The following is a 144,179-nucleotide window of genomic DNA, read 5'->3' as shown; positions in this document are numbered from 1 at the left end:
CTTTAAGTAAAGCTGTAATGAACATCGGAGCACATAAATCTTTACGGATAAATGTTTTCAGATTTTTCGGTTAGATACCCGTTAGACAGATTGCTAGGACATGTGGTAATTCTATTCTTAATTTTGCACCAATCTGCATTCCCACCAATAGTGTATGAGGGCTCCTTTTTCTCCAAAGCCTCTCCAACAATGGTTATTATTTGTCTTGATGATGATAACCATTCTAACTGGTGTGAAGTGATATCTCATTGTGTTTTTATTTGCATTTCTCTGATGATTAGTGATGTGGAGCATTTTTTGACATGTTTGTTGGCCATTTGTATGTCCTCTTTGGAGAAATGTCTATGCAAGTCCTCTGCCCATTTTTTAATGGGATTTTTTTGTTGTTGTTGATTTGTATGAGTTCCTTATATATTTTGGATATTAGCCACTTATCGGAGGTGTTGTTTGCAAAAAATTTTCTCCCATTCGGTTGGTTGTCTCTTTATTTTGTGGATGGTTTCTTTTGCTGTGCAGAAGCTTTTTAGTTTGATATAGTCCCATTCATTTATTTTAGCTTTACTTCCCTTGACTTTGAAGTCAAATTCATAAAATCGTCTTTGAACCCCAAATCCATAAGTCTAAGTACCTATATTTTCTTCAATGTAGTTCATTGTTTAAGGTCTTATGTTTAGGTCTTTGATCTATTTTGAGTTAATTTTGGTACACGGTGACATATAGTGGTCTAGTTTCATTCTTTTGCTCGTGGCTTTCCAATTCTCCCAGCACTATTTATTAAAAAAGCTATCTTTTTGCCATTGTAGGTTTTTGGCTTCTTAGTAAAAAATTATCTTTCCATATTTATTTGGGTTTATTTCTGGGTTTTCAATTCTATTGCATTGGTCTGTGTGTCTGTTTTTCTGCAAATGCCATTTTGTTTTTCTTATTGTAGTCCTGCAGTAGTTTTCTTATTGTAGTCCTACAGTAAACACAGGGAGTGTGATACCTTCCAACATTGTCCTTTTTTCTTAGTATTGCTTTGTCTATTCAGGGTCTTTCATGGTTCCATGCAAATCTGATGATTTTTTGTTCTGTTTTTTAATAAAATGCCATTGGGATTCTGATGGAGATTGCATTAAATCTGTATATTGTTTTTGGTAATGTGGCCTTTTTAACTATGTTGATTCTTCCAATGCATGAACATTAAATGTCTTTCCATTGCTTGTGTCTTCTTCAATTTCTTTTAAAAATGGCCCCAGTTAGAATGGCTGCCATCAACAAGACAAATAACAGCAAGTGTTGGAGAAAAAAGAACCCTCATACACTGTTGGTGGGAATGCAGATTGGTGCAACTGCTATGGAAGACAGTGTGGAGGTTACTCAAAAAATTAGGAATAGAATTACCATATGACCCAGCAAACTCTCTCCTTGTTATCTACCCAAAAACATCAAAAAACATTTATTCATAAAGACTTATGTGCTCTGATTTTCATTACAGCTTTATTTACATTGGCCAAGACATGGAAACAACCAAATCATCCCTCAATAGATGATTGGATAAAGAAGATGTGGTGTATATACACAATGGAATACTATTCTGCCATAAGAAAAGATGAAATAGTACCATTTGTGACAACATGGATGGATCTTGAGATTATTATAGTAAGTGAAATAAATAAATAAGATAAAGTCAAGAAACATGATTTTACTGATATGAGGGATATACAATTGAAAACAACAAAGGAACAAGACATTTAAAGAAAGAAACAAAATTTCATAGACACAGACAATAGTTTAGTGGTTACCAGAGGGTAAGAGGAAAGGGGTGTAGTAGATGAGGGTAAAAGGGATCAAATATATGGTGATGAAAAGAGAACTGACTCTGGGTGGTGAACACACAATATGATATATAGATGACATATTACAGAATTGTACACCTGAAACTTATGTAATTTTACTAGCAATTGTCACCCTCAATAAACTTTAATAAAAAAAAGAAAAGAAAAAAAACCCCACAGTGACATATCACCTCACACCTGTCAGAATGGCTGTCATCAATCAGTCAACAAACAACAAGTGTTGGCAAGCATGTAGAGGAAAGAGAACCCTTGTACATTGTTGGTGAGACTGCAAATTATGCAACCTCTATGGAAAATGGTTTGGAGTTTCTTCTAAAAATTAAAAATAGCACTACATTATGAGCCAACAATTTCATTTCTGTGCATTTATTTGACAAAATCTAAAACACTAATTTGAAAGATACATGTATCATCATGTTGATTGCAAAAAATGTCTATAATAGCCAAGATATGGAAGCAACCCAAATGCCAAACAATAGACAACCAGATAAGGAAGATGTAGTACATATATACAATGGAATATTACTCAGCTATACAAAAAAATGCAATCTTACTATTTGTGAAAACATGGGTGGACCAAGAGGGTATTGTACTAAGTGAAATAAGTGATACTGAGAAAGACAAATACCATATGATCTCACTTACATGTGGAATCTAAAGAATAAGATAAATGAACAAACAAAACAGAAATAGACTCATAGATACAGAGAACAAACTGGTGGTTGCCAGAGGGAAAGAGAGATGAGGAGCTGGGTGAAAAAAGGTGAAAGGATTAAGAAATGCAAATTGGTAGTTACAAAATACTCAGGAGGATATAAAGTGCAGCAGAGAGAATATAGTCAATGATGTCACAGAAATGGCAGCATGAAGTGAGCTAATTGAAATCTTCCCTGGAATTTGCAACAAATTGAATAGCTATAATTCCACAAAGGACTCCCTGAACAGCAGACAGGCAAGACTAAGACATGAGCAATTGATATCATCTAAAGGTGGGCAAATTGGGTGAGTGGTAGAGGAGGAAGGGGGAAGTGCAGAGACGCAGGCCATGTGTGGACCCCAGGATGCAGATTGGAGCCCGGAACTCTGAGTGCCCTGCATTCCAGAGCTGCAGCAGTCACAGGAGAGGAAAGAATTCGAAATGCTAGCTCTCTCCTTATGGTCCACAGTCCCGCCTGACGGATCAGCATATAACACAGCTGAACCCGATGCTCACGGCAGAGACCTTGAAGTGAAGACAGAGGGAAGAAGGATGAAAACAGCAGTTTAAGCCCTCATTGCCAAGCAGAGGACAGAAGGCATAGGCACAGAGCCTAGCTGACCCCGCCCTACCCTTCCAGAGCTCGATCCAAACCACCCTCTCAGTGCTAGAAGCAGAACAGTAGTAGTGTCACATCAAAAGAACAGAATGTTTGCAGTTCTGAGCGCTGTGGCCCTGCAGCCACAGACTCTTGGCCGACCTAGTTCCAGCAAAGAGGAGTGATCCTTGGGTGCAGGTATGGATCTGCTGGTGGCTGCCACAATTGCCTAGGGCCAACATTGCCCCTGCCCCCACCTATCTGGGTGGATCCCAGAAGGGGTAAACAGAGCTGCTGAAACACACAGGCACTGAAACTGGTGCAGAAAGAGCTATGGAACTTCAGGAGTTCTCCACACACCCCCCCCCCACAGTGGCAGTGCCCAGTGACGCAGGTGACCTGTTGACAGAGAAAAGCCCACTTTCCAGGGAACACCCCAACCATTGTGTGGGAAGCCAGAACCATGCAGAGAAAATATAACACTACAGTATGAGAGAGAATAAAAGACTGCAGTAAAAAAGAAAATAAAACATTCCATCAACACCTACTGGAAAGCAAAAGAAAGACCTCTTCTTATGAATCTGTTGCAGAATCTACTCCTGCAGATGCCTAGGAAGATAAATAATAATTCATTAATTGCCATGAATAATGAAGGTAACAAGGAAGCTCAGAAATAAAATGAAGTCTCCAGAAATATGTGACTTAAATGACACAGAATTCAAGATTGCAGTTCCTAAAAAACTCAACGAGATGCAAAAAAACACAGAAGACTATTTAATGAGCTCAGAAACAATCAAAGAACAAAATGAACATTTTACCAAAGAGATTGAAATTTTCAAAAAGAACCAAATAGAATTCCTGGAGATTAAGAACTCAATAAAAGAAATGAAGAATGAAATAGCCAACTTACATAATAGAGCTGACCAGAAATAGAGCAGGCAGGAAATAATCAGTGACATTGAAGATAGAAATGGGGAAAAGGCACAGGTGGAAGAAGAGAGAGACTTGAGGGTTAAAAGAAATGAAAGAGCTCTACAAGAATTTTCTGATTCCATCAGAAAGAGCAATATAAGAAAAATGGGCATACCAGAAGGAGAAGAAAGGGAAAAGAGAATAGAAAGTATATTCACACAAACAGTCAATGAGAACTTACAAAACTTGTGGAAAGAACTGGATCCTCGAATCCAAGAAGCAAATAGAACACCTAATTACCTCAATCCCAACAGGCCTTCTCCAAAGCACATTGTTTTGAAGATGTCAAAAATTAATGACAATGAATTCTCAAGGCAGCCAGTGAAAGAAGATGGTAACCTACAAAGGAAAGCCCATTGGATTATCATCAGATTTTTCAGCAAAATTTTTACAAGTCAGGAAGGAATTGAATCAAATATTCAAACTATTGAAAGAGAAATTATGAGCCAAGAGTAGTATATCCAGCAAAGATATTCTTTAGATACGAAGGAGGAATAAAGACCTTTCTAGGCATACAGAAGCTGAGGAAATTTTCTAACACGTGACTTGCACTACAAGAAATAATAAAGGAAGCTATTCGACCTGAAACAAAAAAGCAAAAGAATACAAAACTATGAGTAGTATCATGAATAGGCAGACAGAAGCAGGAAATAGCAACCCCTACACCAAATAGGACACTACACACTTAAACATAACATACAGGGTAAAGAAGAAAAACACATTTTTTTTAAAAAAAGAAAAAGACAACTTGCTACTGGAGTGCAGAAATCAACTCACTGCACACATAGGGATAATTTGTGACAACAAAAACATAAAATGAGAAAGAGTAAAGGTCTGAACATGCAAAGGGGAATAGAGACAAAAAGCATGCGGATGAAAATGGAACACTCTAAATACCAAACTTTCTTTTACATAAACTTAATGGTAACCAGTCAAAAAAATGCAAAAATGAAATATATAACATAAAAAAAGAAGAAACAGGGAAATATCACAGAATACCACCACATTGAAATTATAGACAGCAACAAAAAGGCAAAGAAACAATGGCGACACCATCCTACCAGCAAACCAAAGGTAGAATGATAAGAAATCCTCACATATCAATAATCATCATAAATGTAAATGGATTGAACTCACCAATAAAAAGGCAAAGAGTAGGAGATTGGATCAAAAAGCTAAACACAACCATATGCTGCCTCCACGGCACATATCTCAGCTACAAGGACAAATATAGACTCAAAGTGAAAGGGTGGAAATTGACATTCCAAGCAAATGGTATTAGAGAAAAGCAGGTGTAACTGTCCTGATACCATGTTTCCTCGAAAATAAGACCTAGCCAGACAATCAGCTCTAATGCGTCTTTTGGAGCAAAAATTAATATAAGATTTTACTATCAAATAAGACTGGGTCTAATATAATATAATATAATATAATATAATATAATATAATATAATATAATATAATATAATATAATATAATATACTGGGTCTTATATTAAGTTTTGCTCCAAAAGACTCATTAGAGCTGATGGTCTGGCTAGCTCTTATTTTCAGGGAAACACGGTATGAAATGAAATGGTATGAGACTTCAGGATAAAAAAGGTAACAAGAGACAAAGATAGACATTTCATAATGATAAAGGGGACTATACAACAAGGAGACATAACACTCATTAATACATATGCCCCCAATCAGGGATACAAAGCAACTACTAACAGAATTATAGGAAAAAATTGACCAAAATTTTAATAGGGGACCTAAATATATCATTGACAGCTATGGATAGATCATCCACACAGAAAATCAATAAAAAAATATCAGCCCTAAATAACACCTTATATAAAATGGACATAATTGATATTTATAGACACTTCATCCAAGAAGATCAGACTATACATTCTTTTCTAATGGACATGGAGCATTCTCAAGAATAGACCATATATTGATTGGCATATAAAACTAGCTTCAGCAAATTTAAGGAGATTGAAATCATCCCAAGCATATTCTCTGGTCACAAGTCTTTGAAATTGAATATCAACTGCAAAAAGAAAGCAGGAAAAAACACAAATATATGCAGATTGAGCAACATACTTTTATAGAATGACTGGGTCAAAGAAGAAACAAGAGGAGAGATCAAAAGATAAATAGAAACAAATGAGAATGAAAATACATCCTATCCAAATTTTTGAGATACAGCGAAAGCAGTTTTAAGGGAAAATTTATATCATTACAGGCCTACCTCAAGAAAGAAGAAAAATCCGAGATAACCTCATGCTATACCTTAAAGAACTAGAAAAAGACAAACAAATGAAGCCTAAAGTCAGCAGAAGGCAAGAAATAATAAAAATCAGAGATGAACTAAATAAAATAGAAAACAAAGTGACAATAGAAAAAATGCAACAAAGAGCTTGTTGATCGAAGAGATTAATAAAGTTGACAAACCCTTATCAACAAAATCAGAAATGAAAGGTGGAAGTTACCACAGATGTCAAAGAAATACAAAGGATTATTCAAGAATGCTATGAAGGGCTATATACTACCAAATTCAATAACCTAGAAGTAATGGACATGTTCTTACAATCATATAACCTTCCTAGTCTGAATCATGAAGAACTGGAAAATCTAAATAGACTGATCAACGGTAAGAAAATTGAATCAGTCATCCAAAACCTTCCTAAAAGCAAAAGTCCAGGACCAGATGGCTTCACTAGTGAATTCTACCAAGCATTCCAAAAATTCTAATACCTGTCTTACTCAAACTCTTCCAAAAAATTGAAGAAGAGACAATACTCCCTAACTCATTTTATGAGGCCAACATTACCCTGTTACCAAATCCTGGTAAAGGTAACACAAAAAAAGAAAATTACAAACCAATAGCTCTGATAAATACAAAAATCCTAAACAAAAGTGTAGTAAATCCAATGCAAAAATGCATTAAAAAGATTATACGACATGACCACGTGGGGTTCATCCCAGGGGCACAAGGCTGGTTCAACATACACAAGTCCATCAATGTGATACATCACATAAACAAAATAAAGGACACAAATCATATGATTATATCAATTGATGCAGAAAAAGCATTTGACAAGATGCAACATCCATTTATGATAAAAACACTTAATAAAATGGGTATAGAAGGAAAATACCTTCACATAATAACTGCCACATATGACAAGCCCTCAGCTAATATCGTAAGTAATGGTGAAAAACTGAAGCCCTTTGCTCTACATTGAGGAACACAACAGGGTTTTCCCCTATCACCTTTGCTTTTCCACATAGTATTGGAAGCCCTAGCCAGAGCAATCAGGAAAGAGAAAAAAATAAAAGGCATCAAAATAAGGAATGAAGTAGGTAAACTGTCACTTTTGGAAGATGACACAATGCTATATATTGAAAACCCTAAAGACTCCACAAAAAAGATATTAGAAACAATAAACAGATAAATAAAGTTGCCAGCTACAATATCAATATACAAAAGTCCATTGCATTCCTATATAATAACAATGAAACCTCAGAGAAAGAAATTAAAAAAAAAAACAATTACATTTGCAATTGCAGCAAAAAGAATAAAATACCTAGGAATAAACTTAACAAAGGATGTGAAAGACCTATACAATGAAAACTATAAGACATTTTTAAAAGAAATTGAAGAAGTTAGAAAATAATGGAAAGACATTCTATGTTCATGTACTGGAAGAATCAACATAGTTGATTACTCAAAGCAATATACAGATTTAATGCAATCCCCATCAAAATACCAATGGCATCGTTTAAAGAAATAGAATAAAAAATCCTCAGATTTGTATGGAACCACAAAAGATGCCAAATAGCCAAAGCAATCCTAGGAAAAATGAGCAATGCTGGAGTTATCACACTCCCTGACTTCAGCTGGTATTACTGGACAACAATAATCAGAACATAATGGTATTGGCAGAAAAACAGACACACAAATCAATGGAATATAATCTAGAACCCAGAAATAAACCAACATAAATATGGACAGATAATTTTCAACAAACATACAATGGAGAAAAGACAGCCTTTTCAATAAATGGTGCTGGGAGAATTGGAAAGCCATGTGTCAAAGAATGAAACTAGACTGTTATCTGTCACCATGTACCAAAATTAACTAAAAAATGGATCAAAGACCTAAACATAAGACCTGAAACATTAAACTCCATAGAAGAAAACATAGGTACTAAACTTATGGATCTTGGGTTCAAAGAGGATTTTATGAATTTGACCACGAAAACATAGGTACTAAACTTATGGATCTTGGGTTCAAAGAGGATTTTATGAATTTGACCACAAAGGCAAAGGAAGTAAAAGCTAAAATAAATGAATGGGTCTATATCAAAGTAAAAAGCTTCTGCACAGCAAAAGAAACCATTGACAAAGTAAAGATGCAGCCAATTGAAAGGGAGAAGATTTTTGCAAACAATGTCTCCATAAGGGGCTAATATCCAAAATGTATAAGGAATTCATACAGCTTAACAGCAAAAACACCAAACAATTCATTTAAAAAATTTGCAGAGGACCTGAATAGATATTTCTCCAAAGAGGACATATAAATGGCCAATGGATATGTGAAATAATGCTCAACATCACTAATCATCAGAGAAATGCAAGTAAAAAGCACAATGAGATATCACCTCACAGCAGTCAGAATGGCTATCATCAAGACAAGTGCTGGAGAGGCTTTGTAGAAAATGGAACCCTCATACACTGTTGGTAGGAATGTAGATTGATGCAGCCACTATGGAAAGCAGTATGGAGGTTCCTCAAACAATTAGAAATAGAATTACCATATGACCCAGCTTCTCCTGGATATCAATTGAAACAACCCGAAAACATTTATTCATAAAGATATATGTATGCTGATGTTCATTGCAGCATTAATATGGTGGCCAAGACATGGAAACAATGAAAGTGTCCTTTGATAGATGATTGGATAAAGAAGATGTGATATATATATGGTATATATCTGCCATAAGAAAAGATGAAATAGTGCCATTTGCAACACAGATAGATCTTGAGATTATTATGCTAAGCGAAATAAGTCAGGAGGAAAAAGTCGAGAACCATATGATTTCACTGATATATGGTATATAAAGCTGAAAAAAAGAGAACAAGACAAACAAATGAAGAAACAAAAACTCACAGACACAGACAATAGTTTAGTGGTTACCAGAGAGTAGGAGGGGATGGGGGTGGTAGATGAAGGCAAAAGGAATAAAAGATATGGTGATGGAAGGAGAACTGAATCTGGGTGGTGAATACACAATGTGATACGTAGGTGATGTATTACAGAGTAGTACATCTGAAACCTATGTAACTTTACTAACAATTTTCACCCCAATAAACTCTAAATTAAAAAAAGAAAGAATAAGTCAATAATGTTGCAACAACCCTGTCTAATTGCTGGTGGGAGCGAAACTAATCAGGGAAAGTTTACATAAATTATATAAATGTCTGGCCACTGTGCTGTACACCTAAAACTAATATAAAACAATATTGAATGTTAAATGTAATTGAAGAAAAATAATTTAAAAAATAAAAAATGTAGTTATCGTAAGTGAAAAAAAATAACTGAAATCTAAGAAAAAGAAACTTAGCTGTAAATTGATTTATATTCCATGTTACCTGTATCTTTGTATTGCTTTCTTCACTATGCAAAATGAAGATTATTTTTCAAACTCATAAATTTGCTTTGGAGCTTTTGTCTATCCCAAATCTAAAGATGTATGCCTTTCATTGTTTTTTGGAAAATTTTCATCCTTTGTTTTTTTTCAAATATTTCCTTTTCGTTAGGTGTTTTATCTCCTAAGGAAATTTGCATTTGGCTTATATTGAATTTTATTTCACTCTTCATATGTATCTCATAACTTATTTTTTTCTTACTTAAGAGCTCCTTAGCTGTTATTCAGGATGGCACCTGTAGAACATTTTTGAACTCCAATCTCTGACTTGTGATTAATAATTCTCAAAATGAGAATCACCAACAAGCCAACATTCAGTGAATATGGAGACAGACAAGCTTCCTTCCCTGTACAATTAGGTGTATTTTTTTCTAGTCTATCTTGTCATTGAGATGAGAGTGTAGCAGGAGACCCAGTCAACTTTATCTTGTTTTCCTGGTCTCAGGGCCTTATCTCCTAATCTAAGTGACTACAATAGCCAAATCTCAGTGGACCCATGCAATGCCTAGGGATACCTAAATGTCATATCCTCTTTGACTCTGTGTTCCCATTTCTTCTTTGTTTTGTTCCTTTATTTCATTGTAAATGCAGCTCTGCTTTCAAAAATACAATAGTTTTTGGCTTGTATTCCTGGGTGTTTGTATTATATGTCTTTTCAAATTATGTAGTGTGCCATTTTGACAGAAATAGTATCCATAACTGTGTTTTATGTATTATGCACAGGAATGTAAGGGCCATGAAATATAGCAATGCTTTAGCTTTGAAAGTGAGTCAGGAAATAAAGACTGAGATTCAATTGAATGGATAAGGAGTATAAGGAAATGGAGAGGAGTCCTTGGAGCTGCAATGGAGGTTAAGTGGATAATGACTGTTAAGACATGGAGAAGTGAAAAAGAAGGAAGAAGAAGCAGAATGGGGAAAGAGAAGAACACTTGGGTGGGAAGGAATGGGAGCCCAGTAAGACACATAGAATGTTAAAGTCAAAATCGACAGTATTAGAAAACATTTATTTTATTCAACCCAGTTATTTTACAAGTAAAGAAACAAAGGCCAGAATATTGGTATGATTTCTCCAATTCACTAAATCTAGTAGGTATCTCATCTAGGAATTCATCTTGACTCTCAATCCTAAGATCCTTTTAGTGCAAAAGATATAGTGGGAATGATGAGAAGCACTCAGAGTAGCATGAAGAAATGATTGAAGCCACAAAGATGGGAGGAAACCTTGAAGTCGATGAGCCTTATAGGCAGCTGACAGGTGGCAATAGGCCTAGAGGGACCTGGGTCTTTTGCTAAGCTGTCCCAAACTGAATACTGGTGGCACCTGGCCTCAGTTCACAGTGAGGCCATTTGCACATGGCTTCATGTCCAGCAGCCAACCACATACAGGTTTGTGGGTCCTACCAGGTAGCCATGTGCTGGTAACAAGCAGGGCTGAAATTGGCCTCCATGGGAGCCCCTCCCAAGAGACACTAGAAGAAACACACCCAGAGGCCAGCTACAGACCATACCAGGCAACTGCCTGGTTAGTCTCACAAGCAGCAAACCTAAAGAATGGTCTCAACAGGCATAAGAGCCCATGGAGTGAATCCCCCTTTGAGGGGTCAGTCCCCACACAGCAGCTCATACACTGTGGGCATAGCTAATCATCACAGGAAGTCAGCCTGGGAGTCAATCCCACCCACTGATGCACAAAAAGCAATAAAGACTCAACTAAAACAGGAGAACACACACAACACACTCAAGGGACACTGCCAGAAAACACAAACACAAGAGATCAGAAAGACTGCACCATTTGACCACACAGAACACATACTACATAAGGCCACCGAGCAAAAACTAAGAAACTTAGGAGATCAACCTAATACATAGAAGCAAACCCAGAGCAGCAGCCAGAATGAGAAAACAAAGAAACACGTTCCAAATAAAAGAACAGTAGAAACCTCCAGAAATAGAAGTATTGAAATGGAGGCAACAAACCTACCAGAGACAGTTCAAAACACTGGTTATAAGAATGCTTAAGATAAAACACTGGTTATAAGAATGCATAAGGAACTTAGTGAGAATTTCAAAAAAGAGATCGTAAGCATAAAGAAGGACAGAAACTGTTAAGAAAGAACCAGTCAGAAATAAAGAATATAATAACTGAAATGAAGAATATACTATGGGGGGGAAAAGAGAATGCACTATGGGGCCACTGATTAGCTCAGTAGGTAAGAGCGTGATACTCGTAAAATCAGGGTTGCTGGTTTCATCCCCACATGGCCCAGTGTGAGCTGCGCTCTCCACAACTAGTTTGAAGCAACTACTTGACTTGGAGCTGACAGGTCCTGGGAAAACACTTAAAATAAATAAAAGTTAGAAAAAAGAATACACTAGAAGGAATCAACAGCAGATTAGATGACGCAGAGAATCGAATCAGCATTTAGAACACAAGGTAGCAGCACACACCCAATCAGAACAACAAAAAAGAAAAAAGGATTAATGTGGGGAGCCATGATTTCTCTGTACTTTGGAACTTTGAGAACTGGCTCAGTTTATGATTAACCTGTTCTAGCTCCTAAGGCATTGTCTTGCCTGCACCTGGAGGGTGCTTGCAGGCTGCTGAGGTATGCGATAAGAATGGCCGGTTTCTCGGACACAGAGCACAGATGGTTATCAGGATAATTGATGGTTCCTGTCTTGTGGAAATGGGATTTGGGATGCTTTTGTGATTTAGTTAGTTTCTGGTTAGGGGTTAACAATTTACTTTCTGTGAGGTAATGTACACTTGTGACTGCTAGTCTGCACGTATGCATAGGGTATATAAGTGGAAGTTTTCAATAAAGAGGTGCTTCAGCATCACTGGAGACCGATCGATCGCATCATCAACATTTGTGTAAGTGTCTTTGTTCATTCCCACTCCCCCTTTCGGGCTTTTCGTTGATCTGTGGCTGCTGGTCAGCCTCATTTGGCGCCCAACGTGGGGCTCGAAAACGGGGGATTCAGTGAGGAACACCGTACAGCTTGGGCCCAGCTCGGTTAAAGAGTGCTGACGGTACGGTGAGTAGGGCACTATTCCCTCGGTCGAATGAGTGTGTGAGTGAGTGGAAGCTCCACGACTTCGTGTTACGGAGCTTGAATGGGCTTGTAACTGCGTTTCCGGCACTGTCTTACGGCTAAACGGCGATCAAAACTTCGGTTTTGCCAGGGCGGGGGATTATACCGCCACGCTTAATTGCCACGACGGTCTTGGTCTCGCGAGAGGCACGGCCAGCCAAGCATCTGTGTGTTTTACTAGTGTGAAAGAAGGGCCGAGGGAAAAGGGAAATAGGTCACGCTATCAGCAAGGACCGTTTAAGGAGAAGTAGGTCTCGCTATCAGCTAGGACCGTTAGAGAAAATGGGTCATGCCAGCAGCAAGGACCTGTATGTTAGAGGCCTCAAGAAAGTTCTTGCCGCCCGTGGCAGCAGGGTGAACAAAGAGCAATTAGATAAATTTTTGGAATTTGTTAAAGAGGTTTGCCCGTGGTTCCCAGATGAAGGAACCATCAGCTTAGAAACTTGGGAAAAGATAGGAGACAGACTGCAGGATTATTATACAGCTCATGGACCTAAGCGAGTCCCTGTAGAAACATTTGGATTGTGGACTTTAATTAGAGATTGCTTAGATCTTAAAAGGGAAGGCTGTAAGTTAGAAAGAGTAAAACAGGCAGAAAATAAAGAAACCCTTCCGTTTGCCGCTTCACTGGAAGAGCTGGGAAAAAGGGAGGGGGCTGATTATGCTGAGAAAACTCTTCCATCTGCCGCCTCTCCGGAGGAGAAAGAGGAGGGAAAAGGAGTCAGATATGCAGAGGGACTTGCTAAACATAATAAAGAGCCTGTTAGCCAAAAACCTCCAGATAAACACTGGGAAGATTTAGACCCTCAAGATCAGAAAGATTTAGTGGTGGCTGCAGCTCAAGAGAGCAGACGGCTTGCAGATCCTATGTTTACACTCGCAGAACAGATAAAGATGATTCAGAGACAATTAGTAGAGCTTAAAGTTGCTGTGAGTAAAGAAAATTGTCCTCTGGGTCCCCAGATTTCTTTAAGAAATCAGTGGGATCCTCGGGGTAAAGACCCCCCCGCCAGGATATGTTAAGCCAGGATCAGATTCTGTTGTGCGCTCCCCTCTTCAATTGGCTTGCAAAGAGACTCATAAGCAGGCAGAGTCTTTAAAACAATTTAGAGTATATCCTGTCTTTAACAGACTTGACCAGACAAAAAATGTGTTTAAAAAAATGGAGACCTTTTCAGTAAAAACAAGTAAAAAAAAAAAAAAAATTAAAAAAAGCTTGCACACAGTACGGTCCTATCGCCCCTTTTACAATGGCAATTTTAGATGTCGTGTCTAGTAAAGCTTTGGTGGCTCAGTGGTAAAATTCTTGCCTGCCATACAGGAGGCCTGAGTTTGATTCCCGGCCTCCTTGTTAACCTTTTAGTACAAAAACAGTTTGATAAAGGCCATATAATTAAATCTACTTCACCCTAAAATTCACCCATTTTTGTAATTAAGAAAAAAATCAGAAAAATAGAGATTGTTACAAGATTTTAAAAAAGTAAATAAAACTAGCCTATAAAAAGATATCAGTGGCTTGTTCTCCCCCAAGGTATGACAAATAGTCCTACGCTGTGTCAGAAATTTGTCAGTAAAGCAATTGACAAAACGAGAAAACAGTTTCCTTCTGTATATATCATCCACTATATGGATGACATTTTGTTGGCCTGTAAGAAGGAAGGAGTGTTGTTGGCTTGTTTTGTAAATATAAAAGAAAACCTTTTAGCCTCGGGCCTTATCATAGCCCCCGAGAAGATACAGAGGGCGGAGCCTTTTGCTTATTTGGGTTTTCAATTGTTTTCTCAGTTTTTTGTTCCTCAAAAGGTGGAGCTTAGAAAGGATCACTTGAAGTCTCTTAATGATTTTCAAAAACTGTTAGGAGATATTAATTGGCTGCGACCTTCTTTAGGTTTAACAACCGGAGATTTAAAACCATTGTTTGAGATTCTAAAAGGAGACTCTGATCCAACTTCCCCTAGAAATCTTACTGAGTCAGCGAGAGAGGCTCTCTCTAAAGTTGAGAAGGCCATTCAACAACAGCATGTTTCTTTCTTGGATTATTCTAAGCCCTTTCATGCCTATATTTTAGAAACTAAACATACGCCTACGGCAGTGTTGTGGCAAGAAGGGCCGCTTAGGTGGATACATCTTCATGTAGCAGCTCAGAAGAATCTCACTCCTTATCATGAGTTTGTAGCCAGTCTAATTCAGGAAAGTCGTTTGGAGGCTCGAAAATATTATGGAAAGGAGCCAGATTCTATTGTTGTTCCTTTTACAAAGGTTCAGATTCAAGGCTTAATGCAGTTTACAGACAGTTTTCCTATTGCCTTGGCGCAATTTACAGGAACCTTAGATAATCATTATCCTAAGCATAAGCTGCTCCAGTTTTTTCAACATCATGACCCAATTTTTCCTTCTGTTGTTGCACATGATCCTCTTTCTGCTGTACCAAATGTTTTCACTGATGGATCTAGCAATGGTATAGCTGTTTATACATTAAATAAAGAAGTTGTTAAGAGATTACAAACATCTCCAGCCTCGGCTCAAGTTGTTGAGCTTCGAGCAGTTCATATGGTGCTGCTTGATTTTGCTTCTCAGTCTTTTAATTTATTTTCTGACAGCCATTATGTGGTGCGGGCTGTTAAAAACCTGGAAACAGTGCCTTTCATAAGTACCAGTAATCCTGTTATTCAGGATTTGTTTCTTCAGATTCAACAGGCAATTCAGTCACGCCGCAAAAAATTTTATATTGGCCATATTAGAGCTCACTCCAATCTTCCAGGCCCTTTGGCAGCAGGTAATCAAGCTGCAGATTCTGCCACACAGTTTATCGCTCTAACTCAAATAGAAAAGGCACAAAAGGCTCATAGCCTTCATCATCAAAATAGTCAAAGCCTGCGACTGCAATATAAGATCCCTAGAGAAGCAGCACGTCAGATTGTTAAACAATGTGCTAATTGTGCTCATTTGCAGCCTGTGCCTCATTATGGAATTAATCCTCGAGGCCTCCGCCCTAATGATCTCTGGCAAATGGATGTAACACATATACCAAAATTTGGAAAGTTAAAATATGTACATGTCTCTATAGATACATTCTCCGGTTTTGTAGTCGCTACGGCTCAATCCGGAAAAGCTGCATCTCATATAATCAGACATTGCCTTGCTACTTTTTCCATGATTGGAACTCCTAAAAAGCTTAAAACAGATAATGGCTCTGGATATACCAGTAAAAAATTTGCCTTGTTTTGTCAGCAATTTTTCATTAATCATGTTACTGGGATTCCTTACAATCCCCAAGGACAAGGGATTGTTGAACATACTCATGGCACATTAAAAAATATTTTACATAAAATAAAAAAGGGGGAGTTATATCCCCTGAAGCCCCATAATTACCTGTCTCATTCTCTCTTTATTCAAAATTTTTTGACCTTGGATGCCCATGGTAAGAGTGCTGCGGAGCGCTTTTGGCATCCGTCTGCTGCCCCTCAGGCTTTGGTCAAATGGAAGGACCCACTTACAGGCTCTTGGCACGGCCCGGATCCAATCCTCGTATGGGGCCGAGGACATGTTTGTGTTTTTCCACAGGATGCTGATGGCCCTCGGTGGCTGCCGGAGAGGTTGGTGCGACATGTGGAATCTGTGCCTGCTGATGATGACCATGACATTCGGCTATGCAAGACCTGAACAGACCTATTGGGCTTATATACCTGACCCCCCCTTATTACACCCCGTGGTCTGGGAAAGCCCTGAGATCCCTATATATGTTGATAACACTCAGGCATTAGGTCTGCCTTCGAGTGGACATTTAAAACCGCAGCTGGAGAAGAACTTTACTTATGCTGGAAAAGGTATTGGATTACCTGTTTGCCTATCCAAAAAGAAATCAGTCACGGGATGTCTATCTGCCTCTTCGCTTATTATGCATACTAATAACTCAGTTATTGGATGGACAGTTAAAATTCTTTCTTTAGGAGATTGGTCTTCGGAGAGTCCACCTGTTGTTCCTGCCCCTCATTTTCCACCTTGCACAGACAATTCTAAATTGGACATTACATCGGTCCCGTGGAAGGGATGTTCAAATAAGGTTTCATTTCGATATGACATTCCTGGAACAAATAGATACATCCTTGACTGGTCGGATAAGACCTGGACTCTTACAGAACGGGCCGGATGGACTCGAAAGTTGGATTCAGGACTTTGGACTTCTGACTCACAGCATTTGCAGAGTGCTTTGTGGAAACTTATGGGGGTAATGGAAAAAATTGATTATATTGTTGAATATTGTAAATCAGGAACACCTTGTACCCCTGATTCTGTTTTAGATGATGGATCTAAAAATTGGATTACTGTACGTAATGCTGCAAATGTTTCTGCCTGTGTGCCTTCCCCATATGCTTTGTTAATTGGGAATATTGATATTCAATTTGAGGGAAATCATTTTCATGTATTCTGTAATAATTGTACTCTGGCAAATTGTGTTTCCTGGGTACCGTCTGGAACTCAAATTATGGTTCTTAAGCAGCCCCCTTTTGTTATGCTTCCTGTCAATATTTCCGAACCGTGGTATGCAGAAAGAAGTCTGCAAATTTTTAAAGAAATAGAGCACGCCTTGAGCAGGCAGAAACGGTTTATTGGACTCCTGATTGCAGGAATAGTCGCCCTGGTAACTGTAGTTGCCACGGCCGCTACAGCTGCTGTAGCTTTGTCTCAAACTATTCAAAATGCCAATTATGTTAACACTCTAACTAAAAATGTTTCTTTGGCATTGGGGACTCAAGAGGATATTGATACAAAATTAGAGGAAAAGTTAAATGCCTTATATGATGCAGTCCAGTATATGGGAAGTGTGATCCATAGTATGAAAGTTAAATCTCATTTAGAATGCCATCCAGAATATCATTGGATTTGTGTAACTTCTAAGGAGTATAATCAGAGTCAATATGAATGGGATCGGGTTCGTTTGCATCTCCAAGGAGTGTGGCATAATGCTAATGTTTCTCTTGATATGCTTCGGCTTCATGAGGAAATTAAAAATATGAGAGAGGCCGAGCCTTTGAGATTCGATGCTGCTCAGGCTGCTTCCGATTTTGTTAATGCTTTGAAAAATGCTATGCCTTCTTTGCCTTCTATGCCAAATTTGGTACATTCTGTATTGGTATTTCTTACATTGGGCATCTGTGTCTGTGTGATTCTGTGCCTGCTCCCTGTCCTCATCAGAGCCTTCATTAATAGAATGCTGGACTTGCGTGCTGACATACATCAATTGGAGCTTAAGACAAAGCCTTAAACCCCTCTCCTCCCGAAGCTTCGAAGGGACGGGTTAGCCAAAGACGGGTAAGTCCTAAGGAGCCTTTCAACACCTAAGACAGGGCTTGTATTATACAATACAGGCGCCAAAGACGGGCAAGTTGATAAGGACATCCTGGGACGCCTAAGACAGGCGCCGTCGCCTTGCTTTTTCAATTAAATAAAAAAGGGGGAGATGTGGGGAGCCATGATTTCTCTGTACTTTGGAACTTTGAGAACTGGCTCAGTTTATGATTAACCTGTTCTAGCTCCTAAGGCATTGTCTTGCCTGCACCTGGAGGGTGCTTGCAGGCTGCTGAGGTGTGCGATAAGAATGGCCGGTTTCTCGGACACAGAGCACAGATGGTTATCAGGATAATTGATGGTTCCTGTCTTGTGGAAATGGGATTTGGGATGCTTTTGTGATTTAGTTAGTTTCTGGTTAGGGGTTAACAATTTACTTTCTGTGAGGTAATGTACACTTGTGACTGCTAGTCTGCACGTATGCATAGGGTATATAAGTGGAAGTTTTCAATAAAGAGGTGCTTCAGCATCACTGGAGACCGATCGATCGCATCATCAACATTTGTGTAAGTGTCTTTGTTCATTCCCACTCCCCCTTTCGGGCTTTTCGTTGATCTGTGGCTGCTGGTCAGCCTCAGATTAAAAAAATTTAATTTAAGGGACCTGTGGGACAACATCAAACATAACAACATTCACATCATAGGAGTACCAGAAAGAGAATAGACAGAGCAAGCAATTGAGATACTATAATGACTGAAAATTTCCCTAACCTGGCAAAGGAAATGGACATATAACGCCAGGAAGAGCAGAGAGTCCCAGACAAGATAAACCCAAACAGGCCCAACCAAGACACAACATAATTAAAATGGCAAAGGTTAAAGACAAAGAGAGAATCCTAAAAGCAGCAAAAGAAAAAGAAATAGTTATTTAGAAGGGAGCTCCATTAAGACTGCCATCTGGTTTCTCAACAGAAACTTTGCAGGCCAGAAAGGAGTGACAGGAAATATTCAAAGTTATGAAAGGAAAGAGTCTAAAACCAAGACTACTCTACCCAGCAAAGCTATCATTTAAAATTGAAGAAGAGATAAAGAGATTCTCATGCAAGAAAAACTAAAGGAATTCATTACCACCAAGTCAGTATTACAAGAAATGTTAAAAGAACTTCTTTAAGCACAAGAAAGGAGAAACATACAAATGAATGAAGATAAAAAATATGAATAATAAAATGGCAGTAACTATCCACCTATCAATAATCACTTTAAATGTAAATGGATTAAATTCTCCAACAAATAGACAAAGTGTAGCTTAGTGGATAAGAAAACAATAGTGTTGCATATGTTGTCTACAAGAGACCCACCTCAGATCTAAAGACACACACAGACTGAAAGTAAAGTGATGGAAAAAATACTTCATTCATGCAAATGGAAATGAGAAGAAAGCTGGGGTAGCAATACTTATATTGGACAAAATAGACTTTACAATAAGAGGGAAAGAAGGACATTACATAAAAATAAAGGGATCAATCCAACAAGAGGACATCACCCTAGTAAACATTTATGTGCAGATATGGATGTAATTAATTTTTTTAGAGCCTATCACCCCAAAGCAGCAGAACATATATTCCTCTTATGTGCACATGGAACATAGACCAAATGTTAGTCCAGAAAACAAATCTCAATAAACTTAACAAGATTGAAATCATCAAACATCTTCTCTGACCACAATGGCACGAAACTATAAATCAATTATGAGAAACAAACTGAAAAACACACAAACACATGGAGGCTAATAATATTCTACTAAATAATGAATGAGTCAACAATGAGGTCAAGGAAGAAATCAAAAGATATCCTGAAACAAATGAAAATAAAAACAATGACCACAAATCTATGGGACACAGTGAAAACAGTCCTAAGAGGGAAATTCACAGCAATTCAGGCTTTCCTAAGAAAAAAGAAAATCTCAAATAAACAGTCTAACTTTACACCTAAGGGAACTATAAAAAACTCAAAGTGAGTGCAAGGAAGGAAATAATAAAAATATAAGTGAAAATAAATGAAATGGAGATTAAAAAAACAATACAAAAGATCAATGAAACCAAGAGCTCTTTTTTTAAAAACACAAACAAAATTGACAAACCTTTAACCAGACTCATCGAGAAAAAGAGATGACCCAAATAAATAAAATCAGAAATACAATAGAAGCAACAGATGCCACAGAAATGCAAAAATATTTAAGTATATACTATGAGAAACTATATACCAGCAAGTTAGACAAGGAAGAAATGGATAAATTCCTAGAAGGATACAATCTTCCAAGATTGAATCAAGAAAAAACAGAAAATCTGAACAGACGGATTACCACCAATGAAATCAAATTAGTAATCAACAAGTTGCCAACAAACAAAAGTCCTGGACCAGATGGCTTCACAGGTGAATTTTACCAAGCATTCAAAAAAAAAAAAAAAAAAAAAAAAAAACACACACACACACAAATTCTCCTCAAACAATTCCAAAAAGTCCAAGAAAAAGGAAGGGTCCCAAGCTCATTTTATGAGGCCACCATTATCCTGATTCCAAAACCAGACTAGGTAGATAGATGATAGATAGATAGATAGATAGATAGATAGATAGATAGATAGACCTAATAAACATGCAAAAATCCTTGACAAAATATTAGCAAACTGAATTCAGCAATACACTAAAAAGATCATGCACAACGATCAAGTGGGATTTATTCCTGGTATGCAAGGTTGGTATAATATCTGTAAGTTAATCAATGTGGTACAGCACATAAACAAAATGAAAAATAAAAATCATATTGTCATTTTAATAAACGTAGAAAAAGCATTTTACAAAACCCAGCATTCATTTATGATAAAAACACTTAGCAAAGTGGGAACAGAGGGGACATATCTCAACATAATAAAGGGGACATATCTCAACATAAATAAACATATCTCAAGAAAACAAACCCACAGCTAACATCATACACAATGGGGAAAAGCTAAAACCATTCCTTTTAAGGTGAGGAACAAGACAGCGATGCCCACTTTCATCATTTTTATTCAACATAGTACTGGAAGTTCTAGCCACAGCAATCAGGCAAGAAAAAGAAATAAAAAGCATCCAAATGGGAAAGGAAGAAGTAAAGCTATCATTATTTGCAGGTGACATGATAATATGTAGAGAGAATTCCAAGGATTCCACCAAAAAACTATTAGAAATGATAAATGAATTTAGTAAAGTAGCAGGATCCAAAATTAATATTCAGAAATCAATTACATGTTTATATGCCAACAATGAACTATCAGAAAGAGAAATTAAGAAAATAATCCCATTTACCATTACATCAAAAAGTAAAATACTTAGGAATAAATTTAAACAACGAAGTAAAAGACTTGTAATCAGAGAATTATAAGACAGGAGAAGGCTCTCTCTTTTTTTGCATGAGGGTGGATGGTTGGAGCCCCAGCCAGTGGTGTGCGTTCACACATTGCTGGGGTGGTCACGTTTTTTTTTTTTTTTCTTTTCCCAAATAAACTGCTCTTTTGGTAGAAATAAAAAAGAAAATCATAAGACATTTAAGAGAGAAATTAAAGAAGTTACAAATAAATGGAAACATATATTATGCACATGAACAAGAGAATCAATATAGTTAAAATGTCCATAGTTCCCAAAGCAACCTATATATTTAATGCAATCCTTATCAAAACTCCAGTGGCATTTTTCACAGAACTGGAACAAATAATCCTAAAATTTATATGGAAACAGAAAAGACCCTGAATATCCATGACAATCCTGAGAAAGAACAAAATTGGAGGTATCATGCTACCTTATATCAAAATATATTACAAGCCATATTAATCAAAACAGCATGTTATTGGCATAAAATGAGACTCATAGATCAATGGAACAGAATAAAAAGCCCAGAAATAAACCGATGAGTATAGGGACATTTAATCTATGACATAGGAGGCAATCATGCATTGGGGTAAAGACAGTCAATTCAATAAATGATGCTGGTAAAACAGGACAGATACATGAAAAAAATGAAACTGGACCACCTTCTTACATCATATACAAGAATAAACTCAAAATGGATTAAATACTTAAATGTAAGACCTGAAACCATAAAACTCCTAGAAGAAAATACAGGAAGTAAAGTCTCAGTAATATTTTTACTGCTATATCTCCTCAGGCAAGCGAAACAAGAGAAAAAATAAACAAATGGAACTACATCGAACTTAAATGTTTTTTTCATGGCAAAATAAACCAAACTAAAAAGACATCTTATTGAATGGTAGAAGAGATTTGCCAATGATACATCTGATAAGGGGTTAATACGCAAAATTTATAAAAACTCATACAACTCAATTTCAAAAATCAAACAATACAATTAAAAATGAGTGGAGGACCTGAATAGACATTTCTGCAAAGAAGACACACAGATGGCCAATAGACATGTGAAAAGATGTTCAATGTCACTAATCATTAGAGAAATGCAAATTTAAACCACAATGAAATACAACCTCCAGAATGGCTACCATCAATAAATTCACAAACAACAAGTGTTGGTGAGTATCTGGAGGAAAGAGAACCCTTGAGTACTGTTGGTGGCATTGCAAATTGGAGCAGCCACTATGGAAATCAGTATGGAGGTTTCTCAAAAAAAATTACAAATAGCACTACCTTATGACTCAGAAATTCCACTCCTGGGTAGTTATCCAAAGAAATCGAAAGCACCAATTAGAAAAGATATATGCACCTTATGTTTACTATAGTGCTATGCACAATAGTCAAGATACGGAAACAACTGAAATGTCCAGCAATAGACAATTGGATAAAGAGACTGTGGTACATATATGTAATGGAGAACTACTCTGTCATAAAAAAGAATGAAATCTTACCATTTGCAACAACATGAATGGACCTAGAGGATATTATGCCAAGTGAAATAAGTCAGACTGAGAAAGACAAATACCATATGATCTCACTTATATGTAGAATCTAAAGAACAGAATAAATGAACAAACAGAAAAGAAATACACTCATATATACAGAGAACAAACTGATGGGAGGGCATAGGAGATTTGGGTGAGAAAGCTGAAAGGATTAGGAAGTACAAATTGGTAGTCACAAAATAGGCATGCGGATGTGAAATACAGTATGGGAAATATAGTCAATAATGCTGTAAAAGCTATCTTTGGTGTCAAATGGTACTAGATTATTGGGGGATCCCTTCATAAGTTACACTGTAACTTATTACACTGTACACCTGAAACTAATACAAAATAATATTGAATGCCAACTATTATATATATATACATATAATATATATATATATATATATATATATATATATATATATACATATAATATATATATACTACCCATCTGACATTGTACATAGTTATTACAATATTATTGACTATATTTCCTAGGCTGTAGTTCACATACTCATGAGTATATATATATGCGTGTGTATCTGTATGTGTGTGTGTATATTTGTACACACACATATATATTTAATTATAGTTGACATTCAATATTATTTTATATTAGTTTCAGATATGTAGCATAATGTTTAGACATTTATATAATTTACAAAGTGATACCCCCAGTAAGTATAGAGTCCATTTGACACTATGCAGAGTTTTTACAATATTTTTGACTATATTTCCCTTACTGTACTTTACACCCTCTTATTTCACTTAGTATCCATATTGTTGCAAATAGTAAGATTTCTTTCTTTTTTTTAATTTATTATTATTTATTAATTTATTGGGGTGACAATTAGTAAAATTACATAGATTTCAGGTGCACAATTCTGTATCACATCATCTATAAATTCAATTGTGTGTTCATCATCCAGAGTCAGTTCTCCTTCCATCACCATATATTTGATCCCCCTTACCCTCAACTCCCACCCCCCAACCCCCTTACACTCTGGTACCCACTAAAGAACGTTCCCCAGATTAATTTTCAAAACCCGGTGGCCATCTTGTGGTTACTGATTGTTTTCTAATCCCCTCACCTTCCCCCTTACCCCCACCCCCCCACAAATCTAGTTACCCTTAATTTTTCCTCTTTGTCGCCAAAACTGTTTCTGATTAGTTCACTCACTTATTCTTTTTTTTAGATTCCGCATATAAGTGAGATCATATAGTACTTATCTTTCTCAGTCTGACTTATTTCACTTAACATAATGTTCTCTAGGTCCATCCATGTTGTTGCAAATGGTAAGATTTCTTTCTTCTTTATGGCTGCGAAATACTCCATTGTATAAATGTACCACATTTTCTTAATCCAGTCATCTACTGATGGGCATTTCTGTTGTTTCCATGTCTTGGCTATTGTGTATAGTGCTGCAATAAACATAGGAGTGCATAAAGATTTTTGAATTGGAGTTTTGGATTTCTCTGGATAGATACCTAGGAGTGGAATTACTGGATCATAGGGTAGTTCCATTTTCAGATTTTTGAGATACCTCCATACTGTTTTCCATAGTGGCTGCACCAATCTGCAATCCCACCAACAGTGCACAAGCGTTCCCTTTTCTCCACATCCGCGCCAGCACTTGTTGTTTGTTGATTTATTGATGATAGCCATTTTGACTGGGGTGAGGTGGTATCTCATTGTGGTTTTTATTTGCATTTCTGTGACGGTTAGTGAGGTTGAGCATTTCTTCATATGTCTTTTTGCCATCTGTATGTCCTTTTTAGAAAAATGTCTCTTCATGTCCTCTGCCCATTTTTTAATTGGGTCGTTTGTTTTTTTGGAGTTGAGTGAGTTTTTTATAGATTTGTGATATTAATCCCTTATCAGATATATCATTGGCAAATATCTTTTCCCATTCAGTAGGATCCCTTTTTGTTTTATTGATGGTTTCCTTTGCTGTGAAAAAACTTTTTAGTTTGATATAATCCCACGTTTATTTTTTCTCTTACTTCCCTCGCACGAGGGAATATATCAGTAAAAATCTTACTCCGGGTAATGTCTGTGAAGTTTCTTCCTATATTTTCTTGTAGGTATTTTATGGTTTCAGATTTACATTTAAGTCTTTAGGCCATTTTGAATTTATTTTTATATATGGTGTAAGGAGGTGGTCCAGCTTCATTTTTTTGCATGTGTCTGTCCAGGTTTCCCAGCACCATTTATTGAATAGACTGTTTTTACCCCATCGTACATTCTTGCTTCCATTGTCGTAGATTAAATGGCAATATAGGCATGGATTTATATCTATGTGTCTGTTTTTATGCCAGTACCATGCTGTTTTGATTACTGTAGCCTTGTAATATAATTTGAAGTCAGGTATTGTTATACCTCCCACTTTGTTCTTATTTCTCAAGATTGCTGAGGCTATATGGGGTCTTTTATGGTCCCATATAAATTTTAGGATTATATGTTCTATTTATGTGAAAAATGTCGTTGGTAGTTTGATAGGAATTGCGTTGAATATGTATATTGCCTTAGGCAGTATGGACATTTTAACTATATTAATTCTTCCTATCCATGAACATGATATGTGTTTCCATCTATTTATATCTTCTTTCATTTCTTTCTTCAGTGTCTTATAATTTTCTGAGTACAGATCTTTTACTTCTTTGTTTAAATTTATTCCCAGTTATTTTATAGTCTTTGGAGCAATTGTAAATGGGATTTTTTTTTTAATTTCTCCTTCTGATGTTTATTATTGGTATATACAAATGCAACTGATTTTCGAATATTAATTTTGTATCCTGCTACTTTACTAAATTCATCTATCAGCTCTAATAGCTTCTTGGTGGAGTCTTTAGGGTTCTCTATATATAGTATCATATCATCTGCATATAATGGTAATTTTACTTCCTCCTTACCAATTTGGATGTCTTTTATTTTTTTTTCTTGTCTGATTGCTGTGGCTAGAACTTCCAGCACTATGTTGAATAGAAGCGTAGATAGTGGGCAAACTTGCCTTGTTCCTGATCTTAGGGGAAACGGTTTTAGCTTTTCCCCATTGAGTATGATGTTAGCTGTGGGTTTGTCATATATGGCCTTTATTATGTTGAGATATGATCCCTCTATTCCCACTTACTTAAGGGTTTTTATCATAAATGGCTGTTGGATTTTATCAAATGCTTTTTCTGCATCTATTGATATGATCATGTGATTTTTATTTTTCATTTTGTTAAAGTGGTGTATCATATTAATTGATTTGCGGATGTTGAACCACCCTTGCCTACCAGGGATGAATCCCACTTGATCATGGTGTATGATCTTTTTAATGTATTGCTGAATTCTGTTCGCTAGTATTTTGTTGAGGATTTTTGCATCTATGTTCATTAGAGATATCGGCCTGTAGTTTTCTTTTTTTGTGGTGTCTTTGTCTGATTTTGGGATCAGGGTGATAGTGGCTTCATAAAAAGTCTTTGGGAGTCTTCCCTCCTTCTGGATTTTTTGGAAGAGCTTGAGGAAAATAGGTGATAATTCTTTTTTGAATGTTTTGTAAAATTCACCTGTAAAGCCATCTGGTCCAGGGCTTTTGTTTGTTGGGAGATTGTTGATTACTGATTCAATTTCCCTGGTGGTAATCAGTCTATTCAGGTTTTCTGTTTCTTCTTGAGTTAGCCTTGGAAGGTTGTACGCCTCTAGAAAATTGTCCATTTCTTCCAGATTGTCAAATTTGTATGCATATAGTTGCTCATAGTAATTTCTTAAAACTTTTTGTATTTCTGCGGTGTCTGTTGAAACTTCTCCTCTTTCATTTCTGATTTTATTCATTTGGGTCCTCTCTCTATTTTTTTTCATGAGTCTGGCTAAAGATTTGTCAATTTTGTTTATCTTCTTTAAGAACCAATTCTTGGATTCATTGATCTTCTGTATTGTTTTTCTGGTTTCTATTTCATTTATTTCTGCTCTGATCTTTATTATCTCCTTCCTTGTGCTCCCTTTGGGCTTATTTTGCTGTTCTTTTTCCAGATCCCTTAAGTGTGAAGATAAACTGTTGATTAGTGATGTTTCTTGTTTCTTTAGGAAGGCATGCATGCTATGAATTTCCCTCTTAGGACTGCTTTCGCGGCATCCCATAGATTTTGGGTGGTGGTGTTTTCATTTTCGTTTTTCTCGAGATATCTTTTGATTTCTTCCTTGATCTCCTGCTTGACCCATTCATTATTTAGTAATAAGTTGTTCAGCCTCCATGAATTGGTGTGGCTTCCAGTTTTTTTCCTGTAGTTCATGTCTAATTTGATAACATTGTGATCAGAGTAGACAATTGGTATGATTTCAATTTTCTTAAATTTATCAAGACTTGTTTTGTGGCCTAACATATGGTCTATCTTGGAAAATGTTCCATGTACGCTTGAGAAAAACGTGTATTTTGCAGAATTGGGGTGAATGTTCTGAAAATATCGATTAAATCCAAGTGGTCCAATGTATCATTTAAGGCTGTTGTTTCCATATTCATTTTCTGTCTGGAAGACCTGTCCTTTTGTCAGAGGTGTGTTGAAGTCCCCTACTATGATAGTGTTACTGTTGATCTCTGTCTTTATGTCAGTCAGTACCTGTTTTATATATTTAGGTACTCCTATGTTGGGTGCATAGATGTTTACTAGGGTTATGTCCTCTTGTCGGATCGATCCCTTTATTATTATATAGTGCCCATCTTTATCTTTCAATATGTTCTTCATTTTAAAGTCTAATTTGTCAGATATAAGTATTGCAACTCCAGCTTTTTTCTCGTTTCCATTTGCATGAAATATCTTACTCCAACCCTTCACTTTCAGCCTGTGTGTGTCTTTTGTTCTGAGGTGAGTCTCCTGTATACAGCATATACGAGGGTCTTGCTTTCTTATCCAGTCAGCCACCCTATGTCTCTTGTTGGAGCATTTAATCCGTTTACATTTAAAGTGATTATTGATACGTACATAGTTATTGCCATTTTTAAATTTGTAGTTAGTTTGTTTTGATCTTTCTTCTATTTACAGAAGTCCTTTTAGTATTTCTTGCAATGCTGGCTTGGTGGTAATAACTTCCTTACCTTACTTTTTTCTGGAAAGCTCTTTATCTCTCCATCAACTTTAAATGATAGCCTTGCTGGATAAAGCAATCTAGGTTGTAGACCTTTGATTTCCATCACTTTGAGTATCTCCTGCCACTCCCTCCTAGCCTTCAATGTTTCTGTAGAAAAGTCATTTGATAGTCTTATGGGAGTTCCCTTGTATGTAACCCTCTGTCTTTCTCTTGCTGCTTTTAGGATTCTCTCCTTGTCTTTAAGCTTTGCCATTTTAACTATAATGTGTCTTGGTGTGGACCTGTTAGGGTTTTCTGCACTTTCTGGGCTTGTATGTTGGTTTCCTTCATCAGGTTGGGGTAAGTTTTCGGACATTATTACTTCAAATATGTTCTCAATCCCTTGCTTCCTCTCTTCACCTTCTGGTATTCCTATGATGCGCATGTTGTTGCACTTGATGTTATCCCAGAGGTCTCTTAATCCATCCTCATTGTTTTTTATTCTTTTTTCTTTCTGTTGTTCTGTTTGTTTGATCTCTGCTACCTTGTCTTCTAAGTCACTGATTCGATCCTCTGCTTCATCTAACCTGCTGGTAATTCCTTCAAGTGAGTTCTTAATTTTGGTAATTGTGTTCTTTAGTTCTAACTGGTTGTTCGTTATGATTTCTATATCCTTCTTTATGTCTTCTCTAAGCTCCTTAAACATTCTTATCACCAGTGTTCTGAACTCTGTCTCTGAAATTTGGTTACCTCTGCTTAGTTTGGTTCCAGTTGTGGAGGTTTCTTCTGTTCTTTTATTTGGGATGTGTATCTTTGTTTCCCCATTGTGGCTGACTCTCTGTGTTTGCTTTGATGTATTAGGTAGATCCCCTAGAGTTCTTAGTTCTTGCTAGGTTATCTTATGTAGTATCTTATGTAGTTATCTTTATATTTGACTTACGCTACTTCGTTCTTCTCCTCTGCGTTTGCTCCAAAGGTGACTCTTGTGTTGTGTATATTGTCCTGTTCAAGAAGATCTTTAATTGCTTTTTGCTTATAAGTAGGTGGGGTTAACTCCTAGGCTGACTCGTTGTGAGACTTGGCTCTGCCCACCCAGGGCGTTCTGCTGCGTGAGAGTTGACCACTTAAATGTGGTTTGGCCTCTATGGGCTCTAGTGCCTGCAGAGAATTCCCTCTGGGTGTGTGATTTGTAAGTCAAACCCGGTAATACTCTGGTTTGGTCTGGAGTTGGCCTCTGGATATGTTGAATCTTGTGCCTCTTAAGCAGGGCCCTGGTAGGGCAGTTTCAGAACAAAGCAAATCACCAAGCACAACAACAACAACAACAACAAAGAAAAAAATCAAATACACTCACATGTAAAGACACCCGATAACCCCCACTGGACACAGGCAAACATATCAAAGATGTAAAGACAAAGCAAAACAAAACAAAACAAAGCAAAACAAAAGCAGCAACAGTCTTGGCCTAAGCCCACCAAGTAATGTCCGAGTTGTCTTCTGCTGTACCAAAGAGCCCCCTGCTTATTGCGCAGGCAGAGCCAGTCACCTGGTGCCCAGAGTGACTTTGGGAGTGTAGATTTAAATGCGTGGGCCTGAGGGGTCTGGATGATAGTTTTTACAAAATCAGTGCAGTTTCTGCCCTTGCCTGCACATATGCACACTGAGAGTAGCCCCACCAGCCCCGTGTCCAGTACTCCTGAGTCTTAGGGCACTTCTTCAGTGTGTGTGTGTATGGGGGGGAGGGGTGCGCGCGGGAGATTTCTGAGCTGCTGAAAGCCCAGAGCTGTGTCTGCTGCTTACTGCTGATCCCTGGGAGTGTCATGGCAGTTGCACTTGCCCCGCCCTAGGCAGGCCAGAAAGTTTGGGGGCTGGGGATGGAGGGGTCTTCTCTCTCCCAGCCCAGCTGTGCGTCACCCTCTTCCCGCAGGCCAGAAAAGGTGATGGCTGGGGGTGGAGGAGTCTCTTCTCTCCTAGCCCAGCCAAAATCACACTCTTCCCAGCCTCTTCCCTGGGTCAGGGCTGCCTGTCAGTCTTCCCAGAGCCTGAGCACTACTACGACTCCTCTGTAATCTGACACTACTCCTCAGTTCAGGGTCCAGTTTAAGTCTCTGGGAGGGCGGCGGTAGGATTGGAAGAGGGGGGAGGGGCCCAGGTATGGAGTCCGTGTTCTTTGTCCGCCCTAGGGCCCACTAGCTGCGCTCCCGGCAGGAGAGATCAGCCGTGGGACGCAGGGAAAGAGCCCACCTCCTGGTCTCTGTGCTCTCCATTCCATCCTGGGATCCCATGCATGCCCGGAACTGCCAGTGCCACCGTGGTTTTCCCCTCCGCCGACGCCGCTGCCACCGGCCGAGACCCTGCCACTGGCCTGCGCGTTTTTACTCCGCTCCCTTCCTTCCATCCCCTGCTCGCCCAATTAGCGCACCTTCAAGTAATCCTTTCACGAGTCTCTTAGCTGTTCTGTGTGATGAGCAAAGAGTTCTTTGATGGGTATAGGTCCCGTTTGTAATAAGATCCGGAGGGGAACTCAGAAAGTGCGCCCCGCTGCCGCCATTCCTATGACGTCATCTCTCCCAATTCTTTTCTCTCTTGTCCTGGTCACTTCATCTGCCCCATTTTATCTCTTGATTTTTGCCTCCAGTTTTGCTCTTTGTCATCTGTCTCAATTCTCGATATTCCTCAGCCAGCTCCTGAGAAGCTTCTCTTCTTTCTCCTCCTACAGATCTTGTCCTTCATCCACCATAGCTGAGTGTTTGCTTAAGAGTAAAACTGGCTGGGAAAGCTGAAGATCCAGAGTGGAACCATGACTCAAGTACCAGATGCTTTCTGCATCCTTGATCAAGATCAACTCTGCACACAAAAGCTGAGCTGAAGAGACTTGGAGCTCCAGTCTACTTCTCTTTCCAATCCTCCTCATCCTCCCTCTCAGCTTCCTCTTTCTTCTCCTACACTTTGTCCTCTTTGACACCTCTTCCTTCTCCTGCATCTGCCATGCCTTCTGGTGTTTCTGACCAACTCCCAACCCATTGGTTCCAGAATTTCATTCCTAATTTAGTTCTCTCTCTTCTCCTTCTTACCAAAACCTAAACTGCTTTCTTCTCACTTTCCCCACTCTGTAGTAAAGGGTATAAGTACTGGTGGCTACATGATTTTTGGGGTCCAATGCAAAATGAAAATGCGGAGCCTCATATTCTAAAAAGAGTAAAAAAAAAAAGTCCTATATAGAGGTAGTAAAATATAAAAGTTTTTCTTTTTTTTTTGAACTCTGTCGCTCTCCTCCCTACCTCCTTCAAACTCTCATTACGTTTTTGTTGTTGTGTTTGTTTTAATTTGCTGATGTTGCTCCCTCTTGGGCACAGGGACTCACAGGGAAAGTGCAGACCCTATTGTGTCCCTGGGGCTCCACTCCCCTTGATTGGTGTGTGTGTTTAATAATTTTGGTAGAAATTCAGGCATCTGTGTAGAATAATAGACACTGAGGTAAATAGCATATATACATACATATATATATACACACACACACACACACACATGTATATATGTATATATATATAAATATATGTATATATATAAATATATATATATATATATATATACACACACACATATATGCTATTTACTATTTACCTCAGTAAATATATATATGGAAATGGGCATCCCTTTTCTCTGGCTAAGCATTGAATGTGGAGGTTTGAGTCATTTTATTGGGTTTGTGTTTTGTTGTTGTTTCAACAGTCTTTGAAAGTTTTCTAGAATTACTCTGTAGCGTAGGGCTGTTTGCCTGAGGGTTTTTTTTTTTTAATTAGTTTCAGGTGTACAAAACAACATAATTAGACATTTACACCCCTCACAAAATGATAAGCCCACCAAGTCTACTACCCATCTGATATTGTACATAGCTATTATAATACCATTGACTATATAACTATGTTGTACTTTATATCCCATGACTATATATACATTTAGTTATAGTTGACATTGAATATTATTTTATATTAGTTTCAGGTGTACAGCACAGTTGTTAGGCATTTATATAATCTATGAACTGATCCCCCTGATAATTCTAGTGCCCATCTGACTCCCTACATAGTCTTTACAACATTATTGATTATATTCCCCATACTGTATTTCACATCCCCATGACTGTTTTGTGACTACAAATTTGTACTTCCTAATCCCTTCACCTTTCTCACCCATCCCCTAACCCCATTCCATGCCTGAGGGTTTCTATTTGATATTTTTTTATGATGTGTTTCAAAAGGTTTTATCTTTGCACTATTGCCCCTCTTCCAGCAGTATACTGTTCTTGTTACTCAATGTTTGCTAACCTGCTTGGGAGAGGGAGCAGGGGCATTATCTTTGCTCTGGTTCAGTCTCATTTTTAGGCAAGTGCTTTGACTTTTAGTTTTTCAGATTAAGCCTTCTAAGTGTCTCTGCCTTTCTCTCAGCAATGTGGGACCTCTAATAGTAGAGTATAGGGTGTTTTACTGTCTCTTCTCCATTTTTCTCCCTCCAGCTACAGTGCATCTTCACCAGAGCCCTGAAAGCAATAGAGCTTTCTGTGCTTCCCCCACCAGGTTAAGAATGTTAGGCACAGCTGGAAGAATGAGTTACAGGAGATCAAAATTGGTCTATGAGAATTTATTTAGCATGTTTGAGCTGGTGGAGGTCAGGCTAGAAAAGACCACAACCTCCCCAAGCAAAAAGGAGTATGGAGTTTTATAGTACAGGGTAAATGAGGATGTTCCCCCTTAAATTCTTTGGGGGCTTTTTCATTGCATTGTTTCTCAGAACAAAGGGTTTTGGGGCATGACCAAGCTCTCTGGTTCCACATCCTGGCACCAAGGCCACCATCTGGAATGCCCAGGCCCGCTGATCAGAAGCCCCTAGGAGACAAAGTACAAAGCAAGACAGGATAAGATGGTTTCTACATCCCAGGAGGCTTCTCCAGGCCTAAGGCAAACACAAGCTGGCAGGTACAAGGTACAGAGAAAGACAAGATGGTGTTTAAGATAAGAAGGATTCTGTTCCTGGCCTAAATATGGCCTAACAAAGAATATGGGAGTGGGGTGGGGATGGGAGAGAAGGTAAAGGGATTAGAAAGTACAAATTAGTAGTCACAATATAGTCACGGGGATATGAAATACAGTTTAGGGAATATAATCAATAATGTTGTAAAGATTATGTAGGATTCCAGATGGGCATGGGACTTATTAAGGAGAACACTTCATAGACTGTGTAGATGCCTGACCATTGTGCTATACACCTGAAGCTGAAGTTGGATAATATTGAATATCACCTATTATATATATATATATATATATATATATATATATATATATATATATATATATATAGAGAGAGAGAGAGAGAGAGAGAGAGCACCAAAAAGATGTATACACATTTTAAAAAAGGAAAACTGTATTAAAATTGTAATACTCAATATGTACCAATAATAAAAGATGAATATAAGTCATGTTTGACTTCTGCATTTCTCCTACTGATGGAGAAACTGACCTTAAAAAGGTTCCCTGCCATGTGGAAACGAGCTAAAATGGTGGGCCAAGTGGAGAGAGAAGTCCCCAGCATAAGCCCCAGCCCACTTCCGCATAACCCCCTCCAAGCCACACCTTGAGCCAATCACCAGACCATACTTACCGCTTCCCCAACTCAAGGAAGTCCCCAACCCATAAAAACCTGCTCAAAACCTTGCTAGGGGCTCAGTCTTTTGGGAAGGATCCTGTTGAGCCCGCTGGCATAATAAAGCTGACTCTCCTAACTTTCTGAGTGCCGCTTGGGTTTTTTCTGGTCTTGGATTCTGCAACATTTGGTTCCCTGACCGGGAACCCAACCACGTTGGCCTCTTGAGCCACCGGTCTGGGCAGAGGCAGGCCACAGGGTGGCAGGAGAGCTGAGACAGGGCTAGGCACACTCTGCTGATTTCGACAGGCCTGGGACCGGCGACCTCCTGCCGGCTCCGGCCTGTGGTTCCTTGTGGGACCCCAGTAGGGAGAAAGGACAGAGAGCCAACCAGGACATCGGACACAGTAAGACCCTGGGCCTGGTCCCAGTTAGGCCTGCCTAAGGGGGAAGGGGAGCTTGATCACCTCCCGCTGAGTCCCACTTCGGACTCCAGTTAGGGCCATTCTGGGGGACAGTGTCTCTCCTCCCTGAATGAGCGTGTGTGTGCTTGTCCCCAAACGGGATTCTGTGTGGATCCACGGCCTGTCGGCTATGGAACCCGAGTGAGCCCCAACCTGCATTTTCGTGGTAGCGTCGTCCAGCATAACGGTGATTTGCACTCTCGGGTGCAACCTTGTTCGGGGTTTATACAGGCACACCTTAGCCAAGACATACTCTAAGTTCCCGTGAGGCAAACGGCCAGGTGAGCACCTGATTGAAATCCTTCCCTTGTCTGCGCAACACCGAACATCATGGGAGGGAGTCAAGGGAAGCCCGTGGTTCTAGACTGCATGTTAAAAAATTTCAGGAAAGGTTTCAGAGGCGACTACAGAGTCATAAAGACCCCTGGACATCTCCACAATTCATGTGAGCTGGAGTGGCCAGGTTTTGGCGTGGGATGGCCCCCAGAAGGCACTTTTGACCTCCCCACAATTCACCGAGTCTATGTAGTTGTCACCGGGACCCCAGGACATCCAGACCAGTTCCCTTAAGTTGACTCGTGGTTGGCAATAGCCCAAACACTTCCTTCTTGGGTACGGTTATGCTCCAATAGTAAGGGACAGTCCAGGGTCCTTGTTGCATGGAACCCACGAGGCTGCACCCAGAAAGACAGGACCAAGACCATTTACCAGGGAGACCCCGACAAAGAGCCGCCACCACCTCCCTATGCACCACAGCCAACATCTGGCGCAACCCCACCGCTTCCAGACACTCAGCCTCCATCTGATCCCCCATGGCTGACACCAGACCTCCCAAGCCCTCCCCAGGGAAGCCCCGGCCTCCCCGTGGTCCCAAGCCAACCAGCCTGGAGCCCGACTTCATAGGATTAGCGGGAATCGAGTTGGACTGAGGGGGACCGGGCTCGTTCGAACTCGGCCCTCACGAGACCAGGGTTGACTTAGATGTAGGGGGCCAAACAGTGACTTTTATGGTAGATACTGGAGCAGAATACTCGATAGTCACCAAGCTGGCACCGCTCGGGGACCGCAGAGTCACCATAATGGGAGCTACCAGGGATTAAGCTAAGAGCCGACTGTTCTGCCAGGCTCGGACTTGTAAATTGGGAGGACACACCGTATCGTACGAGTTCCTCTACTTACCAGACCGCCCAATCCTGCTCTTGGGACACGACCTCCTTACCAAGTTAGGGGCACAGATCTCCTTCGAACCATCAAGTCAGGCCACCATGTCACTGCAACCCCCATCAGAGGGAAGAAGAATGGAGGCTTTATGGGATCGGCAGTGTAGAACAGAACCCAGAAGCATACAGGGCCAATTTCCCAGAGGTTTGGGCTGAAGATAACCCATCTGGGCTAGCAAAACATAAGGCCCCAGTCTGGGTGGAACTGAGACCCGGAGCTCAACGGCTGTGCCAATACCCCATCTCCAGGGAAGCTCAGGCAGGGATTCAAAAACACCTCGCCTGTCTCAGAGCAGCAGGGACACTTGTAGCATGCCAGTTGTCATGGAATGTGCCCCTCCTGCTGGTAAGGAAGCCTAATGGAGAATACTGGCCAGTAGAAGATTTGAGAGCGGTAAACCAAGCCACAGTCTCTCTATAACCTGTAGTCCCAAATCTGTATACTCTCCTCAGGAGCTGCCCCCAGAGGCCGGATGATTCACCTGCCTGGACCTGAAAGATGCATTTTTCTGCATTCGGTTGGCACCCCAGAGCCAATCACTGTTCACCTTTGAATGGACTGAACCTGATACCAGCGGGCAGCTCCAGCTGACGTGGACTCGGCTCCCACAGGGCTTCAAAAACTCCCCAACCCTCTTTGGGGAAGTGCTTGCCTCAGATTTAGCCACCTTCCCTCGAGAAGAATACTGCTGCATTCTATTGCAATATGTGGATGTTCTGCTCCTAGTCTGTGCCACTGAGACTGAGTGTCAAACCACGACACAGGCACTCCTGTCCCACTTAGCCGAGACAGGGTATAGAGTCTCCTGGAAGAAAGCCCAGCTCTGCAAAGAACAAGTACAATACTTGGGCTTTATCATCTCCAAAGGACAGCAGGCCCTCATCATCTAGAGGAAGAAAGTCATCACTTCCCTTCTTCAGCCCACCAACCAGAGAGTGCACCGTGAGTTCCTTGGAGCCGTCGGCTTCTGCCAGATCTGGATCCCTGGCTTTTTGGCAATAGTCTGATCAAAATAGCCTTAGGACTGCTGGCCCAAACAGTTGGACCATGGCTCCATCCCATCACCTACCTCTCAAAGAAACTAGATCCAGTAGCAGTGGGTTGGCCACCATGCCTGTGGACCCTAGCATCAAAGAGGCAGATAAGCTCACTTTAGGCCAGAGACTCATAGTTAGAGTAACCCACTAGGTCACCACCTTAATGACAGTCAAGGATCCCGATGGCTGTCAAATGCATGGCTGACTCAGTATCAGGGGCTACTCCTGGAAAACCCTCGGATCTCATTAGAAATTGTGCACACCTGAATCCAGCCAATTTCCTGCCAACCAAGGACAGGGATCCAGAACATGACTGTACAGAAGTTATCAACAAGGTCTACGCCACCAGACCTGACCTCTGGGACAGCCCACATCCTAACCCAGACCTTACTCTGTATACTGATGGCAGCAGCTTCCTGAGGGATGGAAAACGTCACGTGGGGTATGCAATAACCACCACAGACGAGGTACTCGAGGCAGGGGCACTTCCATCGGGATGGTCGGCCCAACGGGCAGAACTATGAGCACTAATAAGAAGACTTACTCTATCTGAGGGCCGAAAAGTCAACATCTACACTGACTCTCGGTATGCCTTTGCAACCATCCATATCCATGGGGCTATAAACAAAAAAAGAGGCCTTCTGACTGCAAAGCGAAAACGATTAAAAATAAACAAGAAATCCTCAAGCTCCTACAAGCCATTTGGCTTCCCCAGCAGGTTGCGGTTATCCATTGTTAGGGCCACCAGAGGGGCAACGAACCCTCAGTACTCGGGAACAGGCTCGCCGACATCACGGCCAAATCAGTGGCGATGGGAAGCCCTAGTGAACTACTTTTGGTCACTGACACTACACCACATCCCTCCCTCGGTACACAGAAGAAGAACTCAGATGGGCAAGGTCAGAAGGGGCCACCAGGTTGCCACAAGTTTGGTGGCAACTGCCCAATGGAAGACTCTTCATCCCGGCACTGCTGGGTCCTCAAGTAAGCGCTGAATACCACAAGTTAAACCACTTAGGGAAAACTGCTCTCAAAGGCCTCGTAGACAAAAACTTCTACATTAGCCAGCTCTCAGCTCTTTGCAAGTCCGTCGGAGAACACTGCCTCACTTGTGCAAAGAACAATCCAAAGTCCAGCCCCAGCCCCATTCCCGGGATCCAAAGGAGCGGAGCTGTGCCTTTCGAAGACCTCGAAGTCGACTTCACCGACATGACAAGCTGCCGTGGCATTAAGTATTTACTGGTCTTGGTCTGTACCTACTCCGGGTGGGTCAAAGCTTTCCCAACTCAATCTGAAAAAAGCCACGAAGTAGCTAAGGTCCTCCTCAGGGAAATTATCCCCCATTACGGGATTCCACTTTCCATACACAGTGACAATGTGTAGCCTTCATAGCAGAGCTTCTCCAGATGGTAACCAGAGCTATGGGCATCAACTGGAGGCTCCATACAGCTTACAGACCACAAAGCTCAGGGAAAGTTGAACGCATGGACTGTACCCTCAAGGAGACATTAGCTAAACTCCACCAGGAGACCTCTCTAGGGTGGGTGGACCTCCTACTGCTAGACGTCCTTCGGTGTGCTGCACCCATGGCAAATCTGGATTCTCCCCCTTCGAAATTATGGGAGGCCCTCTCCCCTGCTAACCAGTCTCCCTGGCGACATTCGCCAGCTGGGGTTCTCCAACCTCCAAAACCAGATGGCCTCACTAGACAAGGTCCTCACAGATGTACGTGCTTACATTCTGGAAAGGGGCCCCATTTCTCTCGGTGCCCTGGTACACCCCATTACGCCGGGAGACGAAGTCTGGGTCAAAGATTGGAAACGCGAACCCCTCCAGCCCAGGTGGACAGGCCCTCATACTGTAATACTCATTACTCCCACCACTCTTAAAGTTTCAGTCATTGTCCCATGGATCCATCACAGCTGGTTTAAAGGAGCCCAGCGAGAGACCAATGCCTGGACCGCTCAGCCTGACCCAGCCCATCCACTCCGCCTGACCCTCAAGAAACAGCCGGGATGAGCCTCGCCATCATCTGCCCGGCCTCCATTCTTGCTGTTATGGGACTCCTAGTATTTCTGGCCCTCACCCTGCTCATTATATCCACCCCACTGAGCTGGTCACCACTAGAGAAAGTACTAGTGGGGTTCTGTTTCTTGTTCTGGGTTGTTTGCCTCCTCTCCATAGCCTGTCTTAGACAGCAACCATAATTTGGCTTTTTCTCATACTATCTCTTCCCCGGGAAGGAATCATGACCTTCCCTTCCTGTCCCTCAGGCTGCTGGGGAAAATTCGCTGGCCACCCAACCTTCTCATATTTACGTTTCATAGAGACCTCCGTCACCTGTAGGGCTACAGCCTGGATCCGTGCCCTACGGGATTATCATCCTCTTAGCTAATATGATGATCTCTAAGTTGTTACCACTTACGATCATCAACGGGGGGACATGATGGAGGAACTGACCTTATAATGGTTCCCTGGCACGTGGAACTGAGCTAAAATTGTGGCCCAAGCGGAGAGAGAAGTCTCCAGCTTAAGCCCCAGCTCACTTCTGCATAACCCCCTCCAAGCCACACCTTGAGCCAATCACCAGATGACACCTACCCCTTCCCCAACTCAAGGAAGTCCCCAACCCGTAAAAACCTGCTCAAAACCTTGTTAGGGGCTCAGTCTTTTGGGAAGGATCCCATTGAGCCCACTGGTGTAATAAAGCTGACTCTCCTAACTCTCTGAGTGCCACTTGGGTTCTTTCCGGTCTTGGATTCTGCAACCCCCGCTGCAGTTTTTAAGCCACTGTTTCTCAGTCTAGTTGTAGGGCGCAACTCCCTGGCTCATGGTAGTATTATGAGCCTAGCGCTCCCCCTGGCTGAGGCGGTCACTGGTTGGTGGTCGGCCGCTCACAGCAACTCACAGCAGCTCTTGTTGGCTGCTGGCTGCTCACAATGGCTGCCAGCCACTCACGATTTCCAGCCACTCACGCCAGCTGCTGGTCAGTATGGTGGCTGCTCATGGTAGCACATGTCAGCTCATAGCAGTCCATGGCAGCACACAGCAGCTCACACCGACCTAGGGCTGTTCACAGCAGCCCAGCTCCAGGGAGAGCCATTGTTCACAGTCTTAGCTGTAGAGGGCACAGCTCACTGGACCATGTGGGAATCGAACTGGTGGCCTTCTGCATTAGGAGCACGGCGCTCCAACCACCTGAGCAACCGGGCCGCTCTACATTTTTGTACACACACACACACACACACACACACACACACACACACACACTCATAGTCACGTGATGTGGAGTACAACATAGGGAGTATAGTCAATGGAATTGTAACAGCTATGTTTGATGTCAGAAGGGTAGTGGATTGGGAGGGGTTATCACTTAGGGAGGGGGTGTAAATGTCTAACTGTTACATTGTTTTGTACACCTGAAACTAAAATAAAATAACAAATAAGAAATAATTGTTTTACTGTGGGAGATAAAGGAGAAAGATGTAGGTGGGACTGATAGGGTAGGAACATAGAAATGAGCGGAAGGAGAAATTTAGCCCCTGTTATAAAGCCCATTGCTGCAGCTCCTTCTTGAGTCAAGACATCTTGCAACTGCCCAGCAGAATTCCATGCTTACATATCCCCCTAAATCAAAGAAATGCATTAGAAGAGAGAAAGATATCCTGCTTATCAGGGCATACATCCTGTTTGTCAGGACCATCAATACCTTACTAGCCCAATAGGATTCCAAGTTTTCGTATACCCCCATGAGATGTGTATACACATGCCCCTAAATCAAAGAAATGCATTGCTAAATGCCAGAGGACTAAGCATCTCAAAGGGAGGAAGAGCGATAAGAGAAGAGAGAAGAGGAGGCAATTGTACCCATGGAAATAAAAGCCTTCATGCAATGTAAGATGGCTGCTTCCCTCTCTTGGTTCAGCCTACTTCATGTCTCAGGGTGTACTTTGTTTTACTATGTAATCAACTTATGCTGTTCATGTTGCACAAAATTTTCTCTTGATTGAATCAATCCTTCAAGAAGACAAAGAGTTAAGGTTCAACGTCATTTCCCAGTAACAGGACTACTTGCTATTCTCATGCAGTGCTGTTCTCATACCTCAGGCTTGTACCAGAGAAAGATTTTTCTGGTCCCTATCCTTGACTCCAATCTTTCAGGAGTCTCTGTAAAAATTCTAGAAATATAAATAAATTCCCCAAGTCTGTGACTCTCAGTAGTTTTATATATTCATGTTAGACTTCAGTAATTTGTTAATGTTCTGGAACAGGAGAAAATTCCTCCACTCTACCCCTCTTTAGTTCTCCGGGCTGGGCTAGTTTTAAAACAATAAAATTGATAAAAGAATAAATTAACAGGAGAAAACAATTTAATATATGCAATTGGGAGTATCACAATATGATGCTCAGATCATACAATAAGGCTCAAAGAAGTGATTGAACTAGGCACATTTTTATACCTTTTAGACAAAGAAACAATAAATTTATGAGAAATTGACAGTACAAAGTAAGCTACAGCTCATAAGATAGGAATCTAAGCAGGTTTGGGTATTTGTTAGTGAGAAATCTAAAGGAAATTTGGCTTGGGCAGTAAATTAGTAAAGGGGTTGTAAGGTTTGTTATGGGAGTCTCAGTTCTTGCCGATGCAGTGAAGAAAAAAAGGTCAGCAAGCTGATTAATAGGCAAGCAGGGTTTATTAGTGATATATTCTCAGGGAAGAGAATGGGCCTAGCCCAGGTTGTGGAGAGAGGAAGATGAGAGAGAGAGAAACCTAGGTCCCTGGTATTAGTGATTCATTCTTAAGGAAGAGAACTGGCCTAGTGAGACAAGTTAGTTAGCATGTTGTTAGGTAAACAGGGAGGTCCCTGGCGTAATAAACAAAAGGCAGCCATATCCTGAAACTCCAGGTTCTGGAATGTCTCCTTCACTCCAGGACAAAGATAAGAGAACGTGCCTTGTGGTTAATAAATTATCTCAAAAATCCCTTTTGGCCCAACAAAGGAGCTGATCTGATAGAAAAGGGTTCATTAATCCCTTAAGGGTGAGCAAACAGGAAAAACCTGATAGACGAATTCCATTAGAAGGCTCCAGCCCCCTTCCCCAAGCAGGCAAGGGAAGGTATAAAAGGAAGAACTTTTGCCTCAGTCACTGGACAACCCAGTCGTTAGCCTCTCTGTGACTCTTTACTCTTTACTTTTAATAAATTATCCTCTTTTACAACTCCTCGCCTCTCCTTGGTCCGTGCTCCCATTCTTTGGTTTCATGAGACACGATCCCAGAACAAAGAAAATATTCTATATCACTAGATGAAGTAGGGGAGAGGGGGGTGAGGGAGAGGTAGAGAGAAGTAGAGAGAGAGAGATGAGAGAGAGAGAGAGAGAGAGAGAGAGAGAGAGAGAGAGAGAGAGAGAGAGAAAGGGGGAGAAAATAAGGAGGAGAGAGCGAGGATCAGAGAGCTGATGGCCAGAGAGAGAATCCTTGTCCCAAGGACTTATAGATTTCTGTGTGGGGTGAGGGAGTTACATATTGATTTGGTGGGAAAAGTCGTGCATGCTCTTCCACATGAGGGCATGAATTCCTAAGAGCAGTGGTCTGTAGACTGAGATCCTATCTTGCTCCAAACCATCTCTCGGTCATCTCTTGTTGTAGAAACAAATACGTGGCTGGAGGCAGTTAATCAAAGCTATTTATGAGCTTTTTCTATAGGCACTATGGAACCCCTTTCACCCCTCTTCCTTCTCCTACATTTTCTAAATTCTACGTAACAATTCTCCCCTCAAGCATTAGGAACCCAAATCTTTGAGGACTTTGGGGCGATGACCACTCTGTCTGCTTCCTGCTGTAAAGGGACGTTGAGACTTCTTTGGGTTCCATTTGCTTGCTAACTATTGATCAAGGAGGAGGAGGGAAGTGTCCATCCAGCAGCCCATAATAGGTGTCTGGAGCTTGGGGTCCCGGAGATCAAGTTGTTCATGATGATCATTTGTAGCTTTATAGCCTTTATTATAAAAGAGATAAATTTAGTTAGTAAGTTGATTATATTAATAATGGAACTGCAAAGGCAACAAGTAAAGACATGAGCCATGAATTTGAACCCCAGAATGAAATTGAAGTATTGATCCTAAATACGGATTCAAGGATGCTCTGAATGTTCTGTTAGACTTGTTCTGATTTGTTAACATAGAAGCAACACTCTTCCTTAAGATATAGGCATGTTCCCCCAGCTGAGGCTGTAAGGAGATCTAATGTCCTTCAATTTGGGAGAGCAACTCCAGCCAAAGAGTCCAGTTGTTCTTGGAGTGCTACAAATATTTCCACTGTTTTAGTTAATGACTCAGCCATTTTCTGTGATAGATGATCGTGGATTACTAGTCTATAGGAGTAGTCCTTTTTCCTTTCTGCTAATATAGGAGTGTTACAAGGGGAACTAATGGATTTAAGTAGCTCATGAGAAAGAATTTATAAATTATAGGCTGAATCCTAGCCCTTGCCTCAGGCTTTAGAGAGTACTGCTTTTTGTGGGGAAACTGTGAGGGATCCTTAAGACTAATGAGAACTGGGGTTTTAACCCAGAAAGGAATCCTGGTGTCCCAGGCCACTGGCTCAATTTGACTTTCCCATGTAGGGGTGAGAGTATTTAGATGGTCTTTAGTTTGTATAACTAACATTTGGTGGGGCGGTCTTAAGACAAGATTTCCTCCTATAACTATTTTGGTTCCTAACAATTGGAGAAAGTCCCTCCCAAGGAGGGGAGTTGGGCATTCAAGGACTACAAGAAAAGAATGAATTAAATAATATCTATCCCAGAGATAGCCCAAAGGAAGAGTGAAATTCTTAATGGTGGGCTTTCCCACCACACACAGGACAGTGTAAGTTTGGGAGAAAAGGGGTCCAGAGAAGGCAATGAGAACAGAGTAGGCAGCCCTGGTATCCAATAAAAAGGTTATTGTCCTACCTGTCACATCCATGCATACCCTAGGCTCCAGTCTAGTAATGGTGACCTTTTGAAGTGGGGCAGACTGGGGTGGGCAGCTTCAGTCCTGAGTTACCATCTACAAGGCATTTGCAGCCTTAGGCCTGGGGGCCCTTTGGCCTGAGGGACAGAGGGCTGCCCAATGGACTGCAGTCATGCATTTGTAGCAGGGCATTTGAGGAGGCTTATTACGATTAGGACACTCCTTTGCCCAATGTCCTGTCTCTTGGCACACGTGACACTTAGTATATTTTGCAGCAAGTTATGGAGGGTCTGCAGAATGTGACTGTGAATGTCCTGCAAGCACGGCTAAAACTTGGGCATGCCTAGCTTCCTTCTGTTCCTCCTTCTGAACCCTGGCCTCCCTCTCTGTCACAATTGTAAAAGACCACATTGGCTGTGGTCAGCATTTCGTCTAAGGAAACCCCAGGTCTTTGGAGAAACTTTTGTAACTTTCTCCTAATGTCAGAAGCAGATTGGGTTAGAAACTTGTTTTATAATATTACTTGTCTCTTGTAAGACTCTAAATCTAGGTTAGTATGTTTAATGAGAGCTTCCCTCAGCCTTTCCAAGAAGGTAAGAGGATTTTCATCTGGGCCCTAGTTAATGGCAGACACCTAAGAATAATTAATGGCCTTTTGATGGCCTTCCCTGAGTCTCACATTAATACAGAGTAAGAAATGGTTTCTCTCCAGCTTTTGGGAATTGCTACTGTAATCCCATTCAGGGTCCATGAGTGGGGCCGTTGTTTCTCCTATAGGGTATTTGTTGTCAAACAGATGTAAATTGTTAGCAAAATTTCTGGTCTCCTTATTTACCTTTTCCTGTTCAATGTCTGACAAAGTTTGTCCCAGAACTATCATCATATCTTTCCAGGTCAGTTCATATGCAAAAGTAAAGTGTTGGAAAGCATCCTGATTGTCCAAATAGCTCCCAAGGTCAGTTTTAATTTGCCTGAGCTCAACGAGGGAGAAGGGTCTGGGTATTAGTTGGGGGCTAAATTCCCCTGCTGCTTCTATCAGGGGAAAGAGCTTAATTGTTGGAGCAGCTTTAGGACAGGAGAAGCAGGAGCCAGCAGTTGTGCTGGGGACCCTGGGTACAGGGGTGGTGAAGAAAGCAGCAAAAAGGGCTTCTCTGGGGTCCCTGGGATTGGGGGTGGTTCAGTGAGCACTTAGGAATCAATAAGTACCTCATTAGTAGGGCTAACTTCACACTTTCTACCTAAATCTCCACGGCCCCTCAAATAGAAAAATACTTGTATATAAGGAATCTCTGAACATTTTCCAAGATGTTTCACAAAAGAGGCTGAGTTGTAGAATTGTGTTATAGTTTAGGATCCCAATAAGGGGGCAAACCTCCCCTTCCCCTAGTTGGTATTGGGGCCAAGCTGTGTTACAAAAAAAAGTAGTTGGCTTTTTTTTTTTTTCAATTTTGAGGTTCAAATTGTGACCAATTAGAAAGGACATATCTCAATGGGAATGGACTCTTGATTCCCCAATTAGAAAAGGGAAAAATTACCTGGGGTGAGGCAAGTCACTGGGGGGATGGGCAGTGGCAAGACTGCCTTTTGAGACAGTGGCAAGGCTGTCCCATGGGGAAGGGCAGTGGCAAGACTGTCCTCTATAGGGGAAGGGCAGTAGCAAAAGTGCCCCTCAAGACAGTGGTAAGACTGTCCCATACCTTTTCTGGATTTCTGGGGGTTGAGAAAGATTCCTGGTAGTTCCTGCATTCTTATGGGAGTTGAAAAAGGTTCAGTCAGAAGTGGGAAATTATAGAGGACTAATGGGGAAAGTCCAGGGTACAATTTTGATTATTCCACCCAGAAGAAAGTACTCAAGCCCTCATGCAAGTAGTTGTACCTTTGTTCCTCCACCTACTGGTCTGGCTGGTATTAGCGTTATCCTTTGTTGGGCAATAGTGTTCAAAAAGAGCATGGCCTTAAGGGATTGGAGAGGCAATTTTGAGAGGTAAAAGAAAGAGGCCTGAAAAAGCTGAGAATCTCCTCTGAAGGTGGGAAAGGAAAGCTTGCGGATCTGTACTCACTGCATTCCAAATGACTGGAGACAAAGGGTGCAATCTGAGTAATGGTAAGACAGGTTAGTTAGCATGTTGTTAGGTAAACAGCGAGATCCCTGGTGGAATAAACAAAAGGCATCTATATCCTGAAACTCCAGGTTTTGGAATGTCTCCTTCACTCCAGGACAAAGATAAGAGAACATGCTTTGTGGTTAATAAATTATCTCATAAATTCCTTTTGGCCCAACAAAGGAGCAGATCTGAAAGACAGAAATGGGTTCATTAATCCCTTTAGAGTGGGCAAACAGGACAAACCTGATAGATGAATTCCATTAGAAGGCTCCAATCAAAAGACATAGGGTGGCTGAGTGGATATTGCCTTAGGTACCATGGACATTTTAACCATATTGAGTCTTTCTGTCCACGAGCATGGTATTTGTTTCCATCTATTTGTATCTTCTTTGATTTCTTTCTTCAGTGTCTTAAAATTTTCTGAGTACAGATCTTTTACTCTTTGGTTAAGTTTATTCCCAGGTATTTTATCGTCTTTGAAGCAATTGTAAATAGGATTGTTTTCTTTATTTCTCCTTCTGATATTTTATTATTGGTATATACAAATGCAACTGATTTTTGAATATTAATTTTGTATCCTGCTACTTTATGAAATTCATTTATTAGTTCTAATAGGTTTTTGGTGGAGTTTTAAGGTTCAATTTTAAATGCTAGCCTTGCTGGATAAAGCAATCTAGGTTGTAGGCCTTTGCTTTCCATCACTTGGGTACATCCTGACACTCCCTCCTGGCCTGCAATGTTTCTGTAGAAAAGGCATTTGGTAGTCTTATAGGAGTTCCCTTGTATGTAACCAGCTGTCTTTCTCTTGCTGCTTTTAGGATTCTCTCTTTGTCTTTAACCTTTGCCATTTTGACTATAATGTGTCTTGGTGTGGACCTGTTTGGGTTTATCCTGGTTGGAGCTCTCTGCACTTCCTGGGCTTGAACATCAGTTTCCTTCACCAGGTTAGGGCAGTTTTTGGACATAATTACTTCAAATATGTTCTTGATCCTTTGCTCCCTCTCTTCACCTTCTGGTATTCTTATGATGCGTATGTTGTTGCTTAATGTTATCCCAGAGGTCTCTTAAATCATCTTCATTGTTTTTCCTTTTTTTCTTTTTGTTATTCCTTTTGGGTGATCTCTGCTAACTTGTCTTCTAAGTCGCTGATTCGATCCTCTGCTTCATCTAACCTGCTGTTAATTCCTTCAAGTGAGTTCTTTATTTCAGTTGTTGTATTCGTTAGTTCTAACTGGTTGTTCATTACGATTTCTCTATCCTTCTTTGTGTCGTCACTAAGCTCCTTAAACATTCTTATCATCAGTGTTCTGAACTCTGTCTCTGATAGGTTGGTTACCTTTATTTCATTTGGTTCCAATTCTGGAGTTTTCTTCTGTTCTTTTATTTGGGACATATTTCTTTGTTTCCCCATTTTGGCTGACTCTCTGTGTTTGTTTTGATGTATTAGGTAGATCCCTTAAGGTTCTTGGTTTTTGCTGGGTTATCTTTTGTAGTATGTGACCTTTATATTTGACTTGCACCACTTCCTTCTTCTCCTGTGCGTGTGCTCCAAAGGTGACACTTATGTTGTGTTTATTGTCCTGTTAAAGTTGATCTTTAATTGCTTTTGGCTTGTGAGTAGGTGGGATTGACTCCTAGGCTGATTGGTTGTGAAACTTGGCTCTGCCCACAGTGGATGTTCTGCTGCGTGAGTGTTGACTGCTAAAATGAGACTTGGCCCCTATGGGTTTTTGTGCCTATAGAGAATTCCCTCTGGGTGTGTCACATGTAGGTCAAACCCAGTAATTCTCTGGTTTGGTCTGGAGTTGGCCTCTGAGTGTGTTGAATCTTGAGCCTCTGGAGCTGGGGCCCTGGTGTAGGGCAATTTCAGAACAAAGCAAATCACCAAGCACAGCAACAACAACAACAACAACAAAGAAAAAACCAAATACACTCACATGTAAAAACAACTATTAACCCACACTCAACACAGGCAAAAAAATCAAAACTACAAAAACAAAGCAAAACAAATAAAGCAGCGCCAGTCTTGGCTTAAGCCCACCAAGTAATCTCCAGGTTGTCCTCTGCTGTACCAAAGAGTCCTCTGTGTCTTGCGTAGGCAGAGCTGGTCACCTGGTGCCCAGAGTGATCCTGGGACTGCAGTTCTAGACGGGTCTATGGGGTCTGGATGGTAGTTTTTACAAAGTCAATGCCGTTTCTGCTCTTGCCTGGATATATGCACTCTGAGAGTAACACAACCAGCCCTGTGCCCAGGTCTCCTGAGTCTTAGGGCACTGCTTCCCTAAGTGTGTGTGTGTGTGTGTGCGTGTGTGTGTGTGTGTGTGTGTGTGTGTTTGTGGAGGGTGGGAGATTTCTGAGCTGCTGAAAGCCTAGAGCTGCGTCTTCCACCTGCTGCTGACCCCTGGGTGTGTCACGGCAGTTGTAATTGCCCTGCCCTAGGCAGGCCAGAAAAGGTGGGGGCTTGGGTTTAAGGAGTCTTCTCTCTCCCAGCCTAGCAGTGTCACATTCTTCCTGCAGGCCAGAAAAGGTGGGGGCTGGGGTTGGAGGCGTCTTCTCTCTCTCAGTCCAGCAGTGTCACACTCTTCCCACCCTCTTCCCTGGGTCAGAACTGTAAGCCGGGTCTCCCCAGATCCTGAGGGCTATGGCTCCTCTGTAATCTGACACTACTCCTCAGTTTAGGAGCCAGCTGAGTCTCTGGAAGGGTGGGGGTAAGATTGGGAGAGTGGGGGTAGGGGCCCAGATATGGTGTTTACTTTCTTTGTCCTACCTAGGGCTCAGCTGGAGGTCTCAGCTGAGGTTATTGCCTCAAACGCTGGATATACTGCTCTGTCGGCAGGAAAGATCAACTGTGGGATGTGGGATGCAGGGAAAGAGCCCCCACCTCCTGGCTCTTGTGGTCTCTGTTCTGTCCTGGGACCCCCTGCATCTCCGTGGCCGCATATGCGGGCCATGTCTCCACTCCGCTCCCTTCCCTCTTCCCCTGCTAGCCTAATTTGCCCACCTTCAAGTAATCCTCGTAGGAGTCTCTAAGCTGTTCTGTGTGATGAGGCAGAGTCCTTTGATGGGTTATAGATGTTCAATTTGTGGTAAGTTCTGGAGGAGAACTCAAGAAGACCACCTTGCTGCTGCCATTCCTATGACATCTCTCCAATGTACTTTTATCCAATCACAGAGACTTCCCTGCTTTGCTTTCTCCCCGCCCCCCGCCCTTAAGCTATCACCAGTGGATTTCATGTACCCTTCCTCCTTTGATTTTATGTATAAAATAAGCTGCAAACCGCCATTTTGTGGAGCATTTTCTCAATCCATTGAGATTTTGCTTCCCAGCAATTGTCGTAGTTTGGCTCAAATAAACTATTATAAGCTTTCTCTTAGGCTGGATGTTTTTCATTGACACTTGTTAGCATATGTTTTTATCCCAAATAAAACTGTATGAGGGTCACATTTCACCAAGTAGGAATACCAATAATGATTTTTGATGTCTTGTAAAATAGTTATGTTAAAGGTTTTCATAATTAAAAAAAACAATTGGATGTCTGAACTAAAGTATTCAATCACGCAAAAATATTCATTGAGCCCCTGTCACTTGCCAGACACTCTGTTAGATCTAGTACAACAGGGGCATATAGGCCTAACACCCAAGCCAACCACTAAAGTCAAGATTCTGAGCATGAAACATTAGTTAAAGGTAGCCATTTTATAAAATATTGTTCCAAGAAGGCTTGTTTTAGAGCCTATACATTTTAATAAAGCTCAACACACCAAGATTTATAGTTCTTGGTTTATATTGTGGATGAAAAAAGGGGCCAAATGTTAAACCTGATAAGCTGAGGAGGCTGGGAATAACCACATAGGTTGGTCTGAACATAAATTTCTAACTAAAAGCAGGTTATTGCCAGTAGTCACATTCTTGGCCTTGACAAATTCAATCTTTACCTTAAGTGAGCCTGTCTATTGTCTTTTTTTTTTGCATCTAAGGTAACATGCCTTTGGAATGTCAGAGTAATCCCTTTTTCTGGACCAGAGCAGCAAATGACAGAATCCCATATTGTTATTCTTGTTCTCTGATTCCCATGTCTATGTGCTGTAAAAAGCAAACTATTAACTCTCCTGTACCAACCAATGTAAAAGAAGTATCTGTCTGTCCAATATACTTTGATTCAATCCCAGAGACTTCCCTGCTTTGCTTTCTCCCACCCCCTTAATCTACCACCAATGGATTTCGTGTAACCCTCCTCCTTTGATTCTACATATAGAATAAGTTGCAAACTGCTATTTTGTGGAGCATTTACTCAGTCTGTTGTGATTTTTCTTCCCAGCAATTGTCATCAGTTTGGCTCAAATAAACTCTTCATAAGCTTTTTGTTAGGCTGGATGTCTTTTTGTCGACAATGTGTTTTCTTCCAAGGTAGAATAAAAGCTCCTTGAAAATGTGATTGCACTGTTGACCGCTGTATATTCATGAGTGTAGCAAGATGGTTGGACCCAAGCATATGCTAAGGTACTTTTGGGTGAATGAATATATGTCAATACAAATCAAACAGAGGGAGTTTTTCTTTGAGTTTCAAGTTCGCTGTGGTCTCTGTGATAGCTACTAGTTCTTTCCTAAGAATAATGGAGAATTCATAGCAGTTTATACTGTTACACAGGGCAATCATAGGTGATCCTGAAAAAGAAAATAAAGCAACCAATGAGAAATTAGAGATATGAAAGAGGTGGGGTGGAGTGAAACAGAGAAAAAGAATATTTGGAGAATATTCCAAAGGGCAAGAGGAAGACAGAGTGACAGAAGAGATCAGGAACATGAGAACATTAGGAAAAATTGGGAAGCCATTTAGCTTTATGCTTTTATTGTATAATGAGAATAACATGTCCTGAGAAGTAAAGTGACTTTTCTATGACATATAGGACTTATTCCATAGAGGTCAAATTAGGGAAAGATGAATAGAATGGAGGCTGATGAAAAGAGTTCTAGAAGCTGAAAGCCAGAGAAGAGAGTCAGAACTGGAGGGGATGTGAGAGTCTGAGTTGGTAGTCCTTGGCTTAGAGGAGTACATTTTTGCTGCTGCTGCTATTGTTGTTGTTGTAGACAGTGACTAAAGAGGAGGTTTCTCTGTTGGTAGGAGAAAGAAGTCATAATAGAGGTATTGTCACGCAGATTTGTTTAAAACAGAAACCAAAGACAAACTTCTGATAGAAAGAAATAACATCTGTAAATGAAATGTTTCTGCAACTTTTATTGCTAGTAGTTCTCCTCCCAGGTGGTAACTGCCCAGTTTGGTGCAAGGGTGTGTGTGTGTGTGTTTGTGTGTGTGTGGTGTAGTTTCCTCAGCATATACCTGGAGAGTGACAATGTCAGTGTAGTTCTTCTATTCTGAATATCCCTGACTCCAGGCCCCTTCTGAAAGATGAATATAAAGTATGGCTTCACTTTCCTATAGATTCTGAGTTTCCCCTCTCTGGCACCTTTTTTCTCCCCTCCATTCTCTCACCTTCCTAATGCCTTTTTTTCTCCTCATTCTATCTAACATTCTATCAAATATATGGTGATGGAATGTGTTGATGAAAAAACACCCAGCCTAAGAGAAAGCTTATAAGAGTTTACTTGAGCCAAATTGGTGACAATTGCCAGGAAGCAAAGTCTCAATGGATTGAGAAAATGCTCCAGAAAATGGCCATTTTGCAACTTATTTTATACATTAGACTCAAAAGAGAAAGTTTACATGAAATCCATTGGTTGTAGATTAAGGGGGTGGGAGAAAGCAAAGCATGGAAATCTCTAGGATTGGATAAAAAGCAAAATGGAGAGACACACACTTCTTTTCCATTGGTGGGTACAGGATAATTAATAGCATTTTACAGCACATAGAGATGGTATTTGGAGAACAAGATAACAAAGAAGGATTTTGTAGTTTCCTGCTCTGGTGTGGTGGGTTGTGCCCCCTTCGGGGTCCAGAAAAAGGGATTATTCCAAGGGTATATTATCTTAGATGCAAAAAGACAACAAATAGGCTCACTTAAGTTAAAGATTGACCTTTGTCAATGAAGGTACAGGCCTAGGATGTGACTTCCCACCGTAGCCCACCTTAATTATGAATTTCTGGTTCACACTATCCTACGTAGTTATTTTCAGTCTCCTGAGCTTGTCAGGTTTAATATGTGGCCCCTTTCCATCCACAAAGGACTCTGGTGGTGAACACACACAATATATAAATGATATTTTACCTAAATGTACACTTGAAACTTATATAATTTTACTAACCAATGTCATTCCAATAAATTTAATAACAAAGGAAAAAAGAAGAAATAGAAAAGTTGAAAATGAGAGACCTGAAAATGTAGGAGGATGTTGAGGGTTAGATAAAAGATTCATCTCTGAATAGAGAAGAGAGAAGAAATAGGAAGAAAGGAGGTTGGTGAGGCAGATACTCAAATGAAAAAAATAAGACCCGGAAAATTCAGTAAATGGGATAATTTCGAAATGATATTCTGTGTTCATCCAAATGCACAGAACATTGCAACTCCATGGGTTTGATCTTCTTGGTAGTGATGGTATCTTTTGTGCTTCTGACAGGTCTTACATTTTGGCTTAAGAAGTGCTCGTGAGTTCTTTGTATCCATCTTTCTTGCTCTTTTATCCAATCCTCACTTGTCTTTCCATCTCTTTTTTCTCTCTCTCCTCAGTTCTTCCCTTCCCAGTTCTCCTCCCTTTTACTATTCAATTCTCACCTCAGCCTCATGCAGAGTAATTTCCATCTCTGTTCTTATTAGAACACACTGTGATCCTTCTCTTGCTTTTCTTTTAGAATGATGTGCGAGCAGCTCAGGGAATCAGGACATATCAAAATGCTGCAGAGTGATGATGTCCTTTCAACTCTCCTTGTACAGCTTTTGTTGTTGTTTATTTATGCTTAATGTTAGTTAATAAAGCTAAATGTAGTTTCATAGAATTTGTTTTCTGACCTGAGTTCTGAGATTTTAAAGCTCACCCTTTAACTCTGGATTACATGAGTTCCTAGCAACCTCTACATATTCAAAAATTAATGGATCTCCAGCCTATTTCAGATGACACTTTCATCTGAGGGCCTTCCCTGTTTCACAAGTGGAAGCGGTGTCTTAACTTCCCTCCCACCATACTTTCAGTATACTTTGCTAAATCAACTTCTCATTTCCTATCCTTTGTTGCAGCTATGTAAGTCCCTTTCCCCCTTGTAATTTTTAAGCTTCTTGAGAGTAAAATTTAATATTTGTATCATTGAGTATAGTAACTGCATGTAATATGCTCTGCATAAAAACCTGTGTTGAATTTATGTCAAATTGTAGTCTTTTATTATTCTTTACCTTCCTGACATGTTTGTAGTAGTTGAGACATTTCATATTCTTTTTGTTAAAATTCTTCACACCTTACTAGTTCCTTCATGACTTCTCTGTGTCCCTGAGGAAAAACACAATTTTTGCCTCTGACTATTCTTATGATTTAACTGTAGAGACCTATTGGTGTGAAATTATTGCTCCAAGTATTTTAAACAAAAAGAGAAAGGCAGAAGGTCGCCCTTGTGTGGTACAGGGGAAAGCAGCAGAGTTATCACCTTGGAGCTTGTTAAAAAATCTAGAATCTTGGACCTCACCTCATCTTACTGAATCATAATTGCATTTTAGCACAATCAGTAGGAGATTCATAGGTGCATTAAAATTTTTTTAATTAAAGTTTTATTGGAGTGACAATTGTTAGTAAAGTTACATAGGTTTCAAGTGTACAATTCTGTAATACATCATCTACATATCATGTTGTGTGTTTACCACCCAGAGTCAGTTCTCCTTCCATCACCATATATTTGATCCCTTTTACCCTCATCTACCACTCCCTCTCCCCACTTACCCTCTGGTAACCACTAAACTATTGTCTGTGTCTATGAGTATTTGTTTCTTCATTGCATTAAAATTTGAGAAACACTGATATAGGTAATGCCTGAGAGGTAGCAGTGCAAGTGTGTCACTGAAACAAGAAGAAGATGATCAAAAGAAAAGAAGAAGAGTGTTGATAGTCAGGACGGACATGAGATCAAGGTGAAGATAGTGCCTACAGTATATTCTCACTATTCGTGGCTGTCATGTTAAAGACACTGTGAATACTGAGTGAATGCTGAGCCATTGCTCCTGTGAGCCTCTGGTAAAAATATTTTTTTGAAATTATGAAAACATAGCCCTACTTTATGTGTGTTTCTGTTTAAAGACACCTTATTTAATGTACATAGAATTCCAAATAATTTATTTGTTATATGTAGTATATACTTTTTAATAATAAAAACACCAACCAAGAGGTAACATTTTCCTGACCCTGGGTAATGTGATTGTAATTTTTTTCAACTGTTAGCCACACAGCTGTGCTGTCCACTATGCATTAAAAAAAAAAATGAACAATCAATAATAATGGTCATCATATCATGAATTCACAAATTGAGCCCCTTTTCCATCTTTTCCATGGCTTCATCATAGCATTACAGACATTAATTTAGCACTTTATGAGTGGCTCCACATACAGGTCAGCAAATTCATCTTTTTTCTGGATTTGCTGCATTGTTGATTTATTAACAGTGAACTTATCTACACATGCATTTCCTGTATTCGGCATATCACAGTCTTCTTGTGCTAGGGACATTAGACAACTCCTCAGTACTACACTTCAGAGCTATTTTAAACATTGAAATCACCAACAAAGAGAACAAAAATGTGGAAAATGTGGCATTAATGGACCATGAAAGGGACAATTGTTTGCAGTGTGAGAACTGAAACAAAAAGGCAGGGAGCCACCTTGTTTAACTTCAGCTGGGAGCATAGCGTGTGAGGCGGCTGACTCAAATTTTGTGCCACTTTGCACAGGTCCATGAATGACTATGAAAGCATTATAAGTTTTGATTTAGGGCTTACAAATCAACTTTATCAGGTAAGTGCAGTAGCAAATACAGAATTTGTGAAGAGTGAAGGTTGACACTTTCCGAGAAAAGATCCCAAATGGTAGTATGAGTTGAGATATCTATGGCTAGACTTCAGGACTTCAATCACTTTAGGATTCATGAATTAATTTCACAAATGATTCTTAAGCACTTGTTATGCAGCAGGGACATATTGAGTATAAAGTAGTGGGGGAAAGAAAGATCATCACTATTTTCTGAGCTTGAAAATTTTGCCTTCCTAATTTGATTTCACAGTTTGCTGTTTTCATTGTTGATTACATCTATCTTAATTTCATAGTACAGAAACTTTTTTGGGTTGAACTAAAGGAAAGAGACTTGGCTCTAGTTTGTTCAAGGAGCTGAGAGAGGGGGCCGAGAGCAAGGAGAACATCCAGATGAACCTAGTGTAGGTAGCAGCAGCTGCACGTGTGGAAATTTTTGCAAAATAAAGTTGAGATGGGTGAAAATAATGGGATGAGGGAGAGCAAACAGTAGGGCAGCTGCAATCTTCCTGCCTGGATTGGACTGATTGTTTGCTTCTCTAGGTTCCAATCTACCATGTCACCCTTGCATAGCAGCCATGTGGTTTTTGGTTAGTTGACTGCATTCTTATCTGCAGTTTTGGACTCTGATCTGCCTAAGGCAATCATGAGAAAGCATCCTTGACAATGTGATAGGCTAAAGGACAGACAGGTAACCTATAATTTAAGCCAAATCATCATATAGATTCCACTTGTCCTTGCTCAGAGTGATGGTTTAGGGTTAGTCATCTGCTCTAAGTTGGCACAGTTTATACAAAGCCTGATTCTTGTGTTTGATGGTAGGAAAAAGTGATGCTCTTTTTTGTCGTGGATGTTGATATGGGGTATAAAGCTTGAAACAATTAAAGCTACTTTTTCCAAAAGTAATTACGTGAGACAATGGACATGTTAACTAGCTTATTGTTGTGACCATTTCACAACATATACATAAATCAAAACATTGAGTTATAGACTTTAAATATATAAAATTTTCATTTGTCTATTATACCTCAATAAAGCTGAAAACAGCAGCAACAATAACTACAACAAAACATTTTTTATAAAGGCAGAGACAACAGACTCACAGAAGAGTCTAGATTAAAGTCTGAGTGACCCTGACTTCTCAGTTATGTCAAACCATAAATTCCCTTTATTACTTCAACCCAACAAGTAGGATTTTCTTTTGTTTGTGACTGAAACATCCATGTATCATGAGGCAGAAAAGAGTTAATAAAAGTGAACCCAAAGAGGGACTGGTCCAGGCCTGCATTCCCTCCCTAGGGACCACACAGGCTTATCCCCTAGAGATAAATTAAGCTGTCCAAATGCCCTTAGAAAGAAGAGATAAGACCCTAGCCAGAGTAATCTAGTTTTAATGCCTGCGCAAACTGCTGGAGCCAGGCCATAGTTTGAACTCCAGCCTCATCATAATACAATTAAAATAAAATGAACATTATGGCTTGCCCTCCCAATGTGTTTTTCTGTATGCATTCTGGGTAAGAACACATGCAGAAAGAAACAAGTTATGTAACCAACATATGTCAATCAAATGACCTGTCTGTACATCAAATGTCCTAAGTTTGGACGACACATCTCCTGCTGTAAGAAAATTTACCTACCCTTTCCTATATAACAAAAAGCTAACCTGAAGTTAGGTGTAGTTGTCTGCAACAATTGGCTTGAGACTCTGACCCCCAGCAGCTCTGCCAGTGTTTCTCTTAAATAAACTTTCTAACTTCTATTCCTTTTGAGTCTTGTGAATGCTTTCACATTCTGAGAACAACCAGGCGTATCCAAAGACAAAACAATGTACCTGGACCTCAGGGGACTCTTGGCTAATTTTTATTCTTACTTGCAACATTCTTCTTCATGATCCTCTTCCTTTTCCTCCATTCTTTAAAATTGGTTTATTGCCCTTTTGCTTTTTCTATAATGTCATCATTCTGTTGAACTCATATACTGTCTTGCTTTTTAACTATGACATTTGGATCACTCTCTCTCCTGGACTCTTCATATACTTCTAACAAACCACTGATCAGGACTCAAAGTGCTGGTCTGCTGCTGGGTAAGTGAGTAACTTTGGAGAGACTCACTGATCTTCATTGTTTTCTTTAGTTACATGGAGACAAAAATATATTCTCAGGGTTTTCATAGAAATGAAAAGACAATCTAACATAAACCACAAAATATTGCTGCAATGACAGCAACAATCAAAGGGCAAGACATTTTCCATGAAGTTCTTCCTGACACAATAAGTTTGTTTCTTTTGTTCATTCTTTCATTCATTACATATTCAGCTTTTAGTATTTGTAGCATAAACATACTCACTGAAAGTTGTTTCAAAATATATGAGAAGCAGCTGTGTCTCCAGGTATTTAAAATAGAATAAATAATGTTTTCTTCTAAGCTCATTCCTTTTTTTATGTCTATATTTAATCACCCAGAGTCAAACTTCAGAAACCCTTTCAAGTTCTTCATTTCCCATTTTGTAAATGAGAGAAGATTTAACACATCATTGTCTTCTCACATTTATAAATATTTATGTTTACTCCTTATAATGATTTAATTATGAATTCTTTAATTATTATTTTAATGATGATCTTTTTGCCAAATGCTTTTCTTATTTATGTATCAGAGAACGTTTAACTGACCAAGTCCACAGTAAGCTGCAAGTTTGTAGGAAATTTCTCAGTTCTAGAAAGAAAGTTTAAAAGAGAACGCATGACATTTTTAGGATGTGCAATTCTGATGAAAAACAAGGAGAAGGAAATTTCTTCTTACAATAGACCTGGCCACAACTACACACAACGTATGTTTCATCAGAGGCAGGAGCAAGAGATGAGGAATTTTAGTAAGATTAAAGGAAAAATTATACCTGAATCTAATAAAAAAAGGAAAAATTAAAATTCATTTTAATTTTGAAATTCATTTTCTGTGTGACTTTAATTTGGGCTTAAAAATATTCATTGGTGAATGTGAAAATTGGTGTGTTCTATAAGTTTCTGAAATTATTTATACTTTTTTCAATTTTATGTGGTAATTTATACATTCAATATCTCAGCATATAAAAGAGAATGCAGACATGGACTTTGAACAAAGTGAGTATCGGCACTCATACATTTCTGCTTTTGTTTAATTTTAAATATTCTGAGACTTTTACTTTTTTAAAGATTTTTATTAAAATATAATTAACATACAATATTATATTAGTTTCAGGTGTACACCATAGTTATTCAACATTTATATACCTAATGAAATGAGCACCATGATATTGTGATCACCACACTATCACAATATTATTGACTATATTCCCTATGCTGTACATTATATTCCATGACTTGTGTTATACCTAGAACTTTGAACCTCTTATTCCCTTTTATCTTTTTCCTCCCTTTAAAAAAAAATTTTCAATTACAGTTGTCATTCAATATTATTTTATGTTAATTTCAGGTGTACAGCATAGTGGTTAGACATTTATATAATCTAAGAAGTGATCCTCCTAACTAGTCTAATACCCAGCTGACACTATCCATAGTTACTACCATATTATTGATTATATTCCCTATGCTTTATTTTACATTCCATTAACTATTTTGTAACTTCCAATTTGTATTTCTTAGTCCCTTCACCTTTTGCACCCTGCCCCAAACCTCCTCCCATCTATCACTCCGCTAGATCTAGTACCCATCTGAAACCATACATAGTTACTACAATATTATTGACTATATGCCTTATGCTATACCCTACATCCTCATGACTACTGTGTAACAACCAATTTGTACTTCTTAATCTCTTCTCCTTTTTCAGACACTCCTACCCCCTTCCCATCTGGCAACCATCGAAATGTTCTCTGTATCTATGAATATGTTTCTGTTTCATTTGTTTGTTTATTTTTGTTTTCTATATTCCACTTATAAGTAAAATCATATGACATTTATCTTTAGCTGTTTGACTTACTACACTTAGCACAATACCCTCTAAGTACATCTATGTTGTTGCAGATGGCAACATTTCATTCTTTTTAATGGCTGAGTGATATTCCATTGAATATATGTACTATCTCTTCTTTATCCATTCATCCACTCAGGGACACTCAGGTTGCCTTCATATTTTGGCTATTGTAAATAATGTGGCAGTGAATGTATGGATTAATATGGACTCTCGAAGTAATATAGTGACATTTTTAAACATTAGTCATTAAGAATTAGTTTTTGTGATCTTATTACCGTGCATTGTTTTTACATGGTAGGTAAGTACAAATTCTCTTTTTCTGGTTCAGAAATAATTCTGAAATGATACATATAGATGACTTTACAGCTTTTTTATCCCCCCTATAGCATTTGCTAGAGCAAGAATGTACTCCTATGGAAGAAGAAATTTACTTGCTGAACCTTAAATAAATGCATAAACCTCACAAAGTCAATATTGAGAACACAGGCCACGATGCCAAAGCAAATCTTAGGAAATGTACATGAGATTCTATAAGCATTGACATTCAACTAGGCTGCCTCAGCAGGAATGATGAGGTAAAGATTCCGTCAAAGGAATCAGAGAGCTCTTAGATATGGGTTATTTTAGAATATTAAAGCAGCAAAACAGTTAGTGCCAGTTTTTACCTTGACTTTCTGTTTATACTAGGTGTGGAGCCTAGATGAGATGCCCTAAATTTGGTTCCTCTTCTATATTATTTGAAATTGGCTTCATGGTCTAGAGGGAGACTTATGAAGAAACTAACCTTGAATTCATGTGGTTTGTACACAGGCTCAGAGGTCACCTACTGTGTAGCCTCATTTTGTCTGTGTCAGCTGTTATTTCTTAGATTTCTGAGATACAAATTGAGGTTTCAAACACTGAAGGGTGGTACATTTTATTGATGAATGATTTTTAAAAAGAAACATAAAGCATCTGCTTCTAGAAATGCTGGACTACCTAATTGAGACCAATTCCCCTGTCAAGGAAAATTAGAAACAGCAAGAAAAATAGAAAATAAGATTGGCCTCGAGACATTGAAGAACCAACAAAGGAGAGCTGATCTACTGTGTCAATATCCAGGAGAAAACAAACTCACAGAGGTGAGCCCTGTATTTGGGGCAGCTTTTCCCCTAGGACGTCTGCTAATTCCATGAGAGGGAGCTAAAGAGACTGAGAAGCTAAGCAAATCTTTCAACAGACTCATAAATCTTCAACGATATCATTAGAACCTGCATTTTTTATTGTGACCTTAAAGGGCTGCATCCTAGGTCTAAGCAAAAGACTTTGCAGAGACTGTAATTCAGTTTCGTATTATCTTAATCTCTGAAATTAATATTTTTATATTGCCAATATCCCTAAAAGATTCTGGAGGAAGATATTGTTCTAACTTCAAATTATATTCTATATTTTTATTTTGTATTTTTCCCAGTCTTTTAAATTATTTTTTATTTTTTTTAAATTTATTTTTCAATTGCAGCTGACATTGCAATGTTATATTAATTTCAGATGTACAACAGAGTAGTTTAATAATTTAATAATTTGTCATCATACAAGAAAATGCTGAAGGATATTCTTTAGGGACAAGGTAAACTATTACAGAGGGATAGAAAAACTAATTCTGATGTTAGAACCCAGTATAGTGATTATGTTTAGGGATGAGATACGAAGTAATTTTGAAAGTAGCATGAGGAGTTTTCTGAGGTGCCAGTGATGTTCTAATTCTTGATCTGAATTGCATAACATAAGTGTGTTCTTTTGTGATAATTCAATGGACTTTATAATGATTGTATACTTTTTTGAATGCTTGTTATACTACCGTAAAAAGTTCAATAAAAGATAGAAGTTTTGAGTCATTTATTGCACACAAAGTTTTTCTTTCTTTTTTTTTTTTTAATTTATTCGGGTGTGGGACAACATGGATGGATCTTGAGAGTATAATGCTAAGCGAAACAAGTCAGACAGAAAAAGCAGAGAACCATATGATTTCACTGATATGTGGTATATAAACCAAAAACAACAAAAGAACAAGACAAACAAGAACTCATAGACACAGACAATAGTTTAGTGGTTACAAAGTTTTTCAATTGGTGAAAAACTAACTAGATTCTGGTTGCTTTTAAAAAACAACAACCCACGTATAATAATAATTATTTAATCTATACTGAAAATTCTATAGAGGTTGAAAAACATCATCTGATGAATGAGAACAAGTAAAAGATCAGCAGAGTTCTCATGTTAATAGCAAAAGAAGTGAACACTCCTTAACAATACTTGAATACATAATAGGTATTAAAAAATGAAACAGGATTAAATTATATAACTATGAATGCTGTGAACCATAACCATATGAAAATATTGACATGCTGTAATGAACACATGATATGGGTAATTCAGTTTTTGGCAGGACAAAGTCATACATTTAAAGCACCATCCAAGAAAATGTAGTAATATTTTCTTCATTTGGCAAATTCTACAGCAAATTATGCCAACATTATTGCAGAACATTTTTGCAGAAGACATGTTAACAATAAATAATATAACACTATTCAGGGGATGAAATACAAAACTAAGCAATTAAGATTATGGCTGTGGTAAATCAATAATTTTAAATAAGGTAAGAAGATGATATAGCCTTAGATCAGATACAAGCCAGGTAAAACAGTTAATTATTAGATTTGTGTATTACCCAAGAAAACATTTGTGTGTGTGTTGAAGAATTTTTCAAGTACATGAATTGACTAGAAAAGAATTTCATAAATAATTCATAAACAATTTACAAAAGCTGAAAATAGACAAAAGTGATTTAAAGAGTCAGACACATGACAGTGCAATCATGCCTGGAAAATATAATTGACAACATCTGAAAATCCATGAAAATTTTTTATGGTATTCTATATTCTTTGATCTGTGCACATTGTTTTAAATATTTTGGCACTACAAGATATAGTAAAGTCTATCTTAAATCGTTTTAAATAGCATTATATAAGAATAGTACTACAGAGACAACCAAGATGGCACAGTAGACAAACGCTGTGCTTACCTTTTCTCACAACCACATCAAAATTATAACTAGTGTACAAAACAACCATTATTGAGAATTGCCTAAAATCCAGCTGAATTGAAGCCTTTCAACTAAAAATGCACAGAAGAAGCCATCTCCAGACTGGTAGAAAGGGCACAGATGCAAAGGAGCTGGTCTCACATCCGCATGTAATCATTAAAGATCAGGAGGGACATTTTGGCTGTGGGGATCCCCCCAACCCTCAGGGGAGCAAGAGGTTTCAGTCCCACCTCAGCCCAGGGTTCCAGTGCCAGGGAGATAATTCCCCATAATTTCTGGTTGTGAAAACCAGCAGAGATTGTGACTGAGTGCGACTGAGGGCAGATGCACTCTCAGGCACTCTTCTTAAAGGGACCATGCATGGACTTAATCCATCAATGAAATCACTTGCTCTGAGCTCCAGTGCTAGGGCAGTGGCTGGAGAGATGACAGGGACATATGGGGTGGGGGAGGGTGGGGAACTGAGTTGTCTGGCTTGGGACGGGGGCTGGAGAGGCAGCTTTCTTCTGGGTGGAGGAGCTGACGGAGTCCATTGTTTCTTTGCTGAGCCCTTCCCCTTCCCCACAGGTGGACACAGGTGGCTGCCATATCTGAGTCTCTGCCATTCATTCATCACACCCTGGGGATTCAAGACCTGGCCCTGCCAAATTTTTGGGCACACTCCGGCCACCCAGTGTTTTTTTTTGTACAGACCGCCTGCCTTGGCTCAAGCTGCAGAATTTCCTAGGGTGTCTCAAAGGTTCATGGAATCCAGACAAGCAGCATCTGGCTTGAGCGTGTCCTGTACCTCTGGCTGAGCAGCACTAAGCATGACACTAGCTGCAGCTGGCATTGGCTCATGGCTTGGCCTTTCAAGGTGCTTCCAAGCACAGCACAATGACAGCTATCTGTGGATTTCTTTGTGGCTCCTGCGAGGTAGCCCAAGGTGGGGCTAGGGCTGTGGCTGAACTTGACATACAGCAGATCCCCTCCAAGGTGGTCCTGGGGCTGGTGTCCCCAGAGGCCAGTTTCAAAATGGGCTGGTGCATTACCCAGCTGCCTCCGAGTATGACACACCCACACTGTGAATAGGGCAGGCACCGGAGTCCTGCTGAGGCAGATCCCGCTCTGTAGGATCAACACCTGCAGAACTACTCTTCCACTGTAGTCAAGGCCAGTCTTCACAACAAGTGAACCCAAGGGTCAGTCCCTCCCATTGATGTGCAATTATCAACCAATGCTCAACTACAAGAGGAGGGCACACACAATCCACACAAGAGACACACCTGAAATATGTGGCTCAGGTGAACAGAAAGACTGAACCTCACAGCAGAAAGACTGAGCCACTGAACCTCACAGCACACCTATTACATAAAGCCACTCCACTAAGACCAGAAGACATAGCAGCTCTACGTAATGCATAGAAACAAACACAGGGAAGCAGCCAAAATGGGGAGACAAAGAAACATGTCCCAAAGAAAAGAACAGAATAAAGCTTCAGAAAAAGAACTAAGCAAAATGGAGATAAGCAATCTATCAGATGCAGAGTTCTAAACACTGGTTATAAGAATGCTCAATGATCTCAGGAAGAACTTCAACAGAGAGATAGGAAGCACAAAAATGAGATGGAAACCATGAAAAAGAATCAGTCAGAAATAAAGGATGTAATAATGGAAATGAAGAATATATTACAGGGAATTGATAGTAGACTAGATGAAGAAGAGGATCCAACCAGTGATGTAGAAGATAACGTAGCAGAAATCACCCAACCAGAACATTGAAAAAAAACATTGAGGAGAATTTGAGGAGCCTCTGGGACAATATCAAGCATTCCAACATTCGCATTATAAGGGTACCGGAAGGAAAAGAGAGAGAGCAAGGAATTGAAAACCTACTTGAAGAAATAATGACAGAAAACTTCCCTAACCTGGTGAAGAAAATAGACATAGAAACCCAGGAGGCACAGAGAATCCCCAACAAGACAAACCCAAAGAGCCAACACTAAGACACATCATAATTAAAATGCCAAAGGTTAAAGACAAAGAGAGGATCTTAAAAGCAGCAAGAGAAAAGCAGTTAGTTACCTACAGTTGATTTCTCAACAGAAACTTTGCAGGCCAGAAGGCATTGGCAGGAAATATTCGAAGTGATGAAAAGCAATGACATACAACAAAGATTACTCTACCCAGCAAAACTATCATTTAGAATTGAATGACAGATAAGGAGCTTCCCAGACCAAAAAAAAAAAAGGCTGAAGGAGTTCATCACTATCAAACTGGTATTACAAAGAATCATAGATCGACTTTTTTAAGATGGGAGGGGGATTAAGGATGGGTGAAAGGGGAAGGGGTTAAGAAGTACAAATTGGCTGTTACACAGCAGTCATGACATTATAGGGAATAGCATAAGGAATATAGTCAATAATATTGTAATAACTATGTATGGTGTCAGATGGGTACTAGATCTATTGGGGTGATAGATGGGAGGGGGTTGGGTACAGGGTGAAGAAAGTGAAGGTATTAAGAAATACAAATTTGTAGTTAATACATTATGGGGAATACAATCAACACTGTTGTAAAGATCATGTAAAGTGCCAGATGGGCACTGGACTTATCACGGGGATCACTTCATAGACTGTGTCCAATGTGCTATACACCTGAAGCTGAAGTAGAATAATATTAAATGTCAACTATAACTAAATATATAGGTATATATAGCCACAGGATATGGAGTACAACATAGGGAAGATAGTCAATGGTATTGTAACAGCTACATAAGATGTCAGAGGAGTAGTAGCTTGGGGGGTGGGTTATCACTTAATGAGGGGTTTTAAATGTCTAACTACTACATTGCTTTGTACACGTGAAACTAATAATAATAAAAAAAAGAAGAGTCCTATAGCCATGTGTCACTTATTGATGAGTGTATGTTCTGAAAAATGCATCTTTAGGTGATTTTGTCATTGTGTGAACATCATAGCGTGTACTTACAGCCTACTGAAACAGGACCCAATTGGGACCCCCATAATAGAGGCCTCACCGTGTCCCTGGCCTCAACTTTCCTTGACATATCTATAGCTTCACAATAGATCATCCCCCTGTGGCTTGAGCTTGGAATGCCCCCTGTCCCACCCAGTTCCCTGTTTCAGAAAATCATCCTAAAACTTATGATTAATACCATTAGGCTTATTGATCACAATCTCAATGGTCTAGCATGCTTTCCAGATTAATCCTGTCATTGTTCCTGGGTTGCTGCTGCCACTGAAGAATCACATTGCCAGAAGGAAGACTCCCTGGTACCATCATGTATCCTCTAGAGGAATGCCCAGATTTTCCCTTAAATACCCCAAGCCAGTCTGAGAATGTTAAGGCAGTTTTTGAATGTGTTAACCTGCTGCTTTCCCAGACCACTGGTGCTCTGACATTAAATACTTACTCTATGGCCCAACTTCTGTGTCTGTCTATTGGTTGAGAGGCATAGGCAGCATGAGCCCTGGACAGTTGCCCTCCAGTTTCACTACTACATACCTAGGCTATAAGGTATAACTTAGTGCTCTTAAGCTTATAAACCTGTATAGCACGTTACTGTACTGAATACTGTAGACAATTGTAACACAATGGTATTTGTATTACATATCTAAATATACCTAAACATATGTGAATGAAAAAGGGGCCATATACTAAACCTGACAAGCTCAGAGGAGGCCTGCATGGCAGGTCCTACAAACTCAGAGACCAAATTAACTAAAAGCAGGTTGTGGCTGGTAGTCACATCCTTAGCCTGTAGCTTCCTTGACAAAGATCAATCTTTACCTTAAGTGAGCCTGTCTATTGTCTTTTTGCATCTAAGATAACATATCCTTGGAATGTCAGTAGAATCCCTTTTTCTGGACCCCCCAGGGCACAACCTGCCACACCAGAGCAGGAAACTACAAAATCCCTCATTGTTGTTCTTATTCCAATTACCATCTCTATGTACTGTAAAATGCTATTATATTATATTAACTATCCTGTACCCACCAATGTAAAAGAAATATTGTTCTCTCCAATTTACTTTTTATCTAATCTCGGAGATTTTCCTGCTTTGCTTTCTCCCACCCTTGTAATCTACCACCAATGGATTTCATGTAACCCTCCTCCTTTGATTCTAATGTATAAAATAAGTTGTAAAACAGCCATTTTCCAGAGCATTTTCTCAATCTATTGAGATTTTTCTTCCGGGCCATTGTTGTCAGTTTGGCTTAAATAAACTCATAAGTTTTTTCTTAGGCTGGATGTTTTTTCACTGACACATAGAAAAGGTACAGTAAAAATGCAGTATAAAAGGTAAAAAATTGTTCACCTGTATAGGACACATATCATAAATGGAGCTTGTAGGACTGGAAGTTGCTCTGGGTGAGTCAGTGAGTGGTGAGCAAATTTGAAGGCCTAGAACATTACTATACACTACTGCAGACTTTATAAACACTGTACATTTAGTCTAAACTAAATTTTTTTGATTAAATTTTATTGGGTTGACAATTGTTAATAAAGTTACATAGGTTTCAAGTGTGCAGTTCTGTGTGCATCATCTATATAAACACTAAATTTATAAAAATCATTTATCTTTCATCAATAATAAATTAGCCTTAGCTTACTGTAATTTTTTACCTTATGAACACTTTAATTTTAAAAACCTTTTGACTCTTTCATAATAATACTTAGTACAAAACAGAAACACATTGTACAGCTGTACAAAAATATTTTTTCTTTATATCCCTATTCTATAAGCTTTTGTCTATTTTTATTTTTTTATGACAGGGCTCTAAGCCAGGTCCTTGGAGAGGTTACCTAAAAGGATCCATTTGTATACCGAAGTGAGGTGTTAAATTTCACAGGTGTGTGCAGGCTCATCATTAATTTAGCAGCCCTACACCATGTAGTATTAGTCAAAAACTTCACCAGGCCTGACTGTGGGCCTCTTTTGTGAATAATTTATCTTGCCTGTAGGCCCTGCATTTGTTGGGTACTGATGTAAAACAAATGTACCTTTCAATTGTGAGAGGATGTCCAAGAACAAAAGGAGAGTTTTTTTGCTAAATTAAATTTATTGTGGTAACATTGGTTAATAGCATTATATAAGTTTCAGGTATACAGTTCTATAATACAACTTTTATATTACATTGTGTACTTGTGACGCGATATCTACTATTTTTGAAATTTAAACTTCTGATGTAATTCGATTTGACTGTGGTTTGGCTTGGGACTTTTGAAAAATGTTTTTCTTTGCTTCCATCCCTCCTGCCAAATCTTAATAACTCTCTTTGCTATACATTTACTATGTATACCAGTTTTACCAGTTCCGTTTACTTCTGGCCAGTATGCATGCCTGGCCCCACAACTTGGGAAGGTTTTCTGCATCTGTATGGAATTCACTCCTGATCCTGGGAGAGACCAGCCTAGCCTGTAGGAAGAACTTTATCCTGGAGTTGCCTGAACAACTTCTCCTTCCTTTGTTCTGCCCCTCCTTGCATGCCTATAAAACCTTTTGGTGATATTAAGAGAAAGAAGGCAGTCTTTGTGACAGAGAGCCCACTGTCTTCCCTTAATGCTGGCATTTTCGAATAAACATGCTTTTCTTTCCACAGATCTTGCCCCTCCAGTTTTGGCTTTCCTGTGGCGATCAGCCAGACCTTTCGCATGGTAACAAATTGGCAACTGTATTGGCATAGAATTAACCCCTGATTGTTCGCAGACTACGAAAAGAATTCATGAGACTCTACAAAGTGGGAGAGCCAGGCAGAGAGAGAAAGAGTTCTGTTTGGAACCAACAGAAGAAGTTTTGCCAGGGCAGTCTGACAGAAAGAGCTGCAGCCGGTTTCTCTTTAGCTCGAGTTTTATACTTTTCTAAGCAGGATGCAGGGTACTTGTCAGGGGGACTTTCAGGGGGGTTATCATTACAATTGTCTTCTCCTGGGAACTGACCCATTTCCATCTATGATGGATATCAGCTTGCAGAGGGGTTGCTATTGCGATCGGGAACTGTTCTGAATGTAAGTGATGAATAGAAGGTGCTTGTCAGCTTGCAGGTGCAGTACTAGCCAGGGGATTCAGAGCAAAGCTGTTAATTTTTAAGGTCATTCCTGCAAACTTACAAGCTTGCTCCTGTTAACTCTTTGCCTTTCCCATCCTGCCAGCTTACAAGCACACTCCTGTTAACTCTTTACTTGTCTCATCAGAAACCACGAAGGGACAGGATTGGACCTGACCTGGAGCTGGTGAGTTCACTCCTTCTCTTCCCAGGGAAGAAACGGGAATGGAACACTGCAGCTGGTCTGATCCACAGCTGCTTGTGGCAGGCTGCCACTTGGGAGGTGATTGCAAGGACATCCGAGCAGCTGCTGAGAATTATTTTTTCTCAGGGATTTTCCCCAGCTCTCCCCTTCCTGGTGTTGGCTGCCTATGATGTAAATGATGTTAGATCTACCGGCAGTTTCTGGGTGTGGGCTGGGATCGTGTCTCGTGAGACTGAAGAATGGAAACACAGACCCAGGAAAGGCAGAGTTTAGAAAGAGGATAGTTTATTGAAAACAAAGGGTCAGAGCTCCCGAGCGGGAGGGTGTCACGAATGGAGGTGCCCAGTGACTGAGGCAAAAATTTTTACCTTTATACCTTCCCTTGCCTGCTTGGGGAAGGGGGCTGGAGCCTTCTAATGGAATTCATTTATCAGTTTTGTCCTGTTTGCCCATCCTGAGGGGATTAACAAAATAACCCATTCCTATCAGATCTGCTCCTTTGTCTGGCCAAAAGGGATGTGAGATAATTTATTAACTTCAAGGCGCATTCTCATATGTTTGTCCTGGAGTGAAAAAGATATTGCAGAACCTGGAGTTTCAGGATATGGCTGTTTTTTGTTATTCCACCAGGAACCCCCCCCCCCCCCCCCGTTTACCTAGCAACATACTAACTAACCTGCCTCACCTATAAACACTTAAGCTGGTAGAAAGAAAATTGTTGTCTAGTTCTGGAAATTGCAGGTTAGCAAGTATGGGCTTCATTTGAGACCTATTTGCAATACCAATTTGGGGCTTTTATGTCATTTGGGGTCTTTTGCAACCCATTTGTTGTTGCCATGCAGCAGCCTACCCGTCTGTGTCCTCGTACCTGCCCCTAAAGAAAAGAGAGTCTGTGAGACGGATCCTTTCAGGGACTTTGCTTCACCTTTGTGCTTACACCTTATCTCTCCCTGTTTGGCCCCAGAAAGATGGCTGGCTAGTCAAAGACGGGTACCACTCCCCACGAGAAGGGCAACCCAAGCCAGACACAGCCATGTGGGGACCATCTGGGGAACTCGTGGGGTCGATAGAGATGGGCACAGCCTTCCACCTTCCCCCAGCTAAGTAGAGCCTCTGCCTCTGTTTCCCACAACTTGCAGGGGAAGTGACTCAGTGATGTGCTCTCCATCTATTCATATGCATAAAGGTTTTATCCCTTGGTGAAGTACTTATCCTGGGACTTACAGTTCAGCTGCCTACAGGCAAGGGTGATTGGCTTAAATCAGTTTTTTATTGTAATATTAGGATTCACAGATTTTGAGATTGACAAGCTTTACTTCTTTTACTTCCACACCTAACTAATAAAAGCCATGCGTTGGCCTGATTCGGGGCTCAGTCCTTGAGGCTGCAGTCCCTTGACCCCGCTTGCACTCTACTCCCGTCTACTGTCTTTCTTAACCTTGTGCCAGCCTCTTTGCTCCCAACAATTCTTGTCATGCTGGACGTGACAATTTGTGGTACAAGTTTTGGTAAGAGATCAGGTTCTGACCCCCAACTCCTCACTGTTGAGGATTTGCTTGTGAGTATTCACATTTGACTTTGTTTTGTCTATATGTAATTTTTTTTGTCTGTGATTTGTTTTACCCTCCCTTTCCTTTGTTTCTTAAGCTACAAATGGGAGACTCTGTGTCTATACCATCTGAGAGTCCTCTGGGTCATATATTGGTTGATTGGTCAACTTAAGAGTATAAACAAATGACAAGAAAGAAAATGGTGTTTTACTGTAATGCAGTTTGGCCTATGTATGTGTTAGTGTTTAAAGAGAAATGGCCCCTTAGTGGGTCTTTGAACTATTCTACTGTTTTTCAGTTGGAATTGTTTTGTCAAAGTTCAAAAAAATGGGACAAGGCCCCTTATGTGCAAGATTTTATGATGTTATAAACTCAAGTCTTTCCCCAGAGCTATGTAAACTCTTCAAACTTGAGATCAGGACCATCAGAATGTGCTGAAGGACACTGTATGGGTCCTCTTTATTGATAACATGCTAATGAGACTGGATGAGCAGGAAAAAACTAACACTTTGAAGGTGTTGGTAGGGCAGTGTGCTTCATGGGGTGGAATACAAACCATTTAGATCCAAGGGCTTGCTATATCAGTAAAATTTTACAAGCTAAATGGTCAAGAGTGTATTGGGATAGTCCATGTAAAGTAAAAGATAAATGATTGCACCTTCCACCATAAAACAGAAAGCACAACACCTTGTGGGCCTGTCTTGGTTTAGAAGTAGCATGATGGCTACAAAAACCAAAGTTTGGAATGGGTTTGGATCAAGCACCAACTTTATATTCAGTAACTTGGCAAAAGTGTATGTCTTATCAGTTTTTTTTTTCTAACTCTAAATGACTTTCAAGATCTTGCAGCTAACCTGAAGGGTAAACACAGCTAGCTACTGCTGCCTGTGCACTTTTTTTACCCAAATTTGTGAGGAAAAAATAAGGATGCACATTATACATAGGTAGTACTAATTCTGCATCTATATAAATGTTTTTAATTCTTTCATTTCTGCTTATGAGTTAAAAGTGTAACTCTAGAAATCAACAACGATATCCATATGCAAAATAATACCCCGGAATATGATAATTGGTTTTGTTGAACTTATGTTGACCTTGCAACAACAAAGAGTTCTTAGCCTTCTATGATGCATAAATATTGTAAATATGTTACTGGTACAAAAAATTTCTTGTACCTTGTATCTGTTCTTGTGTTTTGTAATTATTTGTTACATAAAATTTCTTGTACCATATGTTAAAAAACAAATGCTAAAATTCCTTTATAATATAAAAACAAATTACCTAAATGTAAACAAATAAAAATTTGAATTGGTTGGACTTCAGGGACATCACAGAAAAGGCAGTGTGAGGTGAGCCTTTAGAAATCTCCTCTGGAATTTACAACAAATTGAACAGCTATAATTCCATAAAGGACTCCCAGCACGGGAGATGCACTTTTAAAGGTGGGCAAACTGGGTGAGTGGGGGAGGTGGAAAGCGGGAAGTGCAGAGACAAGGCCCATGGACTGCAGGATGCAGACCAGAGCTTGGAACTCCATGAATTCTGGAGCTACCACAGTCACAGGAGAGGGAAAAATTCAGACTGCTTTCTCTCCCCTTATGGCCCACAGTCCCACCTGAGGGATCAGCATACAATACAGCTAAGCACAACTCTCATGGCAGAGACCTCAGAGCAAAGATTAAGGAAAGAAGGGTGAGAACCGTGGTTTCAGCCCTCACTGCCATGCAGAGGATGGAAGACATAGCCAGGAGTGAACCCCTCCCCACCAACCTAGAGCTTGCCCCATCCCCACCCTCCCAGTGTAGGAAGGAGAATGGTAACAGTGTCAGATCAAAAGAACAGAATACTTACAGCTCTGAGACTACAGCCTCATAGCCACGAAATCACAGCAATTCTGGTGAAAAGGGCAAGACAACTGTGGTGGTAGTCACCAACATTGCTCAGAGCCATTGCTCAGAACCCACCCCGCCAATGCCCCCACCTACCGGGGTGGATTCCTGCAGGGATAAACAGAGCTTCTGAAACACAAGGTTCTGAAATTGATGCAGGAAGAGCTTGGAAACTTCAGATGTTCTCCACATCACCACATGGAGTTGGTGCCCTGAGACACAGGCAACCCACCCACAGAGGAGAAGCCCACCTTCCAGGTAACCCCACCAATCATGTGAAGTTGGTACAGTGCAAGAGAAAATATAATGCTAAATCATGAGAGAGAATAAAAGGCTACAGTGGGGGAGAAAATAAAACATTCCACCAATACCTACTGGAAAGCAAAAGAAAGACCTCTTCCTATCAAACTATTGCAGAACCCACTCCTGTAGATACCTAGGAAGAAAAATAACAATTCATTAATTGCCATTAATAACGAAGATAACATGGCAGCTCAGAAAGAAATGAAAAGTCTCCAGAAAATGAACTCAAAGACATGGAAATATGTGACTTAAATGACAGAGAATTCAAGACGGCAGTTTTGAAAAAACTCAACGCGATGCAAGAAAACACAGAAAGGCAGTTTAATGAACTCAGAAACACAATCAAAGAACAACATGAACATTTTATCAAAGAGATTGAAATTTTAAAAAAGAACCAAATAGAATTTCTGGAGATTAAGAACTCAATAAAACAAATGAAGAATGAAATAACCAGCGTACGTAATACAGCTGACCAGATGGAGGAAAGAATCAGTGACATAGAAGACAGAAATCTGGAAATGGCACAGATGGAAGAAGAGAGTGACTTGAGAGTTAAAAAAAAAAAATGAAAGAACTCTACAAGAACTTTCTGACTCCATCAGAAAGATCAATATAAGAATAATGGGCACACCAGAAGGAGAAGAAAGGGAGAAGGGAAAAGAGAGTATATTCAAACAAATAATCAATGAGAACTTCTGAAACTTGTGGAAAGAACTGGATCCTTGAATCCAAGAAGAAAATAGAACACCTGATTACCTCAAGCCCAATAAGCCTTCTTTAAGGCACGTTGCATTGAAGCTCTCAAAACTTAGCAACAAAGAAAGAATCCTCAAGGCAGTCAGGGAAAAGAAGATGGTAACCTACAAAGGAAAGTCCATTAGAATATCATCATGTTTTTCAGCAGAAACTCTATAAGCCAGGAGGGAGTGGAATCAAATATTTAAACTCTTGAAAGAGAGAAAAAATGAGCCAAGAATAATATATTCAGCAAAGATATTCTTTAGATATGAAGGATGAAGAAAGACCTCCAGACATACAGATGCTGAGAGAATTTTCTAAAAATTACCTGTGCTACAAGAAATACTGGAGGAAGCTATTAGATCTGAAATAAGTAAGGAAAAGAATACAAAACCGTGAGTAGTATTATGAAGTAACATACAAGGTAAAGAAGAAAAACACATTTTTTAAAAGAAGAGGAAAAAGACAACTTGCTACTGCAATGCAGAAATCAACTCACAGCAGAAATAAGGATAATTTGTCACAACAAAAACATAAAAGGAGAGAGAGTAAAGGTGTCAACCTGCAAATGGGAATGGAGAAAGGAAGCAAGCTGAAGAAAATGGAATACTCTAAATATAAAACTTTCTTTTGCATAAACTAAATGGTAAACACTCAAAAAAAAGTAAAAAAACAACACAAAAACAACGTAGAACTGAAATATACAACATAAAAAAAGAAGAAACAGAATGGAAAATCATAGAATGCCACCACACTGAAATAACAGACAACAACAAAAAGGCAAAGAAACAATGGAGACAACTTCCTACCAGAAAACCAAAGATAGAATGATAGGAAATCCTCATATGTCAATAATATCCGTAAATGTAAATGGACTGAACTCACCAATAAAAAAAGTAGCAGATTGGATCAAAAACCTAAACCCAGGAGGTCCTGGATAGGAATGGCGGCAGCGAGGCGCACTTTCTGAGTTCTCCTCCGGATCTTATTACAAACGGGACCTATAACACATCAAAGAACTCTTTGCTCATCACACAGTACAGCTAAGAGACTCGTGGATTACTTGAAGCTAAGGATTATTTGAAGGTGCACTAATTGGGCGAGCACGGGAAGGAAGGAAGGGAACGGAGTGAAAGCTCACGGCCCACGAGGCATCTCGGCCCGCAGCAGCAGCAGCGGCGGCGGCGGTGAAAACCACGGTGTCACCTGCAGTTCCAGGCACGCACAGGGAAACCAGAGCAGAACAGAACGGAGAGCACAAAGACCAGGAGGTGGGCTCTTTCCCTGCGTCCCACGGCTGATTTCTCCCGCCGGGAGGGCGGCTGGTGGGCCCTGGGGCGGCCAAAGAACACAGACTCCATACCTGGGCCCCTACCCGCCACTCTTCCAATCCAACCCGCTTCCAGGGACTTAAACTGGCCCCTGAACTGAGGAGTAGTGTCAGATTACAGAGGAGCCTTAGTTCTCAGGCTCTGGGAAGCCTGACAGGCAACCCTGACCCAGGGAAGAGGCCGGGAAGAGTCTGATTTTGGCTGGGCTAGGGGAGAAGAGACTCCTCCACCCCCAGCCATCACCTTTTCTGGCCTGCGGGAAGAGTGTGACGCGCGGCTGCGCTGAGAGAGAGAAGACCCCTCCATCCCCAGCCCCCACCCTTTCTGGCCTGCCTAGGGCGGGGCAAGTGCTACTGCCGAGATACTCCCAGGGATCAGCTGTGAGGCAGAGGCGGCTTTGGGCTTTCAGCAGCTCAGCAATCTCCCGCCCGCACCCCCCCACACACACACACACACACTGAAGAAGTGCACTAAGACTCAGGAGTACTGGACACGGGGCTGGTGGGGCTACTCTCAGTGTGCATATGTGCAGGCAAACGCAGAAACTGCACTGAATTTGTAAAAACTATCATCCAGACCCCTCAGGCCCACGCATTTAAATCTACACTCCCAAAGTCACTCTGGGCACCAGGTGACCGGCTCTGCCTGCGCAATAAGCAGGGGGCTCTTTGGTACAGCAGAGGACAACCTGGACATTGCTTGGTGGGCTTAAGCCAAGACTGGCGCTGCTTTTTGTTTTGCTTTCTTTGTTTTGTTTTGCTTTATCTTTATATCTTTGATATCTTTGCCTGTGTTGAGTTGGGGTTATCGGGTGTGTTTTACATGTGAATGAATTTGATTTTTTTCTTTGTTGTTGTTGTTGCTGTTGTGCTTGGTGATTTCCTTTGTTCTGAAACTGCCCTACCAGGGCCCAGCTTAAGAGGCACAAGATTCAACATATCCAGAGGCCAACTCCAGACCAAACCAGAGTATTACCGGGTTTGACTTACAAGTCATACACCCAGAGGAAATTCCCTGCAGGGACTACAGCCCATAGAGGCCAAACCACATTTAAGTGGTCAAACCTCACGCAGCAGAACGCCCTGGGGTGGGCAGAGCCAAGTCCCACAACGAGTCAGCCGAGGAGTTAACCCCACCTACTCACAAGCAAAAAGCAATTAAAGATCTTCTTGAACAGGACAATATACACAACACAAGAGTCACCTTGGAGCACACGCAGAGGAGAAGAACGAAGTAGTACAAGTCAAATATAAAGGACACATACTACATAAGATAACCTAGCAAGAACTAAGAACTCTAGGGGATCTACCTAATACATCAAAGCAAACACAGAGAGTCAGCCAGAATGGAGAAACAAAGATACACATCCCAAATAAAAGAACAGAAGAAACCTCCACAACTGGAACCAAACTAAGCAGACGTAACCAACCTTTCAGAGACAGAGTTCAGAACACTGGTGATAAGAATGTTTAAGGAGCTTAGAGAAGACATAAAGAAGGATGTAGAAATCATAACGAACAACCAGTTAGAACTAAAGAACACAATTACCGAAATTAAGAACTCACTTGAAGGAATTACCAGCAGGTTAGATGAAGCAGAGGATCGAATCAGCGACTTAGAAGACAAGGTAGCAGAGATCACCCAAACGGAACAACAGAAAGAAAAAAGAATAAAAAACAATGAGGATGGCTTAAGAGACCTCTGGGATAACCTCAAGCGCAACAACATGCGCATCATAGGAATACCAGAAGGTGAAGAGAGGAAGCAAGGGATTGAGAACATATTTGAAGCAATAATGTCCGAAAACTTCCCCCAACCTGATGAAGGAAACCAACATACAAGCCCAGGAAGTGCAGAGAGTTCCAACCAGGATAAACCCAAACAGGTCCACACCAAGACACATTATAGTTAAAATGGCAAAGCTTAAAGACAAAGAGAGAATCCTAAAAGCAGCAAGAGAAAGACAGAGGGTTACATATAAGGGAACTCCCATAAGACTATCAAATGATTTTTCTACAGAAACATTGAAGGCCAGGAGGGAGTAGCAGGAGATACTCAAAGTGATGGAAAACAAAGGCCGACAACCTAGATTGCTTTATCCAGCAAGGCTATCATTTAAAGTTGATGGAGAGATAATGAGCTTTCCAGAAAAAAATAAGCTAAAGGAATTTATTACCACCAAGCCAGCATTGCAAGAAATACTAAAAGGACTTCTGTAAATAGAAGAAAGATCAAAACAAACTAACTACAAATTTTAAAATGGCAATAACTATGTACCTATCAATAATCACTTTAAATGTCAATGGATTAAATGCTCCAATCAAGAGACATAGGGTGGCTGACTGGATAAGAAAGCAAGACCCTTGTATATGCTGTATACAAGAGACTCACCTCAGAACAAAAGACACACACAGGCTGAAAGTGAAGGGTTGGAGTAAGATATTTCATGCAAATGGAAACGAGAAAAAAGCTGGAGTTGCAATACTTATATCTGACAAAATAGACTTTAAAATGAAGAACATACTAAAAGATAAAGATGGACACTATATAATAATAAACGGATCGATCCGACAAGAGGACATAACCCTAGTAAACATCTATGCACCCAACATAGGAGCACCTAAGTATATAAAACAGGTACTGACTGACATAAAGACAGAGATCAACAGTAACACTATTATTGTAGGAGACTTCAACACACCTCTGACAACAAGGGACAGGTCTTCCAGACAGAAAATCAATATGGAAACAAAGCCTTAAATGATACATTGGACCACTTGGATTTAATCGATATTTTCAGAACATTTCACCCCAATGCTGCAAAATACACGTTTTTCTCAAGCGCACATGGAACATTTTGCATGATAGACCATATGTTAGGCCACAAAACAAGTCTTGACAAATTTAAGAAAATTGAAATCATACCAATTGTCTTCTCTGATCACAATACTATGAAATTAGAAATGAACTACAGGAAAAAAACTGGAAGACACACCAATTCATGGAGGCTGAATAACATTACTAAATAATGAATGGGTCAAGCAGGAGATCAAGGAAGAAATCAAAAGATATCTCGAGACAAACGAAAATAAAAAACCCACGACCAAAAATCTATGTGATGCCGCAAAAGCAGTACTAAGTGGAAAATTCATAGCTTTGCAGGCTTACCTAAAGACACAAGAAACATCACTAATCAACAGTTTATCTTCACACTTAAGCGATCTGGAAAAAGAACAGCAAAATAAGCCCAAAAGGAGCACAAGGAAGGAGATAATAAAGATCAGAGCAGAAATAAATGAAATAGAAACCAGAAAAACAATACAAAAGATGAATGAATCCAAGAGTTGGTTCTTAGAGAAGATAAACAAAATCGACAAACCTTTAGCCAGACTCATTAAAAAAAAGAGAGGACCCAAATTAATAAAATCAGAAATGAAAGAGAAGTGACAACAGACACCGCAGAAATACAAAACGTCTTAAGAAGTTACTATGAGCAACTATATGCCAGCAAATTTGACAATCTGGAAGAAATGGACAATTTTCTAGAGGCATACAACCTTCCAAGGCTAACTCAAGAAGAAACACAAAACCTGAATACACTGATTACCACCACGGAAATTAAATCAATAATCAACAATCTCCCAACAAACAAAAGCCCTGGACTAGATGGCTTTACAGGTGAATTTTACAAAACGTTCAAAAAAGAATTATCACCTATTCTCCTTAAGCTCTTCCAAAAAATTCAGAAGGAGGGAAGACTCCCAAACACTTTTTATGAGGCCACTAGCACCCTGATCCCAAAATCAGACAAAGACACCACAAAAAAAGAAAACTACAGGCCGATATCTCTAATGAATATAGATGCAAAAATCCTCAACAAAATACTAGCGAACAGAATTCAGCAATACATTAAAAAGATCGTACTCCATGATCAAGTGGGATTCATCCCTGGTAGGCAAGGGTGGTTCAACATCCGCAAATCAATTAATATGATACACCACATTAACAAAATGAAAAATAAAAATCACAGGATCATATCAATAGATGCAGAAAAAGCATTTGATAAAATCCAACAGCCATTTATGATAAAAACCTTTAAGAAAGTGGGAATAGAGGGATCATATCTCAACATAATAAAGGCCATATATGACAAACCCACAGCTAACATCATACTCAATGGAGAAAAGCTAAAACCATTCCCCCTAAGATCGGGAACAAGGCAAGGTTGCCCACTATCTCCGCTTCTATTCAACATAGTGCTGGAAGTTCTAGCCACAGCAATCAGACAAGAAAAAGAAATAAAGGCATCCAAATTGGTAAGGAGGAAGTAAAATTATCATTATATGCAGATGATATGATGCTATATATAGAGAACCCTAAAGACTCCACCAAGAAGCTATTAGAGCTGATAGATGAATTTAGTAAAGTAGCAGGATACAAAATTAATATTCAGAAATCAGTTGCATTTGTATATACCAATAATAAAACATCAGAAGGAGAAATTAAAAAAACAATCCCATTTACAATCGTTCCAAAGACTATAAAATACCTGGGAATAAATTTAACCAAAGAAGTAAAAGATCTGTATTCAGAAAATTATGAGACACTGAAGAAAGGAATGAAGGAAGATATAAATAGATGGAAACACATATCATGTTCATGGATAGGAAGAATTAATATAGTTAAAATGTCCATACTGCCTAAGGCAATATACATATTCAACGCAATTCCTATCAAACTACCAACGACGTTTTTCACAGAAATAGAACATATAATCCTAAAATTTATATGGGACCATAAAAGACCCCGAATAGCAAAGGCAATCTTGAGAAATAAGAACAAAGTGGGAGGTATAACAATACCTGACTTCAAGTTGTACTGCAAGGCTATAGTAATCAAAACAGCATGGTACTGGCATAAAAACAGACATATAGATCAATGGAACAGAATAGAGACTCCAGAAATAAATTCATGCCTATATGGCCTGAATCTACGACAATATTAATATTAATCTACGACAATAAAAGCAAGAATGTACGGTAGGGTAAAGACAGTCTATTCAATAAATGATACTGGGAAACCTGGACAGACACATGCAAAAAAATGAAGCTGGACCACCTCCTTACACCATATACAAAAATAAATTCAAAATGGCTTAAAGACTTAAATGTAAGATCTGAAACCATAAAATACCTACAAGAAAATATAGGAAGAAACTTCACAGACATTACCCGGAGTAAGATTTTTACTGATATATCCCCTCGCGCAAGAGAAGTAAGAGAAAAAATAAACATGTGTGATTATATCAAACTAAATGTTTTTTCACAGCAAAGGAAACCATCAATAAAACAAAAAGGGATCCTACTGAATGGGAAAAGATATTTGCCAATGATATATCTGATAAGGGATTAATTTCACAAATCTATGAAAAACTCACTCAACTCAACTCCAAAAAAACAAACGACCCAATTAAAAAATGGGCAGAGGACTTAAAGAGCCATTTTTCTAAAAAGGACATACAGATGGCAAACAGACATATGAAGAAATGCTCAACCTCACTAACCATCAGAGAAATGCAAATAAAAACCACAATGAGATACCACCTCACCCCAGTCAAAATGGCTATCATCAATAAATCAACAAACAACAAATGCTGGCGCGGATATGGAGAAAAGGGAACGCTTGTGTACTGTTGGTGGGATTGCAGATTGGTGCAGCCACTATGGAAACAGTATGGAGGTATTTCAAAAATCTGAAAATGGAACTACTCTGTGATCCAGTAATTCCACTCTTAGGTATCTATCCGGAGAAATCCAAAACTCCAATTCAAAAATCTTTATGCACTCCTATGTTTATTGCAGCACTATACATAATAGCCAAGGCATAGAAACAACTGAAATGCCCATCGGTAGATGACTGGATTAAGAAACTGTGGTACATTTATACAATGGAGTACTACACAGCCATAAAGAAGATAGAAATCTTACCATTTGCAACAACATGGATGGACCTAGAGAACATTATGTTAAGTGAGATAAGTCAGACAGAGAAAGATAAGTACCATATGATCTTACTTATATGCGGAATCTAAAGAAAAGAATAAGTGAATGAACTAATCAGAAACAGTTTTGGAGACAAAGAGGAAAAACTGAGGGTTGCTAGATGGGTGGGGGGTGTGGGGGTAAAGGGGAAGGTGAGGGGATTAGAAAACAATCAGTAACCACAAGATGGCCACGGGGTTTTGAAAATTAATCTGGGGAACGTAATTAATAATGTTGTAAAGATTTTGTAGGGTATCCGATAGACACATGTCCCATTTGGGAGACCATCTCAGGGAAGATGTAGATGCCTGATCACTGCACTGTACACTTGAAGCTGAACAATAATGAATGTCAACGATAATATTATATATATATGTATATATAGGTATGTATACATTTACAATAGGCAGAGTACAGCTTTGGGAGTGGAGATAGTGGAAATAGGATGGCTCGGTGCGATGTCAGAGAGATAGTGGATGGGGGCATGGGGTCCACAGTGTGAGGGGATATAAATGCTAAACGTCTAAGTAAAAAAAACCAAAAAACAAAAAAACAAGCAAACAAACAAAAAAAAAGTTTATTTGATCCACTAAACTATTGTCTGTGTCTGAGTTTTGTTTTTCATTTGTTTTTCTTGTTCTTTTGTTATTTTCAGTTTTATATACCACATATCAGTGAAATCATATGGTTCTCTAATTTTTCTGTCTGACTTTATTTGATCCAAATTGATGACAATTGCTGGGAAGGAAAATCTCAATGGATTGAGAAAATGCTCTGGAAAATGGCCGTTTTGCAACTTATTTTATACATTAGAATCAAAGAAAAAGGGTTACATGAAATCCATTGGTAGTCAATTAAAGGGATGGAAAAAAATAAAGCGAGGAAATCTCTGGGATTGGATAAAAAGTAAATTGGAGAGACAGATACTTCTTTTACATTAGTGGTACAGGATAGTTAAGCTAGCATTTTACAGCACATAGAGATGGTAATCAAGGACAACAACAATGATGAATTTTGTTGTTTCCTGCTCTGGTGTGGGGGGTTGTGTACTGGGGGTCCAGAAAAAGGGATTACTCTGACATTCCAAAGGCATGTTATCTTAGATGGAAAAAAAAAGGCAGGCTCACTTAAAGACTGACCTTTGTCAAGGAAGCATTAGAGCTGATTGTCTGGCTAGGTTTTATTTTCGGGGAAACACGGTATCACTATGGTCACCTTCGAAATACTCCCATTGGGAAGCTATGCACTGACGCCAGTGCCTAGTCCACTCTTCAAAGCAATTTTGGAACTCTTTTTCTGGAATGGCCATCAGAGTTGTCATATTACCCTTGATGTCCTGAATGTCATCAAAATGTCTTTCTTTCAATATTTATTTTATCTTTGGGTAAAGAAAGAAGTCATTGGGGGCCAGATCAGGTAAGTAGGGAGGGTATTCAAATACAGTTATTTGTTTACTTGTTAAAAACTCCCTCACAGACAGTGTGGTGTGAGCTGGTGCATTGTTATGATGCAAGAGCCATGAATCATTGGTGAATCGTTCAGGTCGTCTAACTTTCATGCAACCTTTTTTAGCACTTCCAAGTAGTAAACTTGGTAAACTGTTTGTCCAGTTGGTGCAAATTTATAATGAATAATCCCTTTGATATCAAAAAAAGGTTAGCAACATCGTTGCAACAAGTTTGCAAACTTAATTTTCTGGCCTAGTATATCCATCATTATAATATCATACAGAATATTTTTAGTGTCATAAAAATCCTCTGTATTAAGTCTATTCATCTTTCCCCTACTGGAACCACTATTTTCGTATTAATTTCTTGGATTCGACATTCCAATTTAAATAGCATTTTTTTCAATGCCAAACTCATGTAAGGGCGAAGCTTTTATTATTAAGAATTTTTAGTGAAATAAATCAGGCAGAAAAAGTAGAGAACATTATGATTTCACTGATATGTGTATATAAAACTGAAAAGAAAAGAACAAGACAAACAAATGATGGAACAAAAACTCATAAACATAGATAACAGTTTAGGGGTTACCAGAGGGTAAGTGGGGAGGAGGGTTGTAGAAGAGGGTAAATGGGGTCAAATATATGGTGATGGAAAGAGAATTGACTCTGGGTGGTGAACACACAGTGTGAGATATAGATAATGTATTACAGAATTGTACACCTGAAATTTATGTAACTTTACTAAGAATTGTCACCCCAATAAACTTTAATTTAAAAAAAAAGAATTTTTTTTAATAAATAATACTGTAACTTTATTTAATATTTAACTATTCTCCGGAAAAATCAAGAATTTCTGTTTCTTCCTTTTGCTATTACATAATCTTATCATCCTACGATTCAGAAATCAGGCCAGTGGAATTAGTCTTTCATTTTGATACATTAGAGTTTGTAGGCATTTAAGGACTAAAGAGAGAACTGAACAAATTTAATAATGTTATTCCCATTGAAGTATATGTCCTGAGTTATAAATAATTAACTTAAAATTGAACTCTAAAAAGACAATATATTTGTAATGTTGAGGACTACCTATGTTATTATATGTGTAATCAGTTATTTTTAAGACAATGCAAAGTTTAAAATATTTTGCCAACATTTTTGTTTATCTCCTTTAGATCTGGATTGATAAAGAATTTTCAAGATGATTTAATTATTCCAAATTATAAAAGGCTCTGCCAGTATCTACCAATGGGATTTTAGAACAAAACATCATTGTTTCTGCTTTGTGATTTTGAAAGTTTGAATGCTTTGGGAACACGTTTTTCATTTAGTTCATCGATATGAGAACTTTTTAAAACATGATAACATTCCATTAAAATGGTGAATTACATCAAATCATTTCTTTATAAAACCAGTAAAATTAAATATTTTTCAAAACAAGAAAACATCTGGAAAAAGTTAAAACTTTTGGAATATACATAATCAAATGAAATACATTACTACTTACTGAATAGCTATTCAGAAAGAGGGAAGGAACACTGATTAGACAAAATATGAGGAGAGTAAAACAGAGAAACTTTATTTAAAGGCCAAAATATAGTATAAAAGGAGAAAGACGTAGGAGTTAGCAAGGCCTTAATAAATTGGAGAATTTAGCATTTTCTCTACATTTAGTCCCCTTATTATCACTGTCTCATTTTTTACATCACATAGTAATTTCATTATTATTAAATTAATATTCTATTTAAATCTAATAAGTCTTGTAATCACTATCTATTTTAGCCTCATCCTAGAAAATAACATCCTTGAAATCAGATTAAATATATTAATTGTACTTTTGAATACATATTAGCCTGATTGTTTTTTATTTTTTATTATTTTATTTCAATTTATTGGGGTGACAATTGTTATTAAAATTACATAGATTTCAGGTGTGCAATTCTATATCACATCATCTATAAATTACATTGTGTGTTCACCACCCAGAGTCAGTTCTCCTTCCATCACCGTATATTTGATCCCCCTTACCCTCATCTCCCACCCCCAATCCCTTTACCCTCTGGTAACCACTAAATTACGTTCCCCAGATTAATTTCCAAACCCCATGGCCATCCTGTGGTCACCGACTGCCCTTCAATCCCTTCACCCGCCCCCCCCGCCCATCTAGAAATCCTCAGTTTTTCCTCTTTGTCTCCAACACTGTTTCTGGTTAGTTCATTCACTTATTCTTTTCTTTAGATTCCGCAAATAAGTGAGATCATATGGTACTTATCTTTCTCTGTCTGACTTATTTCACTTAACATAATGTTCTCTAGGTCCACCCATCTTGTTGCAAATGGTAAGATTTCTTTCTTCTTTATGGCTGCGTAATACTCCATTGTATAAATGTACCACAGTTTCTTAATCCAGTCATCTACCGATGGGCATTTTGGTTGTTTCCATGTCTTGGCTATTGTGTATAGTGCTGCAATAAAAATAGGAGTGCATAAAGGTTTTTGAATTGGAGTTTTGGATTTCTCCGGATAGATACCTAGGAGTGGGATTACTGGATCATAGGGTAGTTCCATTTTCAGATTTTTGAGATACCTCCATACTGTTTTCCATAGTGGCTGCACCAATCTGCAATCCCACCAACAGTGCACAAGCGTTCCCTTTTCTCCACATCCGCGCCAGCACTTGTTGTTTGTTGATTTATTGATGATAGCCATTTTGACTGGGGTGAGGTGGTATCTCATTGTGGTTTTTATTTGCATTTCTCTGATGGTTAGTGAGGTTGAGCATTTCTTCATATGTCTGTTTGCCATCTGTATGTCCTTTTTAGAAAAATGTCTCTTTAAGTCCTCTGCCCATTTTTTAATTGGGTCGTTTGTTTTTTTGGAGTTGAGTGAGTTTTTCATAGATTTGTGAAATTAATCCCTTATCAGATATATCATTGGCAAATATCTTTTCCCATTCAGTAGGATCCCTTTTTGTTTTATTGATGGTTTCCTTTGCTGTGAAAAAACTTTTTAGTTTGATATAATCCCACATGTTTATTTTTTCTCTTACTTCCCTCGCGCGAGGGTATATATCAGTAAAAATCTTACTCTGGGTAATGTCTGAGAAGTTTCTTCCTATGTTTTCTTCTAGGTATTTTATGGTTTCAGATCTTACATTTAAGTCTTTAAGCCATTTTGAATTTACTTTTGTATATGGTGTAAGGAGGTGGTCCAGCTTCATTTTTTTGCATGTGTCTGTCCAGGTTTCCCAGCACCATTTATTGAATAGACTGTCTTTACTCCATCGTACATTCTTGCTTCCATTGTCGTAGATTAAATGGCCATATAGGCGTGGATTTATTTCTGGACTCTCTATTCTGTTCCATTGATCTATGTGTCTGTTTTTATGCCAGTACCATGTTGTTTTGATTACTGCAGCCTTGTAGTATAATTTGAAGTCAGGTATTGTTATACCTCCCACTTTGTTCTTATTTCTCAAGATTGCCTTTGCTATTCGGGGTCTTTTATGGTCCCATATAAATTTTAGGATTATATGTTCTATTTCTGTGAAAAACGACGTTGGTAGTTTGATAGGAATTGCGTTGAATATGTATATTGCCTTAGGCAGTATGGACATTTTAACTATATTAATTCTTCCTATCCATGAACATGATATGTGTTTCCATCTATTTATATCTTCCTTCATTCCTTTCTTCAGTGTCTCATAATTTTCTGAATACAGATCTTTTACTTCTTTGGTTAAATTTATTCCCAGGTATTTTATAGTCTTTGGAACGATTGTAAATGGGATTGTTTTTTTAATTTCATTCTGATGTTTTATTATTGGTATATACAAATGCAACTGATTTCTGAATAGTAATTTTGTATCCTGCTACTTTACTAAATTCATCTATCAGCTCTAATAGCTTCTTGGTGTAGTCTTTAGGGTTCTCTATATATAGCATCATATCATCTGCATATAATGATAATTTTATTCCTCCTTACCAATTTGGATGCCTTTTATTTCTTTTTCTTTTCTGATTGCTGTGGCTAGAACTTCCAGCACTATGTTGAATAGAAGCGGAGTTAGTGGGCAACCTAGCCTTGTTCCTGATCTTAGGGGGAATGGTTTTAGCTTTTCTCCATTGAGTATGATGTTAGCTGTGGGTTTGTCATATATGGCCTTTATTATGTTGAGATATGATCCCTCTATTCCCACTTTCTTAAGGGTTTTTATCATAAATGGCTGTTGGATTTTATCAAATGCTTTTTCTGCATCTATTGATATGATCCTGTGATTTTTATTTTTCATTTTGTTAATGTGGTGTATCACATTAATTGATTTGCGGATGTTGAACCACCCTTGCATATCAGGGATGAATCCCACTTGATCATGGTGTATGATCTTTTTAATGTATTGCTGAATTCTGTTCGCTAGTATTTTGTTGAGGATTTTTGCATCTATGTTCATTAGAGATATCGGCCTGTAGTTTTCTTTTTTTGTGGTGTCTTTGTCTGATTTTGGGATCAGGGTGATAGTGGCTTCATAAAAAGTGTTTGGGAGTCTTCCCTCCTTCTGGATTTTTTGGAAGAGCTTGAGGAGAATAGGTGATAATTCTTTTTTGAACGTTTTGTAAAATTCACCTGTAAAGCCATCTAGTCCAGGGCTTTTGTTTGTTGGGAGATTGTTGATTATTGATTCAATTTCCGTGGTGGTAATCAGTGTATTCAGGTTTTCTGTTTCTTCTTGAGTTAGACTTGGAAGGTTGTGCGCCTCTAGAAAATTGTCCATTTCTTCCAAATTGTCAAATTTGCTGGCATATAGTTGCTCATAGTAGCTTCTTAAAACTTTTTGTATTTCTGCAGTGTCCGTTGTCACTTCCCCTCTTTCATTTCTGATTTTATTAATTTGGGTCCTTTCTCTCTTTTTTTAAATGAGTCTGGCTAAAGGTTTGTCGATTTTGTTTATCTTCTCTAAGAACCAACTCTTGGATTCATTCATCTTTTGTATTGTTTTTCTGGTTTCTATTTCATTTATTTCTGCTCTGATCTTTATTATCTCCTTCCTTGTGCTCCCTTTGGGCTTATTTTGCTGTTCTTTTTCCAAATCCCTTAAATGTGAAGATAAACTGTTGATTAGTGATGTTTCTTGTTTCTTTAGGTAGGCCTGCAAAGCTATGAATTTCCCTCTTAGGACTGCTTTTGCAGCATCCCATAGATTTTGGGTCGTCGTGTTTTCATTTTCGTTTTTCTCGAGATATCTTTTGACTTCTTCCTTGATCTCCTGCTTGACCCATTCATTATTTAGTAAAAAGTTATTCAGCCTGCATGAATTGGTGTGTCTTCTAGTTTTTTTCCTGTAGTTCATTTCTAATTTCATAGCATTGTGATCAGAGAAGACAATTGGTATGATTTCAATTTTCTTAAATTTATCAAGACTTGTTTTGTGGCCTAACATGTGGTCTATCTTGGAAAATGTTCCATGTGCGTTTGAGAAAAACGTGTATTTTGCAGCATTGGGGTGAAATGTTCTGAAAATATCGATTAAATCCAAGTGGTCCAATGTATCATTTAAGGCTTTGTTTCCATATTGATTTTCTGTCTGGAAGACCTGTCCCTTGTTGTCAGAGGTGTGTTGAAGTCTCCTACAATAATAGTGTTACTGTTGATCTCTGTCTTTATGTCAGTCAGTACCTGTTTTATATACTTAGGTGCTCCTATGTTGGGTGCATAGATGTTTACTAGGGTTATGTCCTCTTGTCGGATCGATCCGTTTATTATTATATAGTGTCCATCTTTATCTTTTAGTATGTTCTTCATTTTAAAGTCTATTTTGTCAGATATAAGTATTGCAACTCCAGCTTTTTTCTCGTTTCCATTTGCATGAAATATCTTACTCCAACCCTTCACTTTCAGCCTGTGTGTGTCTTTTGTTCTGAGGTGAGTCTCTTGTATACAGCATATACAAGGGTCTTGCTTTCTTATCCAGTCAGCCACCCTATGTCTCTTGATTGGAGCATTTAATCCATTTACATTTAAAGTGATTATTGATAGGTACATAGTTATTGCCATTTTAAAATTTGTAGTTAGATTGTTTTGATCTTTCTTCTATTTACAGAAGTCCTTTTAGTATTTCTTGCAATGCTGGCTTGGTTGTAATAAATTCCTTTAGGTTATTTTTTTCTGGAAAGCTCTTTATCTCTCCATCAACTTTAAGTGATAGCCTTGCTGGATAAAGCAATCTAGGTTGTCGGCCTTTGTTTTCCATCACTTTGAGTATCTCCTGCCACTCCCTCCTGGCCTTCAATGTTTCTGTAGAAAAATTATTTGATAGTGTTATGGGAGTTCCCTTGTATGTAACCCTCCGTCTTTCTCTTGCTGCTTTTAGGATTCTCTCCTTGTCTTTAAGCTTTGCCATTTTAACTATAATGTGTCTTGGTGTGGACCTGTTTGGGTTAATCTTGGTTGGAACTCTCTGCACTTCCTGGGCTTGTATGTTGGTTTCCTTCATCAGGTTGGGGAAGTTTTCAGACATTATTACTTCGAATATGTTCTCAATCCCTTGCTTCCTCTCTTCACCTTCTGGTATTCCTATGATGCGCATGTTGTTGCGCTTGATGTTATCCCAGAGGTCTCTTAAGCCATCCTCATTGTTTTTTATTTTTTTTTCTTTCTGTTGTTCCGTTTGGGTGATCTCTGCTACCTTGTCTTCTAAGTCGCTGATTCGATCCTCTGCTTCATCTAGCCTGCTGGTAATTCCTTCAAGTGAGTTCTTAATTACGGTAATTGTGTTCTTTAGTTCTCACTGGTTGTTCGTTATGATTTCTACATCCTTCTTTATGTCTTCTCTAAGCTCCTTAAACATTCTTATCACCAGTGTTCTGAACTCTGTCTCTGAAAGGTTGGTTACGTCTGCTTCATTTGGTTCCAGATGTGGAGGCTTCTTCTGTTTTTTTATTTGGGACGTGTATCTTTGTTTCCCCTTACTGGCTGACTGTGTTTATTTTTGTATATTAGGTAGATCCCCTAGAGTTCTTAGTTCTTGCTAGGCGGAGGGAGTCGCCCGAAGGCAGACAAAGAACACAGCCTCCACACCTGGGCCCCTCCCCCGCCCAGCTCTTCCAGTCCTACCCCGCCCTTCCAGAGACTTGGACTGGAAGCCGCAGTGGCAGAACCCGCTGTGCCGGGCAAGCACGGGAGCCCAAGGCGGAGCGGAGAGCGCAGAGACTGGGAGGTGGGCTCTTTCCCTGCGTCCCACGGCTGATCTCTCCCGCCGGGAGGGCGGAGGGAGTCGCCCGAGGGCAGACAAAGAACACAGCCTCCACACCTGGGCCCCTCCCCCGCCCCGCTCTTCCAGTCCTACCCGCCCTTTCAGAGACTTGAGCCGGCCCCTGAACTGAGGAGTGGCGGCAGATTGCAGAGGAGCCGTGAAGCTCAGACTCTGGGAGGCCTGGCAGGCAGCCCTGGCCCAGGGAGACTGGGAAGTGTGTGTGTGATTTTGGCTGCGCTGGGAGAGAAGAGACTCTTCCACCCCCAACCACCACCTTTTCTGGCCTGCAGGAAGAGGGCGACGCGCGGCTGGGTTGGGAGAGTGAAGACCCCTCCATCCCCAGCCCCCACCCTTTCTGGCCTGCCTAGGGCGTGGCGGGTGCAGCTGCAGAGACACACCCGGAGATCAGCAGTGAGGCAGGCGCAGTTCTGGGTTTTCAGCAGATCAGAAATCTCCCGCCCGCACTCACACACACACACTGAAGAAGTGCCTAAGGTCTCAGGAGTTCTGGACACGGGGCCGGTGGTGCCACTCTCAGTTTGCATATGTACAGGCAAGGGCAGAAACTGCACTGATTTTGTAAAAACTATCATCCAGACCCCTCGGGCCCACGCATTTAAGTCTGCAGTCCCAAAGTCTCTCTGGGCACCAGGTGACCGGCGCTGCCTGCGCAATAAGCAGGGGGCTCTTTGGTACAGCAGAGGACAACCTGGACATTGCTTGGTGGACTTAGGCCTGGACTGTCACTGCTTCTTGTTTTGCTTTGTTTTGTTTTGTTTTGCTTTGTCTTTATATCTTCGATATCTTTGCCTGTGACGAGTAGGGGTTATCAGGTGGTTTTGCATGTGAATGTATTTGATTTTTTTTTCTTTGTTGTTGTCGTTGCTGTTGTGCTTGGTGATTTGCTTTGTTCTGAAACTGCCCTGCCGGGGCTCAGCTTGTGAGGCACGGTCAGCAGATCGGAAATCTCCCGCCCGCACCCATACACACACAAACTGAAGAAGTGCTCTGAGACTCAGGTGTACTGGACAAGGGGCTGGTGGGGCTACTCTCAGTGTGCATACGTGCAGACAAGGGCAGAAACTGCACTGACTTTGTAAAAACTATCATCCAGACCCCTCAGGCCCACGCATTTAAGTCTGCAGTCCCAAAGTCACTCTGGGCACCAGGTGACCGGCTCTGCCTGCACAATAAGCAGGGGGCTCTTTGGTACAGCAGAGGACAACCTGGACATTGCTTGGTGGGCTCAGGCCGAGACTGTCGCTGCTTTTTGTTTTGCTTTGTTTTGTGTTGTTTTGCTTTGTCTTTATATCTTTGATATCTTTGCCTGTGACGAGTGGGGGTTATCGGCTGTTTTTTGCATGTGAATGTATTTGATTTTTTTCTTTGCTGTTGTCGTTGCTGTTGTGCTTGGTGATTTGCTTTGTGCTGAAACTGTCCTGCTGGGGCCCAGCTTGAGAGGCACGGGATTCAGCATATCCAGGGGCCAACTCCAGACCAAACCGGAGTGCTGCCGGGTTTGACCTCCAGATCACACACCCAGAGGGGTTTCTCTGCAGGCACTGGAACCCATAGAGGCCAAACCACATTTGGGTGGTCAACCCTCACGCAGCAGAGCGCCCTGCGGGGGGCAGAGCCAAGTGTCACAACGGGTCAGCCCAGGAGTTAACCCCACCTACTCACAAGCAAAAAGTAATTAAAGATCTTCTTGAACGGGACAGTGTACACAACACAAGAGTCACCTTTGGAGCACACGCAGAGGAGGACGACGCTGTGCGAGTCAAATATAAAGGACACATACTACATACTCCCTCCGCCTACAGTAACAAAATGAACAGAGAAAAATTAACAGGAGAAAATGTCCGAAGTGTATTATATGAACGTACATTTGAGGGTGCCATAATGAGACACCCAAAAAGCATGAGCATCTGGTAACCAAGAAAGACTGGAACACCTGACAAACAAATTCCTCTAAGACAACCCAAAACAATGGGACAGAAGGGAGAATCCAGCAGAACAACTTTTTGCCTGGATCCTTCCTATCTACCATATGTTCTTTTTTATAACTTTCTTCTTTTTTTGTTAAAATTTTATTGAGGTGACATTGGTTAGTAAAATTACATAACGTTCAGGTGTACAATTTTGTAATACATCATCTATATATCACATTGTGTGTTCACCACCCAAAGTCAGTTCTTCTCCCGTTTACTCTCATCTACCACGCCCTCACCCCTTACCCTCCGGTAACCACTAAACTATTGTCTGTGTCTATGAGTTTTTGTTTCTTTGTCTTGTTTCTTTGTTGCTTTCAACTTATATTCCACATATCAGTGAAATCATATGGTTTACAGCTTTTTTTGTGTGACCTATTTTGCTTAACATAATAATCTCAAGATCCATCCATGTTGTCGCAAATGGCACTATTTCATCTTTTCTTATGGCAGAATACTATTCCATCGTGAATATATACCACATCTTCTTTATCCAATCATTTATTGAAGGACACTTTGGTTATTTCCATATCTCAGCCACTGTAAATAAAGCTGCAATGAACATCTGAGCACATATATCTTTACAGATAAATGTTTTCATATTTTTTTGGGTAGATACTCAGGAGAGGGATTGCTGGGTCATATGGGTAATTCTATTCTTAATTTTTTGAGTAACCTCCACACTGCCTTCCATAGTGGCTGCACCAATCTGCATTCCCACAAACAGTGTATAAGGGTTCCTTTTTCTCCACAGCCTCTCCAGCACTTGTTATTATTTGTCTTGTTCATGATAGCCATTCTAACTGTTGTGAGGTGATATCTCACTGTGTTTTTTATTTACATTTCTCTGATGATTAGTGACATTGAGCATCTTTTCATACATCTGTTGGCTAGCTGTATGTCCTCTTTGGAGAAATATCTATTCAGGTCCTCTGCCCATTTATTAATTAATTGGTTTTGTTGTTGTTGTTGTTGAGTTGTATGAGTTCCTTATATATTTTGGATATTAGCCCCTTATTGGAGGCGTTGTTTGCAAGAGTCTTCTCCCATTCAGTTGGTTGCCTCTTTACGTTATTGATGGTTTCTTTTGCTGTGCAGAAGCTTTTTAGTTTGATATAGTCCCATTCATTTCTTTTCCTTCCCTATTGAGGTCAAATTAATAAAATCTTCTTTGAACCCAAGGTCCATAAGTTTAGTACCTATGTTTTCTTCTATGCAGTTTATTGTTTCAGGTCTTATGTTTAGGTCTTTGATCCATTTTGAGTTAATTTTGTTAACGGTGACACTTAACAGTCTCACATCATTCTTTTGCACTTTTCCAATTCCCCCAGCACCATTTATTGAAGAGGCTGTCTTTTCTCCATTGTATGTTTTTGGCTTCTTTGTTGAAAATTAATTGTCCATATTTACGTCAGTTTATTTCTGGGTTTCCAATTCTATTCTGTTTTTCTGTGGGTCTGTTTCTCTGCCAATACCATGCTGTTTTCATTATTGTTGCTCTGTAGTACAAGCTAAAGTCAGGGAGTGTAATACCTCCAGCATTGCTGTTTTTCTTTAGGATTGCTTTGACTATTTGGGGTTTTTTGTGGCTCCATACCAATCTGATGATTTTTTGTTCTATTTCTTTAAAACTTGTCATTGGGATTTTGATTGGGATTGCATTAAATATGTATATTGCTTTGGGTAATATGGCCATTTTAACTATGTTGATTTTCCCAATTCATGAGCGTGAGATGTCTTTCTATTTCTATTTCTTTTTGTCTCCTTTAATTTATTTTAAAAATGTCTTATATTGTTCAGTGTATAGGTCCTTTACAACCTTGGTTAAGTTTATTCGTAGGTATTTTATTCTTTTTGTTGTAATTGCAAAAGGAATTGTTTTGTGTGTTTGGGTTTTGTTAAAATTTTTTTTTCTGAGATTTCATTGTTAGTATATAGGAATGCAATGGAAGTTTGTACATTGATTTCATAGGCAACAGCTTTACTATGTTTGTTGCTTTTAATAGCTTTTTGGTGGCATCTTTAGGGTTTTCTATATATAGCATCATGTCATCTGCAAAAGTGACAATTTAACTTCTTCATTCCCTATGTGGATGGTTTTATGTCTTTCTCTTGCCTGATTGCTCTGGCTAGGACTTCCAATACTATGTTGAAAAACAGTGGTGATAAGGGATAGCCCTGTCTCGTTCCTGAACATAGAGCAAAGGGATTCAGTTTTTCACCATTAATTATGATATTAGCTGAGGGTTTGTCATACATGGCCTTCGTTATATTAAGGTATTTTCATTCTAAACCCATTTTTATAAAGTGTTTTAATCATAAATGGATGTTGTATCTTGTCAAATGCTTTTCCTGCATCTATTGATATAATCATGTGATTTTTGTCCTTAATTTTGTCTGTGTGGTGTATCATATTCATCGATTTGCATATGTTGAATCGTCTTGTGCCCCTGGGATGAAACCCACTTGGTCGTGATGTATAATCTTTTTAATGCATTGTTGCATTAGATTTGTTAGAATTTTGTTTAAGATATCTGTATCAGTATTCATCAGAGATATTGGTCTGTAATTTTCTTTTTTGTGTGTTAGTCTTACCAGGATTTGGTATCAGGGTAACATTGGCCTCATAAAATGAGTTAGGGATTGTTGTTTCTGCTTCAAATTTTTTGGAAGAGTTTAAGTAGGACAGGTATTTCATCCCCTTGGAATGTTTGGTAGAATTCACTATTGAAGCCATCTGGTCCTGGACTTTTGCCTTTGGGAAGGTTTTGGATGACTGATTCAATTTCCTTACTATTGATCGGTCTATTTAGATTTTCCAATTCTTCGTGATTCAGCCTTGGAAGGCTATATGTTTCTAAGAACTGTACATTTCTTCTAGGTTATTGAATTTTGTGGCATATAGTCCTTCATAGTATTCTTGGATGATCCTTTGTATTTCTGTGGCATCCGTGGTAACTTCTCCCTTTCATTTCTGATTTTGTTTATTTGTGTCTTTTCTCTTTTTATCTTAGTGAGTCTAGTCAAGGGTTTGTCAATTTTATTAATCTTTTCAAAGAACCAGCTCTTTGTTGCATTAATTTTTTCTGTTGTCTTTTTGTTCTCTATTTCATTTAGTTCTGCTCTGACTTTTATTATTTCCTTCCTTCTGCTTATTTTGGGTTTCATTTGTACTTCCTTTGTTAGTTCTTTAAGGTGTAATATTAGGTTGCTTATCTGGGATTTTTCTTGTTTTTTGAGATCGGCCTTTAATGTCCCTCATTACTAGCTTTGCTCCATCCCAATAATTTTGATAAGATGTATTTTCATTCTTATTTGTTTCCATGTATTTTTTTTTATCTCTCCTCTTATTTCTTCTTTGACCCAGTCATTTTTTAAAAGTATGTTGTTTAATCTCCACATATTTGTGGTGTTTCCTGCTTTCTTTTTGCAGTTGATATTCAATTTCAAAGACTTGCTTGGGATGATTTCAATCTCCTTAAATTTGTTGTGGCTAGTTTTATGTCCCAATATATGGTCTATCCCTGAGAATGTTCCATGTATACTAGAAAAGAATATATACTCATAGTCTGATGTTCTAGGATGAATGCTCTACAAATGTCAATTATGTCCATTTTGTCTAGTGTGTCATTTAGGGATGGTATTTTTGTATTTATTTCTGTTTGAATGATCTATCCATAGCTGACAATGATGTATTTAGGTCCCTTACTATAATTGTGTTTTGGTCAATTTCTCCATTTAGTTCGGTTAGTAGTTGCTTTATATATTTCAGGACTCCTTTTTGGGGGAATAAATATTAATGACTGTTATGTCTTCTTGTTCCATAGTCCCTTTTATCATTAAAAAATGTCCATCTTTGTGTCTTGTGACTTTTTTCACCCTGAGGTCTGTTTCATCTGATATCAGTATGGCCACACCTACTCTTCTCTGAATACCATTTGCTTGGAATGTCAATTTCCACCCTTTCACTTTGAGTCTGTGTATGTCTTTGTAGCTGAGATGTATCTCTTGGAGGCAGCATATGATTGGGTTTAGTTTTTTGATCTAATCTGCCACTATGTGCCATTTTATTGGTGAATTCAGTCCATTGTCCATTTTCATTTAGGGTGATTATTGATATATGAGGATTTCCTATCATTCTACCTTTTTTTTTGGGTAGGTTGGCATCTCCATTGTGTCTTTGCTTTTTTGTTGCTGTCTGTTATTTTAATGTGGTGGTATTTTATGATTTTCCACTCTGTTTCTTCTTTTTTTATGTTATATATTTCAGTTCTGCATTTTTTTGAGTGGTCACCATTGTTTATGTAAAAAAAAAAGTTTTATATTTAGAGTATTCCATTTTTTTCAGCATGCTTCCTTTCTCCATTCCCTTTTGTCAGTTCAGACTTTTACTCTCTCCCCTTTTATACTTTTGTTGTCACAAATTATCCCTACTTATGCTGTGAGTTGATTTTTGTGTTACAATAGCAAGTAGTCTTTTCCCTATTTTTTTTCAAATGTTTTTTCTTCTTTACCCTGTGTGTTATGTTTAAGTGTATAATGTCCTATTTGGTGTAGAGGTTGCCACTTCCTGCTTCTGTCTGTTTGTAATACTACTCATGGATTTGTATTCTTTTGCTTTTTTTGTTTCCGCTCGAATAGTGTCTTTCAATATTTCTTGTAATGCAGGTCATGTTTTAGAAAATTCCCTCAGCTTCTGAATGTCAGGAAATGTCTTTATTCCCCCTTCATATCTAAAGGAGATCTTTGTTGGGTATATAATTTCTCTCTTTCAATAGTTTGAATGTTTGATTCCATTCCCTCCTGGCTTGTAGAGTTTTTGCTAAAAATCTGATGATAATCTAATGGGCTTTTCTTTGTAGGTTACTGTCTTTTCCCCGGATGCCTTGAGGATTCTTTCTTTGTTGTTAATTTTTGACATCTTCAATGCAACGTGCCTTGGAGAAGGTCTGTTGGGATTGAGGTAATTAGGTGTTGTATTGGCTTCTTGGATTTGAGGATCCAGTGCTTTCCACAAGTTTGAGAAGTTCTCATCGACTCTTTGTTTGAATATACGCTCTTTTCCCTTCTTCCTTTCTTCTCCTTCTGGTATACCCATTACTTTTACGTTGCTCTTTTTGATGGAGTCAGGAAGTTCTTGTAGAGTTCTTTCATTTCTTTTAACTCTCAAGTCACTCTCTTCTTCCATCTATGTCATTTCCAGATTTCTGTCCTTGATGTCACTGATTCTTTCCTCCATCTTGCCACCTGTGTTACCTAAGCTTTCTATTTCATTCTTCATTTCTTTTACTGAATGTTTAATCTCCAGAAATTCTATTTGGTTTATTTTAAAATTTCAATCTCTTTGGTAACATGTTCATTTTGTTCTTTGATTGTGTTTCAGATTCCATTAAAACTGCCTGTCTTTGTTTTCTTTCATGTCGTTGAGTTTTTTTAGAACTGCAATCTTGAATTCTCTGTTATGTAAGTGACATATTTCCTTGTCTTTGAGTTCATTTTCTGGAGACATTTCATTTTCTTTCTGACCTACCTTATTACCTTGGTCCTTCGTGGTAATTCATGAATTATTATTTCTCTTCCTAGGCATCAACAAGAGTGAGTTCTGCCACAGTTTGATAGGAAGAGGTCTTTCTTTTGTTTTCCAGTAGGTGTTGATGGAATGTTGTATTTTCTCTTCTGCTGTAGCTCTTTATTCTTTGTCACATTGTAGTGTTATATTTTCTCTGCACCATTCTGGTTTCTCACGTGATGGGGTGGAGTTGTCCCTGGAAAGTGGCCTTCTCCTCTGTGAGCAGGTCTCCTGTGTCCTAGGGTACTGCCTCCATGGGGGAATGTGGAGAGCTTTTGAAGTTCCAAAGATCTTCCTGCAACCTTATTCAGAGCCTGTGTGTCTCCATGTGTCTGGTTGCCCCTGCAGTGATCCACCCAGATAGGTGGGGACGGGGGCTGGGTAGGTTGTGAGAGGTGGCTCTGAGCAATGGTGTGGACCAGTCCAGCATTTCTTGCCCCTACAGTTCTTTCCCTTTTGCCAGAATTATTTGTACTTGAATCTGTGGCTGTGGAGCTGCAGTTCTCAGATGTGTAAATATTCTATTTTTTTCGATCTGATATTGCTACCATTTCTTCTGTTGTCTGCTTCTAGGACTGGGAGGTTGGGGGTTGGGTGAGCTCTGGGAGAGTGAGGAGACTGACCCAGTCCTCTGCTTGGCAGCGAGGGCTTAAACCACCGTTTTCACCCTTCCTCATTTAGTCTTTGCTCCGAAGTCTCTGCCACGAGCACTGGGTTCAGCCCTTTTATATGCTGATCCTTCAGGTGGGAGTGTGGGGTGCACTTCCTTCTCCCGTGACTGTGGTAAGCTCCAGAATGCAAGGAGCTCTAAGTTCACATCTCTGCACTTTCCCCTTCTTTCTTCTCCTGCTCACCCAATTGGCCCACCTTTAGATGATTCCAGTTGCAGGTCTTTCAGGCATGCCTCTGTGCCATTGCAAGGAGTTTTTTTTTGTTGTTGAATTATAGCTGTTCAATATGTTGTAAATTCCAGGGGAGATTTCAAGAAGCACTCCTCACACCACCATTTCTGTGATGTAATCCCTGTCTACCATACTTAATTCAAATTAGGCTAAGGTGACAATCCTAAAGTGAATAAGAAATGATTTCCTCCTGATGCAGGCCTTTTTATCTGAATTCCTGTAGTTGGGACGGGGGAGGTTCCAAAGTTCTTTCTGTGTCTTGTTTCTTAACAACCAGCTTGAAATCAGTATTCTAAACGGCACAGTTTGGGTTGGCAAAACTTTGATTTCTCTCAGTTGGATAAAGTTTTTGCCCTGGTCCGGTTTCACTGAAGTGTAGTAGAAAGTCTCATGCCCAACTTGCATCTTTTTAGGGGTGGTCTCAAGACTTTACCTCACCCATATGACTACTGTAGCCAAAGCCCTTGGGAATCAACTCATCCAATGTTCTGGGAAGCTCAAGTATCAACCTCCATTTCACTCCTTAATTTTCAATTCTTATTTTTTTGTTTGTTTCTTGAAGATTTCCTTATTATTTTGTAAGGTTAGTGTATATATGTATAAATAATTTTTAAAAGTATAACTTACCAGTATACCTATGTGTTTTGGAACAATTTTTTTTGTTTCATGTCTTCTGTCTTGCAAACTATCTAAATAAATAAAAGCGTCTTGCTGGTCTTACACACAGAAATCTAATTGTCAATTGGTGAGGCAATGCTTTAGGATTTAAAATTTAGTCAAGGTGTTGAACAGTGCTTAGAATTAATGGATAGGCTGATTAGGCAGCAGTGCTGATAAAATAGAACACCATGGGAACTCAGATTAAGATAAAGAGAGCAATATGGAGCCATGGAAAAGTAAGAAATGAGGACAAGTGTGGAGGAAAATAGGGGTTGTACGGAAAGTAATCACATAAGGTGATCTGATCATAAATTTCTAACCGGGCAGGTCATGGTGGATATAACAGACATATAACTTTTTAGTAAAAGGTTTGTCTTTGCCTTAAGAAAGCCCTGTTCACTGTTCTGTGCATCTAGGTCAACACACCTTTGAAATAAGCTATAACCACCCACAAAGAGCACATAATCTTGTTAACTGTCCTATAATCCAATCCACACCTTGCTTTTTCTCATCTATGTAATCTTAATTTCAAATGCATAAGAAGCTGTAAAATTGTTATGCTCCAGAGCATTTGAGATCTTGCTCCCTGACATATTGTCCTCAATTTGGCTCAAATAAATTCTTACAAAATTCTCTACAAGTTTGCATGTTTCTTACATCAACATTTACTTGGTGTAGTCAGCAGATTTCTGAAGAAGCCCACTGTGGATGGAAAAGGGTTTAACCTGACAAGCTCAGGAGACTGAAAATAACCACATAGGATGGTGTAAACATAAAAATTCCTAATTAAGGTGGGCCATGGTGGCAAATCACATCTTTAGCCTGTAGCTTCCTTGACAAAGGTCAATCTTTATCTTAAGTGAGCCTGTCTATTGTCTTTTTGCATCTAGGATAACATGCTCTTGGAGTGTCGGTAATCCTTTTCCAGACCAGAGCAGGAAACTACAGAATCCCTCATTATTATTCTTGTCCCCTGATTACCATCTATATGCAGAATCCCTCATTATTATTCTTGTCCCCTGATTACCATCTATATGTGCTGTAAAAAAAGTGAACAATTAACTATCCTGTAACTCACCTATGTAAAATAAGTACCTGTCTCTCCAATTTACTTTTTTTTGCAATGAACATATCTCTAATTTACTTTTATCCAATCCCACATATTTCCCTGCTTTGCCTTCTCCCACCCCCTTAATCGACCACAAATGGATTTCATGTAAGCCTCCTCCTTTGATTCTACATATAAAATAAGCTGCAAACCACCATTTTGTGAAACATTTCCTCAGTCTGTTGAGATTATTGCTTCTTGGCTATTGTCAGTTTGGCTCAAATAAACTCTTATAAGCTTTCTCTTAGGGTGGATTTTTTTTGTTGACATCACTCAGGATTATGCTGTGGACCAGGACCCAGTACTAAGTATGAACAAGGGCCTATTATGCCCCACTGACGCCCCGCTTTGAATCAGGTGAACTTGGGTGAGTTTCTCTTGGAATTATAAGTCCCCCTGCATTAAATAGCAAGCCATGACTTTATTTGATCTGTTCTCCAAAACTACTCAAAGTGAATAAGGGTTGATATAACCCAGAGAAAGCAACCAAAACAAACAAAAAAATGTGTCACTGCTTTTAATTTTGGCTTTTTAATTGGATTGCTTACTGAAAATATGAACAAAATCTTTGCTGGTTAAATGAGAGACTGAATTCTCTTTAGCTCCAAAAGAGAAACGACACTTGCTTCCCCAACTTGAATAGCCAATGGGGTGGCAATAGCTATCCAGACCCCCAAATACAGAGTGTTGGTGCCACCAGGTATGCAGTGAACTAATGCAGCCAATCCCAGAGAAGTCCAAGCCCCAGGAAGAAGGGCAGTGCACCCTGGAATGCATTCACTCTAAGAAAGCTCTCACTGACACTTGCTTCGGTATTCTTAGGTGACTAAGACTCTTTTTGGGGTTGCCTGAGGAAAAATTTTCTCCAGGGCATAAAGCAGTCCTATAGGGATACCCATAATGATGTAGGTGATGTTGGATTTGCTGGCAGTTTCTGGGTGTGGGCCGGGATCGTGTATCGTGAAGATGAAGGATGGAAACACGGACCAGGGAGAGGCAAAAAGTTTTAAAAAGAGGATAGTTTATTAGAGGCAGGAGGAGAGGTTGCAGCTCCCGAGCGGGAGGGAATCCCAAATGGGGGTGTCCCATGACTGAGGCAAAAGCTCTTACTTTTATACCTTCCCTTGCCTGCTTGGGGAAGGGGAGCTGTTGGAGAAGGGAACTGTTTGAAGAAGGGAACTGGTGCCTTCTAATGAAATTCATCTACCAGGTTGGTTTTGCTTGCCCATGCTAAAGGAATTAACAAAGTAACCCACTCTTTATCTATCAGATCTGCTCCCTTTGTCAGGCCAAAATGAATTTTATGATTAATCTCAAGGCCTTGTTACATTATGTCCTGGAGCGAAGGAGTGATTTTAAAACCTGAAGTTTTAAGATATGGCTGTCTTTTGTTTATTCCACCAGGGACATCCCTGTCTACCTAGGGACATGCTAACTCTCCTGTATCAATAACATTTTGTTTGTCAGGAGATGTGCATATAAAGTTTGGTTTCCCTAGAAGTTTGCTCAGACTCTACGATCTCAAAATTAACATGGGAAATCATGCCTTTGAGTAAGACAAACCCCATGACAGTCAGCCTCCCATCTTAATACTAACATGGTCAAGATGAGAATACTTTGATACTTCTCAATTAATTTTTTCATGCACAATTAGAAAAAGCCAGCTATAAAATTATACAGAATGAATGGAAATCATATTTAATTGGTCGCTGGAAGCTTCAAAAAAAGGATTTAGATAAATGGATAAACCTATGATGTTATTGGTGTCAAACCAATTCTTTGATGTATTAAAAATGGCTGTCTTTATTTCAAAATGAGGCAGGTCATTTGTGTTAAGCCATATGTAGACCAGGAACAGAAACCTTATCTTAAAACCCATCTTGTCTTGATCCTGTCTTTCTTTAGCTCCTAGGGGCCTGTGATCAGTTGGCCTGTGTGGGCCTGGGGCCAGGGTGTGGCACTGGAGGGCTTGGTGAGGCCCTGAAACCCTTTGTCAATGAAAATCCCCTGAAGCATTGAAGGGGGAACAGCCTCCTTTACCACTTCCTATAAAACTCCATACCCCTCTTTGCTCGGGGAGGTTATGGTCTTTTCTAGCCTGACCTCCTGCAGCTCAAACATGCCAAATAAATTCTAATAGGCCAATTTTGGTCTCCCACAATTCATTCCTCTGGCCATACCTAACAATTTGACTTGGAACTTGACTTGTCAAGAATAGATATATATTGTAATTGCCTCCAAAACAAAATTTGGATCAAACTGTTCTGTTTGTGTCTGTCTGTATATGTCTACATATGCATGTCGTAAATGTGAGATAATTTTCTACCTCCAGATGGTATTGTTAAAATTAATTTAAAGGTAAACACTTGTAAGAATTGGGTATTCTAAAATTCTCAGAAATATAGAAATTAACTCAAATATTTTTCAAATTCTGATATCTAAGATTAATCCTTAGTAAACAAAAGCTAGCTTAAGTTTGTTGGTTTAAGTAAAACAGACATGTCTTTATTTTTCCTGGATTTTACAAAAGTAAGTCCATGTTAATAACTGACATTTCTGTCTATTAAAAATGTTTCTAGAGGTTATGAATTGTCCAAGCTGAAGAATGCTAATTGGTTATTTCTTAATTTTCATTAGACATTGAGGTTTTAAGTGTTAAAATCTCAATATATATAGGAAAAACTTTCTGGTGTTCCAGAAGGGCCCCTGGAATACCTCAAAAGATTTGAAATTGCATGGGAAGCATTGTAAAATGAGTGATGAAAACTTGTAGGATAAAACAATGGTTGTAAATTAAATAAGTAAGTCAGGGCTATGGGAAACTCAAGATAGCCACTTGGTTTTTCTGGCTCCCAGACAACCCTTTCTCCTCCTTTTCCCCCCAGTTTTTCCATTCATTTATGCTTCATAGTGATGGAGAAACTGACCTTAAAATGGTTCCCTGCCACGTGGAACTGAGCTGAAATGGTGGCCTGCGTGGAGAGAGAAGTCCCCAGTCTAAAGCCCCAGGCCACTTCCGCATAACCCCCTCCAAGCCACACCTTGAGTCAATCACCAGGCGGCATCTTCCCCCACTCAAGGAAGTCCCCAACCCATAAAAACCTGCTCAAAACTTTGCTAGGTGCTCAGTCTTTTGGGAAGGATCCTGCTGAGCCCACTGGTGTAATAAAGCTGACTCTCCTAACTCTCGGAGTGCCGCTTGGGTTCTTCCGATCTTTGATTCTGTAACAATGGTACATTTAAGCTGGACTTAGATGAAGGAGCTTATGAGCTCACATTATTGAAAGGAGGCATTTTACACTATTGCTAAATTTTGATAGAGTCACTTCAGAAAATGCCATGTTGGTAACCACTTCTTTTCACAGCTAGCTTCCAGTTAGGGATTTGTGATCAGATCACCTAATGAGGTTACTTTCTGTAGAAACTCTTTTTCATCCATAGTAAATCAAAATGATAGTGAACACAGATCCAGTCAAAGAATGCTAACGTTGAAGTGGAATTAGAGAGCATCAAGTTCTTTTAATCCAGTCATTTTACAATGGGGAAGCAGACCTGGAATGGTAATCAATGCATTCCAGCTAAGAGTTTATCTTTGCTCTCAGGATGGAACTTTTCTCATTGTTGTAAATATGAGAGGGGGTTGGACACAAAATAAAGGTAGGGACTGCTGTTGGAAGCCAGAAAGTGTAGAGACTAACTTGAAGAAGTGCTGATGGGGAAATGAAAGGTGCAGAGCAGTCATGTGGTTCTCAGAGGTTTTCTCAAATAGGGAAGTGGGCAGAGAGCAAGGTTTCTGTTGGCAGAAAGGGGGATGATAGAGTGTGTGACTGTGTGGGATGTGGACATGCCATCAGAGTTCTGAGGAGAGTTCTCTCTGTAATAGGACAAAATCACTCATGGAGGTAAACTTGGGAAGTGCCAGATAAGAGCCTAAGCAAAGGTGAACATGAGCATGCCTTTTGGCCTGAGCATCAATGAGGCAAGAAGCAAGAACCTGGGAGAAGACTGGTGACAGAGGAAGAGCACTGGGCTTCCCAAGGTTAGCCTGGACCCTCTAGTCAGGCATGTTTCTAATCATAGTATGCTCCACCCATCTGAGATTATTCTTTTGTGATCATATCTGTCTACAGGGCTTACACTTTATATAAATTTCAGATTCTTGGATCTGTGTTCATAAGTATTCTCTAGTACAGATAGTCTGTCAGTTTCCCTTCTCACAGAGCCCATTCTCCCCACCTTCCTTTTTGTTGGGAATTAAGATATATGAGCCTTTGTGTATAAAACTGACATACTTCGGAGTTTGGATTATTTTTCATAAAAGTAACTGAAAGTAATTATTTCCAAAAAAGTAATTGAGCTTAGATGGTTTTTCATAAAAGCATGAGCCTGACGTGGTGGGATTTACATTTTATGTAGCAATTCTGAAGCAGAGTGCTGAATAGATTATGAAGAGTATTTGGATTGCAACGTACATCTAAGGTATTATGGCAGTAACCCAGGTGACACTGGAAATGTTGACATTGTTGACATTGGAAATGCCCAAACCTGTAGAGAAGTTTTATAAGAGTTCATATAAACTAAATTGAGGACATATGCCAGGGAGCAAGATTTTAAATGCTCTGGAGAATAACATTTTTTCAGTTTCTTCTATGCATTTGAAAGTAAGGAGGGAAAGTCAGGAAGACTACATGGATGTGGGAGAAAGCCAGGTGGGGATTGGATTACTGTATAGGTAACAAGATTAGATTATGTGCTTTTTTGAGGGTAGTTAAGCTTATTTCAAAGGTGTGATAACCTAGATGCACAGAAACAACGGACAGGGCTTGCTTAAAACAAAGACAAACACTTTACTAAAAAGTTATATGCCCGTGGTGTGATTACCCACCATGACCTGCCCAGTTAGAAATTTATGATCAGATCACCCTGTGAGGTTACTGTCCATACAAGTTTTTTTTTTTTCATCCACAACTAAATGTCAGTGAGGATAGAGAGGAAGAGACAGATTTTACAAATTATGAAGAAAAATAACATGGTGACTGTAGAGGGTAAAGGAAGAATGCAGGTTTCTAGGTTTCTGTTTAGTTGCATGGGTATTGCCATATCATAGAATGAAGCTGATACTTATTCTAGTTCCCCTGAAGGAGAATTTTCCCTAAATACTTTTTGTTTCTTTCCTTACTCCTTATTCTTTCTTTTTAAAATTTTTTTTCTAATGGGGAATATTGGGGAACAGTGTGTTTTTCCAGGACCCATCAGCTCCATGTCAAGTCATTGTTTTCACTCTAGTTGTGGAGGGTGAAGCTTAGCTCCAGTTCAAGTCGTTGCTTTCAATGTAGTTGTGGAAGGCATAGCACACTGGACCATGTGGGAATTGAACCGTCGACCTTGGTGTTATGAGCACTGCTCTCTAACCACTGAGCAAATCAGCTGCCCCTACTCCTCATTCTTTCTAATGAAAATAAAGTGACGTATCTCAGTGGTGAGTATAGGAGAAAAGGTGGGTACATAATTTGTCTCCATATCTTCTCACCCTTCATTTCTGGAGCCAGGTTGTTCTCAGAAGTGTCAATTCTGGTCTCCTCCTCTGTGCCCTGATTCTTACAAGAACAGGGCCTCAGGTGGGGAGGATTAGGGGTTTCCCAGCATTTCCTGAACTAAATGAGTGTATTAGCCTGGCCAGTCTGCTCTAACAAAATATAATACCAAGGACTGGGGGGCTTAAGCCAGACATTTATTTTTTCATAGTTCTTGAGACTAAGACAATTTGGTTTTTGGTGAAGGCTCTCTTCCTGGCTTGCAGAAAGTTGCCTTCTTGACATGTCCTCACATGACCTTTCCTCAGTGCATGTGGAGAGAGTGACCACTCTCTGGTGTTTCTTCTTATAAGGCCCCCCTCTTATGACCTCATTTAAACTTAATTACTTTCTTAGAGGCCCTATCTCCAAATAGGGCTTCAACATAAGAATTTTGGGGGAACACAAGTAATCAGTTTTTAACAGTAAGTCCACTTCATTTGGAGTTCAATACCAGCAAGATTACTGGCATTACACACTTAATGGAAATTCTCCAGAAGATTTATCTAGAAGCTTTATGCAAAGTTGACAATATGATCCACACTCGTACGTCTCATGCTCTATATCTTTATTTCATTTGGGTCTGAATTCAGGAGGGGGGAAGGATACAAGTTACTAGGTTCTATAACATTAGTATAGATAGGTTGTGTTGTAGTTATAAATAAGTGAGCATCTTAGAGGTTATCCCAGCAAAGTTTATTTCTCCTGCAGGCAAACTCCATGTGGATCTGGCAGCCCTTCTCTGTCTTGTATCTCTGCCATCTGGAACAGGTGACCTTCAAGCTGGCACTACAGGGCAAGATGATCAGATGAGATGTTTTACATGGTCAAGCCTGGAGATGCCTTACATCTCCAGTACAGCACATCCCATTGCCCAGCACTCAGTCACTTGGCCCTAACCCAATTACAAGGGAGTTGGAGGATTGTGTTTTTCCAGTAGGCCCACAGGGGGGAAATGTGATAAATATATAAACTCTAGCTACATCATCTATAGCTTCTTAAATCACAAAACAAGAGTTTGCCCTTGACAAAGAGAGTCAGGCAAAGATGAGATCTGGTGCTTATGAGTGATTTGGGTGGGGCTTAAACTGTGTATAGTTCTTGGAGGAGTTTATAGTTCATAGAAATAGTCAAATATCTGTGGCCATAATAGAAAGGGCTCATTGAGTGTAACTTCTAGCCTCATTATTACTGTTGACAAATATGAATGAGAGATAATGTTAGAGTGGAGTTTTAAGTGACTGCTCTCTGCATTCAGTAATTACTTCAAGTTTTTAATAGATATTATACTAATGAACATGTAGCCTGGATATTAAAAAGATTTTGTGTTTATGTATTCACACACATTAACTAGTCAGAACTATTGACAAATCACCAACTACTTCTCAAATGGATTACTTAAATAAACTTATATTAACAAATGTTACCCGTTTCTGACAATGTATTTTTATCAGATCACAAAATTTAACTTCAGCATGGACTTTTAATGTCTCCCCATGTATCCTCTTGAAAAGCTTCATTTTCTGACTACCATAATCCAACACAGCTGTACAATGCACAGATTGAAAAGCAAACTGCTCTTCTGAGACTTCAAATTATAGACACCTTAGGGGTTAAGCAGTCAAAATGTCTCTCTAGAGAATATGAGAATATGGTTCTGAACAGGCTTATATCTGGGATTCTAGATACTGAAATGGCAATCATCACAATACATTTTAATTCTTGGTTTACATGTATTTCTTCTAGAGGTTCACAATGTAATCACTCCTATCAAGGAGTTTTAAACTATAGAAGTACACGTAAACCAAGAATTAAAATGCATTATGATGATTGCCATTTCAGTATCTAGAATCTCAGATATGTACAAACCATGTGTTGATTGGGGTTTTGGTGAGTGAATATATAAGTTAAACTCAATAGAAGGGCTTATTCTTTGTATTTTTCATGGTCTTATGAACTCTGGGAAGGCTGCAATTTTATCTTTAAGAAGAGCTGGCTATCATTTATACAGTTGCATGAGGAAATCATAGGAGATTGGAGAAAGCAAATTTTCAAATTGTTAAATGTGCCAGTGAAAATCAAGAAATGATAAAGGTGGAAAAATAAGGGGTGAATGGAGAAGAGAATACTGTGAGGATATTCTAAAGGGGAAGAGTAGAACAGACCACCCAGAAGAGGAGGGCATAATGGAGCCTGGAGACAGAGTTGAGTGAAGAAACTTGAAGAATTGTGATTTGTTAAACAAGCTGGCCCAGGGAAGCCAAGTCATTTCTGTTTTTTATTTTAGAGATGAGATGCAAGTCCCAGAGAGGTGAAGTGACCTTTCAATGTCACATACATCTTTGTCCATGGCATTTGAGGAGGGGAAATTGACAGGGTGGAGGCGAGTGTTAAGGATAGTAGCTGGAATTCAGACAAGAGAAAATAACCTTAGGTCAGAGCTGGAAAGGAAATGAGAAATCAAGTAGGAGGCCCAAGGTTGAGGGAAGCAGCAGATTTTCTTTGTTGCAGTCAGTGGTTGGTGGGGAGGTTGTCAGTTGGTGGAAACGGAAGTCAGAATAGAGATATTGAGGGGTAAGTTTGCTAAGAAAAGAGTGAAAAAAAGAAACATCTGCAAGCAATATGCTGTTTTTGCAACTTGCAATGTTAGCTGGTCTGTCAAGCGGTGACAATGCAGACGGTAAGAACATCTGTCAGGGGGCTCAGGTGATAAACTTTCCCAAGATGGACCTGGATTCTAAGGATACCGAGTGTTTACAATCTGAGCATTCCATCTCCAGGTCCAGGGTGGTGGTAGAGGATGGGGCCCTGTATCATGAAAAGATAATTGTTAAACCAGTCATAATGTTTCTCTCTCTCTGGTAACAGGTTCATTTTCCATTTTCTCTCCTTCCTGTCTTTTTTCTGTAAACTACCTGATCTACCACCCATAGCAGTTCAGGAACATACCTCATTCCATCTCATCCAGATCTCATCCTTTGCCAACCAATCCTGGGCACAAAATCAGGGCTCAGGTTGGCTGGATGAATTGCAAACTCATGGCTGGGAGAGTAAAAATGGCACAATAATTTTCCTGTACACCTGGTCCAAGGGTAATTTCAGCAATGAGGAGTTGAAAGACCTGGAGCTATTATTTCGTGTTTATTTCATTGGATTAACTCGGGAGATTCAAGACTACACCAGTGAATTGCAGTATGAATGTAAGTTCAATCTACTCAATTAAGTGATTCTTCAAAAAGTTCTTTTCTTGGGAAACATTCTCACACCTTTCTGGGTCATTTTGCATTATTACTAGCCCACCATAAAACTCTTTATGCATAAACTTCTTGGGGGTTATTCCAGATGTTGACTCCTCAAGATTTCCTAGACTCGTGCTTCTTCTGGACTGCTCTTTTCCTATGCTTTTTTAAAAAAATGTTTCCCCAGTGGCCCCCTTTCTATGGCCTAAAACCCAGATGCACACAATCATGCAACTCTTTGCTTGATTCCCTTAAAAATCTGATCTCTTCCTCCATTTAAAGGTGTATATCCATAGTCCAACAAAAATTTTGATTCATTTAATGCACCCTGGAAATATGTACTTCCATCTCCTTCACATGGGTTCCTCCCCATGCCTCTCAACCTATATCATGTACCTCCCTTATCATTTCCCCAAACTTCTTCAAATCAAACTCTTAATTCTTGGAATTTGTCTCTTATGCTCCCTTCCCCATCGTGCCAATTTTTCTCTTCCTTGTTCCTGATCAAATGTATCTTTGGCTCATTCTCACACCCATATAAAACTTTCTTCTTGCTCCACTTTTTTATAAGGCCTTAGGTTCTTATATAGTTTCTCTCCTTTTTTCGTTAATCTCTCCTTCTCCTTTTTCCCTCTTCCCAGATCCATTTGAAGTACAGGTAACAGTGGGCTGTGAGCTACATTCTAGAGATGTTGCAAAAGGTTTCTTCCGGGTAGCTTATCAAGGATCAGATTTCCTGAGTTTCCAAAACATGTCATGGGTGCCATCTCCAGAGGGTGACAGTAGGGCCCAAAATGTCTGCTATGTAATCAATCAGTATGAAGACATCAAGGAAACAGTGCACAGCCTCATCAGCGACACCTGTCCCCGATTTATCTTGGGTCTCCTTTATGCAGGGAAGATGGATCTCCAGAAACAAGGTTAGTTCAACACCTTTCTCTAAGATTTTTATATATAAGTCTTGCCCCTTCCCACTATTTCCTTCAAATTTAGGATAAGAAAGCATTCAAGAGGGAGACGGGTTGCTGGGCAAAACATTCCTAGAGGAGGATAATATATGCATATTAATGAGGATAATTTGTCTCTAAGCTGTTTTGTTAGAGTCTTCCTCTGAATACCTTTTATGCCCTCTGCAGTGAAGCCAGAGGCCTGGCTGTCCAGTAGCCCCATCCTTGGCTCTAGCCAGCTATTTCTGGTTTGTCATGTCTCTGGCTTCTACCCAAAGCCTATCTGGGTGATGTGGATGCGAGGTGAACAGGAGCAGCCAGGCACTCAGCAAGGTGAAGTCCTGCCCAATGTTGATGGGACATGGTATCTTCGGGTGACTCTGGATGTGGAGGCTGAGGAGGCAGCTGGCCTGTCTTGCCAGGTAAAACACAGCAGTCTAGGAAACCAGGACATCATTCTCTACTGGGGTAAGTATGATTGGATCTATAAGTGTGAGAAGATGATTCTTGAGCCTAGAGAGTAGTGCAGAGGAAAGTTTCATGATGCCAGAACTAGGTGAGAGAGATATCAAGAAGAAATGAATACAGGTAATTCCAGAAATGTAGAAATAAAACATGAATGGCATTCAGATGTAAGAGATTTGAGGGGAGATGAGGAACCATCCCTTAGCAGGAGTGGGAATAGACTAAGTAGGGTGGTTGATAGGACTCATACCCAATGCACATGTTAAGGTGGGGAAATCAGCAAATAAAGTAGAATTGGCATTGGGTTTGAAATGGCATCCATGTGTCTCTCCAATATTCACAGGACATCACCTTTCCATGAATTGGATCCTGTTGGCAGTGATAGCACCCCTAATGCTTTCGATAGTCTTTGCATTATGGTTTAAGAAGCGCTGGTGAGTTCTTTGTATTTCCTCCTTGCTTCCCAATTTCTTATCCTCATTTTTACTTCTTAGCTTTCATCTCTTGACCACTCCCTCTCATCCTCAATTACCACCTCCAACTTATCTAGAGTTTTCCTCCATTTCTCTTCTTTCTCAGCTCATATCAAGACATCCCATGAGATTCCTCACAACGTCTTTCTCATTGTAATGAGAACTCAAGAGCCAGAAGTCTAGGACAACAGAGTGATGCCATTCTTTCTACTCTCCACTTAAATTTCCCCCCCGTTTCTGCATTATGATCATTTGTTAATGCAAGCTAATTTAATTTCTGTATCTTTATGTGGACTGCCTACCTTGTAATTTCCATTTGTTCAGTAGTACTCAACCTTCAAGCCCATTTCTGATGTCATATCCTCCAGAGGTCTTCCCTGATCCATAAGAAGGAAGCAGTCTCCTCCTTGAGTGAACCCAGATAGCACTTCAACCATATTCTGCTACACGTACACATCACTTCTTACCCTACATTGTTACTTAGGTCTTTCTTCCCCTTACAATATTTAACTCCTTTGGGACAATGATCATGGCAAAGGCGCCTTTCTGCATGTAATATGTGCTTGGTGAAAATCAAACTAAAACAAACAAACAAAAGGCATATCCAAGTTGGATTAACTGTCATGTTGATAGTCTTTTCTCATTATATTCATTCCTTACATCATTGTAGTATTTGAAACATTGATGTTTCCCTTCTTAATTACTTGGTCAAGAAATTCCCCACTCTTTTTGTTCCATCGTGTTCTTCCTAAACTCTTAAAGAAAACTGCAGCTTTGCCCCTTGCCACATTTATTTTCTAAATACAGCAAGCTACCTCTTTTCAACTTGTTCCAAACACAAAAAGAGAAAGAGTGTGTAGGCCATTGTGAAGGATAGTGGGGCAGATGTGTCACTGACGGTCAAGGAAAAGAAGAAAGAGAGCTGGTCCTCAGGACTAATGTGGGATCAAAGCACGGGATGTAAACAGAAGACAAATCCCCCAAAGGGTGGTGCTATCTGAGATACACTTGCCTAGACTTCGGTCCCCTTAAGTTCTATTTACTAATTTAAGTAATATTTGTTAAGCATTGAGTATGAGACAGGCACATACAACTTGTAAACTTGTGGGGGAGAAAACAACCAAAATTGTACCACCTACCTGAAGTTGGAATGTTTACTTCTTTAGTCTGTTCATGTCCTTTTTACTGGTTACATTTTTTTGTATCTTCTTAATTTTTTTGAATCAACTTTATGGATGTATAATTTATATACATCTATTTTAAGTTTACAGTTCCATTCATTTTGACAAATGTATACACCCATATAAACATGACTACAGACAAAATATAGAATATTTCCATTACCCCAATACCCCTCATATTCATTTGCAATTAAACCCACTGCCCTTGGTATCCGTGCAACTACTGATATGCTTTGTGTTGGTTAAGCTTGGATTTCTCTTTTCTATAATTTTATTAAAATGGAATAAACTGTATGTACTTTTTATATCTGGCATGTTTCCCCACCTAGCATATGGTTATAAGACATTTGTGTTGCTTATCCACATATTTGTAGTCGATTCCTTTTTATTGCTCAATAGAAGTCCATATATGAATGTCCTATAATATACATATTTTTAAATCCATCCACTCTTTGTTCATTTGGTGTGTCTAGTTTGAGGCTCTTCAAATAAAGTCATTATTGTTTTTTTGCTTTTTATGTGTTTTTTTGGTTACCTGCATGGACAAGTTCTATAGATTCTGGATGCTTTACAGTTTGTAACCACTGATGTCTCTGCCTTTTTTTTTTTTTTTTAATATAGGTCTCTTCTTTCCTTCCCTCCTTCTTCCTTCTCTTTTCTTCTCCCTCTCCCTTCTCTCTTTCTCTCTCTCTTCCCTTTTCTCTTCTTCTTCTCTCTCTCTTTCTTTTTTTTCCCCTCCTTCCTTTTGTCTCTCCCCTCCTCCCTCTCTTTGCTTCTCCATTTTCTCTCCTTCCTGGCTTCCCAGGAGTCACTCCTAAGTCAACATAGACCAGTGGTAGCTAGTCAGATATTGTGCCTTTGCACCTTAAACTGGTAAGGTTTTCATCTTTTGCTGAGGGAATATATGTGGATTAGCACACACATTAACCATTCAAGCAGTTTCCAAATCTGCCCTAGCTTCTGCTTTTTCTATAGGCAAAGCCTCACGTTTTACCATATATAAGTACATACTGTGGCCCTCTTTGGTCTCTCCTTAGTGTGTGTGAAGCTTCCAAACCTCCAGGAACAAGTAGGAGCTTGTCAAAGTCCACTATGTCTGTCTCATTTTCCAAATATCTTTGTTAAGTTTTGGCTGATGTCTTATTCAACTCAACCAGAATTGCAGTCTCAGGCAGCTGTAATGTTGCCCTTTGATTTTTGCCATCAATTGCTATTGTTCTCTACAACCTCCCTGGCCATGGGCCCTCTTTATGGAGTCACAAATTGGGTGTACACTTCTGCAAAAGCAAGTCTGCTGGTGGTCTTCAGCCCATAGCATCACCACGCCAGGGGAGGGATGGGAGAGGCCCCAGGTTAAATTGCCACCAGGTTAAATTGTTTTTGCTGAGGTTCAGGTAGTTCTTGAATAAGCACTTCTCAATTGCTGTGTGTCTTTGGTCATTTTCCAGAATTCTGAAATGGTTTATTTTTAAAATTTTGTCCAGTATTATCATTGATGTTTGGGGAAAGAATTTGCTGAGCTCTATACTCTGCCATTCTGGATTGCCTGCTCCATGTAGACGTTTTGTAACATTATAAATAAAAAAAAGAACAAGAGTTTCAGTTTCTAAAAATTGAAAGCAATTTCAACAGTGAACACAACCATTTATCAAGTTGGTGATATGCCACAAATCAGGGACTATTTCAATTGAATTTAAAGCATGAAAATTTGCTTATCCCCTAGCTTCAGAAAACAAAAATTGTTTTCAATAATCATATTGCTGATGATAGAGTTATTATAAGATTATACTCATATAGTTTAGTGATATATGAGTGTATAGGGGAATTAAGTGAATACCTAATTATGTTAATTCACTGGGAACCAGGATTACTGCATGGGAAAGGCAAGTTCATGTGAGACAGATGAGTAAAACGCTGTAGTTTTAAACTTGAATTGAAAGCACAAATATGATTCATCGTGATATTTATCCTTAGAAAATTGTTTTGGCCACTTAAAAAGTCCAGAAACCAAGACTAACCTAGGACTCAGATTATGATTTCCACTTAATATTTTTCTATTGAAAAAAGCCAAAAGAGCTTTGGAGAAATGGCTAATTTCTAGTTTGGGCCAGGAAGTTTCTACAAGGGTCTGGAACAACCTTGCCACACCAAAAATGGAGAACTCAAAAATGAAGACGTATTGAAAGAATTCAGAAGCAGCTTACTTGAAAAGATCCCATGTCACAGATACTACAATTTGATCCTCAATAAAAACAATGACTAAGATAGAGTCTAGCATTTCAAGTGTGTCAAAATTCTTAAGTATGCAATAATGCAAAACGTAACACATCAGTCACCTAGGAAGCTATATAAACAATTTATTCTCTTGAAAAGTGGTAAATAAATGGAAATAATCAAGTACTTTCTCTGTCTTTGGTTATCTCAGAGTAATAAGATAGTTATTTAGGGTAATATATCTTTTTAGAAATATTCTAACTAAAAAGAAAGTGTGATACCTTCATTTATCCTGTAACAAAAAAACCTGATTTAGGCCGTTTGTTTTCAAGGTATGTTCAGAATACCAGGGAGTTTTTGACATCCTTCCAGAGGGTCCACAAGTTCAAAATTATTCTTATAACAATACTAAGATGTTATTTTAGTGTTCATCGTTTTCCAGAGACTATATAACATGCAATATTACATCAGATTCTATTCAAAAGCAGATATAAAAATATAGCTGTATTCTATTAAGTCAGATGTTAAAAAGTTGCAAAAATATTTTTAAATGTTTAAAAAGTTACAAAGTCACTATTCTCACTATATTTTGGGGAAAATTAGTAAAAATATTATTTTAATACACATTCAGTTTATTTTTATTTTAACAAACACATATTTTAAAATTTTATTAGTTTTTACTTCTACTACAGTATCTATCTTTTTGCCTATAATCTATCAATCTATTCTATCTAAAATCCTCGCACTCGCACTTTGTTTGTGGGAATTTAAAATAGTGTAGTTGCTATGGAAAACAGTTTGGCAGTTCCTCAAAAAGTAAAAAATTGAGTTAAGCATTTGACCCAGCAATTCCACCTCTAGGTATAGCCCCATAACAATAAAAAACAGATGTTCTACAAATATTTGTAGATAAATGTTTATAGCAGCACTATTCACAAGAGTGAATAGGAAGAAACAACGCAAAAGTCCCTCAGTGAATGAATAGATAAATAAAATGTGCTATTACATACAATGGAATATTATTCAACTATACAAAGAATAAGAGTTGTACATGATACAACATGAATGCACCTCAAAAACATTATGCTAAGTGAAAGAAACCAGACACAAAGGACATATGTTGCATGATCCCATTTATATGAAAGATCCAGAACAGGTAAATCTATAGAGACACAAAGAACATTATTGGTTAAAAGGAGCCTAGGGTGAAGGAGGAATGGGAGAAATGACTGCTTAATGAATATGGGATATTCTTCTGGAGTGACAAAAATATTTTGGATGTTGTTAGAGCTGGTGGTTGCACAACATTGTAAGGTACTAAGTGCCACTGAATTGGGTACTTTAAAATGGTTAATTTTATGTTATATTTCACCTCAATAAAAATGAATAATTATGAGATATTCACTCTATAATATGAAACTCCAGAGTCTAAGGATAAGATGTTCCATTATAAAAGAATGGAAGAAAAGATGGAAAATCTTCGGAGAGAAAAAATTTCCAACAAAGTAATTACAGAATGACAGAAGTTTCCTCATCAACAATCGATGCAAGAAAACAATATTGCAGAATTTGACATTAGAATTTGAAATCCAGATATAATTGGACATATATCTGCCATTCATTTATAAGAATCATATGTGAATTAAATCAGACAGAAAAAGTCAAGAACCATATGATTTCACTGATATGTGGGATATAAAACTGAGAACAACAAAGGAACAAAACAAACAAATGAAGAAACAAAAATTCATAGACACAGACAATAGTTTAGTGATTACCAGAGGGTAAGGGGGGAGGAGCGTGGTAGATGAGGGTAAAAGGGATTAAATATAGGGCAGCTGGTTGGCTCAGTTGGTTAGAGCATGGTGTTCATAACACCAAGGTTGCCAGTTCTATCCCCACATGGGCCACTGTGAGCTGTGCCCTCCACAACTAGATTGAAACAACTACTTGACTTGGAGTTGATGGGTCCTGGAAAAACACACTTAAAATAAATAAAAGTTGTGGGTTTTTTTTTAAAAGGATCAAATATATGGTGATTGAAGGAGAACTGACTCTGGGTGGTAAAAACACAACATGATATATAGATGATGTATTACAGAATTGTACACTTGAAACCTATGTAATTTTACTAACAATTGTCACCCCAATAATCTTCAATTGAAAAAAAATCATACGGACCATACTATATGTACAGTTTAAAGATAGACAAGAGGAAAAAGAAAAGTAATCTACAGGAATAACACAATGTAAATAAAAAACCCAAAAACACGCAGTTTGAATATAAGAGTCAATAAAGCAAAAATGCAGTCTGTTTGCCTATCAGTCTATACTAGAAGTTTACATCTCTTTAAGTAACTAGAGAGGCAGGTAAATTTTCACTGGAAATATGTCCCTTACAGATAAATTTTGAAGTTCTTTCCAACTCTTAAGAATCAATAAATCCTGCACAAAATTAATCCAATCAATGTTTCTGAGCTAAAAAAAAATAGTGTGACTTTATTTCCAAGTTTGGGATAATCTGCAATATGCGATGAGAATTTGGAAGGTGAAGAGGTAGTGCAGAGTTGCTACAGGTGCAAACAGTAGGCACTCAATAAATAGTTGTTAAACAAATGAATGAGTGCATAAAATGTATAAGTAGTTCAAAATATACTTGCCATTTTGAATCTATTGTTAACTCTTATTACTTGGTTAAAGTCACAAAATTTAAAAAAAAAAAAACAAAGAAAAGTAATACTATGAGCTACTCATTTACTGCAGTTTCCTCTGCTTAGTTTAGCATCTTTAGGTATTACTGTGACTACTGCTCAGACTGTAAAGCATTGTTATAGGGTAGCAGTCCTCAGAAAACCATTAGATACCAGCTCACTTGAACAGCTACCTTACACTTCAGTGGAAGGTCCTCTGTTGGTCTCTGGTCTGCAGAAATCTTACCTTTGGATCCAAGGTGTGTGTGTTCTTTGTTTTTGGTGTACAATGTTAGGGTATTTGTTGTATTTCTTGTTGTTTTTGGAATTTGGAGAAATCAGAGGTAAATTTTCACCTTTTAATTCTTATTCTTCTCGCTCTACTTTTTACCAAGAAAGGATTCTGAACCTCTTGATTGGAGTAACCTGGGTTTTGAAATATTTGTTTCTGGTCAGACTTTTGTTTGGGGTGCATAAAACATTTAAGAGAGGAGTCTTTATAGTACTAGTGTGGAATGACTTGTGTAAAAATCAAGTTTTGAGTGCTCCTCTTTGTGGCCATCATCTTCATGTCCTAGTGCGTGTATATGGTAACTTTAGTCAAGTTTGCAGCCATGCAGGGGTAATAATGGTGTTGACACAGTTACGAGGAGCACAAATGTATTTTCAATTATCTGATTCCCTGAAACGGGAGCTGCGGTTCTCAGAATCTCTAGTGCCTTTTGATTCTCAGAGAGTGGCTCTCTTTGAATGTACACCAAGGCATTGTGGGCATGCACATTGATCCATTTGGCATCATCTTCAAGGCTAACTGCACTACCTGGATGTTTCTGTCACATTGCTGTCACTGGTATATTTGTTTTGTGGGAGAATTAATCTACTCATCACACTTGCACACCACCAAGTTCTTAAAGTATGTTCTTATTCAGTGAATCCGCACTACAACAAATAAACTGAATCTTGAGTGTTCTATCCAAAACTCAAGGCTTACAAAGAAAAACATGATGTTAATATTAAAGGCAGGTAATGTTAAGTCTCTGCTGTTGTCTGTGGCTGTTACTCAAAAAGTGAATTAAATTATATCAGATTTTGAATTATGAGAATATTATTTAGATTTATATATTTTGGAATTTAGAGAGTTATTCTGAATTTTACAATGAGATAGTGATAATCTTGGATGAAGGCTACTCTTAACATTGTCAATTATTTATTTCTGGGAATAAATAATGTTACATTACTTATTTTGCATTTTCATATATGTATATGTATGTATACATATATATATGTATGTATGTATATACATATATATACAATATATATGTGTGTGTGTATAAATATATATATATACTATATCTATATAGTATATATATATATTTCATGTATATATATTTATGACCAATTAGTGAAAACTCTTTACACTTGAAATGTTTTACTACCACATTTCTAATAGATATGTAGGTCTGTGCAAATTTGTCATTTTTTTCTTGATTGGAGAAAATCCAAGAATTATCCTTAAAATTAACATTGATTAGAGTCTTAATATTTTACTCAGTGAATGCTAAATATACTGTTAAAACTTGCCAAGGTCATGCAAAAAGAAGATAGGAGATGACATCTTAGGGAAAACATTTCTGAACTTTTGGTGAAAAATGAGAAGCTGCTTGCTCACCTCATAATGCTTTATTTGGTGATAGGAAAGTCCAAAATGTAGACAGAGGTTGTGAGATATTACATAAGGAGAAGGAGGGTCTATTGCTTATGAACCGTCTACAAAAAGTTATCTTTGACTTAGGCTGAAGCTACACATAGCATAACCCCCGAAGTTCTGCTTGTCTCATGAAGATTTGTTACTCAAACCTCCAAAGGTCAAGAGCTACTGAAAAGAATGTCATAAACTATAGCAAATGTAATTTTTCTTCTCAAAAATTGTTATGACACAAGATAATTTTGCTTGGATTATGAACTGCAGTCTTTATCACATTCGATTCTGGGATTTGGGTTTGCAGTGTATTTTGGGGGAGCAATGTTTTCAATGCTTTGCCTTTTGTAAATGATTCTCTCTCTCTCTCTCTCTCTCTCTCTCTCTCTCTCTCTCTCTCTCTCTCTCTCTCTCTCTCTCTCTCTCACACACACACACACACACACACGAATGTGGGGTTAGAGACACCAGACAAAGGGGATGAGATAAGAAAGAGGAACTAATGAGAATGTTGGGAAAAGAGGTTAAGATAGAGTGCTAAAGAGAGAGCTGTGGGGAGGAAGGTCAAGTTGGGTGGATAAACCAAAAGAATCCTTCTAGATTAAAGCAGGCTAGAAGCTGCACAATTATTTAATATTACTTTCTTATTTAACAGATGTTGTAATAAAGGATTGAAGAGGTGAAATAACCTTTCAAAATCACATGGTGGCTTTTTCAAGTTAGTAAGTATGAAGAAAACTGAGGTCAGGAAGAACAGCTGGAAACCAGGGAAATAAAAATCTAGAAGTCAAGGGCTGGAGTGGAAATGAAAGGCAGAGTGAGAGGCCCAGGGCTGTGGGAGGCACAGCTTTTCTCTGATGTGTACTGTAGATGAGGAGGAGATTTTTGTCAGTTGGAGGAGAGAGGAAGTCACTATAGAGTATTGAGAAAAAGGTTTGCTGAAATCAGAGATCAAACACCAGCTCTTAAGAGTCAGAAGTACTCTCTCCGCGTGAAATGCTGCTTCTGTCACTTCTATGGTTAACAGTTCTCATCACATGTGGTGACAATGAGGATGGTAAGAGTAACTCTGCAGCTCCCAGCACGGGTGTAGGGGGTCTGGATAGGAGCATGCTGCACTTACCCCTAAGGGCCTGGCCCTCCTGTCTCCAGCCCTCTTCTCTCATTCTAGAGGTTGGGGATGGAGAATGAGGCCCTGTGCTTCAGGCTCTATATTTTTCTTTTTCTGGGTTCTTTTTCTCTCGATCTTTTCAGTTTTCCTTTTTTTTTCTTTTTTCATTCCCTTCTGCTTCTCTCTTTCTCCTCACTTTTCTTATCCTTCCACTACCCACAGCTTTCCAGGGACCAACCTCTTTCCATGTCATCCAGATATCATCCTTTGCCAACAGCACCTGGGCACAAAATCAAGGCTCAGGCTGGCTGGGTGATTTGCAGATTCATGGCTGGGATAGCATCTCGGGTACTGCCATTTTCCTGAAGCCCTGGTCCAAGGGCAACTTCAGTAATGAGGAGGTGACTGAGCTGGAGGAGCTATTCCGAGTGTATCTCGTTGGATTCATTCGGGTGATACAGGATCATGTCAGCGAATTCCAGATGAAATGTGAGTGCATTTTTCTGATCTGGGTAGATTCTCAATGAATTTTTTTTTCTCTCTTGGTTCAGGCTACTTCTCCCGTCCTTCCCACTTTACCCAACTGCATGCACACTCTTCTCTAGAGTAGTTTCCTATTCAGACTCCATTCCAGATTCTTCCTGCTTCCTGCGCTCTTGTCTGATAGACAAACATCCCCCTTTGTAACCATCTCCTGGTTTGTTTGTATATAACTTTTTCCTCACAAACCCCAAGCAAGAAACTCTCTTTTCCTACTTTGTGCCTAAGTGAACTAGCATGGCTTCCTCCTCCTCTAATCCATTTACTTAAGCATCTCCTGCCTGATCCCTCTTAATGTAATTCTTCCATTCACCCTGGAATGTTGTACTCCTGACTTCATCACCCTTCTTTTCACTCTTGGCTTCTCATCTGCCTTCTTACCTCATTGTATGTCGTTATAACAGCCTTTCTCCACCATTTATGACATGCTTACTTCTATTCTCTTCTTTCTAAAAAGTCACTGAATATAGTCATGTACCACTGAATGATGGGGATATGTTCTGGGAAATGCACTGTTAGGTACTTTCATCATTGTGCAAACATCATAGAGTGCACATACACAAACCTAGATGGTATAGCCTATAGCCTACTATGCACCTACTGTGCTCCTAGGCCATAAATCTGTTCAGCACGTTATTGTACAAAACAAGATGGGATTAAATCAAGTACAAGAGAAATGATGCAACAAGGGATAGTATAAACATGAGATGGATGAGGCTGCTGCCAGTGTAACACAGCATACTGTTTTATAGCAGTTATTTTTCTATAGAAAATAGAAAATAGTACACTCTTTATAGTAAATAACAATAAAAAGTAAAATAAATGTGTAAATCAGTAACAGTCATTTATTATCATTATCAAGTTTTATGTACTGTACACATCGTATATGCTATACTTTTTATGTTTGGCAGCACAGTAGGTTTGTTTATACCAGCATCATCACAAGCATGTGATTAATGTGTTGTGCTATGATATTATGATGGCTATGACATCACTAAGTGGTAGAAATTCTTCAGCTCCATTATAATCTCATGGGATCACCATCATATGTGTGGTTTGTTGTGACTAAAATGTCATTATGTGGCACATGATGTACTGAATTGGTTGTTGGCTCATCCTTTTACATTTCAGACATTTCTCCCCACCAAAATCCAACATCCTAGGTCCTTTTCCCACCTCTTTCTTTCTTGTTTGCTTTTTAAAAACCTTTACTTTGTTTTTCTTATATTTAGATCCCTTTGAAATCCAGGGCATAGCAGGCTGTGAGCTGCATTCTGAGGAGGCCACAGTAAGCTTTTTGAGGGGAGCTTTAGGAGGACTGGATTTCCTGAGCTTCAAGAATGATTCATGTGTGCCTGCCCCAGAGGGTGGCAGCAGGGCACAGCGGTTCTGCACACGCATCACTCAGTACCAAGGTATCTGTGATATCATACAGAAGCTCCTTTTAAGAACCTGCCCCCGATATCTCCTGGGTGTCCTCGATGCAGGGAAGTCAGAACTACAGAGGCAAGGTTAGTCCTGTTCTCTCTCCAAGACTTTTCTATTTCACTTCCCACCACCTTCTTTAAATTCAAGAGTAGGTGGTACCTAAGAAGAGAGGGGCTTAATCAATAAATTATTTTGTTTCCAACGGAATAGAAGGGGTCACCCTCCAAACTTGTGTCAACTTGTATGTTTTGAGTCCCTACGCTCTAGAATAGAGCCATAATCTAACACTGCTCCTGCTTCTTCCTGTTCCAGTGAAGCCGGAGGCCTGGCTGTCCAGTGGCCCCAGTCCTGGGCCTGGCCGTCTGCTGCTGGTATGCCATGTCTCAGGATTCTACCCAAAGCCCATATGGGTGAGGTGGATGCAGGGTGAGCAGGAGCAGCTGGGCACTCAGCAAGGTGACGTCCTGCCCAATGTTGATGGGACATGGTATCTCCGAGTAACCCTGGATGTGGCTGCTGGGGAGGCAGCTGGCCTGACTTGCCAAGTGAAGCACAGCAGTCTAGGAGGACAAGACATCATCCTCTACTGGGGTGAGAAAGAACTGGGGCCCAGCTTGCAATGGGAGGAGAGGATTCTCAAGTATAGAGGGAGGGAATAGCAAAATGATGAGACTTAATGGATGGGTGTGAGAGAGACAGAGAGGGAAGGAGGGTGGGAGAAGTGGGAGGAAGAATGAGAGAGAGACAGAGACAGAAAGAGAGAGAGAGAGAGAGAGAGAGAGAGAGAGAGAGAGAGAGAGAGAGAGAGAGAGAGAGAAATGGCCTGAGGTATAGAAGAGGTAAGAATAAAGGACCTATAGATTGGGTGAAATGGGGCAAGAGGGAGAGACAGAGGATGGATATGGATATATGGTATCAGGAAATATAAGAGAAGGAGTTAGAGATGCTCATACATCAGAAGCAGGTGAACGGTGGTGTTGACACTCAGGTGGGCAAAGGAAGGCCAGGAGAATCAGAGAATGGGTTTTGAAGTGACATCCTTATGTCCTCTTCCAATTGCCAGGACATCCGACTTCCATCGGTGTGATATGTTTGGTAATAATAGTGCCCTCCTTGATCCTTTTGCTATGTCTTGCATTATGGTTTTTGAGACGATGGTGAGTTTTTTCTAATTTTTTCTGTATACCTCCCACTCTTTTCTACCATTTTATCTAGTTACATCACTTTAGCCTCAATCTTTCCACAAGACCCTTTCCCCTTTCTCCCCAATTCCCATCTTTTTAATGTAAATCTGTTTTGTAATTGTGGTAAAATATACATGACATAAAACTTACTATCAACCACTTTTAAATGTATAGTTTAGTAATGTTAAATACACTTATATTTTTGTGCAACCAATCTCTAGAACTCTTTTCATGTATAAAAACTAAAACTCTATACCCATTAAACATCTCCTCATTTCCTGCACACCCAGGCTCCGGCAACAATTATTCTACTTTGTATATATTTGACTACTCTAGGTACCTTACGTAAGTGGAACCATCAGTATGTGTCTTTTTGTGACTGGATTATTTCATTTAACATACTGTCATTCATGTTCATTCATGTTGCAGGCATGTGCCAAAATTTCTTTCCTTTTTAAGGAAGGCTGAATAATATTCCATTGTATTTATATAACACATTTTGTTTATTCATTCACTTGTCAATGGACACTTGGGTTGATTTCAGTTCTTGGCTATTGTGAATAATGCTGCCATGAAATTGGTGTACAGATATTTAAATTTGCTTGTGTTCTTAACAGGTCCTATCAGAATATCCCGTGAGCTTTCAACATGTCTCATTTCCCATCTGGAATAAGTACTCAGAAGACCAGAAGCCCAAATTGTCAGCCCAGGAGTCAATCCCATCATATTTAATTAAATAATCATCATATTTGATCAACTCAGAGTTCCCATTGGTTGTGAGATAAACAATAATTTACACACTAGCAGAAAAATAATTAAGAACTATGAATTTACTATGAGATGGTATCAATAGTAAGTAGATTTCATAGATGTGAGATGTGAAAAAGAATGTATCTCAGAATAAATAAAATCAAGTACAGATGGTCCCTGACTTATGATTTTTTTACTTTACAATGGTGCAAAAGTGATACACATTCAGTAGAAACCGTACTTTGAACTTTGATCTTTTCCTGGGCTAGTGATATGTGGTATAATACTCTCTCATGATGCTGGGCAGCATAAGTAAGTCACAGCTCCCAGTCAGCCACTCGATAATGAGGGTCAACTACTGATACACTATAGTGTGTTCATTGTGTTAGATGATTTTGCTTAACTGTAGGCTAATTTTGGTGTTCTGAGGATGTTTAAGGTAGGCTATTCTAAGCTGTGTGATATTTGGTAGGTTAGTTGTAATATATATATATATATGTATATATATATATATCTCAATAAAGTAATTTTTAATTAAAGTATGTACATTTTTGAGATATAATAGGCTACAGTATAGTGTAAACATAACTTTTATATGCACTGGGAAACAAAAAAAGTCATGTGACTCACTTTAGTGCAATATTCTCTTTGTATTGATGGTCTGGAACCAAACCCGCAATATCTCTGAGGCATGCCTGTAAGTAAAAATATTTATATTCAGAAACTTTTAGTCAGAAATGTCTTTGTATTAGTCTTCAAAGAGAAAGACAATTACAAATGAAAGTATTGTAAATTAAAGTAGCTAGTATCAAGACAGAGAGTTAACAAGGGCAGATCACAAAAAAAGAGTAATTTCAGTTCATTGAAGTTTTGACCTGAGATTTAGGGAAATGTTGTACGTCAATTATCTACTGTTTCATAACAAAATACTACCAAATAACAACTATGTTTGCTTATGATTTTGTGGGTCAGCAATTTGGGTTGGGGCAGTTAGGTGGTTCTTCAGCTCTTCTTGCCTGGGATCACTAAAGAAGCGGTGATCTCTTGGTGTGTAGGAGGAGGACATCTTTGAGGCACCATTTTTCTACCACACCTACTATGTGCCAGCATTGCCGCTCACAGCAGAGGCAGTAGCAGTAAGACCTCAAGGCAGCACTGGGCAACTGAGGGCCTGGGCAATAACTCTCTGGAGGACTATTACTTTCTTCACATGTTCCCTTCCACTGGAGAATGGTGGGTCTCGTCTCCTGCTCCCCATCACCCAGAGTGGGTGGGGGTTAAATATATTTTTGACATACAATATTTTCAATTTACAATGGATTTATTGGTATATAACCCCATTATAGGTCAAAAATCATCTGTATACAACTTAATGGTGATATCCCTTTGGCTTCCTATTTTAAAATATTTTTTTCTGCTTCTGCTGAAATATTATATGTTAAAATAAGCTAATTATAATTATGCTGAAATAATTGTATTTGCAGAGATTCTGATCATTTTTAAATGTAATTTCTCTGCCTGCCGGGATGACTTTCTATCCCTCGAGGTCCGTCTGTGATATTTCTTCCTCCAGGCAGTCTTCCCTAGTTCTAAAATGGAAGTAATCCTCTCTTGCCTGGTATCATGCAGAGGTCCACTTTACTTTGTACCCTCAACATTGCAGTTATTTTTGCTTTACTGATCACTCTTTTTAGGCAATCTGGTGGTCCCCTGCTCCTGAATGGTCACCATATTGATGCCGAATTTAATGCTGACACCCAGTGGGCATAGTACACTACGGCCCAGAACTCCGGGTTCAAGGGATCCTCTTGCCTCAGATTCCTGAGTAGCTGGGACTACAGGCACTCCACCGCACCTGGAATTTTTGCTTTCCTTTCCCTTCTACTTGTAAGTCCTTTGAGAGAAGAAGACTTGCTCTTTGTAGATCCCTGGCAAGATCTTTAACTTGCATATGTATTTATTCAGTAAAAATGATCTGAGTTGATATAACTGCCATGTTAATGGTCTTTTCTCAAAATCATCTCCTTTCTCCCTTTTCCCTCTTTAGTTGATATTCTAGATTTCCCTTTTATTAAAATATTTCTCATATAGCAAAAAACGAAACAAAACAAGCAAACAAACAAAACATGTCCTTCTTGTTTCTGCCCTAAACCGTTCTGTAGAAAACCACTTGTGCTCATACTAGAGCTATAGTTTACCTACAAAGATTCATTAGAACAGGACTCTGATCCTTATTTTTTAGTGAGAATGAGTGAGACACAAGATGGGTGAGGGATAATAGTGCAGAGGGGTTGCTAAATATTCAAGCAAAAAGATCAAGAGGGCTTTTCTTGCCCTCCGGGACTTTGAGATCTGTGGTGTATCAATTCAGTTATATCTTTGGTTTATATTTACTGTTACTCATTCTTTTGCTTACTCCATAGTTTTCTAGAAACACCATTTATAAAAATTAACTTATTTGACTAAAACATCAGGAGGGAGGTGGAGAGAATTTGAGTATATTTTTATAGGGCTTAAGAAGGGAGGTCAAAGCAAACAGAACTTTTGGAGAACCTAAGTGTACTGGAAGCAGTTCCCCCGCATGGAAATTTTAGGACAATATGGACTTTAGGATTTTGGAAGGGTAGGAAATGGCTGAAAATACAATTTTCTCTCTCTCCATTAGCATAGCACTTTAATTCTCCAGGATGCACTGAACTCCACCTCATCTTATAGAGTAGGCGTGCTGTTGTATGCTTGACTGCACCCTCAGCTACAGTCTAGAGCCCTGATCAGTCTGTGCTTCTTAAAGTGTGGACTATGAATCACCAGAAGCGGTAGCTCCTATAAGCTTGTTAGAAAAAGAAAAAAATTTTCAGGCCCCACTCTAGACCTATTTGAATCAGAAAATCCAAGAATGGAGAACAGAAATCTGTGTTTTAACAAGACTTTCAGGACATTCTGACATACACTTAAGTTTCAAAACCCCTTGTCTAAAGATTTCTCAATCTTTACACTATTGACCTTTGGGGCCAGATAAATTTTTTGTCATGGAGGATTTTTAGCAGCATCTTTGGCCTCTACTCGCTAAATGCCGGTAGCACTTTTCCAGTTTTAACAACTAAGCATATCTTCAGATATTGCCAAATGCCCTCTTGGGGGCAAATTTGACCCCAGAGAAGAACCAACGTCTAAGGTAAGAAACACAATTTTAACCTCAACCCCCAGGCTTACTTAGAATAATTAATTGGTTCACAGTGTGTATGTGACCTAATTTGGTCCAATCCAACTGAAGCCTACAGTTTATATTTGGTGGTTGAGAAAGGAGGGGCTCTTTCTTTGTCTGGATGCTACGCCACCTTCAAAGCTCAAAATTGCTATAGAATTTTGTTCCATAAGTAAAGCTGGCCCAGGAATAAAGCTCACAAATAAAACAGAACGATGAAGTGACAGAGCCAAAGATCAAATCAAACTCTACCTGGAGACTGACCTACCTCTGTATATTTTAATTATATGAACCGAACAAGTTTCATTTTTCCTTTTAAATCAATTGAGTTGGAAATTTTTGTTGCTTGAAAATTCTGATATTACTCTGCCGTCTCATGTTTTGCAATAGCTTTTTCATATTCCTCTTAACCTTTCCTCTGTTTTCTTTGCTCTTATTCCCCAAATCATCATCCCTCAAAAATGGTTTCTTGGGCTAATGATTTTCCTCTAAGTGTCCTCACTGTGGAAACCCTTAATTTACCCATGACTTTAACTATGACCTGTGGGTGAATGACTTTTAGAAATAATCTTCGGTCACAAAATACAAGGTCTTTTCAACTCCTTTGAATTAATTAATTATTTAATTAATTAATATTTTTTTGTGAAATTGTGTGTGCATGTGTATGTGTGATTTTTGCTAATACATAGAAATATGCTTAAAATATTTTTATCTTACTCCCAGTATCCATGTTAAATTAACTTATTAAGTTTAATATTTTATCTTTAAAATTTATCTTGGATTTTCTGTGCAGACTTTCATGACATCTCTAAACATGAAACACCCAACTTATTTTTCAAACCTTTATTGCATTTTCTTACCCAATTGCACTGGCTATGAACTCCAGTACACTGATGAATAGAATTGACAGCTGACATTCTCATCTTTTATTTATATCAGATAAGAATTATTCAGAAGTCCACATTAGTTATGATAACTGCTGTTAAGTGTTTTGTGGATACTTTTTATTCAATTAAAGACATTTTCTCTCAAATTTGCTAAAATTTTTAATCATTGTTTTTATTATTATAGATAGTTGTTGAATTTTATTTGGTGTTTAATCTGAATTTCTTGAGATAACAAACTTTTTTTCTATTTTTAATAAAAATTTATTGGGGTGATGAGGGTAAAAGGGATAAAATATATGGATAGCAAAATATTTTATCTTTTTTCCCCTTAGTGTTGCAACTTATCTGTCTTGTTCATAATATATGAATGTAGATTCAGTTTCAGTATTTTGTTTGCAATATTTTGTTATTTATTTCTTTTAATTTTCTTGTCAAGTATTGGTATTGAGGATTTTTTGCCTCATAAAATGAGTTGAGAAAACTTTACTCTGTTTTTCTTCTCAAGGAGGGTTTTTTATTATTATTATTATTATTTTAGTATTTGCTAAAATTCACCTGTGAAGCTTATGTGTTGGGAAATATATACATTTGGGGGTGGGGGGAGAGGGGTTCAATTTCACGGTAAATTTAAAAAGCAAATATGCCTTTATTAAATTATCTATTTCTTTTTTGTCATCTTTGGTAAGTTGTGTCTTTCAAGGATTTGTCCAAGATGTTCAAATGTCCAATTTATTGTTGGCTTATGCATAATATCTTATTATCATGTTAATGTCTGTAGGGTTCATACTTATACACGTTTTTACCAGATATTGGAAATTTTTCTCTCTCTTGTTTGTTCTGTCTTTCTCTTATCTTGACTAGTATTTATCAATTTTATAAATTTTTCAGAAACTATCTTTTGGTTCTGTTGGTCCTCTCTACGATCATATCATTTTCATTATCATTCCCTACTTGTATTTTCTTTGCATTTAATTTATTGTTATATAAAGATTCTTTTTTTAAAAAAAATTAAAGTTGATTTGGGTGACAATTGTTAGCAAAGTTACATAGGTTTCAGGTGTACAATTCTGTAATACATCATCTATATATATCACACTGTGTGTTCACCCAGAGTCAGTTCTCTTTCCATCACCATATATTTGATCCCCTTTACCCTCATCTACCACCCCACTCCTCCTTTACCCTCTGGTGACCACTAAACTATTGTGTGTCTGTGAGTTTTGTTTCTTCATTTGTTTTTCTTGTTCTTTTGTTGTTTTCAGTTTTATATACCACATATCAGTGAAATCATATGGTTCTTGACTATTTCTGTCTGACTTATTTCGCTTAGCATTATAATCTCAAGATCCATCTATGTTGTCACAAATGGTACTATTTCATCTTTTATTATGGCAGAATAGTATTCCATTGTGTATATATACCACAACTTCTTTATCCATTCATCTATCGAAGGACACTGGTTTTTTCCATGTCTTGGCCATCATAAATAAAGCTGCAATGAATATTGGATTCTGATCACCCAATTCCAATGTGTGGGGAGAGGGTTTCCCCAAACACCCAACAAGAAATTTTCTGGACATCAGCCTAGTGTCATACAATTCAGCTCAATTCTGATACTATCTATGTGGAGATAGTGTCAGATTTCACATGTTAAGGATTCAGTCCTATAAGTCTGCCCCCCCAACCTAACTTCAGATATTAGTCATGAGCTTAGGTTGTCACCTGTGCTTCTGACCAATTGACTATAGATCAGAGGTTCCCTCGCCTTTCTCTTGGGGTTCAATTAACTTGGTAAAGCAGATCATAAAACTCAGATAAATATTTCACTTACTAGATCACCTATTTATTATAAAAGGATATAACTTAGGAACAGCCATATGGAAGAGATGTATAGGGCAAGGTATGTGGAAAGGTAGTCTCAGAGCTTGTCTCAGAGCTCCCATGCTCTCTTCAAGGGTGCCATTTCCCTGACTCTTGAGGTGTTCATCAACCAGGAAGCTCTCTAAACCTCATTCTTTTAAGTTTTTATGGACATTTCATTGTATAGTTATGGTTGATTAAATCATTGGCCATTGGAGACCCATTTAATCTTCGGTTCCTCTTTTCTCTCTAAAGGTCAGTTGGATGGGACCAAAAGTTTCAAACCTCTAGTCACATGGTTTTCTCCACTGTCAACCAGTCCTCATCTTTAGGTTATATATGGGCTTTCCAAAAGTCACATCACTAGCATAACAAAAGACACCTTGATTTCTCTCAATATTTAGGAAATTCCAAGGGTTTTAGAAGCTCGGTGTCAGAAACAGGGATGAAGACCAAATATATATTTCTTATTATAAATCACAATATCACATTATATTTCTAATTTCTTGATATAGATGCTTAAACAATTTAGATTCAGCTATTATATTTGTATATATGTTTTTAAGGCAAAATATTTGCTGTAAGCATGGCTTTAGCTATATATCAGAAAGTTTGATACACTGCTTGCATTTGTCAGTTTGATATGCTTTCTAATGATCATTTGACACATTTGTTATTTAGAATTTTTATTTCTGAATTTCCAGACATGAAAGAATTTTTGGTTATATTTTCATTATTGATTTTTTGCTGAATTCTACTTGTCAGAAAAATATTTTGTATGGTTTTATTATTTACTTTTTTCAATTAGTTGAGATGCAGTTAGTTTCAAGTGTATAACATAGTGATACAACATTTATATAACGTATGAATTGATCACCCCAATAACTCTAGTACCCATTGATGAAATAGGTAAAAAGTTTACAGGAGTGAGCTTGTGAGCTAGCAGGATGAGACAGGCAAAGAGTTAACAGGAGCAAGCTTGTGAGTTAGCAGGAACGAGCTTAAAAATTAACTGATTGGTTCTGAATCCCCCAGCTAGCACTGTACCTATAAGTTGACCAAGTGCTTTACATCCATGATAGATAGGAACAGAATGCTTCCTGGAAGAAGCCCCCAGTGAGCTGATAAGTGTCCTGCATTTATTATTAATGTGAACAAGATGGTTCCCACAAGAAGCCAATTGTAACAGCAACCCCCTGCAAGCTGACAAGCACCCTACATCATGCATAGAAAAATATAAAACCCCAGGTAACAGAAATCCACTGCAGCTGTCTACTCTAGACTCTGCCCCTGGCAGCTCCTCTGCTGATGCTTCTCTCCTCAGCTGACTTGGATAGCTATCTTCTCTAGACTCTACCCCCAGCAACTCCTCTGCCAGTGCTTCTGTTTTCTAAACAGAAACCCAAGGCAGTTGTCTTCTCTATTCACTGCTACAGGTATCCTCACTACCCGACTTTCAATAAATCTTTTCTTCTTTTCCTACTTTTCTGAGTCTCGTGAATTCTTTCACATTCTGCAAACAACCAAGGGTATAAAAAAAAATACAGTTTGGTGCCAACACGCTGGAGTTCAACACTACCTTCTTCTCTCCCCCGCTGGAGGTTCCCCCCTTGGCTTTCAGGAGCCTCTCATGGATCCTTTCCATTGAGGGCTGGAAATTGACTTTTCCAGGCCAGGGCTACTCTCCAGTGGAATGAAAGTCTGACCTCTCTGTTGGTTGGGAAATCCCATTGTCAGACATGGCGTGAGACGATTTTCTATTTCTTGGGGGACAGGCTAGTCATCTTGGCCACAGTCTTGGTGGGCATGGGACAGACACCTAAAAGCCTTTAGGGTGTCTGCCACTTTAATGAAGTCTCCTGTGACAGGATGACCTGGTAGTGGTCCAGGACTCTAGGACTATGTCCCGCCAGGTGCAAGTCAAAGACCTGCTCATTGGACAGGCACACAAATCAAAGACACACAGTCTCCCTTACTAATGGCCACTCCCTATAGTTCTCTTTGGTGACTCACTTCCCATCTAAATTCTTCTCTTACTTTCTCTGGACATTCGTTACCTCCTACATGTGTCAGGGGGCTTTTGGTGGGTAAGTGATATGTCTTGAGATGTGCATGGGGTGCCAGGAATTCCATGGGTTGGGTCCATGACCCTCAACCTTAGGTGTGCTGGGGATGCCCTCACAACTAATGGTCATTTCTTCTCTCTTTTTCTCTGGAGTATGTGGTAACGAATGTGCTAATTCTATAACTCCTGAGTCACACACTGTTCCTTCAGAGGAACTTAGAGGATGCCCCTCGATCTCCTACTCCAGCTATCATGAGACCACCATCCCTCACACCATGGGTGGTTCCTCATCTATCCCTCTTGACTACCCTCTTGACTGCTTTCTTAAAAAAGCCAACTCAGTAACTTTCAAGATCTTGCAAATAGCCTGAAGGGTAAATACAGCCACTACTACTACTGCCTGAGGCGGAGGTAACTGAAGAAAATTTAAAAAGGAGGCACTTTTGAAAAAAACATGAGTGGCTAGTCTCTCAAGCCAGACCTCCACCTGTCTTATTAGGGGCAATTGAAAGATCTTAGGTCCTCTTTGCAATTGTTGGTAGTTCTGTTTATGTCTATAATCTCTGATATCTGTGCTTGTCTGTGTTTTATATGTATTGTTTTTGCCTCTGGATAGTATTACCAGCTCATAAAGTTTAATTCACTTAAAATAAAATTTTAAGTGCTTATATAAATCTAAATAATGAAAACTGACCCAAGTACTTTTCAGGATCATGTGATCCAAGAAAATATTTGATTCTAAGTCTAGTTTAACTTTTAGTTAAATAGATATGTTTTTTAAGGTTATTAACATTAAATATGGTATGTTTTGTTTTACCTGAGTTTGCAAAAATAAATTCATGTTATCTCTGTTACAGAATTAGCCAAGAAAATAGATTGGATAATTAACTCTAAAATCTCATAGATTAAAAGTAACTAAAATAGGGCAGCGGGGCGCACTTTCTGAGTTCTCCTCCAGATCTTATTACAAACGGACCTATAACCCATCAAAGAACTCTTTGCTCATCACACAGAACAGCTAAGAGACTCGTGGAAGGATTACTTGAAGGTGCGCTAATTGGGCGAGCAGGGGAAAGAAGGATGGGAGCAGAGTGAAAACGCGCGGGCCCGCAGCGAGGTCCCAGCCGGCGGCGGCGGCAGTGAAAACAGTGGTGGCACCCACAGTTCCGGGCACGCACAGGATCCCAGGGCGGAACGGAGAGCACAGAGACCAGGAGGTGGGCTCTTTCCCTGCGTCCCATGGCTGATCTCTCCTGCCGGGAGGGCGGCTAGTGGGCCCTAGGGCGGACAAAGAACACAGACTCCATACCTGGGCCCCTCCCCCCCTTCCAATCCTACCCCCACCTTACAGAGACTTAAACTGGCCACTGAACTGAGGAGTAGTGTCAGATTACAGAGGAGCCGTAGTAGTGCTCAGGCTCTGGGAAGACTGACAGGCAGCTCTGACCCAGGGAAGACGTTGGGAAGAGTATGACTTTGGCTGAACTAGGGGAGAAGAGATTTCTCCACCCACAGCCACCACATTTTCTGGCCTGCGGGAAGAGTGTGACGCGTGGCTGGGCTGGGAGAGAGAAGACCCCTCCACCCCCAGCCCCCACCCTTTCTGGCCTGCCTAGGGAAGGGCAAGTGCAACTGTTGCGGAGGCACTCACAGGGATCAGCAGTAAGCGGCAGACGCAGCTCTGGGCTTTCAGCAGCTCAGAAATTTCCCACCCGCACCCCCCCCCCCCCTACAAACACACACACACTGAAGAAGTGCCCTAAGACTCAGGAGTTCTGGACACAGGGCTGGTGGTGCTACTCTCAGTGTGCATATGTGCAGGCAAGCGCAGAAACGGCACTGATTTTGTAAAAACTATCATCCAGACCCCTCAGGTCCACGCACTTAAATCTATAGTCCCAAAGTCACTCTGGGCACCAGGTGACCGGCTTTGCCTGTGCAATAAGCAGGGGGCTCTTTGGTACAGCAGAGGACAACCTGGACATTATTTGGTGGGCTTAAGCCAAGACTGGAGCTGCTTTTTGTTTTGCTTTGTTTTGTTTTCTTTTGCTTTGTATTTATATCTTTGATATTTTTGCGTGTGTCGAGTGGGCGTTATCCGGTGTCTTTACATGTGAATATATTTGATTTTTTTTCCTGGTTGTTGTTGTTGTTGTTGTGCTTGGTGATTTGCTTTGTTCTGAAATTGCCCTACCAGGGCCCAGCTTAAGAGGCACAAGATTCAACATATCCAGAGGCCAACTCCAGACCAAACCAGAGTACCACCGGGTTTGACCTACAAGTCACACACCCAGAGGGAATTCTCTGCAGGCACTAGAGCCCATAGAGGCCAAACCACATTTAAGTGGTCAACCCTCACGCAGCAGAACGCCCTGGGGTGGGCAGAGCCAAGTCTCACAATGAGTCAGCCTAGGAGTTAACTCCACCTACTCACAAGCAAAAAGCAATTAAAGATCTTCTTGAACAGGGCAATATACACAACACAAGAGTCACCTTTGGAGAACACGCAGAGGAGAAGAACGAAGTAGTGCAAGTCAAATATAAAGGACACATACTACATAAGATAACCTAGCAAGAACAAAGAACTATAGGGGATCTACCTAATACATCAAAGCAAACACAGAGAGTCAGCCAGAATGGGGAAACAAAGATACATGTCCCAAATAAAAGAACAGAAGAAACCTCCACAATTGGAACCAAATGAAGCAGAGGTAACCAACCTTCCAGAGACAGAGTTCAGAACACACTGGTGATAAGAATGTTTAAGGAGCTTAGAGAAGACATAAAGAAGGATGTAGAAATCATAACGAACAACCAGTTAGAACTAAAGAACACAATTACCGAAATTAAGAACTCACTTGAAGGAATTACCAGCAGGTTAGATGAAGCAGAGGATCGAATCAGCGACTTAGAAGACAAGGTAGCACAGATCACCCAAACGGAACAACAGAAAGAAAAAAGAATAAAAACAATGAGGATGGCTTAAGAGACCTCTGGGATAACATCAAGCGCAAGAACATGTGCATCATAGGAATACCAGAAGGTGAAGAGAGTAAGCAAGGGATTGAGAACATATTCGAAGTAATAATGTCTGAAAACTTCCCCAACCTGATGAAGGAAACCAACATACAAGCCCAGGAAGTGCAGAGAGTTCCAACCAGGATAAACCCAAACAGGTCCACACCAAGACACATTATAGTTAAAATGGCAAAGCTTAAAGACAAAGAGAGAATCCTAAAAGCAGCAAGAGAAAGACGGAGGGTTACATACAAGGGAACTCCCATAAGACTATCAAATGATTTTTCTACAGAAACATTGAAGGCCAGGAGGGAGTGGCAGGAGATACTCAAAGTGATGGAAAACAAAGGCCTACAACCTAGATTGCTTTATCCAGCAAGGCTATCATTTAAAGTTGATGGAGAGATAATGAGCTTTCCAGAAAAAAATAAGCTAAAGGAAGTTATTACCACCAAGCCATCATTGGAAGAAATACTAAAAGGACTTCTGTAATTAGAAGAAACACCAAAACAATCTAACTACAAATTTAAAAATGGCAATAACTATGTACCTATCAATAATCACCTTTAAATGTAAACGGATTAAATGCTCCAATCAAAGGACATAGGGTGGCTGACTGGATAAGAAAGCAAGACCCTTGTATATGCTGTATACAAGAGACTCACCTCAGAACAAAAGACACAAACAGGCTGAAAGTGAAGGGTTGGAGTAAGATATTTCATGCAAATGGAAACGAGAAAAAAGCTGGAGTTGCAATCCTTATATCTGACAAAATAGACTTTAAAATGAAGAACATATTAAAAGATAAAGATGGGCACTATATAATAATAAAGGGATCGATCCGACAAGAGGACATAACCCTAGTAAACATCTATGCACCCAACATAGGAGCAACTAAATATATAAAACAGGTACTGACTGACATAAAGACAGAGATCACCAGTAACACATTATTGTAGGAGACTTCAACACACCTCTGACAACAAGGGACAGGTCTTCCAGACAGAAAATCAATATGGAAACAACAGCCTTAAAAGATACATTGGACCACTTAGATTTAATCGATATTTTCAGAACATTTCACCCCAATGCTGCAAAATACACGTTCTTCTCAAGCGCACATGGAACAATTTCCAAGATAGACCATATGTTAGGCCACAAAATAAGTCTTGATAAAGTTAAGAAAATTTAGAGCTCATAGAGGCCAAACCACATTTAAGTGGTCAACCCTCACGCAGCAGAACGCCCTGGGGTGGGCAGAGCCAAGTCTCACAATGAGTCAGCCTCAATAGGGAAACATTCCTCAATAGGGAAAAGCTAAAACCATTCCCCCTAAGATCAGGAACAAGGCAAGTTTGCCCACTATCTACGCTTCTATTCAACACAGTGCTGGAAGTTCTAGCCACAGCATTCAGACAAGAAAAAAAATAAAAGGCATCCAAATTGGAAAGGAGGAAGTATAATTACCATCATATGCAGATGATATGATACTATATATAGAGAACCCTAAAGACTCCACCAAGAAGCTATTAGAGCTGATAGATGTATTTAGTAAAGTAGCAGGATACAAAATTAATATTCAGAAATCAATTGCATTTGTATATACCAATAATAAAACATCAGAAGGAGAAATTAAAAAAAAAAATCCCATTTACAATTGATCCAAAGACTATAAAATACCTGGGAATAAACTTAACCAAAGAAGTAAAAGATCTGTACTCAGAAAATTATAAGACACTGAAGAAAGTATGAAAGAAGATATAAATAGATGGAAACACATATCATGTTCATGGATAGGAAGAATTAATATAGTTAAAATGTCCATACTGCCTAAGGCAATATACATATTCAACGCAATTCCTATCAAACTTCCAATGACGTTTTTCACAGAAATAGAACATATAATCCTAAAATTTATATGGGACCATAAAAGACCCCGAATAGCAAAGGCAATCTTGAGAAATAAGAACAAAGTGGGAGGTATAACAATACCTGACTTCAAATTATACTACAAGCCTACAGTAATCAAAACAGCATGGTACTGGCATAAAAACAGACACATAGATCAATGGAACAGAATAGAGAGTCCAGAAATAAATCCATGCCTATATGGCCATTTAACCTACGACAATGGAAGCAAGAATGTACGATGGGGTAAAGACAGTCTATTCAATAAATGGTGCTGGGAAACCTGGACAGACACATGCAAAAAAATGAAGCTGGATCACCTCCTTACACCATATACAAAAATAAATTCTAAATGGCTTAAAGACTTAAATGTAAGATCTGAAACCATAAAATACCTACAAGAAAATATAGGAAGAAACTTCACAGACATTACCCGGAGAAAGATTTTTACTGATATATCCCCTTGTGCGAGGGAAGTAAGAGAAAAAATAAACATGTGGGATTATATCAAACTAAAAAGTTTTTTCACAGCAAAGGAAACCATCAGTAAAACAAAAAGGGATCCTACTGAATGGGAAAAGATATTTGCCAATGGTATATCTGATAAGGGATTAATATCACAAATCTATAAAAAACTCACTCAACTCAACTCCAAAAAAACAAACGACCCAATTAAAAATGGGCAGAGGACTTGAAGAGACATTTTTCTAAAAAGGACATACAGATTGCAAACAGACATGAAGAAATGCTCAACCTCACTATCCATCTGAGAAATGCAAATAAAAACTACAGTGAGATACCACCTCACCCCAGTCAAAATGGCTATCATCAATAAATCAACAAACAACAAGTGCTGGCGCGGATGTGGAGAAAAGGGAACGCTTGTGCACTGTTGGTGGGATTGCAGATTGGTGCAGCCACTATGGAAAACAGTATGGAGTATCTCAAAAATCTGAAAATGGAACTACCTTATGATCCAGTAATTCCACTCCTAGGTATCTATCCGGAGAAATCCAAAACTCCAATTCAAAAATCTTTGTGTACTCCTATGTTTATTGCAGCACTATACACAATAGCTAAGACATGGAAACAACCAAAATGCCCATCGGTAGATGACTGGATTAAGAAAATGTGGTACATTTATACAATGGAGTATTACGCAGCCATAAAGAAGAAAGAAATCTTACCATTTGCAACAACATGGATGGACCTAGAGAACATTATGTTAAGTGAAATAAGTCAGACAGAGAAAGATAAGTACCGTATGATCTCACTTATATGCGGAATCTAAAGAAAAGAATAAGTGAATGAACTAATCAGAAACAGTTTTGGAGACAAAGAGGAAAAACTGAGTGTTGCTAGATGGGGGGGGGGGTTGGGGGTAAGGGGGAAGGTGAGGGGATTAGAAAACAATCAGTAACCACAAGATGGCCACGGGGTTTTGAAAATTAATCTGGGGAACGTAATCAATAATGTTGTAAAGATTTTGTAGGATATCCGATAGACATGTGTCCCATTTGGGAGACCATCTCAGGGAAGATGTAGATGCCTGATCACTGCACTGTACACCTGAAGTTGAACAATAATGAATGCCAACTATAATATTATATATATATATATATATATATGTGTGTGTGTGTGTGTGTGTGTGTGTGTGTGTGTGTGTGTGTATGTGTATGTATATATAGGTATGTATACATTTACAAGAGGCAGAGTACGGCATTGTGAGTGGAGATAGTGGAAATGGGATGGCTCGGTGTGATATCAGAGAATAGTGGATGGGGGGAGGGAGGTCCACAGTGTGAGGGATATAAATGATAAACGTCTAAGAAAAAAACAAAACAAAACAAAAAAACTCATAGACACAGACAGTAGTTTAGTGGTTACCAGAGGGTAAGGGGGGTGGAGAGTGGGAGATGAGGGTAAGGGGGATCAAATATATGGTTATGGAAGGAGAACTGACTCTGGGTGGTGAACACACAATGTAATTTATAGATGATGTAATACAGAATTGTACACCTGAAATCTATGTAATTTTACTAACAATTGTCACCCCAATAAATTTAAAAAATAAATAAATAAATAAAAATGAAAAAAAAAAAAACTTTAAGGGAGACCAGAGCATAGGAGAATTGGTTAGGTGTGGGCCACATTTGATTACTACTGGATGGATACTTAAGCTGAGAAAGAAAACAAAAACTCAAACCTTCAAAACTTTTGATTTTGTTTATCTGCAGATTCTAGCTGAAATAGAAAATAACAGAGCAATAGTGATAAATATCTCTGTCAGAATTGCATATTTGCTGCCCAGAACAAATGGGCCATCATCCAATTATTAGTCTGGATCTTTTCCTAAAAACAATTTACATTTCAAGTGTCATTTCTGCTGTGGGAGAACCCAAGGGTTTTCTAGTGAAGAGGAGGAGTAGATGAAACAAGAGGATCAGGGAATTTAGGAGGGAGCAGGGTTATAAAGACTGATTGGTATCATATGTTTATTCATTTATTTAGTTGCTAATGCTAATAATTGCTAATGTTTTTAACCATTTGTTATTCATTTATTCTGCATATATTTATTGAGCACTCATGATTTGTCAGGCACTGTGCCAGGTGTTTGGGGTACATGGATAAACAAATTATCTGCTCTGCTGGAATTTATATTCTAGTAGGCAACAAAAGGTAAATAAAATAAACAAGTCAAATATAAAAAACAAGTAACTAAAATAAGGTTTGAGATAAAACTTTTCAGTAATAATTATATGATGTGTGTGCTTGACATAGTTTTCCAGAATCTGTTGGTAATTTAAGATTTTAGTTTTGCTAAGTTGTACAAAATGATAAAAATTATTGAACATCTAGGTATTTTAAAATAAAATAATGAAACGCTGAAACATTAATTATTAGATAGATCTGAGTTCATCGATTTCTGGCTTCTTGTCACAGGAATGTTAAAAGACAGGTTAAGATTTGTTAATAAACATATCTTGTATTTTATTACAAAAGCCTATGCTTTTGAATATTGCAAAATATATTCCTGGATTTGCCAACAGAAATGCTAATTGCTTGCTTTTAGTTATCAGTAAAATTAAGGTTCTAGGGCAGCCAGTTGGCTCAGTGGTTAGAATGCAGTACTCATAACACCAAGGTTGCCTGTTCGATTTCCACATGCACCAGTGAGAAACAATGGCTTGAGCTTGGAGCTGAGCCACCATTGGTGGGCAGCCAGTTTTCTCAGTGGTTAGAGCACAGTACTCTAGGTTGCTGGTACCCACATAGGCCAGTGAGCTGCGCCCTCCACAACTAGATTGAAAACAATGACTTGACATGGAGCTGATGTATCCTGGAAAAACACACTGTTCCCCAATATTCCCCAATAAAAACTTTAAAAAAACTAAGGTTCTAAAGGTTATGGGTTAATTAAGTAAATAAATTTGAATATCAAAAGTAAGCTGGTACAAAATTAAAGTTTTCTCTCTTTGGTAAGTAAGACAAAGTTTGTTAGACAATTGTTCTACTACTAATATTATAAAAAAGTTTTTTCCTAAGAAGCAAAGATTATATGTGTTATCAGAATAATTTCTATGTTTGATATTGTCTTTATTAGGTTTTTTGTTATTCAAGAAAACTAAATCTAAGAACTAATTTTGCTACTGTTAGGGTTCATGTGTCTGTCTCAGTGCCAGATATAGGCCAATATAAGGAAGCTTAGCTTAATATTTTCCCTAACCTGACAGAGTATTATTATATTTCTGGCACACTGTTACATCCCTGATAAAGAGGCTCAGATCCTAAAAGAAGGCCAAGGAATTTTTACGATGTTTTTTTGTTTGTTTGTTTGTTTTCTTCTGTTTTTCTACAACTGAGACAGGGAAAACAAGGAGAGAAGGAACAACGAGGCCAGAGATGGGCCAGACTTTTGGCTGCATTATAGACAGCCCAAGTCCAAAGCCACCTCAGGGCCACCCTGGCAGCCCCAGAGTAGGAACACCAGGTAAAGAAGGCTGCTTTGGATGTGAAAGCCCAGACCACTGGAGTAAGTAATGTCCTAATCCCCCAAAGTATATGTGCCCCTGTGCAAACTAAAAGGGCACTGGAGGAGGGATTGTCCCCTGCTCTGAAGGGATCAGGAAACAACCTCTTCCCCACAAATGGCTGTGATCAACTGACAAGCCTGAAGTTCCCAGGGGCTCCCAAGAAGAAAATGGCCATGCTCATCACAGGGGTGGAACTGCGGTTGACCCTTGATGTAGCATGTAAGCCTGTTAATTTCCTGATGGATATGAGAGCCACTTACTCTGTCTTGACCGCTCACTCTGTATCTGTTTCCTCTGAAACCTGCTTGGTTGTAGGGATAAATAGAGCACCTAGATTTGGGGTCATCTTCAACCTATTTCTTGTCAATGACTTGTACCTTGGAAGAAAAGTAAAACAAGCAAAAGGACTCTAGAAAAAGCTTTATCAGGAGATCTCTAAGCCCTGGCCCTAATTGCTGCATATTACTTTGGATTCTAACCTCAATACTGTTATGTCCTAGAAATATGGGGACCTCCTCAAGAAATATTGGGACTTGCACCTCCCACAGGCCAGCTCTTCTGCCTGTCATAGCTCTGTAAAACCAAGGGACCAAAAACTAATAAAAGCCTAGAAAAGAAGGGTCCACAACAGACCAGTTAACTCCTATATAGTAGGAACTTTACACGGTTCTCCTGAGCATCCCAACTGCTGTCAGTCTGCAGAGAGTTAGTGGCTGTGTCCCCTTCCTTCCCATCAAACCTGTTTCATTTAATTCTCCACAGAACTCCCTCAGAAAGAGAAGCTGTTGCACCGGCTTCTGTGAAACAATTGAATATCTTAAGCTCTTCTTCAAACAAGCAAGTCAATCTCCCAAGACTGATAAGTACTAATGAGTAACCCCAGATTCCTGGAGCTGCTTTTTTTTTTTTTTAATTTATTGGGGTGACAATTGTTAGTAAAATTACATAGATTTCAGGTGTGCAATTCTGTATCACATCATCTATAAATTACATTGTGTGTTCACCACCCAGAGTCAGTTCTCCTTCCATCACCATATATTTGATCCCCCTCACCCTCATCTCCCACCCCCCAACCCCCTTACCCTCTGGTAACCACTAAATTACGTTCCCCAGATTAATTTTCAAAGCCCCGTGGCCATCTTGTGGTTAGTGATTGTTTTCTAATCCCCTCACCTTCCCCCTTACCCCCACACCCCCCGCCCATCTAGCAACACTCAGTTTTTCCTCTTTTTCTCCAAAACTGTTTCTGATTAGTTCATTCACTTATTCTTTTCTTTAGATTCCGCATATAACTGAGATCATATGGTACTTATCGTTCTCTGTCTGACTTATTTCACTTAACATAATGTTCTCTAGGTCCATCCATGTTGTTGCAAATGGTAAGATTTCTTTCTTCTTTATGGCTGCGTAATACTCCATTGTATAAATGTACCACAGTTTCTTAATCCAGTCATCTACTGATGGGCATTTCGGTTGTTTCCATGTCTTAGCTATTGTGTATAATGCTGCAATAAACATAGGAGTGCATAAAGATTTTTGAATTGAAGTTTTGGATTTCTCCGGATAGATACCTAGGAGTGGAATTACTGGATCATAGGGTAGTTCCATTTTCAGATTTTTGAGATACTCCATACTGTTTTCCATAGTGGCTGCACCAATCTGCAATCCCACCAACAGTGCACAAGCGTTCCCTTTTCTCCACATCCGCGCCAGCACTTGTTGTTTGTTGATTTATTGATGATAGCCATTTTGACTGGGGTGAGGTGGTATCTCGTTGTGGTTTTTATTCGCATCCGGAGCTGCTTTTTATTACCTTTCTCTTAAGAGCTCTTGTTTTGCTCTTTACTTGCATCCCACCTGAGATCCCCTTTCCACTCTAGGGGATCCTAGTTATAGTCCCTTCTCTCACCTTTACTGGTTCCCCTCCTTTTTGTTCCTGGGATATTTCTATTTAGACCATACCTCTTTAACCTGTTTAAATTTGTCTCTCCCAGAATTGAATCTATTAAATTACAGATGGTTCCAGCCCATCCTCACAAGTGGCCTGAAACAACCCTCAGCGCCATAGATCAGAGCTCCAACTCCTAGCCTGGAGCCCCTAGCTCTGTCCAGTCCCTAGATGACATTGCCTGGATTTTCTGAGGGCCAGTCACTATGCCATTCCTGACCAGTAATCTCTTAGGTAGGGTCAGCTCTATGCCCTTACCCAGTTGTGAAGCAGTTGCAGAAGACAGACCTTCATCCCAATTTCCAAAGATTTTTTATTGCTGATCATAGATGGGGGAATGATGAGACAGGCAAAGAGTTAACAGGAGCAAGCGTGTGAGTTAGCAGGAATGAACTTAAAAATTAACCACTTGCTCTGAATCCCCTGGCTAGTACTGCACCTGTAAGCTGACAAAAACCTTACATCCATCATAGATAGAAACAGAACAGTTCTCAGGGGAGGCCAACTGCAATGGCAACCCCTTGCAAGTTAACAACCACCCATCATAGATGGGAACAGAATGGTTCCCAAAAGAAGCCCCCTGCAAGCTGACAAGTGCCCTGAATTCATCATGGATGTGAACAAGATGGTTCCCATAAGAAATCAATTGTAACAGCAACTCCCTGCAAGCTGACAAGCACCCTATATCTTGCATAGAAAAATATAAAACCCCAGCTAAACAGAAACCCACTGCAGCTGTCTACTCTAGACTCTGACCCTGGCAAGTCCTCTGCTGGTGCTTCTCTCTTTTCTAAACAGAAACCCGTGGCAGCCATCTTCTTTAGACACTGCCATGGGTATCCTCACTGCTCATCTTTCAATAAACTTTTCTTGTTTTCCTACTTTTCCGAGTCTCATGAATTCTTTCACATTCTGTGAATGACCAAAACAAAACAAAACAAAAACAAAAACAAAACAAAAAATGAAGAAACACCCATCTTATACCTCTATTGTTTTAAATTTTTGTAATTTATTCACATTGCTTCATGGATAAATATGTCATCATTTTTTAAAACTTTATTGAGGTATAATTGATATACAAAAAAATTACACACATTTTTACACACAAGAATTAAACAATGAGTTTCAGCATATGCATATGTCTATGACACTATCACCACAACCAAGGCACTAAGCACATTTATCACCTCCAAATATTTCCTGTGTTCCTGTGTGTGTGTGTGTGTGTGTGTGTGTGTGTTTTGTAAGAACACTTAACATGAAATGTATCATCTTTGTATATGTGAAGTGCACAATACCATATTGCTAACTTTTTGCCCACATAGGTACTGTGGGCAAAAAAGTGATAAGATAGGTATGGATAAACAGGAATGAGCCTGGGGGCAGCCATTTGTCTCCAGCTTAAGCTTACACAACATCTTCGAAGGTTGCAATAACAGCTTAATCACACCCTCCTGCACCCCAAAGAATGAAATGACTCGGGGAAGAAGCTAGCCACAATGGAAAATTCCCTGGCAGACTAAAGCAATTGGTTAGAGAATATAAAACCCCAGCTAAACAGAAACTTGGTGCAGCTGTCTAACCTAGACTCTGCCCCCAGTAACTCCTCTGCCAATGCTTCTCTTCCTAATTAAACTTTCTAACTTCTATTCCTTTGTGCCTTGTGAATTTTTTCACAATGTGCAAGCCAGCAACCATGACAAAAAGGGGCCACATACTGAACTTGACAATCTTGGGGGAGGCTGCATGGCAGGACCTACAAACTCAGAGACCTAAATTAGCCACATAGGATGATCTGAACATAAAATTCCTAACTAAATGTGGGTTGTGGCTGGTAGTTACATCCTTGGCTTGTAGCTTCCTTGATATAGGTAATCTTTACCTTAAGTGAAACTCTCTATTGTCTTTTTGCATCAAAGATAACATACCCTTGGAATGTCAGAGTAATCCCTTTTTCCATACCTCTCAGGGCATAACCACAACAGAGCACCAGACTGCAGAACCCCTCGTTTTTATACTGTTCCCCGAATACCATCTTTATGTGCTGTAAATGTTAATTATTAACTATCCTGTGCCCACCAATATAAAAGAAGTATGTGTCTCTCAATTGTATTTTTTATCCAATTCCAGAAATTTCCCCACTCTGCTCTCTTCCATCCCCTTAATCTACCACCAGTGGATTTTGTGTAACCCTTCTTATGTCTCCTGCTTTGACTCTAATGTATAAAGTAAGTTGCAAAACTGCCATTCTCCAGAGCATTTTCTTAATCTGTTGAGATTTTGCTTCCTGGCATTTGTTGTCAGTTTGGCACAAATAAACTCATTAAACTTCTCTACAGGTTTGGAAGTTTCTTACGTTGACAGTACTGTGTAGGGCAGATCTCTAGAACTTATTCATATAGCATAACAAAAACTTTATATCCCGTTCCCCATTTCCCCCTCCCCCAGCCTCTGCTTCTATGAATTTTGGGTTTATATAGGAAGAGTAGCTTCTATTCTCTGTTTCTATGAATTTGACTATCTTAGATATTTTTTGTAAGTGGAATCATGCAGTCATCTATGTTGTCACAAATTGCAGGATTTCCTTTTTTTAAAAGGCTGAATAATATTAAATTGTATGTACATAGCACTAAAGTGGGTAGTGTTCCCAGACCCAGAGGGCAGGGTAGGGACCTGCAGGTGAAGGAACTAAGATTTCTTGCTTCTTGGGAGAGTTTTGCAAAATACAGTCACCGGAAGCAAGACACTGAATCCTTGAGCTGAATCCCAGGTGCAGGGGGGAGGGGTGGGAGGAAATCCAAAACCACATACAGGCTTCAGCTGAAAAGTGAGCAATTTTTAAATAACAAATAGAAACTCTTGGTTTTAGAAGCTCAAAGGTGGCAAACTAAAGAGCTTAATTTTCTCTTATTTGGACACACTGAACATAGATTGTGGGAGGGTAGAAAAAGGAACCATCTCTGTAAAGACTGCTGGGTTATGAGGAGAATCAGAAGATCAGGCAGGATGGGGACCACGGACAAGTGTCCTCCATGACTTTACTTCTTCCCCTCACACTCCTTTACTTCCTAAAGCAGAGCGAAGCAGCATGACTTTAGGACTGCCTCTAGGATTTCCTGA

General features: G+C 39.2%; 2 protein-coding genes and 1 long non-coding RNA gene across 5 annotated transcripts; 2 read left to right on the top strand and 1 right to left on the bottom strand.

Moving 5' to 3' along the window:
• Positions 1–42,221: 42,221 nt before the first annotated feature.
• On the bottom strand, positions 42,222–43,704 carry LOC117014812 (uncharacterized). The gene is made up of 2 exons (XR_004421615.1): positions 43,501–43,704; positions 42,222–42,543 (listed from the first exon to the last, which is right to left on the bottom strand). It is a non-coding gene; the product is annotated as an uncharacterized LOC117014812 (long non-coding RNA).
• A 24,085-nt stretch (positions 43,705–67,789) lies between these two features.
• LOC117015265 (T-cell surface glycoprotein CD1b-1-like) lies at positions 67,790–122,315 on the top strand. Of its 3 annotated transcripts, XM_033093819.1 has the most exons (7): positions 67,790–67,848; positions 117,584–118,178; positions 118,455–118,721; positions 120,005–120,283; positions 120,513–120,791; positions 121,264–121,357; positions 122,002–122,315. In XM_033093819.1, exons 2-7 carry the CDS (start codon positions 118,118–118,120, stop codon positions 122,021–122,023), a joined length of 1,002 nt encoding a protein of 333 aa, XP_032949710.1. In that variant the 5' UTR covers positions 67,790–67,848; positions 117,584–118,117; the 3' UTR covers positions 122,024–122,315. The 3 variants fall into 3 exon arrangements, with proteins under 3 accessions (XP_032949710.1, XP_032949711.1, XP_032949709.1); XM_033093820.1 differs by lacking the exon at positions 67,790–67,848 and having other exon boundaries at positions 118,083–118,178; positions 118,376–118,721; positions 120,005–120,187; XM_033093818.1 differs by lacking the exon at positions 67,790–67,848 and having other exon boundaries at positions 118,083–118,178; positions 118,376–118,721.
• Positions 106,683–110,991, top strand: CD1C (CD1c molecule). The gene is made up of 6 exons (XM_033093821.1): positions 106,683–106,893; positions 107,147–107,413; positions 108,094–108,372; positions 108,589–108,867; positions 109,208–109,298; positions 109,444–110,991. The coding sequence occupies exons 1-6, from the start codon at positions 106,836–106,838 to the stop codon at positions 109,463–109,465; spliced, it is 996 nt and encodes a 331-aa protein (XP_032949712.1). The 5' UTR covers positions 106,683–106,835; the 3' UTR covers positions 109,466–110,991.
• Positions 122,316–144,179: the final 21,864 nt, after the last annotated feature.

Source organism: Rhinolophus ferrumequinum, chromosome 22, assembly GCF_004115265.2.
Source record: "Rhinolophus ferrumequinum isolate MPI-CBG mRhiFer1 chromosome 22, mRhiFer1_v1.p, whole genome shotgun sequence".
In the NCBI taxonomy this organism is placed as follows: domain Eukaryota; kingdom Metazoa; phylum Chordata; class Mammalia; order Chiroptera; family Rhinolophidae; genus Rhinolophus; species Rhinolophus ferrumequinum.
This window is presented reverse-complemented; position numbering and strand designations above follow the sequence as displayed.

Bases quoted from the DNA above. Each gene is read 5' to 3' on its own strand.
- CD1C (XM_033093821.1), top strand. From the start codon at position 106,836: ATGCTGTTTTTGCAACTTGCAATGTTAGCTGGTCTGTCAAGCGGTGAC. The intron at 106,894-107,146 runs GTAAGAACATCT...TACCACCCATAG, and splicing joins AAGCGGTGACAATGCAGACG to CAGTTCAGGAACATACCTCA. The intron at 108,373-108,588 runs GTTAGTTCAACA...TGCCCTCTGCAG, and splicing joins GATGGATCTCCAGAAACAAG to TGAAGCCAGAGGCCTGGCTG.
- LOC117015265 (XM_033093818.1), top strand. The intron at 120,284-120,512 runs GTTAGTCCTGTT...TTCCTGTTCCAG, and splicing joins GTCAGAACTACAGAGGCAAG to TGAAGCCGGAGGCCTGGCTG. The intron at 120,792-121,263 runs GTGAGAAAGAAC...TCCAATTGCCAG, and splicing joins AGACATCATCCTCTACTGGG to GACATCCGACTTCCATCGGT.